The sequence below is a fragment of the Notamacropus eugenii genome, chromosome 5 (genome assembly GCF_028372415.1).
Source record: "Notamacropus eugenii isolate mMacEug1 chromosome 5, mMacEug1.pri_v2, whole genome shotgun sequence".
NCBI classification, from domain to species: Eukaryota; Metazoa; Chordata; class Mammalia; order Diprotodontia; family Macropodidae; genus Notamacropus; species Notamacropus eugenii.
Genome location: NC_092876.1, coordinates 129641600 through 129785778, shown reverse-complemented (window position 1 = coordinate 129785778; position 144179 = coordinate 129641600). Strand labels below are relative to the sequence as shown.

Genomic DNA, 144179 nt, shown 5'->3' with positions numbered 1-144179 from the left:
AAAAAAATCACAGATCTTAGAAACTTCAGAGGCTATTCAGTCTGACCTCCTCAGAGCAAGAAGAGCTCACTTAATAGAAGGCTTTATGGAAGAGGTAAGTCTTGAACTTGCATTGGAAGGAGGGGATGAGTCATCCTGTGATATCTGCCTATGTCTATCAACTTGTAGGGGCTTTGGGGGCACCCTGTTCCTCTCCAGGATTGTTTATCTATTTGTCAGCTGTCAGTCAACAAGCAATTACTAAGTGCTTCTCATATGCCAAGCACTGTGTTAATTTTTGAGGAATACATGAGCAAGAAGATAGTGGCTGCCTTCAGGAAGTTTTCTTTCTTTTTGTTGTTGTAAACTTTTTATTCATTTTAAACTTAAGTACAAAATGAGAAAAGAAAAAAAGGAACATTGTCATGTACACAGCAGAACATAAGAGAAGATTCAATATAAAACAATAAATATCCATTTCAAGAAAACTTAAATAATAAATACCACACATTGTTTTCAAAGCTACCTAGCTTTTCTTTGCCTCCTCTTAGGTTTTCTTTGGTTCTCTGCTGTGCACTTTTTCCTTTATTTTTCCCCCTCCTTCACTTCCCCCCAAAGAAGGCTACAATTAAACTCAGATAAATATATACACATATAGAGAGAGATCTACAAATGTATACATATATACACATATACATTCAAATATATACACATATATATGTAAGACCATACCACGCATATTTTCACTTGTCATCTATTTCTCTGGAGGTGGATTGCACCTTCCTTCATAGGCCCAAGTTTTCCCATGTTTTTCTAAATCAACCAGCTCATCATTTCCTACAGCAGCACAGCAATATTTCAACATAGTCACATCCTATCTGAGAGATTATCTATGAAAGTTTTTCCCCCAGTTTTCTGCATTCTTTCTATTCTTGGCTACTTGTTTTTACTTACACAGAAAAATTTTAATTAAAAAAAATTTGAAATTATCCATTTTACACTTCAACAATGCTCTCAGTTTATAATATAGTTTAAGGTCTGATACTACTTAATCTCCTTCCTTTTACATCTTTTTTCCTTAGTTTTTTTGAAGTTCCTGACCTTTTGTTCTTCCAAATGAATGTTGTTATTATTTTTTCTAACTCAGTAAGATAATTTTTTAGTAATTTAATTAGGATGGCATTGAATAAATAGATTAGTTAGGCAAATGTCATTTTTTATTATATTGGCTTTACTTACCCATGAATAATAAATATCACTCCAATTATTTAGATCTGACTTTATTTGTATAAAAAGCATTTTATGTTTATATTCATATAGATTCTGTGTCTGTTTTGAGGAAGTTTCCATTCTAATGGGAAATGACATTAAAAAGGGTTGGGTTGGGCCCAGAAGAGGAGACAAAAGATGAAACCAAAAAGTAATTATACTGAAGAGCTTAGAAGGCAAGTCATTTCGACTTTTTAAATCTCTTATAACAAAATGAGGGGATCGGACTAAATGATCCCTAAAATCCCTCTCATGTCTAATGTTATATGTTCCATGTACTTTGTGCAGCATGGTCTAGTAGAAAGAAGGCACTACTTTGAACCTGGAGACCCAGGTTTAGATCCTGTATCTAACATTAGCTATGTGGGCTTAGACAAGTCTCTTCCCCTTTCTGAAATTCAGTCTCCTCAATTAAATGAGAATGATAATAATGCCCTATTTACCTCATGGGACTGGGATAAGGACAACGATTTGTAAAGCTTAAAACTGTAACAACAGGAGTTATAGATATCTTTATTCTATAAGGTCCCTTCTAGTTGTATCATTCTATAAGCCTCAATCCTTTTTTATTAACACATAGGATGACTGATGTGCTTGAAGTTGAAGTCTTTCTCTGGGAAGAGTAATTGGTACCATTAATTTCCATATGTAAGAGTGTTGGATCCTTCACATTCCAGCACCTGGACCAACAAATCATTGGCTTGATTCTGACTCCCTTGAATGGAGACTAGGTTTCTTGACCCGAGAGTGAGACCTACAGAGACTTCCTCTCAGCAAAGGATGGAAAGGGATATTAGGCACAGAAAACAGAATGTGAGAACCAGATGATTTCTGGGACAAATAGAATGTCAGTGCTGGAAGAGATCTCAGAACAAAATGTTGGAACTGGCAGGGACTTGGGAACATGGAGTATCAGAGTTGGAAGGGATATTTAGGATAGGGGCTAGACCAGGGATTTCATTGGCTTAAGAAACAGCATCTACTGAAGCAACCTAGAGAAGGTGAACTTCTCTGCAATTTATATTCTTAGAGAGTTATCTAGAGGACTAAGAGACTAAATGACTTGCTCAAGGTCACACAACCAGCATGAATCAGAGATGGGACTAGTACTCAGGTCTTCTCACTTCCAAAGCTAATACTCCATCTACTATGCCATGCTACCTTTCTAAAATCTCCAAGGAAGAGACTTTGGAACATAGAATGTCAGAACTGGGAGGTACCTTAAAACATAGAATGCTGGAACTAACAGGGTCCTTAGAACATAGAATGTCAGAGTTGGATGTCAGAACTGGAAGGGACCTTAGAACATAGAATTTTGGAGCTGAGAGAGTCCTTAGAACATAGAATGTCAGAACTTGGAGGCACCTCAGAAGTGATCTAGTCCAACTGCTTCATTTCACAGAGGGGAGACTGGGACCCAGAGAGATATTTTTGTCACAGGCAGTTCGTCTATTCTATTCTTACCTATTCCCAAGTAAAGATAATGTGGGAAAATCACAAAAACATAGAATTTAGAGCTGCAAGGCATTCCAGAAGTAATCTAGTCCAATCTCATATGCCTGAAGATATCAGACAAATGTATCTACTCATTGTAGTCATTGCACCCTGAGATAGGGAGCACATGGTAGAACATTCAGTAAATACTAATTAAATTTTTCAGTTCTGGAAATGGGCTTGCACTATCTATCCACTAATTCTGGCCAGATTCCAGTTGCCTAGGGTCAGTTCTCAGATTGGGACTGAGGTCAGAGTTCAGTCTGTGACCAGGGTAAAACCTTTTAACCTGAGACTATGATTCTAATGACCTCAACTCAATCCTCATTCAGACCTCAAAAAAGTCCATAACAAAAAAGAATGAAGTAAAAAGTGCACAACAGAGAACACAAGAACACTTATAAGGAAGCAAAGAAAAGATGGACAGCTCTGAACACAATGCAAAGTATTTATTATATAAGCTTTCTTGAAATGGAAATTTATTGCTGCATATTTTGAACCCTCTCAAATTCTGTTGTGCACATGGCAATGCTTTTTTCTTTTCTTATTTTGCATTTATTTATTTTTTTAATATTTAAGTATATATTTCTTTTTCTTTTCTTATTGTGTATTTAAGTTTTTGTATTGAAGTTTAAAATAAATGAAATTTAATTTTTTACATTAATAAAAGAAGAAAAGACCCACAACACAAAGTCCTGGGGATCCTGTCTCCCAAAGATGCCTTATGTAAAAGTTGGGGGTAGAGAGAGTACATCTCAACTGTCTCCTCCAGCACAGAAATAATTTCCTGCAGAAAGGTAAGTAAAGGAAATGGGAGGATTATGAGACTTATATCTTTGGAACAAGATGCAGATGCAGAGTGTCATGAGGGGGAGCAGAAGATGGAGAGTCACTGTTATATGGCATTCCATCATTGGTAAACTTCACTTTTTGACCTTCTACAAGGAAATCCAGTAATTACAGGGCTTTGTTATTTATTCCTTACAGCTACCTTGTTGAAGGAAGACAAGGAGTCAGGGCCTGAGAGAGGTCAGAGAACAGGTCCATAGAATGTAAATCCTAATCCCAGACTCTGAATTTTAACCCTCAGTATAAACAGATTAAGCCTTGACCTTGGTCCCAGACAGATCCCTGACCCATGACATATTCTCAGACTCAAATGTCACCCTAGTTCCAGAATATGCCCTGGTCGAAGTCATATAGTGAGGCTTATTCTGTGCTTTAACCACTAAATTAAGATCTGACCAAATCTATCAACAAAGGAAAGTGCAAATTCTGTTTCTGTACTTGACCTGCAATGAGTTGGACCAAACTGGTTGGTTGTTGTCCTTCGCTCTTGAAAAGGATTAAAAATGACATCACTATATTGTCAAGTGATGGTGTGTCCAATGGAGGCTGATCAGAGCACTCTGCCACAGGAGGGGCACAAATAGCCCACGTGAACATTTGAAGCAGATTCTCTAAATTTGCACATCTCATTTTTCTTTTGAGTTACTTCAGTTCTGTTTTGCTCATATAGTACAATGAGGGCACACCATACTGGTTTCAGAACGATGGAAACATATCTGGAGTTGGTGTTTAGATGTTCTCATGAGAAGAGTATCTAATCACAGAGATGCAAGCCTCAAGCTGGACCATTAGATTGGGCTGCTTCCTTAAAATTCAAGGATCCTACCAGCCCCCAGCCATTGTCTCTTATCTCCTGAAATTACAAGCCCTAAGAACACAACTCCACTAATTTTGACGGGACCCACACATCTTCAACTAGTTCCTTAGTAGGGAGTGTTGGACGTCACAGTATTGGAAAGATCTCCCAAGGGCTTTTTAGTCCAAACAAAATGATTGCAGTGATCTAGCCTCTATTTGGAGACCAGTGAAGAGGAACCCACTGTCTCCTGGGGTGACCCATTCCACTTTCCGATAGTTCTAATGTTAGAAAGCTTTTCCTTGAATCAAGGCCAAGTCTGGTATTTCACAGCTTCCTCACATTCTTCCTGGTTCTTAGATTACTATAGATGATAAAGCACTATAGAAACTTTAGCAGTTATTATTTTATTATTAACTTCTTTTTCTTTTTTGGTGTAGTAGTAAAATATAATTATTTTAAAATGTACATTCCCTTTAAATCCTGTGCATTTTTTATCTCTTTTCCACCTTGCCCACTATGTCCCTCCCATTCCTGAGTCTCCCAATCTATCTTCCTATATGGTATTGTCTCCAGTCCTTTCATCATACTAACCACTCACTAGGATCTAGAGGAATCCTTAACCTTTTCTGTGTCATGGGACCCCCAGTAATCTGGGATAGCCTAAGGAGACTTTTTACAGAATCATGTTTGTTGCCTACATTCACAATTGAAAAGAAGCACAAAATTCCCATATGAGGTTAGTGAACACAACCTTTTTTCTATCCAAGTTCATGGGCCCTCCATAAATCTCTCCAGGATCCATTGGAGGTTAGGAGCTTGACTCCTTCTGGTCTCCCACAGAGTTAACACCTGAAACAAATCCCTATCCTCTTTCACTCTCAGCAAAGGAAGTCAGCAGGATAGATACTGTCTGGGTTTCTGCCTGACAACACTGGCTTTAGGTTGGAGATTGGAGCCAGGGAGGGACATTGAGCCAAATACTTAAATCCAGCTATCTCTCAAAGCTCAGTTCAAATGGTTCCTCCTGCAAGAAATCTTTTCTGATCTTTTTGGTCGTAAACAATCCTTTTCTCTGTTGGACCTCACATATGACTTTTTCTCATGCCCTCATTATGTTGTATTTTGCATTTGATTACTGAATTACTATGCCTCTTCTAAACTGTGAACTCTGTGAAGTCACAGACTGGGTCACTACTAAATCTGTATCTCACCCCAAAAATAAACAAATAAATAAATTCATATTTCCCTCTACTGCCTGCACACAGTAGGTGCTTATTAAAGGTTTGTAAAAATTTGTTTGTTGAAGGGACTTGAAAATATTTAGAACAAAAGTCAATTTAAGAAACTAGGAATGTTTAATCAGGAGAAAATACTTAGGGGAATATCTCTGAAGAACTGGCATTGAAGAAAGATTAAATTTATTCTGCTTGGCCCCAGAAAGAAGAAATAGAAGCAATTAAGGGAAATTTCAGAGTCAGTTCTTGGCTTGAAGCAGGAAAAAAAAACTTCCTAATAACTAGAGCTCTCCAAAAATGAAATGAGCTTCTGAGTAGGTAGTGAGCTCCCCTACAAAGGAGATCTTCAAATGAAGGCTGGCAGGATGCTTCTCAGACCATCTTATGCTACAATTCTGGGATTCTTTTTCAGTAAAAAGCTGTGATTTCAGTGGTGTAGAGAATTCTTAGTAAGGAAACTCCCTTTAGAAAGTTATTTGACCACTAAAAAGTGAAATCAGTGCGTAGCTCAATAAGATTCATTAATCTCTCATTATATGTCATTTAGTGGACTGGTTAAGTGACTTGCCCTGATCAGACAGCCAGTTTGTCAAGAACAGGATTAGAACCCAGGTCTTCCTGAATCCAAGGCCAGCTCTCCATCTAGTTTTGTCTCACTGTTTCTCTATGGTTCCAGTAGGCAAAACAGAAATGGTTATCAAATGGATGAATGAATGAAGTTCAACAGAGATATGGTGCCAACCATATACAAAGCTCTGCCCTCAGGGTCTTGCATACAGTAGGAAAGAAACAAGTATTTATTATGAACCTAGTATGTGTCAAGCACTATGTTAAACCCTTTGCAAATATTATCTCATTTGATCCTCATAATAACCCTTTAAGGTGGATGCTATTATTATCACTGTTTTATAATTGAGGAAATTCAGGCAGACAGAGGTTAAGTGGCTTGCCCAGGTTCATACAGCTGAGAGTATGCAAGTGTCTGAGGCTAGATCGGAACTCAGGTCTTCCTGATTCTAGGCCCAGTGCCACCTAACTGGTCAAAGAATTGAGGTAGAAACAAACTTAAATAAGATACAAGGCCTGGGCTCAAAGAGCTTATTGTCCAACGAACTGATTACTTAGTCAATAAGTAGCAATACAATCGAAGAGACAGAGACAGACATTACAAGAAACAACATCTATTCAGCAACTACTCTGGGAACAAAGCTCCAAAGAAAAAATTCACCTAAAAGGTATGTGAGACTAGAAGTTCCCTGATGGCAGGGACCATAGTTCTCTCCTGCAGCAGAAAAATCAGAAGCCTTCCTTTTGAGGTTCATAATCCTTCACCCAGGGATTCCATGCAACCATTCTCTCATTACCTCTTGCCTCTTCCTGACCAACATTCCCAGCCTGCTAACTCTCTAATACAATATTCCTCCCTCTACTTACTGGGCTTCTTCTAACAATGACCCTACTGTGGTGTCTCCTGAGAGCTTTCCGTTCTAGGACACCTACCTGGACTGATTAGAGACTTGATTAGAGGCTAGCTTTACCTGGTCTGCTTGACTTAGAGAGTCATTCAGGTCTGCATTCATTCACATCTGGAATAGATCTTAGAGATCATCCAAACCTTTTTTTTGTGCATCATGAGTATCTTTGGCAGGCTGGAGAAGCCCCTAGATACCTTCTCAGAATAATGTTTTTCAAATGCATACAATAAAATACAAAGCATTTCAAAGGAAACCAATTCTATATTACCAATTTTTAAAATATATATATAAATTCATGAAACCTAGGTTAAAACTCCCCAACCTAATCTATTTTATTAACAACACAATTTTATATAATGCATTCAGACTTATGAAACACTTTCCTCCCAACCATTTTACAGCTGAGGACACTGAGGCCCAGAGAAAATAAATGAAGAGATCACGTTCAGTTCAGGGCCACAATTTAGCAAGTACGTCTTCAGAGAAGAGGGACCAGAATGATGAGGGGATGATCCACCCCACAATAGGAGGACTGTCTGAAAGAACTGGAAATGTTTAGCCTGGAGAAACAGAGTTAACCTAATGGGGGACAACAAGATAGCTTTCTTCAAGTATATAAGCTTATAGTTTTCATGTAGAAAATGGGCCAGACCTATTCTCCTTGGCCCCAGAAGACAGAGCTGTGAGTAACGGATTGAAGTTGCACAGATGAAGCAACTAGAACAGTTAGAGTTAGTCGAGAGTTGCCTTAGGAAGTAGTGGGTCCCCATACTGTGTGTGGTAGGGGCTTGGGGTGAGGGGAGGGGGAGAATGGCTTTAAACAAAGGCTGGATGAGGGCTCATCATGGATGTTGCAAAGGAGATTACCAATCCATTTGGAGTTGCAGCAGAGGACTTGTGAGATCCCTTTCAACTCCTGGATTCTCTGGGAAGTGACTTGTCCAAGGTATTGTGTGGAGTCAGTCCCAGAGCTGGGGCTAGATCTGAGTCTCCTGATTCTCACTTAAGGGCTCTTTCCATTTGATTCAACACCATATCCCACTCCTATGGATTTGCCAAAGACAACTGAAATTAGCTAGTGAGAGTCAACTGTTACATTTTTGGTGTGAGCAGTTACACCTTGGAAATCAGCAAAGCTGCTAAATTAGGACTTGATTTATTGTGTTGATGATCATCTAGGCTTAATAATGTGATGGAGAAAATGTCAATAATGCAGTTTAAGTTTAAAAGTGTGTCCTGGATAATTTTTTCCCCAAGAGAGTCAGTTGTGAAACATTTACCAGCAATCAAGGTCCAAACCCCACCATCAAATACCACCATTACTAGCACAATGGTTTTTACTCTTTCCTTCCTTGGCCTACTTTTTGAAGTGAGCTGATCAAAGAGAGACGTGGTCTGAAGGTCTGAAGATCAGTTTTCTGGTTCTAGCTCTACGTTTATTTCCTGCTATGACACTAGGCAAATCACTTACCATCGGTAAAATGGGCAGAATCATTCTTCTCTTTCATCCTTTTCTCCTTCCCTTCCTCCTTCCAAGGGTTGTTGTGGTGATCCAATAACATAATCGAAATGAAAGACCTTGTAATCTACAGAGCACTATACAAATAGAAGGACTCATCACCAGCAATATGGTGGATAGAACCCATTCCAATACTGAGAATGGCTGAGGTAAGGACATGAAAAATGTGGAAGTGAATTTTGAAAGAACCTTGCTGAGTTAAGAATCAATTAAGTTAATTTTTTGAAAAATATAGGCATTGACTCAACAGTGAATTCCAAATAATGACATTAATTAAAAACTTTCCTTGAATGAAAACACAGTGAAAATGGCATATTAGTTTAAATGGTTTGGAACTCAAAAAACTTGGCCTATATCCCAAAGATATGAAAAACAGAAAAAGAATTCATAGATATAAAATTTATTTATATTTATTTTACCAAAGAACTGGAAATAAAAGGGGTGTCCATCAACTGGACAATGGATGAAAATATGATGGTATATGAATGTGATGGAACATTATTGTTCCCTAAGAAATGACAAAGATATGCTATCAGAGGAAGTTGGGAAGTTGTATGAACTTATACAGAGTGAAGTGAAGTAGAACCAGGAGAACAATTTTCCCATCAATCATAACACTGTAAAGACAAACAACTCTGAGAGACCAACCACAATTCCAGAGGATGAATGATAAAGCACACAGAGGAGGAGCACATTGATTCTTCTCAGAATACCTCATGTCCTATCTCTCAAGGCCAGAAGCCAGGAGACCAAGAACCATTCCTCTCTCAAGCTTTCACCAACTCTGCCCCTCAAGGTGCATGTAACTGGGAAAAATAAAATACTTTTTAAAAACAAATAGGGATCAAACACTCTATCAGATGAGGTAGTCACCTCCCTGTCAGAGAAGCCATATAGGAGATTCCTTCACTACACTGGGAAAGGAGTTGGATTAGATGATGACTAGGTTCCTTCTAGCTCTGAGACTGTCATTCTGATCATGAGATATTCATAAATCATCTTGTATATGTGTGGGTATATGTATATATGCATATATACATTTTTAAATCTATGATGTATATGTGTGGGTATATAGGCATATATATGGATATATGACATAGGTATGTAGGCACATATATGTGGTTATATAAGTTTGCATATCTGTGTACATATAATATGTATGGATGTCATAAGGGGTAGCTAGGTGGCTCAGTAGATAGAGTTCTGAATTTGGAGTCAGTTCTGAAGTCAGAAAGATTCCTCAGTTCAAATCCAGCCTCAGATACTTACTAGCTGTGTGACCCTGGACTAGTCACTTAACCCTGTTTGCCTCAGTTTCCTCATCTATAAAATGAGCTACAGAAAGAAGTAAAAAACCACTTCAGTATCTTTTCCAAGAAAACCCCAAATGGAGTCACTGAGAGTCAGACATTGTTGAAAACAACTGAATAACAATATACATCATACATACATACTTATATATATACAGACATACATATGTACCTATAATATACCTCATAGATTTTTGTGTGTGTCCTACACTTGTAATCACCTTGGTAAACACTGAAACCATTAAGAGACTTACTCAAGAGACTTATCCCTGAGGAAGAACTTTTAACTCAGGTCTTCCTAGCACCAAGGCCAGCTCCCTCTATTGTCAATGCACTATGCCACTGACTCTTATACACACACACACACACACAATGTATATATGATAGTGATAATATGTTTATGTGATATATTAGCATATATAGTGATAATAAAATATTGGAATAATCTCTTTGTTCTCTCTGAAGCAAACTCAGAGAATGCCTCTTCCTATGTCAACAAAAGCCAGCCAGGGCTGACTTAACATTCCTTAAGAGACCTTTAACCTAAGACACTATCTTGAATAACGGGTCGTTTTCCATATCTTAGTATTTGTAGACATATACTATGTTATAGCATGTTAATGGTAAAGAAAATACAGACATCTTAGGTCGTAATTTTACCCTTTCCTGTGTCAGCTATTTTGAGTACCTGTTTAGGACAGAAAGCCTGGTGGGATTTTCTTACTGTATGTCACAGAGACATATGTTTACACAACCTGGAATCGCAAGGCTCAACCGATTACTTTGTTAATTGTCTTGTCTTACTAAATTTATGATTTGTTCAACTAGGAGAGTTCCTTTTTTATGGCAAAACAAACATAAGCCAGAAGATTTCTGCACTGGGTAGCCAGAACATTTCTGGCTCCATAATGCATTATGTTATCATTTTCTTTAATAGGGAATTGATCAATTTATTAATTAAATCATAAAATGTATGCATTTAGCCTGTTGCTTTTTCTTTAACCAAGTTTTCAGGTCAACAATAGCAATGAAGATAATAATAGTGATTATCTTGATTATGACAATGACAATCCCCAATACATCCTCTCTGACAGGGAGGTGATCCATCTCCACTGAATACCTCATATGTAGAGTGTTTGATCCCTGTTAAGGCAGCCCATTTTATGGTGGGATTGATCCAGTTCTGGAGAAGTATTTCCTTATATTGATTATTATAATGATTAACATGTGGCAAAGTCATGTGAGTGAGATGGTTGATGAGAATTTTGATGATGGTAGCAGTAATGGATATTTGACTCAAAGATATAGAGTTGGAAGTGAATTTGTGAGTCATCTGGTCCAGTGCTGTCAAACTCAAATAAAAATTGATCCCTGCAGGCTACATATTAACTCAGAATATCACAAATTAACAGTATCTAGGTTATATTGTATTTTCATTTCTTTTGTTAAACATTTCCCAATCACATTTTAATCTGCATACCATGCCTTCAAGAGCTTTTTTTGGTCAATTGCTGCCCCTGGGCCATGAGTTTAACACCCTAGTCCAACCCCCTCATCTGACAAATTAGAAAACAAGGGCACAGGGAAGGGCAGTGACTTCACTAAGGTAATATAAGCAATAAGTGGTAGAACCAAAATTTGAACTCAGGTTCTCTGATTCCAAAACCAGCATTCTTTCTACTCTACCATGCTGCCCTTCTACTAATAATGATGGTGCTAGTGTGGTGTATTGGAATGATGACTATACTTGGAGCCAAACAACCTACGTTTAAATACAGGTTCTAAAATCATTTAGTACCTGTGTAAACTTGGAAGTAAATCAACTAGGGTTTTGACTTCTTCCTTCGGTCAAATGAAGGTGTTGAATTTTATAATGTCTAAGATCCCTTCAAAACCTAAATCTATAATTCCATGATTGTGTTGATGATTATGAGTTCTGAACAGGACTTTAAGGTAGTTCATTCCCATTCATTGGAGACCTTCCAACATAGTCTGAATGGCCAACCATCAGGTATGTGATAAAGATCTTTGTTTAGGCAACCTCTGAGATAGTTTCCAGTTGTGAGAATCCTTGAATCTATAATTCTGAGGGTGATGAAGATGATAATGGTAATGGAAAATTTTACTCTTCCTCATCAGATTTACTCTAAAACCCTCTGTCTAACTTCTCTTTTGGCCTATCCCTCTTTACTTTATGTTATACTTCTCTGTGTATGTCCTTCTCCACCCAGATAATAAAATGTAGGTGTCCACAATGGAGATTGTGCCATATTTTATTTTGTATCAACCAATCAACAGCAAGCATTTATTAAGTGCCATGGACTGTACTAGGCATTGGGGATACAAAGATAAAAATTAAACATTCCCTGTCATCAAAGAACTTGACATTGCACCTTGAATATAACCGGCATTTAGTAAATGTTTATTGAAAGATTGATGATGAGCAAATGGAAAGAATAGTAAGTCTTATGCTGGTAGCGGTCACTATAAACAGACTGACAAAATCATAACACAATCACATAATATAGGAACCTTTGTGTTGATACATATAGGCACATATACTACAACTCCTATTCATACAACAGATAATTGGAAACACAAAATCCACAACATGTCTAAAATCATTCCTCAATGACTATTTTAATTAATTAAATAAATTTAATCAATGATTAAGGCTATGAATATACCCTATCACACCTTCCCCATCCCAGTGATTCTGAGTCCTCAGTTTCCAATATTCTAACTCCATTTTTGTCCCTTATTGACCACTCCTGTATTCCTATCCTCACGAAATCACCCCCGAACATCCCATCCTAAAACTACACACCCCTTCCAATCTTCCCTCTTCAATACTTGCTCCATAGGTAGCAAACTTGCTTTCATTTTAAATCTTTTCTTACTCCTTCCATCCTTTGGTACTCAGTGAAACAGCTACCTCCTAATGACTCAGTCTCCCTGGCCAACTTTCACAGCATTGACTACACTTTGACTCATTTCCCCACAAGTCACTGTTTATTTGTTCTCAAAGAGGATCAATGATATTATGAAAGTGATTTCTAGATTTGTGCATGAATTAGATAAGTGAGGCATGGCTGTACAAAGTCATCAGCTCATTCTCTGCTCCACAGTCATCGAAGTCCAACGGCAAGACAAAAGTCAAGATGACTGCAATGGCCCCAGATGCAGTGGGTGACCTTGGCCTTTCTAAATTAAGGTCTTTTCAAGGTCTCAGTTTGTCTGAAGTAATGCCCACTCAATAACTAAGAGCTTGGTAAGAACTGAGACAAAAGATGGCCCAATTTACCATCACAAAAGAATCAATCCGAGAGGTGAAGATCCTTAGAATTTCCGGTCAGAACAGAAAACAATTGCAATTTACATTCATCCTAAGCCATCAAAAACTAAACAATGAGCCACAAAGACTTGAGTTGGGGCCATTATTGGCCAATCAATATTCTGAGTGATTTGGATTTAAACGTGTAATCAAGTAGCTCCATTTAAAACAGAATGGACTTTTTAAAGCCTCTTTTTCCAGAGATATATTTTAAGAAATCATAAATGAAAACTGTGCATGGAAGAAAATAAAATAGTCCCAGGTTTTTAAAAATAATAATAAATAGAAGTAAAAAATTTTAAATCCAGACTCAAAACCTAAAATGTTTTACAAAATATAAGAAGAAAAACAGGGAGAGGAAGGAGAAGGAGGAGAAGGAAGAGAAGGAGGAAGAGGAGAAGAGAAAAAGAAGAGGAAAAAGGAAGAGGAAGAGAAAAAGAAAAGAAGGAGGAGGAGGAGGAAAAGGGAAAAGAAGGAAAAGAGGAAAAGAATAAGAAGAAAAGGAGGAAGAAGCAATATACAAAGATAGTTATATCTTGATCACACCATCACCCACAAGTGTTCCTTTTCCATGTTCATGAACTCTACAACTCCCTCATCTGATTACAACTTGTCATAGTGATGAGGGCTGGAAGGGGACTGTGAGACCTCCCACAAAGACCAGGGTATTAGGGGCAGGTCATCTGGAGAAGGATTCACAAACTCAAGCATTACTGAAGTCAAGGTAAAGATTTATTACACTTTTCAGCGGGCAAGAGTTCTTAGGGAACCTGCAATCTTAAAGGGGTACACAGAAAGTCTATATAGGATATTCTATAGTATCAGTTGTGCCAAATATGCTAACTAGGTGTTTTGGGGTGGGATTAGGGAGTGGTTAAGGAGTGGTCAGTTCTTAAAGGAGCATGCACTTTTGGTATCTACTGCGCAAGTATTTTACCCAGAATTCATCAGGAAATAGCCCAAGGGGAGCTACCTGGAGGTATGGTTTTAGGTCTGAAATGTCACTAAGTCAACTAATGGTCAGAGCTGACCAGGAAAAATCAGGCTTCTCTCGTCGATGTCTTGTTAGACAAGATTAATGGAAAGGGAGTATAGGTATGTCTAAATCTAGGATACATAATTGGTGAGTGAGTAGTAAATGTCGTTATGACCCAGTACACAGCCTGTTCAGCCAGTACACAGCTGGCTCAAGCTAATGAGCTCTATAGGTGCAGCTGACTACTGTAGCGGGAAGGGAGATAACGGTTGTTGCTAAGGCAGCCTATGTCCTTGGGCTGGGGACAAACTGCCTAAAATAGTATTTTGAGGCTAGGGAGAAATGTGATTTTTAAAGAGAAATGTGATTTTAGAATTGGGGTCCAAGCACATGCTCCCAAGCACCCCATCAATACTACCTCTCCCTCTCCTTTGAAATGCTCAATCCTTTTCCTCCTTCTTACTGAGACTTCCAATCTCTCCACCACTTCTTTCTTTTCCAGGTCATTATCCTTAGACTGGCCAAACACAATAGGTGCCTTTACTTCCTTTCCTCTCCCTGTCTTCTTAACTCTCTAAAATCTGGTTTCTGACCTCATCCTTCAACTGAAATTGTTTTTTTCTGAGGTTACCAGTAATCTCTTAGTTGCCAAATCTAATTTCCTTTTTTCAATCTTCATACATCTTGATCTCTATGAAGCCTTTGATAATCCCTTGATATTCTCCTTGATACTGTCTTCACTCTAAGCTTTCAGGACACCCCTCTCTTCTCCTCTCACCTGACTGATCTATTCTCCTTAATCTTTGTTCAGTCTTCATCCAGATCGTATACACTGACCACAAGTGTCTCCCCAAAAATCCCTTTAATAAAAAAATTTGTTCTATGAAGTTTGGATTCAATCAAAGGGTCACATTTAAGGACCTAGAGAGTCTCATATAGCCTTGAGACTGCAGGTTCCCCACTCCTGTGACCTAGATCTTCTCCCCTTCTCTCTCTATGCTATTTCACTTAATATCATCAGCTGTCATGGATTTAATTATCATCCTTATGCAACTGATTCTTAGATCTATTTATCCAGCCCCAATCTCTCTGCTGACTTCCAGCCAGTGGCTCCCTATTATTTTCAGGATCAAATAAAAAATCTTCTGTTTGGCTTTTAAATCCCTTCATAACCTGTCCCTCCTCCATCCCCCCTACACACACACATACCCTTTCCCGTGTCCTTACACCTTACTCCCCTCCATATAATCTAAGATCCTGTGACACTGGTCTCCTTGCTGCTGTTCACACATACAACAATTGACTTCAGACATTTTCACTGGCTGTCTCCCACACTTGGAATGTTCTTTTTCCTCATCTCTGCCTTCTAACTTCCCTGGCTTCCTTCAGATCCAAGCTAAAACTCAATCTCCTACCAGAAGTCTTTTTCTGATTCACCTTACTGCTAGTGCTGTCTCTCTGTTGATTTGTCTCCAAATTATTTTGGTTTTATCTTGTTTATATATAGCTGTCTGCATGTCTCCCCCTTCCCTATTAAACTGTGGGTTCCTTGAGAGCAGGGTCTGTCTTTTGCCTTTCTTTGTATCTCCAGTGCTTAGTATAGTGTCTGGCATACAGTAGGTGCTTAATAAATATTTGTTGACTTAAATTGTCTTGATGATCACATGTGCCCAAAACAGAGATCACACATATCCATGTTCACAAATATAGAAGCACACCCACACTTTTATTTGTGTGTTTGTTTATTCATTTATTTATTGACCCTGGGACACCCTATCTCACTCAGGCAAGAAATGTAGCAACCATTCATAGGCAGATTCTTTTATTGATTCGTTCAGGAACTTTAACCTGCTGTGTTTTTCTGATCTGAGCAGGTTCCTCCCTCTTTAGGTAGCCTGATTCCCCCTCTCCAATTCTAGATACCAAGGGGTTCTATATATATATCGAATATCAGTGTATATGTACATGTATGTATGTGTATATGTATGTGTGTGTGTGTGTGTATATATATACTATATCAGTGCCAAACACTGACACCCTCTGCTGTCAAGAACTCTCAGCCTTAATAGATCCACCAGACTCAGCCACCTCAACAGCAGGAATCACAGATGTAGGCCACCAGCCCAGTAATTACATATACTTTAACATATATGCATAAGCATACCCAACAGATTAATTCCATAGGACAGGCACACACACAGAGACATCACAGCACATACAAATATATTGGATCCTATCTCTTTCTAGACCTTGGAGTGGTATGAAATTCCTGCACTGAGATTCCCAGGCTCAAAAAAGTGACTCCATCCCACTTCCAGGCTTCAAAGCCCAGCTCACATAAAAGCTAAATTTGGCAGGAGGAGCAGCTAGGACACCTAGTGGTCACTCTGGATGACTGCAGGAGATTGTCTCTCCTCACTTGGAGTGGTAACCCACATAGCTTCAGTTCCAGCATCCTGAATGCTAAAAACCCTAAGGAAATATCCTGGTTGGTCTCCCCATAGCCACTGAAGGGCCCAACACCCTGGGCTAATGAGTGATGAAGTAGGGGAAGGGTAAAATAGTAAAAATATGGGAAGAGAGCAGAGGGAAAGAGCTGAGACGCATCCAAAAGTGAAATTCACTGAATGAGAACATCTTAAGTTTCCTTATCAGAGGAGGTGAGAGCTTTCAGCATAAACTGTATGACCACTTTTCAGTAATATTGTAGAGGGGATTCTGTTCAGGTAAGGGTGAAATGGTCTCCAAGGTACCTTCTAGCTCTGAGATTCTGAGTCTGTGACTCACACATTAGCAAAGGAGTTTCAGATCCTTTCTTAAGAGCAAGTTTCCTAGATAAAGACAAGGTGGGTAATGAAAAGATCATTTGAGCACTGGGGCAGGAGAGGAAAAAGATCATCCCTGATGGGGGGGCAGGAAGGTGTATAAATGAATGAATAAATGAACGGAATTTATTTCATGCCTATTATGTGCCAAGTACTGTTCTAATCACTAGGGAGGGAGGGAATAAAACTATATATAGTACCTATTATGCTCTAGGCATAGTGCTAAGCATTTTATATTGAGATGAGATATTTTATATTGAGATGAGATATCATCTAATTTGATCTTAGGTGTTCAAAATAAGGCAGTCCCTGCCCTCAAATCCCTTACATTCTAATGGTGGAGCCAACACAAATGAAAGAAGACACTGCCAAGACAACCTCTCCTAACCTCACAAGCTTCTCAAAAGTATAGGTTGGGGGTATTTGATGAAATAGATGTCATTAATTATAGGATTTGGAAAACAAGATTTGAACTGTTATAAAAAGAAAAAAGGGGGAACAGTGTATGCCTGTTGCAGAAGATAAGAATCCGAAAGGTGAGGGAAAGAGCAATATATTGTTCTATTTTTTCAGAACCAGGGCATTTTGAGTTGGCATGGACTTTGGAGGGCAACTTGTCCAACTTTTTTACCTGACTGGTTCAGTTGACATCTTCTTGAAGACCTTCATTAGCAGGAAATGTACTAACTCCTGAGACAACCCATTTCACTCTCTTAGTGAGAAAATATTTCCTTAGATTGAACCTAAATCTGCCTCTCTTCCCATTTTGCTCCTGGATCTTCCCTCTGGGTTCAAAAAGTATAATCCTACTTTCCAAGTGGCCATCCTCCAAATAGTAGAAGAAAGCTAGAGCTCCCTATATCTTTCATTGTCTTTTTTCCCCACATAATATTACATTTTTTTGTAACAGATAATCATAATTAATCTAAACAAATTCCCTCATTGTCCATGTTGATAAACATATTGTTCATTCATTCTGCTTTTTGAGTCTCTCACCCTTCTGTCAGAGAGCAGATAGTATGCTTCATCATGAATCATCTGGAGTCATGCAGAGTAGCTCATTTTATTGATCCAAGGTCTCAAGTTTTTCAAAGTCAATTTTCTTTTCAATATTGTCATTACTATATAAATTATTCTCCTGGATCTGCTTGCTTAACACTATATAATTTCATTCAATTGTTGGAGTCGGAGTCAGGAAGACCTGGTTCAAATCTTTCCTCAGAGAACTTGCTAGCTGTGTGTGTAACCTTGAGCAAGTCATTTAACCTCTCTTGGTCTCAACTTCTTCATCTGTAAAATGGGAATAATACCTCATAAGGTTGTCATGAAGATCAAATGAGAGATAACCACTTTGCAAACTTTAAATGCCATGCAAATGCTGGTTATTACAAATATTCCTGGGTTTCCCTAAGATCACGCCTTTTGTAATGTCTTACAGCTCAAAAATATTCCACTATATTCATGGACCACATTTTGTCTAGCTGTTGTCGAAAAGATCAGTAATTCCTAGCACTTAGTATGGTCCCTGACACATAGTAAACTCTTAATCAATATTGACTAATTCTTTGCTACAACAACAACAACAAACTTCTACAGATATATTTCTAATTATGGAATTTTTCCTCTTTATTTTAACTCTAATAGTGATGTAACTGGATCAAAGAGTATTAACAGCTTAGTGATTTGGGGGATCTAGTTTGGGGACACTTGCCAGCCCTCTCTATACCATGCTACCTCTACATGAACCATCACCTCTAGCTTCTCCCCCTTAGAAACCTGGTCTCCATTCCCTGGATCTCTTGTCTCTGATAGGTCAGCTTTTGCCTAATCTTGCTGAGTTCCAGATCTCCATATGCTTCCTGGGTGCATGCTCTCCTTTTCCTGTTCCCCTTTGTATATTACCTTCCTCCATTAGAAGGTAAGCCCCTGAAGGGCAGGGATAGTCTTCCTTGCTTCCATTTGTATCCTTAGTGGTTAGCACCATTCCTGGCACATAGTAGGCACTTAATAAATGTTTTGTCTTTCCATAATTCCAAATTGCTTTCCAGAAAGACTGGATTAACTCACAGCTCTATCAACTGTGCACCAAGGTGCCTATCTTTCTACAGCTCTTTCAGCAACTGTCATGTGTTCTTTTTACCTCTTTGCCAATTTAACAGGTAAGGGAACCTTGGAGTTTTTTAGTTTACATTTCTCTAATTATTAATATTTTGAAGTATTTTTCATATGACTGTTATTAACTTGGATTTAATCCTTTGAGAACTGCCAGTCTATATTCTTTGACCATGTGTCCACTGGAGAATGGCTGTAATTCTGACATATTTGAATTAATTTCACATATGTCTTAGATATCAGACCTCTAACAGAGAAATTTGCCACACAGATGTTTTTCCCAGATAACTATTTCCCTTCTGATTTTAATTGCACTGATTTTATCTATACAAAAAGTATCAACTTTACATAATCAAAATTGTGCATTTCATCTTCTATGATCCTCTCTACCTCTTCTCTGGTTATGAAATTTTCCCCTCTTCAGAACTCCAAGAGCTATTTTCTTCTTTGCTCCTCTAAATCTTCATGCATAAGCCTTTACAGCTAAATCATGTTTTCATTTGGAGATTACTATGCTTTATAGTGAAAGGTTGACCTAAAGCTAATTTCTGCCAGTGCTTTCCAGTTTTCCCAGTAGCTTGTTTTAACTAACTAGACTTACCAGGTAGGTGCTGGGCTAGGATGTTTTGTACTACTGAAGAACTGCAAGTGTTGTTCACTACCTCTAAATATTGGCTCCTTGGCGAATTACTATACCCATCAACCCCTTAGTTATGCAGTTATGGCTACAGACCTTTCAGATTAGCAAGGATCTTAGAGATCACCTAACCCACTTATTCTTCAAATAGGGAAACTTGCATTAAAGAATCCTAGGTTCCTGACTCCTAGTTCTATGACCTTTCCATAATACCATCTTGCTTCTAGATTTCAGTCACGTCCACGAGCTACTTTTTATCTGTGTGACTAGACAACTTTCTGGGCCTTGTTATTCCCATATGCAAGGTGGGGGAGGGGGGCTGGACTAGATGAACTTCTAAGTCTTTTCCATTGTAGAGATTCTACAACTAAGACCCTTAAAGGCCCATAACCACAGATCTTTGAAGTAGCATTTCTTACTCAGCTAGGACTAGACAGTGTTGTAGTTACATGCCCAATGATATTATCACTCTTTCCAGTCTATAGGCAGGGACTGGGTCTTAACAGTATTACCCCTCAGCACCTTGGATAGCTCCTTGCACTAGTAGACACAATACATGTTTGTTGCTGTTGCTCACAGATAAGGGTTATGTTATGAAAAGATGGAATTAAAGTTGGTTTGCCTGAGGAGGAAGAAACTGAGGAATGAAAGAAAGATGTAGAAGATGGTGATGGGAGTCAGCGATAGAATGTTGGAGCTGAACAGGCCCTTAGAACAGAATGTCAGAGCTGGGAGTGATTTAGGGCATAGAGTGTAATCAGAACTGGAAGGGGCCTTTAAAGCACAGAATGTCAGAGCTATAAAGGGTCTTACAGCATAGAACGTCAGAAGTGGGAAGGACCTTAGAGATCATTTAATCCAACCCCTTCATTTTACAAATGAGGAAACTAAAAGCCTATTGAAGAGGCATAAGACATGGCCCTAAAAGGCCATGGCAGGGAGGAAAAACAACATGAATTCCAGGTGAATCATGCGGGGGTACTACTTGTCTCATTGCACAGTGGTCCTAAGTATACATTATGAACCTTTTAGGGGAGGGGGAGATGTCACCTTCCTTTTGTTTCTAATTCAGTGAAGCTTTTCCCATGTGCAAAGCCCTTTGCCAAAGGATTTGCTAAGGCAGAGATGGAGAAGTCATTGTTCTTCAAGACCCCACAATACAAGGTGAGGTTTGGGGGGATGAAGGTGGAGCAGAAGAAGGAATGGATCACTTATGGCTGGAAAACTTCCTGGAGGAACTGGTCATTGCCCCATGGCAGGCGTAGGGTGAGGGGGCGTGGCATGGTGTTGCAAGGAACAAGAGCCATGAGAAAAGATGGAATCAGGAAGAGTTCAGTGTGCTACAAGTTCATGTAGTTTCACTGAAGCCTAGGATGTACAAGGATAAGCAGAGGGAATTAAACAGAATGCCACATAGAAATTTAGTCTTTTTCCTATAAGTGGCCAGTCATGGATAGTGTTCAGGTTTTGATTGAAGGTTGGGAGAGAATACTAGTTCTTTTTTACTTACTGTAATTTAAGAACTTTCCCCAACATCCCTCCCCCACCTCCTCTTCGATGGTTTTATCCCATATGTCCCTTATTGATTGCCTAGAAACCTTAAACTATCTGGAGTGACCATGGTTTGAAGGAAATTGGAATTAGGAGCTTAGACCTCCATCTCCACAGCAGGAGTAAGATCTTAGTTGGAGAATGTCAGAAGACCAGAAGGAGAAAGGCCTAACTGGGATAGGGAACTAGAAAGGGAAGATGAGCTAGAGGAATAGGAAATTTCACCCAGGTTGTTCAGGAAGACATAGAAGGTAAAGCTTAAGGGTTACATGTGAGAGAAATGATTTCCAATTACTGAATGGAATAGGACTAAGGTTTTTCTTCTTTTCTATTTCCTCATTCAGAAATGATCCTCTATAGGTTAGTCAGACAGCCTTTGAAGCATAAGGCTGATGATGAGATGGAAAACTCAGATCTGTTCAAAAGGTAAAGAAATTTTAGTTTAGATGAATTGGATTCCAGCCCATTGCATTTTACTCAGGTCTGGGTAAAAATGGATTCCTCCTTTTGACTAGACTCCCTAGATGTGATGATATGGGTATAGATAAATCTCTTTGACCAAGGCTGAGTGATCAGTCACATCTCCCATATCCTTATTAGAATAAGCTAATCTCTCATTATAATGTTCATTCACTTCTTACTTGTTAACTAATCAGAATTTATTTCCACCCTCAGGTGCACCCCCTTTTCCAAAAACTTTATCAGTATTGAAGGTGCTACAGGTTATGTCAAATCAAGAGGACAAATGAGTCCTTTTTTGTTGACTACTTGCTAGCTGTAATTTATAAAACTGATTATAATTCACCTAGAAACTGTCCCACAGAAATTTTTATTCACCACATATGTCTTACTAAATGGCCTAGGGGCGGGGCACACTGGGGTTTGTCCAGTTATGCCAAGCAAGAGGGGCCCAGAATCAACAACATTTTTTTTGCCTGGGTTTGTTCACACTCTGACAACGGGAGAAAATGCAACCAGTCCTTGTATCCCCCAAAAGCAAAAATGTAACAGCCCCCATTTGTGCTGATTGTTTTTGCTGTTTAATAAACTATAATAATTTATGTGACAGACACAGAAACAGTACAACAAAGAAACTGAGCAGGCAGGACCCACGGTGGGTGCAGAGATCCTTTTTCAAGGCCCTAAAGATGACCATCGGGAGGTCACCTCCCTTCCTTTCTGCTCCCTTCTTCCATCTCTATATCTCTTTACATGTATATACAGAGAATCTCTGGAATACTCATCTCCAAACACCAATCTTAAAAGTAGAAGGATGGAGGCAGTCTAGGGTGAGCAGGGACAGCCACATTCCCATCGTGGAAGAGGAGGCAGGATATGAAGGGCAGCTGGTGGCCAGCCAGAGTCCTGCCCCTGGTGTGGCTTCCCAACTGCATTTTAGTCCTGACATGGTTCAGCTAGATGAACACACCTCTAGAAAATCCCTCCCACCTAATAAAATAAGCTTATTCATGTTTGATTTTTTTATCTGATCTTTACAATGGCCTTTTGAAGGAGACTAGATGGGTAGAGAATATTGTCTTATCATTGTCAGTATGGCCCAGAGAGGGTAAGGTTGAAGACAATAGTCACACAGTGAGCCAGTGTTTGGGATGGGACTGGGAGCCAGATCCTCTGATTCCCCATAAGGGATCTTTCTACGGTGTCCCAGTCCCTTTCATCTGAGCCCAGGAAACTGTGTAGCAGTGCCACGGTATAATAACATAGTATGATAACAGCTAGCTAGTTTTCCTTTTGGTGGGCAGGGCCAGGGACTTCAATCAACACAAGAGCAAGGCCCCAGAGCCTCTTAGAGGGGGGATGCCTCAGCCAGGCCCATTCCAAACCTCCTTAATTGGCAGGAACTTGCTATGACATTCTGGCCAGTGATCTCCAAATCAATCACAAGCAGATCTCCTCAAGGATGATGAGAAGTCATCAGACCCTAGGATTAGAATCAGAAGAGATCTCAGAGACCACAAAGTCCAAACTCCACTTTTCGCAGGGGAAGAAACTGAGATCCATAGAAGGAAAGGGTTTTACCCTACATATAGCTGGGTATCAGACCAAGGATTTAAACCCAGGCTGACTCCAAATCCAATGCTCCTTCAGCAATGCCACAATTCATGTACAGAAATGGACATAGTATACATATCCTATTTAAACTGCACTAGGAAATTATTAAAGAAACAGGGATGGGAGGAGGTGAGGAAACCTTCTGTAAGATAATCATTCTGCTAAACGAAGATTCAATTTCTCTTTCATGTAAATCTGGCATTTCATATATTCAGTTTTGCCTAAATTAATATCTGCCTGTTTTTTCTACTCCCTCAGACTATTAGTTTCTTGAAGGTGGAGGAGGTCACATAACTCTCATCAGGCCAGGAACTCTCTGAGGGCCAGAATCTGGTGCTCCCATTAGATTAGAGGCTCCTGAGGGTAGGGATATTGTCTCCCCTGGGGCCTACCTGTGGGTCAGGAATTACCAAGAATGGTGGCAAACCCTCCTCAGGCAAGGGATTCCACAAGGACAGAAGCCAATTACCCTCTTGGGCAGCAATCAAAAACATTTTTTGGGTCTTGAGAATTCTCCTGGGTAGGAACCACTCATGATTCTGTGTCCCTGGCACCCAGCAGTGGATCCTTGTTCATAGTATGTATAATAAATGTGCTTAATACTTAGTTGTTAAATTGAGTTTTGTGTTCCCCTAAAGTTCTCTGTACTGCCAAGAGGCACAAATGAACACCCAAGAGGTATGATCTTCCATCTCCAAGAGTGACTGAGGCCAGATAAAGGTCCCCGAGACCCAAATCAGTGACGAAGACACAGCAGAAATTATCAAGCCAAGCCAAGAGCTTCCTTTCACCCATCACTTTGCTCCAAATAATCCAAGACTTTCCAGGAGTTTCAGAGATCCAAGGAGAGCTGAGCTGAGCCTTTGCCCCCATGACAAACCCCAATCCAAGCTTCTAGGCAGGCTGGCCAGAATCACCAAACAGATTTGTGCATTTTGTATGTATCTATGCATGCTACTTAGTCTAGTATTTGTTGGTATGATCCATGTTCCAAGATTATATATGGACACTTTTCTTCTTACATGAATGAGATTATACATTTGGCTGTATTTGTGTGACTAGTATGTGACTGTGACTAGCTAGAAATGTAGCTGTGTGTATATCTGTTTATAGGTCTAGGGCCATGCATGTTCATGCATGTATCGGTAAAGCCTGTGATTAAGTCCTTCCTGGGCTCCTTGCCTTAAAGCTGAAAGAGACCTTAAGGATCATCTAGTCCAACCCTTTCCTTCAGAGATGATGAAACAAATGCAGATGTTGTTCCTTGCCCAAGGTCACATAGGTATTGAATGACATGTGCTGAGTGGCATGTACCTGAATATACTTGAGCATGAGGTATAGGTGTAAAAACCTCAAGAGAATAATTGTCTCTGAGGCTCTTCCAACAAGCAAACCAAGAAACATAATGAGAAAACCCTGCCTTGGATTTGGTCCCCACCTAGAAGGTCCAAATCCATGAAAAGCGTCTTGGATTTATTTCAGAGATGGAAATCATGTTATATTGTCTTTGAGATGAAGTGCAGAAAATGCCCCTCCAGAAGGACCTTCTTTTAGAGTCTGAGCAGGATCCCAAGCCATTCAGGTTGGGGACATGGAAAGTACTTTTGCCCAATGTGGGTATTTTACGCCATGTCAGGGAGATAGGATGGTTGACCTGTGGGGGCAGGAAGGTAATTACTGCTACCAATAGCCTAAGGAGTGCACTACGTTTTTATTCTAAGGGTGTTTTTAGCCAACAGAAACAGTGAGATTCAGAACCTCTGGACTGGTGCTCAATAGTGGCCCATTACACTGGTTTCAGAGTTGACTGTCTTAAAAGGAGGAAGAATGAAAAAGATTCTCTAGACTCTAGGGAGTCATATCTATTGGTAGTTTTCCCCACACTCCCTTGTCTTAGATGTAACCCTAAAAAAGCCTCATGTGCTGGGCTAGGATATGAGCTGCCTGAGGGCCTGAACACAGAGAATGTCAAAGGGTTGAATAATCTTGCTCTCTATGTCTCCTTGTGTTATTCGGAGAAATCTTATGTACTAAGCCATACTCTGAACTGCCTGAGGTCTTGGGCACAGAGAATGCCAAAGAGCCAAGAAATCCTAAGTCTGTCAAACCATCAGTGACAGCTACAGCTGGGACAACACTTTCTGAACTTATACTAGTTTCTCAAGTGTGGCTGTGTCAGCGGTCATGGGATCCTGTCAATAGAAGCATAAACCAACTTTGTGTAGTAAAAGAAACCGTCCAGTTGGTGGATACATGTAAAGCAATGGGTAGTTGTTTATCCAAGTAAATAACAATAACAAATATCAAAGCAAAATTATTGGGGGCGTATCTCAGGACTCAAATCCAAATCTCTTCCTTTTAGAGGTGTTGGGAACTTTCAGTGCCCGGGTCCCTGATGGTAGCAAAGCAGACTGAGGTCACCAATACAGCTTCTCTGTAAGGAAAACAGGTAGAATTCCCTTCATTCAAGAACACAAGACCTCAGCTTCCTAGGCATCAGCCCCTGTTGTCCTGCAATCCAACATCATCTCTCCTACCTTCTGCAGGTAACTGCTCCTTCCCCTTGCCCCGGTACCTTTCGTCTATGATTCCATTTCATTCATTCATTCACTGTATATGTGCTCGCACATGGGTGTGTAAAATCTTGTATGTACACAACTGTTTGCCTGTTGTCTCTCTTTTGTGTCCTCATCACTTAGCATGGCGCCTGGCACATAGAAAGCACCTAATGATTGTTTGATTGAATGACTAGGAGACTTGTTGGTGCTGGGATTGATGAAAGACTGGAAGAGGAGGTTCATGCTCAAAGCAGATTGGAAATCAGTGGGAGAAAAATGGGACTTATGGCAAGTCTTAGCTGCTTCCAAAAATAGCAAGGGCCAAAACCTCAAAATGCTGTACTGTCTTTCTAATGAGTTTGTGGTATAGTGACTATACACAGTGGGGATAGTATTGTATTATATCTGCAGGGCATTGTAGGTAACATGAAATCAACAGGATCAGCAGATGACAGATACCCCAAAAACACTATGTGACCATCCCATCATTCCCTCTTCTATTTTCAAGTCCAATTCCCAGATGGTGGATGGGATGGGCCTCTCACTGACAGTAACTGATCACTGCCAAGACCAATAATAACAAACTGAGTCTTGTCCAGAACAGAGTGAACAGTATCATGGACAGGAAACAATTTCACAAAAGGATTAGTAGAAAAATGGGGATGTTTAGTCAGAAGACTGAAGAGCACATGATGGTCATCTTCAAGTATTCCAAAAGCTGTCATGGTGAAGAGGGATTTATTTGTCCTACTGTGGCCCAAAAGCACATAACAATTAGAATTATCTAAAAATGGGATGGATTGCTTTAGAGAACAATGGGTAGCAAGATGGTCTAGTGAATAGGGCACTGGATGTGGAGTCAGGAAGAGTTCAGTTCAAATTCTGCCTTATATACTTACGAACTGTGTGACCCTGGGCAAGTCACTCTCTCAGCATCAATTTCCCCAACTGTAAAATGGGGATAATAATAGCACCTGCCTCATAGAATTATTATGAAGATCAACCAAGATACTATAGGAAAAACTGCAAACATTAAAGAATTATGTAAATGTTAGCTATTGTTATTAGTGAGTTCCCCATCATTTGTGGTCTTCAAAATGATTAACATTTATCAGGAATGTTGTTGATGGGGGCTCATGATCTTGGTAGGAATTGGATCAGATGGTCTTTCAAATTCTTCTGAATTCTAAGTCAGTGAATACATATTTAGAAGCACTAGGTTGACTCTTTTCATGTCCTGTTTTCTTGCACGAGGATAAATCAAGTTGTCCTCATTTGTTTGATCTCCTGATGAGTCTGACCCAGAGAGATGGGTGGTGTGGTCGAGGAGGAAGAATGCTACGTCAGGATAGGCTCTAGTTTCACTTCTTCTTGGACCTATTCTGTGATTTAGGCCCAAAGTTTCCTAAAACACAAGTTGTCGAAACCCTGCCTCCATCCTTGCAGTGGCACAGAGATAAGACAGGAGTGGCCATAGAGAAGCATGTGTGACATTTGAACAAGAGATGGTAATCATATTGAGGCCAGTTGTTCTGGTCATAAGCTTGAAGTCAGAAGGGATCTTAGGTGACCACAAAGGTCAACCTCTTCATTTTAGAGAGCCTCTGCCTCCAAATCCCACACTCTCTGTTGTCCCATGGCATTTCTCTTGACTTAAACCACTGTAATAGCCTCCTAGTTGGTCTCCCTGCTTCCAGTCTCTTTCTCTTTCCAACCTAAGCTGCCAAAAACTAAAATTTCACAAAATCTTTAGTGGCCCTCTATTATTTCTAGATAAAAATGCAAACACCTCATCTGGGCATTTAACCTACCTTTCCAGACTGATTTCGTGTTACTCTCAAACAGTTTACATTCCAACCAAACTAAACTCGTAGTTGTTTCTAGTATATGGCATCTCTCTTTGCCCATGCCTTTGCACCAGCTGGTTACCACCACTCCCCCCACCCCCATGCCTAGAATGTGCTGTACCTCTGGTAGCACATGTAGCTTCCTTCAAAGTGCAGGTACCTGAAAATGGTCTTTCATTTACTTATCCATGTGCACACATTTTCCCAGTAGAACCTAAGCTCCTTGCAGGCAGGGACTATTTCAGTTTTTTCTTTGCATTCCCATGAGCAGGTCCTTGCAATAGAGTAGGTACTCCATAAGTTTGTAGAGCTTAATGATCTGCTTCAGCTCCCCCACTTCCCTCTGCATACAGTGCAAGTGGCACCAGCTTGTCCATGAGCTGCACTGACCCTGACACAGTGATGCTGTGATCCTTCACTGGGAAAGTGAAAAAGTGCACCAAACGTCTGTGGGGATCAGGACCATGTGTTCATGGAGAAACATTGTTTTTGGAACACCTCAGGCTTCAGCAATGAACCAAAGGAAAAACCAATACACTGAATCTTCTGCGAAGAGAGGGCTTCATGGCAAGAACCAAGACTTGACCATTTTTCCTCTAACAATGGTCTCTTCAACCATCTTAACCAAAAGATCTCCCTCCAGAAATGCTTACTTTGCCTTCTCTGGTCCCAAAACTTAAGGATACACAGTGGGATTCCTGGACACACTGAGGAGATCTCCAGTCTGCACGGCCATCTTCAACAGTAAGAGGCATTAGTTTACCAAGAACTGCTCAGTTCCATGTCCTAACATATCCTCACAGGACTCAAGGATGGGAAAAGAGAGTGAAGACCATGTCTAGCTAATACTAGCTAAGGACTCTGGATTGTTTAACCTAGAGGAAAATATTTAAGAGGGGGCATAACCGCTTTCTTTACTTATTTGAAGGGCTATCATGTAAAAGACATTGGTTCAGCAGGAGCCCAAAGAAAAAAACCAATCCTGTGGGTAAAAGTCAGTTTGATATAAGAATTACTTCCTAATAATGAGAGCATTATATTCCAAGGCACCCCTTACATCAATCAACATGATGAGAGATATAACTGGGGGGTGGAGGTTGATCTGTCTGTGTTAGATGATGACAGCACCATTCAAGGCTGCACTTTTTATCCCTATCCCACCCCCGGTGAGCTTTTACCCCTACCTTTCCCCTATTCCTTTACTCCTGGGTAAAAGCTCCTAGTTATTGCTCCTAATATGGTATCCATTCCTTGTTCTGCACATTCAAACTCTTAAGGGTTCAGATCTGAGCTCCTTTGACTCCGAATTTAGGGCCATTTCCACCACATTGTGACATTCAATTCATATCAGATGACCTCATCATGAAGGTTGTAGGGAAAGAGTCTCAAACTGGGTGAGAAGCTGAACTAGATGACTCTTGGGTTCCTTCCATTGGGAGGGATTCCATGTATTTGTATCAAAGGTGGTTTTTTTCCTCTCTATAATCTCTACATCAACTGAGAGAGATTCCGTCCTCTGTTCCATTTCTCCCTCTACAGCTCTGGAGACTTTCCAGGATCCAAGAGAAGAAAGATGGAGAAACTGCTGAGCCTGAATCTATAGGTGTAGATGAAGAGGACAGTCACTCTGCAGGAATCCGTTTGCTTCCTCTCCAATGAAATATCTTTCTTCTCAGAGAAAAAGAAACCCAGAAGAACACAACCAGTTGCTAGTAAGGCTCCTCAGGGGATCAGAAATAAGTTTTTTGTCTGGAAATGCAAATGTGTACCCAAGGGAGTCAGAGAGAAAGCTTTTGGAAGGCAGCTCCCTGTCCAGAATAGAGTGGATTAGGAATCAGAGGCCCTGGGTTTGAATTCTGATTCTATACTTTATTACTGTGACTTTGGACAAGTCACCTAACCTCCTTGGCCCTCGTTGTCTTAATCTGTAAGATGAAGAGGAGAGACCAGTTTAGACTATGGGATCTCTGAGGGGTTTTTATTCCTTAAGTCCTAGGCAATAAAACTGCTTTTCCACATCACTTCCTTCTGTTTCTGAAGAGACAAACAAAACCAACATTTGGGCCTTGGTATGAGTTCTTCTGGGGACCAGCTATGTCCTCTTCATTTGTGCATCCTCCACTTGGCCACAGAAGGAATCACAGCCAGAGACTTCCCAGAGAATTGGGCGAGATCTGAACCCACCATATACTCCAACTATCCTTTGGCCCCCACATGTGATCTGAGAACAATTCAGTAACTAATAAACCCCATGGAAGAATGTAAGTTCCACCTCTTCTCCCCAACAAGAATATAAGTTTCTTGAGCACGGGGGATATTTCCTGTTATCTTTATATTCTTTGCACATAGTAGGCATTTAATAATTCTTGTTGAATTTAATTGCATTGCATTGCATTGCTGAATGGAAGATTAAAACTCTGCCAACCCTACAGTGGATAAACATCTCACTCAGAAGAGAAGAGTCTCTCTGGGAAGTCTTTCCCAAAGACACTGATTCCTTTGCTACCAGGGACTCAGGAGCAAGACATGCCTCCTCTCCTCACTTCAAATACGAGGTCTTTTTTTTCTGGACCATTAACAATGCCCACCCTAAAAATGATACATCCAGCTCTCTCTCTTCCTCCATCTCTCTCTAATACATATAAGATACATATCACTTAAGAGACTAAGTTCTGACAATATTAAAATGTTTGTGCTAATTCTTGTGACCTGCATTCAACTTGGTAACTGCTGGTAAGAACATCAATTTGACTGCTTTTGTTATGTTGAACCATTATAACACTATCACTGTCCAAAATACCAAAATATTGGGAAGGGGGTGGAAGGATAGGGAACCCATCTGATGGCTCTTCCTCACCCTCCCCAGTGAATGGCTCCCCACTTGCTATCTCCATCTCTCTGTCCCAAGGTTTTCATTGGCCATTCTGAGCTTGCCATTGGCTAGAACTATGTCACCTTCTACCCTCTCAGTATCTGTGCCTAGAACCCCCTGCTCTGACCCTCAAACACACATATACTGGCAATCCTTTCCCCTCTCCCTCGCCAGACTCCACATTCATATACTCAGTTCCATTAGATGGATTCCACCCAATGTGCACAGAAGAGACACAATCCAAAGACTGTGGATTGGGAAGCCCCTAGAGCCATATGGAGAAGACTGAAGGTCGTCTAGCTAGAGGGGATTGAAGGTGAGGCAGAAACAGAAAGGGCTTGGGATGGATGAAGGTCGGAAGAGGAGTAGTAAGCCATTCGTCCATTCTCCAGGGTGGAAATGAGGCATCCACTGGGGAGGCTCAGTGATACGGTGATGAGTGGGTCAAAGCCAGGTGGTGAAGATCCTTGATGATACCTACAGAAATCCTCTGGAGTCCCCTGGCAGAAGTAGAAAAACAGAAGGGGAAAGAAATAGCAGAAAAAGAAGGGGGAGAAGAAAAGGAAGAAAAGATAACAAGCAGCCTAATTCACAAGAGTTAACCAGGAACCATCCGAGAAGAAGAGCGAGAGGAGTCCAGTCTTATGTGTTGTTTAAGTGTGGGGAGTTTGGGACTTCTTCCTCTTCCTGGTCATCCTTCATTCCTTTCAGTCTCTGTCGAGCAAAGTCCTCAAACACAATGTCGTCATCGCTGACAGGAGAGAAAAGGGGAAAGGAGCTGTCAGTAGGGGAAGGGACAGCTATACAGAGGGGCAGAAGCCAAGGCAACTAGGAGACAAGGTACCAAGACCAGGCATGGCTATGGCCCATTGGGTAGCTCCATGTGGGTCAGAAATAGACACCGCTTTCTATAATGAAAGCTAGGGAGGAGCTGGTGTCGAGGGAATAGACATCTGGGGTCGATTCAACTGTCATGGAAACAAGATAGGAAGAAACAATCACAAAATCTTTGAGGGCAGAAGGGGCCTCAGAGGGCAATAATTCAAACCCCACCTGAACAGGAATCCTCTCCACAACATTCCTGACAACGTGCATCCCACAGGCTACAACATGCATCCATGTTCTGGAGTAACGAGGAAACATTTCATATGAAAAAGGCCTGGGGCTCATAGGAGACCACAAACTCAACAACGCAACCTGCCATCCAAAAAGACTAATAATGTGAGCCTAGGCTTCATTAGGAGAGGCACAGAGTTCGGAAATGATAGCTCAGCTGCCCTCTGCCCTGGACAGATGACTTTGAGAGTACTGAGTTTGGTGCAGGGCAAAGCATTATAAGGATGACAGTGGCCAACTGGAGCACATCCAGAGGACGGCACATGAAACTGAGTTGAAGGGACTGGGTATAATGTTTACCCACAAAGAGTGTATGTTGTAGGAGTCTTTGGGTAGCAACAGGCCTCGGGTGCAGAAGGGGGACCAGACTCATTCTGCTTGGCTCCAGTGCACAGAACATGGTGCAATGGGAGGAAGTTAGAGAAAGGAAGGTTTTGTTTCAACGTAAGGGAGAAACCTCCTAAAAATAAAAGCTGTCAGGAGATAGACCCAAATATCTCTCATCAGTGTGATCATTCTTTCCCTGGCTGTGAGCTGCTCATCTACTGACCAAGTGAATTCTCCATTCCTGGAGGTCTTCAGGTGGAGACTGAACAACCACTTGTCAAGGATATTAGCAAAGAGATTTCTCTTTGGATACAGACTGGATTACATGCACTCTGAGGTTCCTTGCACCCCTTGTGATTCTGTGACTCTTGCAAAACCAGGACTGATTCTTGGGAGTCAGGGAAAACCCCAAAACCCCAAACCACCCCAAAGCATGGCTTAAAAGGCACCGATACCAGCAAGAACCAAGCAGGGCAGAGTGGGCAAGGCAGAGGGCATCAGAGGTGGGAGCAGCTATCTCCTTGCAGCTTTGCTAGCTCAGGGATACTCCTTGGGGGTGAAGGGTGGAGTAGCAGGACAGGACGACACAAGTAAAGGAAGAGGCCCAGCTTGCATGCTAAGGGTTTCAGGCAGCCAAGCTTATTGCTGGACATGCCAGGCCAGGGAGGATTCCTTGCAGGTGCATTAGGCCAAGCATTTCCCAAACCGTGTCCACTGGAACCCTGGGGTTTTGAAATAAAAAAATTTCAATACTGAACCATATTCTCCCTTGCCTTAAAATATGAAGTTTGAAATTATAGACTAAAAACACTTAAAATGGCAATCTGAAAATGTGAAAATATGCTCTAAAATTTCCCCTGCCCCATCTTTATGGGGAGGGGGTACCCTTAGATTCTCCTGCTCACCACTTATAGGTTCCATCAATATATACTATATTGGTCTAAAGGCAGGCCACTTTTTCCCCCTAGACCTGGCTTGTACAAAACCTGACAGGTGTTACTCCTCAGGGTTTAGATTTTTTGTTTGTTCATTTTCCCCAATGGAACTTCATGAAGAGGCTCTGTGGTATGGAGGCTGAGGGCTCAGCAAGTCACTTAACTTCTCAGTGCCCCAAGACAACTCTTTAAGAGATGATTATGGATTGTCTTTCCCCCTCAGAATGGAAGCTTCCCAGGGGTAAGAATTTATCTTTTTTTTAATTTTGAATATATTTGTGTCACAGTGCCTGACACAGAAAGTGCTTAATAAAGGCTTTATCTAGCATTGTTGGAGAGAGTTTTTATACTCGACATTCACCTTGAGATGAAATCGTTAACCTAAACTTCCTCCACCCCCACCACTCCCACATTAAATTATCATTCAATTTAATTTAATAAGCCCTTATTATGCACCTACTATGTACCAAGCATCTACCTCAGAGGCTTAATATGAGGAAAGCGTTTTGTAATTTAAAGCACAGTGTGAACGAGAGTCATTCTCTTAGGGGAGCAGCCTATATTTAGACCAATATGTTATCCCAGGCCTCAAAGTCTCCGATGGCCAAGTGGTTTGGGAAACACTGAGTCAGCTGTTGGATGGGCCTGACTCATTAGAGGTTAATATGCCAATGAGCCAGGCCATTCCCTCTCCTTCCCACCATAGCCAGTCTCCTACATACACACACACGCACACACGCACACATACACACTCCCCTCCCCACCCAGACATCCAAAGTCAGGGTTCAGCTTACTTTGTATCAAGTTCTATGAGATTGGTATCTATGGGCGCTTCATTCTCTGGAACTAAACACAGGGAGTTAGGACATGGGGTTAGTGAGTTTATGCATGAACGGTTGGCTGCCCAAGTCACAGCAACAATCGCCACACACAGAGACGGAAACCGGAAGGGAGGGTGGTAGAACAAAGCATGGACTAGTGTATAGCTTGTCTACAGACAGCACAACTTAGTGAACAGAGCATGGGACTTGAAGTGAGAAGGGCTGGATTCTAGTTCTGACACTACTGCCTACTAGCTGTAGGATCTTGAGTTAAGTTCCTTTCCCTCATGAGACTCATTTCCCTTCTACAAAATGAAGGCACTGGTCTAGCTCAGGGGCTCTTGATCTGGAGTCCCTGGACCCAAGAGGTCTATGGATAGATTTCAGTGGATCTATGAATTGGATGGGAAAAAAATGCATCTTTCACTAATCTCTCTCTGAAAGTTAATATTTCCTTCAATTGTTTTAAAAGCAGTTCCATAGGGCAGCCAGGTATTGCTAGATAGAGCAACCAACCCTGGAGTCAGGAGAACCTGAGTTCAAATACAGACTCAGACACTTACTAGCTGTGTGATCCTGGGCAGGTCACTTAACCCTAATTGACAAGAAAGAAAGGAAGGAAAGAAGGAAAGAAGGAAAGAAGGAAGGGAAGGAAAGGGAAGGGAAGGGAAGGGAAGGGAAGGGAAGGGAAGGGAAGGGAAGGGAAGGGAAGGGAAGGAAAGAAAAAAAAGCAATTCCTAGATCCCTTCACTAGATTTCTAAAGGGTTCCATGATAACAAAAAAAAGATAATGAACTCTGGGTCTAGCAGTCCTTTCCTGCTCTAAGTGCCTAAAAATGGCTTCCAGGGCTTTCTCTTTTCTTTTCTTTGGGGGTGGGGATGCTGTGCTTCAGGGACACTAGGGCTGTGCACCATCCCAAACAACCCCTTTTCTGGGTAGCTCTCTGAATGGTACCATGTCAGAACTCATCTAACCCCTTCCCTACTTTGACCCACAAAGCTAACCCCAACATGAGACTGGAGAATTTGCAAGAGGTGGGATATGGAGAGAGCCTGCTCTCAATATGGTCCCTGACACCATTAGAATTCCTGAGGTTGGGTGTCCAGAGGTCATCATACCCAACCTCTTACCTCCAAGTTGGCCTGTGCTAACCTCAGTTCAAGAAGCCCAGAATGGCATAGGGAAAAGTTGCCTGGATTTGGAGGTAAGAGGACCAAGGTTCAAATCTTGGTTGACTCCAAAAGAAGAAGTAGGAGAAATACCCATCTTGATGACGCTTCCCATTAATAAATCAGAGGTGCTAGAACTGAAGATTGGTTCTATCAGTTCTTAGCTATGTGTCCATGGGAAAATAACTTAACCCCTCTAAGCCTCAAGCTTCCTCATCTGTAAAATGGGAAAACTTGCACCCTCTGCACTTCCCAGGGTTATTGTAAGGAAAGAATTTTGGGAACCTTAAGCACTATAGAAAGGGGAGTTATTTCTCTTCTAATCCTGCTTAGCGGATAAGACCCAACCCACCCAGACTCCCACAAACACACTCACCTTCTCGACGCACAGGCTCCTCCCTAGGCTTCGGGTGCATCAAGGTGAAGGGCAGTTCTACAGCCACATCACTGAAACATATGTAGAAATGAACTGAGCTCAGGTCCTACAGACTCTCCTGACCTAGCCCTCCTTGAGACAGGCCTCCCTCTGAGGCTTGGGGGCATGGGAGGGAGGATTTCTGTGTTCAACATTAGTAAGTCAGCTGGGAGTCAGACGTCTTAAGTCTGAGTACCAGCTCTGCCTCTGCCTTGCTGTATGACCTTGGGGAAAGTAATTTCCTCCCCTCTCCCCCCAGTTTCTTCCACTGTAAAATGGAGAAAATAACCCTTCCCTGTCTCCTTTCCAGGGCTGCTGTGAAAAATAAATGAGATCAGGAATGAGGAAAAAAACTCTATAACATCTAGAGGGATGCACACATGTGAGAGGCACTTAGTACATAATCATTACAGTTATTCAACCAACATTTATGAAGCTCCTACTTTACACAAGATCTTATCATTAGGGTTCAGCATACAAAGATAGATAGCTCATGGATTCTGCTCTCAAGGGGCTTGTAACTAAGTGGAAGCAGGGCAGCTAAGTGGCACCATAGTGCACAGCGTGCTGGGCCTGGAGTCGGGAAGACTCATCTTTGTGAGTTCAAATCTGGCCTTAGACACTTCCTAGCTGGGTGACCCTGGGCGAGTCACTTAACTCTGTTTGCCTCAGTTTCCTCATCTGTAAAATGAGCTGGAAAAGGAAATGGCAAACCCTTCCAGGAACTTTGCCAAGAAAATGCCAAATGGGATCACAAAAAGTCAGACATGACTTAACAAATGTACAACAATAGTGGAAGGGCAAGGGGGAGGGGGATGGGAAGCAAGTACACAAACAATGACAGGAGAGAGGAAAATAAATGTAAAGAAGAGAGGTCCAGGCAGAAATGTTATGGAGGATAAAGGAAGACTTCAACAACTGGAGAGATATTCATTGTTTATGGCTGAGATGCGCCAACATGGCAAAAATAAAGCTACAAGTTAAATTAATGTACAGATTTAATACCATACTAATCCAACTGCCAAGGGTTTACTTTAGATAATTAGATAAAATTATGACAATACTCATCTGGAAGAGACTTATAATGGAGGAAAAAAAGTAAGAAATGAAAGGAGTCTAGCATTACTAGATTTCGAACTATATTGCAAAGCAGCAATCATTATCTAAACTATTTGGTACTGATTTAAAAAGTTAAAAAAGGAGATCAGTAGGAAGAACTAAGGAATCCATACTTAGAAGTAACTAAATGCAGTATCCCAATGTTTGTGAAATACAATCATTTTGACAGGAAACGGTCATCTTACACCACATACCACAATTAAGTTTCCGAATGAAAAATGAATTTTATATATGTAGACATATATAAGTATATATTATTATAAGTATATGTAATAAGTATGTATATATTATAAGTATATGTTATATGATATATATAAGTATATACATATTACATCGTTAAAATATCAGAAAAAAAAGAAGAGCTCTTTCAAGTCTAGGATAGGGGAGGGAATTCAAAACCAAACAAGAAACAGAGCAGATCACAAAAGTCAACACTAGACAATTTTGATTATAAAACTTAAAATACTCTTGCAAAACAAAATAAATGCAGTTGTAATAACTGCATTTATTATATTTATTTTATTATCACATTTATTATTGTGCTACATCGTTGATATATCAACATATATTACATAAATATATTACATAAATAATTTATTATCATATATTATATTAATATAATTAATTAATATTAATATAATTATAATATATAAATAAAAGTGAGAAAAATATTTGCATCAAATTTTTCAGATAAAAGTAACTGTAACAAATAAAAGGCTAAGAGCCATTCCTCCAAACTCTCACTAGAGTCTACCTTCTCCTCATCAGCCCTCTTCTTATATGTCTCCTCTCATCTGCTAAATTCCTTGAAAAAGCCATCTTTACTGGTGTTTCCACTACCTCTCCTCACTTTCTTCTAAACCCTCCACAATGTGGTTTTCAAACTCATTATTTGACTGAAAAAAATTATCTCTGAAGTTACAAATGATCTTTTCACCACCATACCTGATGGCTTTTGCTCAGTCCTCATCCTTCTTGATCTCTCTATAGCCCCTGACACTGTGGATGACCCTTTTCACCTGGAAATCCTCTATTTCTGGGTTTTCACAACACCACACTCTCCTGGTTCTCCTAGCCTCCTGATCAATCCCCACTTTTCTTCACTAGATCTTCATCTATATCACACCCATTAACTGTGGATAGATACACCACGCTGCCCCCACCAGGCTCCCTCTAGAGCCCTTTTTGATTTGCTCTCTACTTTCTACATTTGATCATCCCCATCAGTTCTCATAGGTTCAAGTATTGTATAATTTATTCCCATATGTCTATATCTAGCCCTAGTCTATTCCCTGAGTGCTAATCCCACATCACCAACTGCCCATTGGACATATCAAAATGGATGTGTCATAAAACACCTCAAACCCAACATATCAAAAAGAGAAATCATTAAGCCCCCCCACCCAAAATCCACCTCTTCTCTTCCAAACCTCCCAATTATCACCAAGGTCACTGCCATCCTCTCAGTCTCCTGGCTCTGCAACCTCAGTGTTATCTCAGACTCCCCCCTCACTCATCCCAAACATCCTATCAATTAGCAAATCTTATCATTTTCTTCTCAAAAACTCACTCCCACAGTCAACACTCTAGTTCAGGCCCTCATCACCTGGACAACTGCAGTAGCCTCCTAGAATTGGTCTCCCAGATTTGAGTCTCTCCCCTCTCCAATCTATTTTCTATCCACTTGCCAAGTGATATTCTTATAGGACAGCTCTGGCCAGGTCACCCTCTTATTCTGTAAACTCCAACAGCTCCCTGTGGCCCCATGCCTGGAACGCTCTCCCTCCTCCCTTCTGACCCTTGGAATCCTTGGCTTCCTTCAAGACTCAGCTCCAGTAACACCTTGGCCAGGTAGCCTTCCAGTTGTTGTGCTTCCCCCTCAAAGGTTGCCTTCTATTCTATCTCTTCTATAAATATCTCATAAGTACCTGGCTATTAAGTTATCATTTCCTCGTTAGAATATGAACTTCCTGAGGACAAGGGCTGCTTTCCTTTTTTATAATAATGAGATAATATCTGTAAAGTGTCATATAAATGCTAGCCATTTTTTATGTTGCCACCACTTAGCACAACATAAATAATAGCTAGCATTTATACATCACTTTACAGATATTAACTCATTAATATAAAAAGGAAGGCAGCTCTTGCCCTTAAGAAGGAAACACTTAATAAATGTTTGCTAATTGATTAACTTCACAATAAAATGAAATCAGAACAGAGGCTTTTAACTGGAAAATCACCAAACAAACTGTGATTTTAGAGACAATGGGACAGTTTTACATCACAAGAAACAACAAAATGAGGAATTCAGAGAAGCATGGGAAGACTTACATAAACTGATACAGAATGAGGAAAACAGACCCAGGAAAAGAACATACATAAGGTCTACAATGTTGTAAGTGAAAACAACACTCAACATTGGTCCTAGAAAACAGAAAGAATCTCAAGAGGAAAAAACCCTCAAAGACAGGGAAACACAGGAATGTAAAATTATTTAATTTTTTTAAATTGTTTTTTCTTTGTTATAAGGACCAGTTTGAGAGTGGGAGGGGAGTGTATTAGGATATGACTGGTCTAAAAACTAAAGGCATCCATAGATCACTTTCAGCTGGGGACAACCAGGATGTAGCATTTGGACTGAGCCTCAGTGGATGGATTTAAAGCATAATCAAACTGAAGTCTATTACATAGTCACAGGGTGGTGAAACAAGCCCCTGGCTAAGAAGTCATGAGCTACACCTCTGTCCTTGACTTCCTATGTAACCTGGACCACAGAGTGACCCCCTACCTTGACCACAGGTCTACCTATCCCCTGGACCCACCTAGACCTCTGAGAAATGCAAGACACTCAAGGTCCAATAATGGGCTTTGGGTGTCTGGCCACTGAGGCAGAATGGGCCTGGCCCAACTCAGGAGCAGTTGGGTCATAAGGAGTTGAGTTACCTGGATGCGAGATCTCCCAACAGGCTGGCGCAGATCAGAGGAGGCAAAGAAGAAGGCAGAGTTCAGAGTGGGAGAGACCAACAAAGTCATCCATGCAACATCTGTAGCCCTCAGTGAGGATAAATGAGGGACCTGAGACCATCCTGGACTGCTAGCTCTCTATGTCGGATATGGAATCATGACATTGATAATAAAATTGGAGCACAAAGAATCCTGACTCTGACAACGACTCCCAACATGTCCTTGGATAAATCAATTAACTCTAAAGCTATAAAATCAGGTGGTTAGACCAGATGATCTCTAAGCTGCCTCCCAGCTCTGACGTCCTATGGTCTAAGGTCTCTTCCAGCTCTGATATTCTGTGTTCTAGGCTCTCCCAGATCTGATATTTGGAATTTTAAGGTCCCTCCCAGCTCTGACATTCTCTGATCTAAAGTCCTTTCCAAATTTTGCATTCTAAAATTCTCCCACCTTCGGTGTTCCAAGGTCCCTCCCAGCTCTAATAGTCTAAGGAAGGGAAGAACCCAGAAGGAGCAGAGGGACCTGGCTCACACCTGGATGGAGGAGTAATCCTTGAGGCACTTCTGGTTTGAGATCCCTCCTACCTTGCAATGTCCTAGCCTCTGAAGGCAGGACCCAAGGCCATATCACTCACTTGGTAAACTTCATGCCTCGAGCAGAGAAAGGTTCCATGAGGTCTGAGATGGAGGAAGAGGAACATGAAGAAGGAAGAAGGAGGAGGAAGATGGAAGGAACGAAGGAAGAAAGGTCGGAAAAAGGAAGGAAGAAGGGAAGGAGGGAGGGAAGAGGAAAGGGAGGAAGCAAAGGAGGGAGGGAGGAAGGAAGGAAAGAAGGCTACAAAGAAGAAGGAGGAAGAAGGAGAAGACAGTGGGAGGAGAAAGGGAAGAGGAAGGAGACAAGGATAAAACAGAGGTATAAGGAAAGAAAAGGAGGAAAAGAGAAGAGGGAGGAGAAAAAAGATAATAGCAGCAGAGATGAAAAGGGAGGAAAGGAGCAGAAAGAAGAAAAGGAGGAAAAGAAAGGAAAAAAGGAAGGAGGAAAGAGGACTAGAAGGTGGAGGTGAAGAGCATGGAGGAATATGTAGGAGGCAGTGGTATAGGGAAGGAAGAGACAGGAGGAGGAAGAAGAGGAGGGAGGAAGGAGATAAAAGAGGAGGGGTCAGAGAAGGATGGAAAATGCTTGAAAGAGAAGAGAGAGGAGCAGAAAGGACAAAGGTCAAGGGAGGAGAGAGAAGATGGAGGAAGACCCCATACCTCTTTCACTAATCCCAGGTGAACCCAGCCTGGGGGAAAAGCTATTAAAGGTATCCCAGACAGCATCCCAACCAAGAAGGGGATGGAGGGAGCATTTGTGGAATGAACCAGAGCTGAGGCTGATTCCTTCCTCCCTCCACCCTGCTCAGAAAGTCCCCAGCTTGAGGATGATGCCCCAAAGGGAGTTGGGAAGGGCTCAGTTTTGTGATGGAAGATGGAAAGGGGAAGGAAAGGGGAATGGAGGAGAAGTAAGGATGGGGCCCACTTACCCGCCCCGGGAAACGACCAGCTTCACTTTGACTTTGTAGGACACGATGATTCCCAAGATCTCTTTATTTGTGCCATCCCTCAACCTGCAGTGTTTGGGGAAAAAACAAGTCATAAAGACAAGAGGTAGGGGAAAGAGGATTATGGAGTAGGAAGCACTGGATAGGTGTGGAAGACTGAACCGAGGAAATGCGAGTCTTAGGATACTGAGGAATGAGCCCTGAGGCTGGGGCATGGGTCTGTTCTGCCACTGTGGTTACACTCTGCAACCCTGGCTACGTCAGTAGTAACTCAGAGTCAAAAGGACCCAAAGTTTCCTCTAGTCTAGCTACACCAAACAAGAACGCCTTCTACAACATCCCTTCTTCTCCTCCTCTTCATCAGCAGCAGCATCTATATTGTGCTTTATGCCTTTCAAAGCCCTTTATATACATTATCTCACCGCATTTTCTCTACAATCCTGTCAGCTGGGAACTATCATTACCCTCATTTTACAGGTTGGGAAAGTGAGGCAGACAGTGGTGACACATGATCACATAGGAAGTAAGTATCTGAGGCAGGGTTTGAACTTTCTAGCTTTTGAGGGCAGGTCCTGCCCTCTATCTACTGTGCCACCCAGCTGCCTAAAGTAGCCCCAAGAAGTGACCATCTAGCTTTGGCCTTGAAGACCTCCAGGTAGAGAGGAAACCTTCCACTGAATGGAATAATCTGCTCTCCTTTTGGATAGCTCTAATTGTGAGGAAGCTCCTCTTAGAGACATCGTGATGTCATCCATAGGGCACTGGACTTGCAAATCTTGAATTAAATTAAATCTGGCCTCAGATGCTTACTAGCTGTGTGACCCCGGCCAAGTCACTTCACCTTTGTCTGTCTCAGTTTCCTCATGTGTAAAACATGGAGCTTTCAAACTCAACACCTTCTGAGGTTCCTTCAGTTCTAAACCTATGATCCTTACGCAGACCTTCCATCTTCCCCCCAGCTCTTGCACCGTTTGCTCCTGGTTATGCCCCCAGGGCCACAAACAGAACAAGCCTAATCCCTCTTCCATGTGATGGGTTTTCCAATCCTTGAAGACAGTTCTAAGGTTCCCCCTAAGTCTTCCCTTCTTCAAGCTAAACCTTCCCAGTTCTTTCAGTCCATACTGAAATGGTTCAAACTCAGGGATTTTGGTGATAATAATAGCTCACATATGGTGCTTTAAGGTTTGCAAAATTATCTATATACACTTATATGTAGATGTGTATATTATATATATAACATATTTATGTATAAATGTATGTATGTTTGTATATATGTACATGTACGCATGCATGTGTGTATGTACATGGGGGCAGTTAAGTGGCACAATGGGTAGAGCACTAGCCCTCAGACACGTATTAGCTGTGTGACCCTGGGCAAGTCACTTAACCCCAATTGCCTCGCCCCCCAAAAAATGTGTCTAAGCATATACATATATATACATGTATGTATGTATGTATGTATGTAGGGGGTAGAGACAGAGAGAGAGAGAAAGAGGAAAGGAAAAGAGAGAGACAAAGGAGAGGAGAGGAGAAAAAGAGAGGGAGAGAGGAGAAAGAGGCGAGAGAGAGAGAGAGAGAATGTTTTCTAATTCTTCCTGAAATGGAATGGCCAGAAATACACCTAAAATACTCTGGATGGGCCCTAACCAGGGCATAGGGCAGTGGGACTGTCAGTTGTCTTCCATCTCACAATGTCTAGGACTCCGTAGGCCCTGTAATCCAGGAGTTCAAGGCTGTCTGGGAAGAGCAGAATTTTCAAGTGACAGTCAATCTGATGTCCTAGAAGGTGCTGGGTATCTGGATTCAGAGGACCTCGTTCTGAATCCATTTCACTGTGTGTTACCTGTATGGTCTGGGGTAGCTCTCAGTTCATATCTCAGCTTCACTCTTTATAATCTGTGTGACCTTGAGAGCAAGTTAACATCCCCTCTGTGAGCCTCCATTTTCTTGTCTGTAAAATGGAAGGCTGAACTCTAACATTCTAGACTGCTCTCTCTTATTCCTTTTCTCCTTCCCCTTCTATTTCATAACTAGAGCCTCCTTAGAAAGTGGTCACTAGGACCTTCACCACCTTAACTAGTTTCCCCAGTGACTGACATGACAAGTGATCCCCTCAGACCAAGGCCCCCAAGATCTGGAGTTATGGCTACCCTTCCTCTATCTCTTTTTTTTGATACCAGAAAAGGAGTTTCTGCTCAGATTTGGAGGGAAGTGAGGGTGAGGGGGTAAAGAAGAAGCATGATCCAAGGCCTTGACACTAAGGATGCTTAGAGGAAGCTGGGCTGGCAGGCCCAGGGAGGGCAGAAGAGAAAGCCTGGGAAATGGCCAGTTATTGGGGAGGGAGGAATCGGGGGTATCCTCACAGGGTACTAGAAGCCAAGTTGGTGTCTTCATGCTTCAGCTTGCCATCCAAGGCCAGGCCTCGCTTCTCACGGTTGTTGGCCAGGAATGGGGTAAGGGTGTAGACTTTGCAGAATGTTGAACTTGGAGCCACCATGTCACTGGAGAAAACAGAGGTTGATAAAGAAAGATTCCCTCCTTCCCACAGCCCAAGCAGACAGTTAGGTAAGCCCTGCCCCACCCCCCATGCCCCAGGTCTATGTCTCTCTCTCTCTCTCTTTCACACACACACACACACACACACACACACACACACACACAGTCACACTCTCCCTCCCTCAGACTAACTGGGGAGGGTGAGAGAGATTTTGAAAGAGAAGCCAGGTGGGACAGTTCAGACTCTGCTAATTATTACCTGTGTGACACTGAGTAAGTGCCTTAAACTCTCTAGGCCTCAGTATCATTTGCAAAGTGAGAAGGATGAACTATACTTACTCCAAATCCTAAGACTATCACTCTAACTACTAATCATCCTGTCTAACATGACCCCCCCACACACACCTTGGGGGAATGGATGTGTTTAGCACAGTGCCTGGCACATGGTAGGTGTTTAATCAATGTTTTTAATTGAACTGAATTACTATAAACAAATGAGTTGACTGATAGGCAGCACCAGAGCTGGAAGACAGCTAAGGAGCCATTTAATCCAACCACCCTCATTTTACAGATAAGGAACTGAGGCCCAGCGAGATTAAGAGATTTGTTTAATTAAAGTAATACAAGCATTAAATAGCCGAGTTGGAACTCTGAGTCTGGGTTCTCTTGAATCTGTGCCTGAGTGCTCTGCACAGCCTCAAACTGGCCTCCCCCTGCCTCCCAGGGACCTAAGATGTGTGGTGTAACCTACCTGAGCCCCACTGGACAGGCAAGGGGAGCTTGCTGCCACAGGTGAAAGAAACAAGGAGACCTACAGCCTGGAAGACAGGCCTTTAAGGTCATCGGCTCTTTCACATTATTTCCTGCTTTGTATTATTTGCTTTTCAAATAAGTCATCTGCTGCTTGTTGGGTTGTTTTTTTTTTAAATCTGCTGTTTGCTTGTGCTGGTCTAACATACGCCACAGTTTTATCACTCACTCTTCAGTATTATCAGCTCAGGGTTTTCAAAAATTATTCATGCTTTTTTTTCCCATTAACCATTTGCTGTTTTGGATTAGATATTTTTAAAAAATATCACCTAGCTATTTTCGCACCAAGAAGCAACACAGCGCAGAGATCAAGTGGATCTAGGGAAACCAGAGAATCCTGCGTTCAAGACCGGCCTCAGACACATGCTGGCTGCAGGACCCTGTGCAAAGCATTTAAACCTCACAGGACCCTTTGCCTGTTGTTCAGTCGTGTCCGACTCTCTGTGACTCCCTATGGGGTTCTCTTGGCAGAGATACTGGAATGGTGTGTCATTTGCTTCTCCAGTTCATTTGACAGATAAGAAAACTGAGGCAAACAGGGTTCAATGACCTGTCCAGGGTCACACAGTAAGTGTCTGAGGCTGGATTTGAACTAAACTTCCTGACTCTAAGCCACCTTATCTATTGTGCCACCAATCTGCCCTCGCAGTACCCAAAGCAATTCATTAAGTAAATTACTAATCTGCACTAGAGGAGAGAATTTTCACACCAACCAACCTGGAAAGTTATACCAAAGGAAGAGGACATTTATTTTTTAATTATCTGAAATTTTGAATTGTTTATTTTTAGGAGGTTACCCACTCTTTAATTATCTACTCTCAGATTATCTGCTTCTCAAAAATTATCTTCTGCATATTATCTCTTATTATCTACTGGTTATTTAAGGGATTATTCACCATTTGTTTAAAACAAAAACCATTTAGATATGGCATGAGGATTATCTACTGCTTTTATTATCTGATTTATTATGTGGGGGGAAGGGGGGAAGTTGGAGGAGTTTATGCCAATCCCTGGTTTTTTGGACTCCAGGACCTGACCCCCCTCACCCCCCACTGGCTCGAGGATCAAGGCTGGACATCAGAACCAAAATGCTTCCTACCCATCCCAGGTGCCACAGAGGTAACTTACTCAGCTTCTTCCACAGCCACAGGACATTTGTACTGTGCCGTATTGAACAGGCAGATGTCAGCATATTGGCGTACTATAGGCAGAAAGAGAACACACCTTACAAGGAGGAAATTCCAGGGTAGTGGAGGGGGAATGTCCAGAGTAGCCCTGGGGGCAGGGCCTCAGCAGATCTGAGGATCTGCAGCCCACTGTCCCATGGGCCAGCTCCCCTTCTTCCAGGGCAGCTGTGATGCCCAGAAGCACCCCACAATGCCTTCTAGCCTCCCTTGGCCCTTAGAAGCCAAACTCTGGCCAGAATACTGGCAGAGGTCATTCCATTCACACACCCTCCAAGAGCATCAGACCACGTGGCCTTAACCATTCATCGCCCTGCACGGCCTCTGCCTCCCCTTGGACCACTATCTGAACAGCACTATCTGAACAGTTGATACAGAGAATGCTTTAACCAACCCCAGAAAAAGGGGGAAGAAGCTGGAGCTCTTTCTACCAACTTTACCTAAAACTTGCTCTCCAAACCCTCATGTAGATCCCCCACCACTGCCCCAGCCCCCCAGGTACCTGAAATTTTTATCTTCTTCACCGTCTTATTGGTGTTGTTGGTGACATGGACGTTAACACTGATGGGTTCCCCATGGTAGTAGATCTGGGAGAAGGAGGAGTGGAGAGAAAAGGGTGGAGGAATTCGATGTAGTCAGGTAGGGGATGGGAGCAAACATTGATCGATTTACAAATGTTATCTCATTTGATTGGCAGGTGAGGGCACCAGACCCCACATCTGTACTCTAAGCGAGTGCTTTTTCTCATTATTTCTTTGTTTCTGCCTCTTTCAGTCAAGAAAATTATCCCAATCAGAAAGGAAAACCACCTGACACCACAAGCTCAGTAAGCCAGAAGCAAGTAAGGAAGGGGGAAAAGACAGCTCTCCTTCCAGACTCCCTCCAGTCTATTCATGTCCTGCCTAGAAAGGACAGCAGGACTGTCCTGGCCTGCACTCCTGGATACCACATCTCTGTTAGCAACCCCACGCTCTCAGGAGTCTCCTCTCTCCCCAGAGCCACTAGACACCTCCTCAGGGATTCTCCTACAAGTACTGGCATAGCGCTGAACCCACCAAGAACTGGGATAATTTCTTTCCCCAACAATAATAATACTAACAAAAGTATTTGTACAACACTTTAAGATTGGAAAAGCATTTCACAAATGTTATTTCATTTGATCCTTACAACAACCCTGGGACAGAGGTGCTCTTATTATCCCCATTTTACAGATGAGGAAAGTAAGGCAGACAGCAGTTAATTGACTTTCCTAGGACTGCACCTCTACCAAGTGTCTGAAGCTGAATTTGAACTCAGGTCCTGCTGCCTCTAGACCCACTGCTCTACCAGAGGGCATGTAGTCTAACCTTTACATAGATGGAAATCCCCTCTCTAACACACCTCCACTGATAAAATGTAAGCTCCTTGAGGGCAGGGGTTGTTTCAGGGTGCTTTTTTGAGGTTATTTGGTCTATTTTGTTTCATACCCAGTGCCTAGCAGATAGCAAGTACTCAACAAATTCATGTGGTTTGATTCTCCAGACTAAATACTCCCCAGTGACCCTGGGATGGGCTAGTGTCCTGTCCCATCTCCCTCTGTATACCCTCCTCTAAACGTACTTGTGGCCCATGAACTGGACATACTTCTCAAAATGGGATCTGACTAGGGCAGAGGCAGGGAGAGTATCACCTCCCTCATTCTAAAGACTGGGCCTAACCTATGGGGATCAGTAGTAGCCTGCCATCACATCAGTTAGAAGCAGGAGACATCTGGGTCTGGTCACTGAAGGAGTAGATAGCAGACCAGCATCTGCTAAAGTTGAATTGTCCACAAGTTGAAATCTTCAAGGCCAGACCCAAGTGCCACCTCTTGCCTGATGTATTCCCTTATCCCACTGTCAAAAATGAGCCTTCCACAGGCCTCAGAAAGGACTTGGATTCTCCTCTCTTATATACCTATCATATTCTATCTTGTATCATTATTATTCATATACATGTGGAGCCACTGTCTCCACCCCAACTACTAGACTATAAGCTTCATGAAGGCATAGACTGTGGGCTAGTATTCCTCATATCATCTCCTTTCCCTGCCACATACACACATACACCCCAGTATCTAGTACAGGACTCTACACACAGTAGATGATTCCTATTTATTGACTGAATGAATAGTAGGCACATAACAGACACATGCTGATTTGCACTGAATGAATTCAAAGCTTCCTAACTCAAGGGATACCCCTAGACAGCTATTTGCCTCTACTAACCCCAAAGTTAAAGGGAAACCAAAACCAAGACTGACAAGTCTAATGTCTCCCAGAAATCCCCAAACAACTACTTTCAATGGAGTGTGCTGCCCTTACTTACTTACAGAACTTTGGGGAAAAAAGGAGAAAATTCCCAATCTTTCAGCAGAATTTGTTGCCCTAATTAACTCCTAGCACATGGCTATGAGAGGAGATACAGTGCCCTTTTTAGCAGTGGATGATCCTGAACTATCCAGCCTAAGGCGGAAACTTTCAATGTCCTTTGGAAGAGTTTGTTATCCTTATTCACTCATAACATGCAGGGAAATGAAGGGAGAAGGGAAAGGAAGCAAGGCCACACACTCATACAAAGCAGAGAACCTAAGACTTGGAAGGGAGCTCAGAGGTCATCTCGTCTATCTCCAGCCTGAGTATAGGACCCTTCCTTCCCCTCTTCAATATCCTTAACAAATGATCATCTAGCCTCCATTTAAAGAACTCCAGTGATGGGGAGCTCATTACCACAGGGCAGCCTTTCTACTCTGGATAGCTCTCACTGTGAGGTTAGTCCCTTTATATTGACCTGAATCAATCAATCATTCAACAAGTTCTTATTAAGCATGGGCTGGGCCCTAGAGATGCACCTAATAAAAATAATCCCTACTGTCAAGTTTACATTCTCTCCCCATCCCCCTCCCACCTCCAAGTGGTCCTAGTTGGGTTTTTTTCTGGAGCCAAGCAAAACTAATCTTTTTCCTTTGAAACAAAGCTTCAAATATTAGAAGGTAGACAGTCTGTCCTCCTCCAAAATCATCTTTCATTCTTGAGTTCAAAACCCTGGAGGATCATGGGAAAATCCCAGCTCTGCCATCAATGCTGTCTTCCCTACCCTAGCTCTTCAACCACCCAGTGCCCAGGGCCCTTACCTCCTTGTCCAGAGAGGCCTCCAGGTGCAAGGGCTTGTCAGACATCAGAAACTGACGAGTTGTCTCTGCTGTGGGCTGGGGACCAGGCCTCTCTGGGGCATACTGGACCTTCCGGATAACCAGGCGCACAGAATTCCTGAACAAGCCAGAGAGAGGAAGAGACAATGTCATTGGAGGTGGACAGCTCAGTCTCCTTCCCAAGACTCCCCAAAGCTTTCCTCTGCTCCAGAATACTTTCTAACTCCCCATGGATCAAACAGGATCAAGATCGTGCTGCTCATCCAACATTAACGGCCTTCTAGCATCTGAACCTACCCTAACTTTCTAGTTTTATCTTCCCTCCATGTACCCTTTGCTTTGGCAACTTTGGACTTCCTAGAACACACCACATTCCTTCCTCTCTCTGTCCCCTTTCCCAGAATATTTCCAAGTTCCAATTCTCCAAATCCTAGTAGTCTTTCCAGGCCCAATTGAAGGTCTACCTTCTCCAAGAAGTTCTCTCCCTGACCACCCAGCTCCCTCCCCTGGGCCTTTCCAGTCCTGACAGCAAAGCACAGGACTTGTTCCCCACATTTATTCCAATGGGTCTTAGTAGGAGCTCCATGATCTGCCCTGCAGAGGCTGTCCCCTCTTCCTCCTACAAGGAGTCCCTCCAGCATAAGGCTAAGAGCAAGCTGCTAGTGATGGCAATAATGATGATGATGATGATGATGGCTCAGTGAGGGGGAGCTGAAGGTTCTGTGTGGGGGATGCAGGACTTGGGGCAGAGGATGAAGGCTCAGTGAGAATAGGGAGATTCGGTGCTGGAGGGTGGAGGGAGGACTCAGAGAGGATATAGGGGAAAGGAAGGAATGGGGAATCAACAAAGGAGGGTTCAATGAGGGGGATCAGTGGAGAGGAACAAAGACGGTGCATGGTTGAGTGGAAAGAATGCCGATGACCTGGACTGCGCTGCCCTTATTTAGTCATAGAACTTTGGAGAAGAAGGAGAAAAATCAGAACCTGGGTCCAAATCTCAGGTCTGTTCCTTCCTTCTAATATGACCATAGTTTAATTTCCTGTACATCTCTCTGGACTGTTTCGTCATCCTCAAAATCAGGAGGCTGGGCTAAATAACCCCCTAAGGACCCTTTCGGCTCTAACTCTAGGATTCCATGATCCTAAGGGGATGGAAAGGCCAGTCAGGGGAAAGGGCTAATTAAGAAAGGGAGGCGGCGAAGGCTTGCAGAGGACATAGGATGCTGAGTGAGGGGGGAAAGCCCAGGGAAAACATGAGAGTCAGTGCCAAGTATGAGGACTTAATGAATGGGGTGAAAGATCCCTCAGTTAGAAGAATGAGTACTCAGTGAGGGGACAAGGGCTGGGGGGGGGGGGGGGGAGTGGAGGCTCAGTAAGCAGACTGAGTGAGGGTCAAGGGCTGGCTCTTTCCACCTAAAACTGTCAACAGAATTGCCTGCAATGTGACAAATGTCCACTAGATGGTGAAGCTGGCCCACGCTACCTGAGTCTCCAGAATCTCTCCTTATGGTCCACCCTCATCCACCCACCTGGGCTATACAGGAGTGCTATGCTCATAACCTTAGACTAAAAAGCTGCCATCATCCCCCAAATCTTACCTTCTGGGTCCCATTACTTAACCCTATCACTGACACTATAATTTCCATCATGGATTTCATGCCTCTCTGACTTCTCTCCTCAGTCTATATTGATCCTAACTCTTCTTGGAAGTCTCTTTCCTGATGAGCAACACCTCCCCACCCCCCCACCTTAGCACTGGCTTTTTCATTCCCTGAGGAAAACGGCTATGTTGTACCTCCTCAATAAACGGTTCCCTTAGAGCAGAAACCAGGTATATCCCCTCATACCAAGGGCTTCCAGAATGCTGGAAATACGTCTCCTACCTCCCTACGTTAGGTAGCGTCTAAAAGATAAACGCAATGCCAAACCCACATCCCCAACAAATCTGCCGGGTATATTCTTGTTTCCTCTTTAGAGTCTCATGTTATAGATGGGCAAAACTGAGATCCAGAGGGGATAATGTTCTCTTTAAAGCCACAAGAGCATTTCAGTGATTGACAGAAGATAAGATTCTTGCTCCCATCTCCTGCCAGGATTCCCACCACCACCACCATGTTCACAAAGTTCTGTGCCCGTGGAGGACAGAAATCTATCTTGCCCTACAAGAAAGTAAGGGGGAAGGGGATAAATGTGTATGTGGTGGGGAGGGGACAGTGACAGAAAGGAGGGCAGACTGGGGGAAGAGGTAATCAGAATACATGCCATCTCGATGTGGGGGTGGGGAGTGAAGAGATGGGGAGAAAATTTGGGACTCAAAATCTTGTGGAAATGAATGCTGAAAACTAAAAATAAATTAATTAATTTTTTTAAAAATTCTGTGCCCTCTCTGAGCCCTGCTTGATGTCCCCCAGACATGGCTGACAAAGAGGACTCTGGGTCCTGGTTACCGTTTATGAGTCTTCTCCTCCAGATTTTCCGCGCAGAAGGCCTTGACTTCATAATCCACACCACAGGCCTGCAAGAAGATGGGGTACACTGGAAAACGAGGTATGCCCCAGGCTACAGGTATAAGGATCCCTCCCACATATGAAGAACTGGGAACTGGAGTAGGACAGGAAAGCACAAAGAACCCAAGACTTGGGTCAAGAGACTTGTGTTCCAGTCCAATGTGTGATCTTGTGGATCCAGTCCAAAGAGACTCTTTGAGACTCCATATGTCATTTGTAAAGACTGGATCATCTCTGAAATCCCTTCTAGGTTTGACATTCTATGTTCTAAGAGTCCTTCCAGTTCTGACATCTTACATTCTATAAAAAAGAATCACTGTTCTTTTAACCTAGACCCCTCACAGGGTTAACTCTGAGCAGGCCATTTCCATATGCACAGTTTCCATGCCAATTCTACCCCTCAGAGAACCTAGGGCTCACCCAGGGTGAGAACATTCCTACTGCCTAACTTCATTCTGCTGTATCAGACACAGAAATTTCCTGAAACAAATTTCAGGCTACAAAAATCAGCTCTAATGTGCTGGAAAATATAGAAGCTATCTCACCACCCCTAGGAGATAAGAGAGTTGGTAGTTATTTGACAGATGAAGAAAGTGACAGACCAGAAGGGGGGAAAATGACATTGCTTTTCTTTATTCTCAGGAATCCCAGAAACCAAACATACTAGGTCAAGTTAATCAGTCAGGAGGAACTCTAAAACACAAAACATCTGAATTGGGAGAGACATTAGGGCATTGAATGTTGGAATGAAGAGCACAGAATGTCATAGCTAGAAGGGACCTTAGGCCATAGAACATCCAATACAAAATGTTACACCTGGAAAAGACTTGAAAATACAGAAGGTCAGAACTTGAAGAGAACCTAGAGGTCATCCATCATGACCTCTTCATTTCACAGCTGAAGAAACTGAGGCCTGGGAGGAGGGAGGTGATTTGGCCAAGGTCACCCAATTAAAAGCAGGTTCCCTTTCATCCACAGATGTAGGCTACTCTTGGCTCTCCAAAGGCAGGGAGGGGAATAGTAGCCCAAATAATTCAAACCACTTCATAAATCAAAAGGAAACCAGGTCTACTTAACTTTGGAATGGATTATAACAATTTTAGTTACAGCACACTCTGATTTTGTCATGCTCGGGCTCATACCAGGACAGATCTTCCTTCCCCTAGCATTCCTTGGCAGATACAAATGTTGAAGATTTCCTTTCTTCCTTCCCTCTAAATCCCTGCAAATCCTTGGCCTGCCAACCTTCAAGATTCAAGAAGCCTTCTTTGACCACCTCAATCTACACGCTTCCCACCCTCTTCTGTACCACAATTACAGGGCCAGCTCCTCCAAAACCTCAGTCACAGGCCCTCAAAGTCAGAGGAGACCATGGATGCACCTAATCAAATGACCAGAAATTCCTTGTGCAACATCCTCAACAAAGAATCACCCCCATCCAATCTCTGCAAGAAGACCCTCCCTCTCTTCCCTCCTCCCCAGTGATGAGAAGCTCACCTTCTTCTCAAGCAGACCAATCCCTTTTGTGAGCAGCTCAGATCACAAGTGAAAGTTTTTCCTCATATACAGCCAAAATCTGCCCCACACATACCCCACCCCACCTCCCTTCTTCCCCCACTGTTCATAGGTTTTCTCCCCCTGGGAAAGAGTGAGATAAATCTCCTTCCTCTTTCCTGGGCCAGTCCCTCCAAGTCTCTACCCACTCCACATCCCTCAGCTAAACATCTCCAGCTCCTTGAATTCCAGTCCCTGTGAAATAGCCTCTAGAGCCCTCATGATCCTGACTGGCCCAGCCTAGACACACTTAGTTTGTCAGCAAGCCTTCCTCATCCAGAACTGAACACAATGCTCCAAGTGTGGTCACTTTCCCTCCCTCTAGATGCTAGATTCCTATTCCTTTAACCCAGCATCCTACTCTCTGGAGTTTGTTGTGGTTTGTTTTTTTTATTTCCTGAGGGGGATGTTTTATTTTGCTTTTGGCTTCACTTTACTGACTCACATCAAGTATCAAAACCCAAGAAAAGCACAAGATCTTTTTCACATGAATTGCTGTCTACTCGTGCCTCACGGATCTTTTCCTTAGGCAACTAATTTTAAGATAATAAATATAATCAAGAAAGCATTTTGTAAATGTTTCACAGAATCATGGAATGGTGGGGGCAGAAAATGCCACTTCCTAGAATGCTAAAATTTCAGTGTCTGAACGGGTCAGAAAGAGCACTAAGCACCAGAGTATCTGAATAGAAAATCTCTCCATCTGCCCCCAAAATGCTCAATCCAGTCTCTACTTACAATCCTCCAGTGATGGGGAGCTCACTACCTACTGAGTTAGTTCTACTGCTCCCTTGAATTTCACTTCACTACACCCTGATACTTTATACCTCACTCTCACAAAGATCACCACTCCCACCCTTTCTACCTAGATGTGGTCATCCCACTCTCCGTCAGGTCCTTGGGGGAGATGATCAAGAACTCCAATCCCAGAGGCAATGAGCAAAACTGGACTTACCTTCCCTGTATCCTCAGGCCCTGGCTGCAGTGTCACTGAGCAGGGCAAGTTTGGAGGGATCTGCAGAGAAAAGGGCTTAGGGTTAACAAAGGCTTCAAAGTACAAGGTCCCCTGCCAGACCAGGCTTTGGCCAGTTTGTCTGAGGGTGAGGGCCAGGTCTCTCCCTCAATCCAGGTACTTTCTGAGAGAAAGGACAACATACAAAATCTATCCTCCATCAGACCAGGACACTGTGGCTCACTCCACACTGCCCAAAACCAGGACCAGACAGATTAGGGAATCAAGATTTTGTGGTCTTGAGCAGGGATGATAGAGGCGGTGGCGAGGATGGTGACAGTGATGTCCCTTTCCAGTCTCTCATCTCCACAGTCCTACTGAGCTGAATAGGGCACATCTTCATCACTATGAGAGGTAGCTCATTAAGTGTCTTTATAGATGGGTCTCAGGAGGGAGTTGTTGCCCAGGAGATGCCAGCTTCTACCCAAAGCAATAGGAGGAAAGGTGTTGATGGCCCCTAGGCTAATTCAAAGAGCTGAATTTTTTCCTCCTCCTTCCCTTGGGGAGGTGTCAGATTTGGGTTGGTCTAAGATTAGACAGAATTATACCCATAAAACCTTTCTGGGTCCACCCAAGATTCCATGTGTGAACCTGGATCTGCCTTTTCCCCTCTAATGGCTCAGTTTCTTCATCTTTAAAATGTGGTTAGTCTACTCATTCTCTAAGATCCCTCCTAACTCTCACCGTATGTGATCTTAAGTTGCCCTTGTAGCTGAGTCACTGTGGGGCATCTTTGAAGGTCCCTTCCAATCTTAACATTCTATGGTCTATCCAGAGGTGGGGAACCTATGGCCTCAAGGCCACATGTGGACCTCTAAGTCCTTGAGTATGGCCCTCAAAGGCACCTGAGGACCTAGAGGGACACATGTGCCCTTGAGACTGCAGGTTCCCTAGCCCTGGAAGTTCTAAGGTCCTTTCCAATTGGGCATCAGTGAAACGAAGACGTGGCCTAAATGACCTCTGATTTCCTTTGTAGCTCTAAATTCATAGATTTATCCACAGATAGCCAAACCCATAGACCATAGTCCTAGGATCATAGGTAAGTCATCTTGTCTTCTTGGGACTTCTGCTTCCTCTTCTGTAGAATGCGAGCTGGACTGGATCACTTTGGAGGTCCCTTCTCTAATCTATGTCCTAAATCTGTTTCTGAGCATGCAGCACAAGAACATTAGATTTTAAGGCTGTGACACCAATCACACCTGACTTATCTTGAGTTTGTAGTCAATGAAGAAAAGCCCCAGGGTTTACTTACATGAAATGCTAGCAGTCCAGACATGCCTCCCCCTACCTGTACAGCTGACTTTTACTGTATGCCTGTTTCGTTTAAATTCCTTAAATTAACTTTAAATTCGTTCAAAAAAGATGTTTTTTTAGATCTCGATTCAGCAACCCAAATCATTAACTGCTTTCTTTCAGTGTTACATTATCTGCAAATCTGCTCTGGGCTCCATCTCTACCTTCACCTAAATTACTGACCCAGAATGGTGACCAGCCCTGAGCTGAATGAGGATGGAGCTCTGGAGCAGTTTCTAAAGACTGCCCTCCTTAGGAGCACCGGATTGAAAGCCAGAAGAGATCTCAGAGATCACCAAGTTCAACATTTTCGATCTTTATTTTACAGATGAGGTAAATAAGGTCTAGAGAGAGGAACTGGCCTCTGTGTGGCTACACAGACAGTAACAAAGTGGGAATTTGAAGTCAGGTCCTCTAAATTCAAATTCAGCATTTCCTCAGTGTGTTCCTTCCCATACTCCTTGCTGACTGGGAATCATCTGGTCAGTTCTGGATCCTTCCTTCCTCTTACTTCTCCCTTTGCCTCTTCTCCCTTCCCTTCATTTTCCTTACCAGCTCTATTCCTGGCTTTCTTTGAACTTTAAAATTATGTCCCCTCTACTGCTGGCCCATCCTAAAGTCCTTGGGGCCTCCTCACCCTGGAAAAGCTTACCATTCCTGTGGCTGGCTCACCCTGGTACTCCCCCATTCACCCTGGTAGGCTCACAAGGCCTACTTCCCCTTCGACCACCAGTAAGATTCACCTGAAGTCTCCATTTTGTGGATGGAGAGGCCCAGGCTAACTGAGGGGTAGTTAGGTAGTACAGTGGATTAGCATATCAAGCCTGGAAGAAGACTCATTTCCTGAGTTCAAATCTGGCCTCAGACACTTACTAGCTGTGTGACCCTGGGCATGTCATTTAACCCTATTTGCCTCAGTGAGCTGGAGAAGGAAATGGCAAAGCACTCCAATATCTTTGCCAAGAAAACCCCAAACGGGGTCAAGAAGAATTGGACACGACTGAACAACAAAACCACCAGACCCATCCTGACCTTCTCTGGCCTTTGTCCCTGGGCCAGCTACCTCTATTCCCTCCCTCACTCTTCGCAGTTCCCTTTTGTGTATTATCTTCCTTATTAGAATGTAAGCTACTTAAATATGCTCAGACTAATGGTTCATACATGAGTCAAGTAAGCAGAACCAGCAGAACAATTTATGCAGTAACAGCAATTCTGTAAGGACAAATGATTTTGAAACACTTGCAAACTCTGATCTGACCAAGCACCATTGACTTGAAGACTCAAGATGAAATGCAACCTACCTCATAATAGAAAGGTGATGAGTATAGATTAAGGTGTGTTTTTTGGATATGGCCAATGTAAAAATTTGTTTTACGTGACTATACATGTTTGTAACAGAGGTTTTGTTTTTCTTGCTAATCTCAACTGGGGAATGTAGGATCTGAATGTGAATCTGAAAATAAGATAAAATTTAATTTTAAAAAACATAAACTCTTTGAAGGCTTAGATTTTTATCCCCAATGCTTAGCACAGTACGGAGCACATAGTTAGCATTTAATAAATGTTTGCTTGCCTGATTCCTCCTTTCTTTTCTTCCCCCGACCCCCTCCCAACTACCACATTTCTCACCCATACCCCACCATCGCTCTTCCAAAGAGGACATATGTATGTAAACATCCAACCCACATTCTTCCATCTTGCCTAACCAGTTAGTACACAAGCATATATCAGAACAGCAGCAATCACATCTCCACGAATGCCCTCAGTCCATGCCTGGGAAGCCAGGTCAAAACAGGGTGTCCAAGCCCTGTAACATCCTAAGGGTGGCCTCCTTCTCTACAAGGAGCCTAGGTGTACAACACAGGGACCACATTATATGTGCCTGGAATTGTGCCAAGTCGTAGGGATGAAACAGTCCTTACCCATAAGGACCTCACATTCTAATCAGGAAGACACATTTTAAGAAATTTTGTGTAATGCTCTGCTGAAATCTAGACATATGATATCTAAGACATTCCTGTGATCTCTCAATCCAGGAACCCTATGTCAAAACAAGAAATGTGGTTAGTTTGGCATAATCTACTCTTGAGGAAACCAGAAACCATGTCGTCTCTTGGCAATCACTGCTTTCCTTTCCAAAGACTTAAATGAAAGAGGTAGCTTTCCAAGTATAGGCAATGGTCTAAAATCATAGCAGTTAAGCCTGGACAGCTCCTTGTTGGGGTGACCCTCTAATTTCCTATACAACTTCATTTGAAGGACACAGAGTCCAGATCTGAAACTAGACTTTAATGGGCTGGGTAGTACCCATAATGGACAACTTCCTGGAGACAGTAAAATCCAGAGAGGAATCTTTGGAGCTGGAAGAGAAGTCAGGGATCCCTCACCTCAAAGGTGAAGGGGTAGGCATGCTCTCCCAGTTTCCTGATGAGCCGCTCTTGGAGCCGAGTGAGCGGCCTGTCCTCAGGGGCAGGTGGGAAGGACTGGATGTTGGCCACAAAGAGGTCCTTGCGGAAGGTGAGGCCCAGAACATCCAGGTCCTCTCGGCCATAGCGGAAGGCGCAGGTCAGAGTCACGTACACTGTGAGGGGAAAGGAAATGAGAGGAGTCAGACAGAAAGGGACAGGAAGAATCACCTCAGCCCATTCTTGGGAAGCCAGGCCAAAAGAGCAGAGCCAAGCCTATAACATCCTAGGGGTGGCCTCCTTCTCTCCAGGGAGGCTAGGTGGAAGACAGAGGGACCATATCCTACTATTCTTTTTCTGAAAGGCGGAAGCAGCTAAAGCCTGAGCCTCTGTGTATGGCCTCATTGTACCTACTGGGAAGGGAGAAAAGGGTCCCCATAATACCCTAGTATTATACTTTGAGGTTTTTTTTCTCCTACTAGAAAATTAGCCTGAGATGACAGGGACAGGGAAGTTCAGGAAGTCTTAGGGGTGGAAAGTATCTTAGCTCAAGGAACTTGGTAGAGAGTAGAAGAGACGGGAGGGTACTGTGAGACCTAGGGAGGGAGAAAAGTGAGAAGAGCTAGGGGAATTTAGAGAAATCTAACTACTCTAGAGAAGACTAATGGGACTTTTCTGAGACCAGGCAGCTGAAAGAGGGTGGTCTATACAGGAGGGGATGTGGGTTCCAGGATGGAAAGATTAGGGAGCCTGGAGTTTAGGAGAGCTTTCTCCCCTTCTTCAGGTCCTTCCTCCCATTATACTCCCAAGCCCCATGTCATTATCTCAGCTTGGGGGTGAGGGTTGATACGGCTAAAGAAAACTAAGGGCTAAAGAAAATTCCGACAGTATTATGGTGCTATGGAGCCCAGAAAGGAGAATACTAACCAAGCTGAGGACCCACTAGGAGATCTGTCTAGGTCAAAGAGTGCTGGTCTGAGATTAATCACTTGGTAGGGCCAGACAAAGCTAGGGAAGACTAGAGGGGGCCAGAGAAGCCTAGAGGAAGCTAAGGCTGGGGGACAATGCTGGTACTGTGGGGCCCAGTGAAAGAGGTTATCGGAAAAGGTCTGGGAGAGTTTAGGGAGGCCAATATTACTACTACTACAATAACTACCAGAACAAATGATAATATTTGAGATTCATATAGTGCTCTAAGATTTGTACAGTGTTTTACATAGGCTATCTCATTTGATTTCCCACAATAACCCTGGGAGGTAGGAGCTATTATTATCCCCATTTTACAGATGAGGAAACTGAAATCTATCTACACAGGGAGAAGTTGGGGAGGGTCTGAGTTCTAGGAACCCAGTGAGGGATTACAAGCTAACAAAGGCTGGAGAGCCCATAAAGATTTAGTGAGAACTGAGGAGGGAGACAAGGTTTAGAGGGTGCTAATGTGCTGACTAAAGCTAGAGAATGGGAATGAGTTTGGGAGGCCTGAAGCTAGAAGAAGCTGGAAGATTCTAGGGGAGTGCCTAGGAAATAAGGAAGTTAGCAAGGGTTTGCAGAATCAAATGGGAGAGGACTAACTAGCTTGGAGAAGAATGGGAAGGGGGTCTGAGGTCAGGGGGTGTGGTAGGGTTTAAAAGAAGCTGGGTGAGACTGGGAGTCCTCAGCGAGGGCTACAGGAACGGAGGAGAGGCTGGTGTGGTCTGAGGGCACGTTTTGGTTGAGTTTGAATGAGGGAGGCTGAGAAAGGTTAGAATGAAAGAGGACAGGGGTAGATAGGTTGGTCCAAGGGAGGTAAGGCCAGAATAGGCAAGGATGAGGACTATTTTCTCCCTCATTTGTGGGGCTGAATGAGAGAAAGAAAGGGATAGGATCAGGGAAAAGGGACTGGGACAGAGAGGTCCCCTTGAGACAGAAGAGAGAGAGTGAGGAGGGTTAGGAGGAGGGACTGGACAAAAGAATGAATGGAGAAAGAGACAAGAATCCACAAAGAAGAGGTCTGAGGGGAAGGGAAGGGCAGGAGACTCACCTCTCCTCTCCTTGAGGTATTCGGGATCCACCAGAACCACGCCATCTGAGAGAAATAAAGTAAAGAATGGCAAGAGGGAAGACTCTAGACCCAACTGCTCCTAACCGTCTAATCTACCCTGTAACCCAAACCTATTAACTAGACTACACGCACAACATTACAAATCTGAATTCACCATCCAAAATCCAGTCTCACCAAAACTCCACTCCCATCATCCTCATCTTGAACTCATCAACCCAGGCTACATGGAAGAACCAGACTGTAGACTCCAACTGCACTAATCCAACCCCAAATTCACACAATGAAACCTCCTTTAGGTCAAAGACTTAATTTTTGTCTCAGTATCCCTAGCACCTAGCCTGGTATGTAGTTGTTAATTAATTCATACATGTTGAATTAGACTGATAATGAATCCAACTCTACATTTGCCATTACTACCCTGGGCCCAAAACCCATTAACTCAATGATGAACTCCCACCAATACTACTATAACCACATCTTCACCTATCCACCAACCCTACCTTAAATTCTAATCCCACCAATCCTGCTTCCAATCCCAAACCCACCTCTTCAACCCTATCCTGTACCCACCATCCCTGTTACAAATCCCAATCACCCCAATCCCACTAATGTTACCACTAATCCTAACCCAAATGCCAATCCCATAAACCTACCCTATCACCAAACACATCATCATCCCACAATGAATCCAAACCCATACTAAACACATCATCCCTACCCTAAACTTCAAACCTTTAATGACCAATCCATCCTCTCACTTCAAATCTTTAATTCTATACTTACTGCAGATCTCTGAACCTGCTACCCTTACCCTAAAGTTATCCAAATTCCAGAATACTAGAGCTGGGAGGGATCTGAAGAGATCATCTAGTGAAACTCTACCTTGTGTTAGGGATGAAGAAATTAAGCTGCTGATGGCAAGACCTGGGACTCAAACCCAGGACTTGGGTTGTTTTCTATATATTTTCCTATCATCCCCTGAAAACTGTGCCTCCCAAAACCCACCAACTCTACCCTGGACCAATAAACCCTACCATGATCCTGTTGGCATCCCTCAAGTGCCACCCAGAATGAAACCTCCTCCAGAAAGTCTCCCAGGGTCTCCCTTCTTCAATAACTGCAAGTAATCTCTTCCTTGGGCTTTCACAGGACTTCACAGACCTCTTTGTGTGTCTGTCCTTTTCTAATTTACATTCCATTTTTCTGTCTGTGTATTATCTCCCCCTACCAGATGGTTTCTCATTTATCTCAGCATGTGCCCCAGCACTGAGCATAGGATCATGCACAGAGCAGATGTTTAGTGAATGTTTGTTGGATGAATGAACGAATGAGCAAATGGACCATGAACCTACCAGCCTGACTTCCATTCTCTCAGTCCATCCTAAGCCCAGCCCTGGAGCTTGCTGCCTGGGGCATCCTTAAAAGCTCAGAGAGGTCAATCATGGGTGGCCCTGCCTCCTGTGCTACTGCCTCTGAAAGGCCAGGATCCTTTCTCCTAACTAGCTGAGTTCCCTGTCCTGATGCTAAAGTCCTAAGCCTCCCTTAGTGCCCTCCCCAGGTATCACAATGCCAGAGCTAAGAGAACCCATGAGAGAAAGGGGAGCGGGAGTCTGGAGGGAAGGCTGCTGTTCTCCATTAATCCCACAGTTCAATTTCTCTTGCTCCCTGAGCTGTGTCAATCTCCCCAGCTAGTTCATCCCAGAGAGGCTCCAGCTCTAGGGCTTGGGTGCAATTTGGAATCACAGATCATGAAATGTCAGACAGACATCAGAGTCTACATGGAACATGGAAGCATCAGAGCTGGAAGAAATCACTTTAATAAGAGCTGACACTCCAAGAGGGTTTGGAGGCTTACAAAGCATATAATACCCATCCTCTCACCTGAGCCTCACAGGGACCCCTGGAAAGTGGGTATTACAGATGTTAACATCCCCATTTTACAGTGCAGGGACCCATGGTTCAGAGGGATCGAATGACTGACCCTACATCACATAAAGGTGGGATCTGAACACAGGTCTTCCTGACCACAAGTTCTGCTGCACCACAATTGACAGCAGCTGATTGATCAGGGCTAGAAGTGACCTCAGAAAGTCAAGGTTGAGAGGGAGGGGGCCTTAAAACAAAAGACACAAAGTTTCAGGACTGGACAGAACCTTAAGAGATCATCTAGTTCAATGATCTCAATTTACAGATGGGGAAACTGAGGCCCAGAAAAGGGAAGAGGCGTGTTCAAGGTCACTTGACAACTAATAAAGATCAGAGTGTAGACCATGATTCAGGTCTCAGAATCCCCAGGCCAATGCTCTTTCCATGCCACCAGCTGCTTCTCTTTCTCTTGCAGGGGAGAGAAATTAGAGAATGAAAAGCTTTTGCAACTGTATAATCAGCAGGATTTATAATTAAATATGTTTCCAAAACATCCCCAGGGACAGAAGATAACCCAACAGCAATGTCTCTCCCCTCTCCTTTGTCTCCCTCTGGGTGTCTCCTATCCTTGTCTCCCTTTTCTCTGTATGTCGTTCTATCTTTTCTCTCTTCTCTCTCTCTCTGATAGATGTGTGTGTGTGTGTGTGTGTGTGTGTGTGTGTGTGTGTGTGTGGAGAGAGAGAGAGAGAGAGAAAGAGAAAAGGGAGAAAGAGAGGAGGGAGGAGGAGAGAGGAGGAGAGAAGAAGAAGAGAGAAGAGAAAGAAATGGAAAGAGAGAGAAGGAAAGGAAAAAGGGGAGAAAAAGAGATAAAGGGAGGGAGGCAGAGAGAGAGATGAGAAAAAAATCAGAGAGAGAGAAGGAAAAGAAAAAAAGGAGAGAAAAAGGGAGAGACCCATCTTCATCTTCTTTCACGTTTGCCTTTCTCTCCCCTCTGCCATTCTCTTCCTGTCTCGATCTCTCTCTCTGTAACGTCTTCTTTGTCTCCCCATCTACATTTCTCTGTGTTTTTCTGTCTAAATTTGTAAATAAATGTAAAATAAATATTATATAAATATTACCACATATTAAATACAAATCCTCTCCTATCTAAACCTCTGTGTGTCTCAGTGCACATATCCCATGTCCTTTTCCCTCACTGTCACGGACCCTCAGACATGAAAGGAATTAGCGATGAAAGGATCCTACAGCTAGAGTTAGAAGCGGCTAGTCTCTTGATTCCACAAGTAGCGAGCATCAGAGGGAAGGCTTTGCTTTGCCATATACTCCAATGACAAAATCACTTCTACATCTCTCTCCTTCAACCTTTACTCACGTATTCTCCATCATGCTTTCCCTAGTTCCTGGATTTCATTACGAGTATGCCTTCTTCTTTTTCTAATTAATTCATTTTATTTTTAACTTATGGAATAGAACAAGCATTTCCATAACACACTAAAATAAAAAAGATGATTGCACGTGAGTATGCTTTTCTAAAATACTACTGTATGCTACACTTTCTGCCCCTCCCCCTTCTTATCTACCCTATTTCTTTTCAATAAGCTATACCTCTCCAGAGCCACGGTCTAGTCATGTGGCTTGGCCTACCCAGTCTTAATGATACCTATGAAGTCAAATGTGATCCCTTACATTAGGACTCCTACCTCCTCTTTGCTAGTTGCCTAATTTTTTACCATTATTATAGCAACAGAAGCCTATACCAAGATAGTGGATGTGGGAACACAGGAGGAAAGGAATGCAAGAGATAGTGTTGAGATACAAATATTGTATAGCACTGCAGATGAAAAGGTCTGGAAAAGGGAAGGGTCAAGAGCTCACCCCAAGGTTAGGAACATGGGAGATAAGTATAACATAGTGGCAAAAAACAACCCTGGCTCTGCAGAGGAGCTGAGTTCAAATACCACCCCGATGCTTACTACGATGGGCAGATCACAACTTTCCAGGGCTTCAGTTTCTTCACTGGTAAAATGAGTTGGACCAGATGGCCTCTGAGGTCCCTTTCCCATAATCCTATGACTTCAATCCTGGTTCTATGACTCCAGAGCCATTGTCCTTGGCGATGGACCTTATTGCTGCCCATATAGTTCAATTCCCACCCCCATTTTATAGTGTAAGAAACAAACCCAGAGAAGGGAGTGTTTTGCTCAAGGCTGTATGGTGGGTCTCCTGATTTGCAGGCTGGGGGCTCTTTCCACCGTGCCATACTTAAGGTTAGTCTGCTGTCATGAATCTCACAGCACATGCTTCCAGGAAGTCTCTTCTGTCAAGTGACCTCAATCCTGCCTACTGCAGCACAACACCCTTCCTCTCCTCCTAAGCTGGCCTCTGTCTAGCTGGTGGCCAGTGGAGTCCCAAAAAACTCTGACTCAGAACTGCCCTTGACCTTCACCTTGCTCCTTCCTCCCAAGTTTCTCAGCTTCAAATCTCCAGCCCTGAAATACCCCAACCAACAGGAAATTACCAACGGGATCGACGATATCAATGTGGTCCACAAAGTCTCTCTTTCCCAAGTAGACTGTGAGCTAGGGGAGAGAGACAAAGAGACAGTTAGAGGGTGTGGGTCAAGAAGCCAGACACTCTGGTCAGCTTCCAATGGGTATCCTCACCAAAATCCTAAACCAGAGGTGGGGAACCTGAGGCCTCTAAGATACATATAGCCTTCTAAGTCCTCAAGTGAGGCCCTTTGACTGAATCTAAACTTCACAGAACAAATCCCTTTAATAAATTTGTTCTGTAAAAAAAAAAAAAAAACGTGGACTCAAAAGGCTACACCCAAGAATCTAGGAAGGCCAGGCTGTAGGTTCCCCATCCCTGTCCTAAACCAACTCTAGAATCCCTCAGGGGTATAGGCCAAGAAGCCAGACACTCTGGCTAGCTTCCAATGGGTATCCTCACCAAAATCCTAAACCAGGGGTGGGGAACCTAAGGTCTTAAGGCCTTCCAGAACCTAGGGTGCAGCCTGTTGACTAAGCCTAAGTTTTGCAGAACATCTGGGGAAGGAACTTCCAAAAACTGAGTGTATCTATTCCTTGAGGTCCTGGGACAAACTCTTGAATCTCCTTCTGATCAAAGCACCCTAAAGGTGCCTCCCTCTCACCCTGAGCCAGTGGCCAGTGTAGACTGGCTTAGGGATGGTGGGGAGGGAGTGGGGCAAATGCTACAAATCTGGGCTAGATTTATTGTTTTGTTGATTATCTTGACTTAAGAAAGTGATGAAGAAAATGTTAATTAAGCAGGTTACACTTCAAAGTGAGCTGTGCCTAGATGTTAAACATTTACCAACACATGTCTGGACTGGAGACTCCCTGAGAGGAAGGGATATAACTCCCTTTCCCAGTTCCAGTCTACCTTTTTTCTTAGATGGGTCACTAATTATGTGGATTTGTATCTGGGTCATAGGGATCAGGCAGAAGCTAAGGGTGGTGGGCAGGGAGGGAGATAGGGAAGGGAAGAGGAAAATGATAAAATTATTGTTGTCATTGGTAGGATTCAGTGAGGAAGAGGAGGGCAAGGGGTGACTGACATAGGGTACTCACCTTTCCATTTGGACTTGCCTTCTTGAAAACTCTGTAAGAAAGGGCAAGAGAAGGATAATATGTTAGCAGGGCCTGACATGAACAAAGTGAAGAGTAGCCCTGCCTACCTGCAGGAAGTCATCTAGGTACCTGGGTGGCCCAGTGAATTCAGTGCCGGTCCTGGAATCAGAAGGATCTGAGATCAAACCTTGCTTCAGACGCTCACTAGCTGTGAAACTGAACCCACCAAAACTCAGTTTCCTTATCTGAAAAATGGGGATAGTAATAGCATCTATGTTCCCAGGGTCGTTGTGTGTGTAAAATAAGTGTATATTTGTGAAGTGGTCTGAAATTAAATTGAATTGCTTGAATCGCTTATAAATTTTGCTAATCATTATTTGTTTTTCTTCTGTTTCATTTTATTTTTTTCAATTAATAAAAATCTATTTTCTTTCTTTCCTATCTCCTCCACTACAGAAAAACAAAAAACTCTTGTGACAAATCTGCATAGTCACGTAAAATAGACTGTCCAGGAGCCATTTACAATCGTTCTCCTCCTTAGAGAACTGCTTCCTCATTTGACAAGAGAAGTAAACTGAGGTCAGAAGAGGCGGAACAATCACACAGCAGATCAGTGGCTGAGGCTGAGTAGGCCAACTCTTAATGTCCTGCCTCCTGGGTCGGCGCTCTTTCTACCGAACTGCACAAAAACCCTTCCCTTCCCCTCCCAGTCCCCCAAAGGTCCTTTCTTCTCCCTGCTTCAGGCGCAGGGCTCAGATCGTGTCATGAACTGAACAGATGTTTCTTGAACTGCATTGAATGGAGTGGTGAAACACAGATTAAATCAACTGAGGTTTCATCTCACACTCAGCAAACTGGCAAAGAAGATGAAGGACAGAAATAGTCAACGCTGGAGGGGAATGCGAGAAAATAGGAACACTAACATGGAGGGGGAGGAGCGGTGAACTGGCCCAACCATTCTGAATAACAACTTGGAATTATTTGAGAAGTCCCTCCAAGCTTTTACACCCCTGGGCCTGGCCCCACTACTGGGCAGAAACCCAAACCAGCTGAAGACAGAAGTTTCTAAATCTACCAGGATACACAGAGAGACACTTTTTTGTAGCCGTAACAAAATGAAAACACACTTGATTGCCCATCAACTAAGAAACGGCTAAATACATCACAGTGTGTGAATATAATGCAATAACATTGGATGGTGAGCAGCTACACATAGGAACAACTCAAAAACAAGGAAAGACTTGTACGAACTGGAGTAGAGGGAAGAAAGCAGAACTCGGAGAACAACACATATGCCGTCTAAGAATAATAACCGTGACGATGATTCATGTAGTGCTTGGAGATTTACAAAGCACCTCTACACATATTACCCAATTTGATCTTCAAACAACAACCCTTCCAAGCAGGAGCTATTATTATCCCCATTTTACAGATGAGGGCACCAAGGGCTAAGAAAGCACGGGAGGCAGGATCTGAATTCAAGTCTTCCTGGCTCCAAGTTCAACACTCAACGTCTACTGCACCCATGGGCTGCTCCCATATACAATAATATACATGAAAATACGAGAGGCGACTTGAGAGGACTCTGTTTAAAGACAGTGACCAGTCTTGGTTTTAGAGAACAAATGCTGACGTCTATTTCATGCCCCTCAGCAGAGGAGATAAACTAGAGCTGAAGAAAGCTGCTTATACCGTCAGACTAGGGCCTGGTTGGGTTGGTTGGTTCCAGATGACTTTGTTTAATTCCTTTTCTTTGTTACAAGGAAGGGAATTGGTGAGAAGGAGCCAACACCAGGAAATGACTTCAGCAAAATAACTGCAGTGGCAACAAGGACAGTGGCGAGCATTTGTTTACTCAGCATTTCAAGGTTTGTAAAGCACTTTACAAATGAGGTCATTCTCATCTGATCCTCACAACTGGAGAAGATCGGTGCTATCATTATCCTCATTTTCCAAGAGAGAGAAAAGGGAGGAGGAAGAGGAGAGAAAGGAAGAGAAAGAGAAAGAGAGAGGGGAAATAGAGGAGAGAGAAGAGAGAAAGAGGAGAGAAAAGAGACAGAAGAAAGAGAAAGAAAGCGAGAAATAGAGAGAGAGAGAGACAGAGAGAGAGGGAGAGAGGGAGAGGGGGAGAGGGAGAGAGAGAGGGAGAGGGACAGAGGGAGGGAGAGAGGGAGGGAGAGAGAGAGGAAGAGACAGAGGGAGAGAGAGGGAGAGAGAGGGAGGGAGGGAGGGAGGGAGAGAGAGAGAGAGAGAGAGAGAGAGAGAGAGAGAGAGAGAGAGAGAGAGAGAGAGAGAGAAAGGAGAGAGGGAGAGGGAGAGAGAGGGGGGAGGGAGAGAGGGAGAGAGAGAGAGAGAGAGAGAAAGAAGCCTGCACACCCACTAGTTGTTTCTTGTCTTGGATTTCTCCTCCGTATGATTCCAGAAAAGCCCTGATGTCACCAGAGAAACATTTGAGTGACATTAAACTCCAGAAGCCCACGCATTGTACAAGCCTCCAGTTTCTTGAGTTTCATGCCATCACAGGATCTGAGGGTGGAGAGGGAACTCAGAGCCCATCTCGGCTCACCTCCCACTCGGTGCAGGAATCCCCTGGGCAGTCTGCTTGGACAACTCCAATGGGGGAAGCTCCTCACTTCCTTTCAGGCTGGCCAGAAAGCCTTTCCATCCTTCTGAGCAGAAATCTGACTTTCTAAGACTGCCTTCTCTCTCCCATTTCTGCTCCCTGGGACCAAACCAAACAAGCCTAACTAACCCTTCAGATACTCTCTGATGTCCTCCTTTAATTATTTCCAATTTATCCTCTCTAGGTGCTTGCTGACACGTTATTTTCTCCCTCATGAGACTGAGTTCCTTGAAAGAGGGGCTGTCTTTTGCCTTTTTGTGATATCCCCAGCCCTCTGCCCCATCCTCCTATGAGTGGCAGGTCTCCAACCCCATATCCGTGCCGCCCCATCCCCCACCCCCCACCATGTCCCTCCTCCCACTAGGCTGCAGTTTGTCAATGTCCTTCCTAAAATGTGGCCATGGAACTGACCCTCCAGAGGAGACCTGACTCAGATTCACTGCACAATGCTCTGATGCCTCCCTGGTTTTGGACACCAGGATTTTATTCATTAAGCAGAGGATAAGATTAGCTTTTGTTCGGTTGACGCCCTACTTTTACTCTTGGTAAGTGCAAATACAATCCACTAACACACCCCTTGGATATTTTTCACACAAATGGTTTTCTAGTCATCTCTCCTCCCGTAGACTCATGGAATTAACTTTTCAAAATACTTCAATTCAGTCAGTCAATCAGTCAATAAGCATTTATTAATCACCTATTAGGTGCCAGACATTGTGCTAAGGACTAGGGATATGAAGAAAGACATGAGACCGTCTCTGCCCTCCAGGAGTTCACTCAATGCAGTGAGGGAGAAAGCATGAGAACGTGTGCAAACAAAATACATACAGGACTGATATGGAACAGCCAACAGAGGGAAGGCACTAGAATTAAGAGGGCGTGGGAAAAGCTTCCTGTAGAAAGGGGGATTGTAGCTGGGACTCAAAGGAAGCCAGGGAGGTCAGGGAGCAGAGACGAGGAGGGAGAACGTTCCAGGAAGGGAATTCCCTTCCCCCATGATCCACTGGCCCTGATCAGTCGCATTTGAGAAAAGGAGCTGTCCTGTGAGATCCTGGCCACTAGAGATCTTCAACCAGAGGGGGAAGGGAGGGGAGGAAACAAGCATTTATTAAGTGCCTAGAGCTTCACATTCAATCCTCACAACAACTTTTGAAGGGAGGGGATACTATTACCCCCATTTTAGAGTTAAAGAAACAGAGGCAGATAGATTAAATGACATGCCCAGTCACCCAGCTAGCTAGCAAGTGTCTGAGGCAGAAGGTGAACTCAGTTCCCCCAGATTCCAGGCCCAGCACTGTATCCACTGTGGCACCTTGTTTGTACATTTTTGCATGCTTTCTCCCTACTATATTGTAGACTCCTGGAGGGTAGAGATTGTCTTGCGCCTTTCCTCATATCCCCAGGGCTTAGCACAATGCCTGGCACAGAGTGAGTGCTGAATAAATCCTTATTGATTGACTGACTCAATTGGATCCATTTGAAAAGTTAACTCCATGAAGTCCATAGTAGGAGAGGTGACTAGAGAGCAGTGTGTGTGTGTGTATGTATGTACACATACACATATATAGTGTGCATCTACGTATGTGTGAATATGTGTGTGTGTATGTATGTACACATACACATATATAGTGTGCATCTACGTATGTGTGAATATGTGCGTATATGTATATACATCTATATATGTGCATGTGTATAGATACATGTATGTGCACTGTGTATGTTTGTATACACACAGAAAGAAGTCTATCATATACTGCCTGAAAGTCTATCACATAAGCCTGAAAGGCTGAGCATAGTCTGAGCTTTAACAAGCTTAATACGCATATACCTACCTAACCAAAGTGGGGTCACAAAGCCTCGGACACAACTAAACAACTGCACAATAACAAAAACACACACAAATGAGTGTGCATGTACACATACGCACATGGATGCACACATGCATACATGTTCTCTTCCTTCCCCTACACTCCCACCCCCAGTGAAATGAACACTGTTTAAGAGGAGAGATCATTTTTTCACTCAGTGAGCGCCACAGTTCCTTATGTATGTGTATATCTGTGATTTTACAAACACAAACACATACAGAGTCCAGCAGTTTACTGAATGCCAACAATGCACTTAGTCTTAGCATTGGAATGGGATCCCTCTAAACCCCTACAACTCACTGTTCCCGATGTTTCTGGCTCACACCCCATCAGATTCTGAGTTTTCCCTTCCTCCCCTGCCTCTTCCTTGTCCATCCATCCCTTCCCTCAGGAGGCCCACACTGTACTGGGAGGCGCGGCTGGGAACACAAACATGTCAGTAGATCTTTATACAAGAGAGAGAGCCAGGCTAACAAGGAGGAGGATCAGTGAAGCGCTTCTGCTGGAGGCACTCCATGAGCCTGGCTTGGAGGAAACCAGGAATTCAATGAGGCAGAGGTGGGAAGTGGCCATGAGGGACAGACTGAGTGAAGGGATGAAGGTGGGAGATGACAAGCTCAGAACATGCCAGGTAGGAGACTCTGCCCCAAACACAAACATAAAGTGCCCCAAAAGAAGGGAGCACAGCATAGTGGAGGGGGCACAGGACTTGAGAGTCAGAATATCATGGGTTCAAATCCCATCTCAAACACTAGCTGGGGTCTGGCCCTAGGCAAGTCACTTAACCTAAGCCTCAGTTTCCTCATCTCTAAATAAGGGGTTGAATTTGATGCCTTTAATGAGACTCAATTCTAAATCTATGATCCTAAGAATAATGTAAAATAAGCTTAGAGAGGTGGTCTGGAGTCAGATATAATGAGAAGCAAAGAGCTCCTATTTTATCCTAGGGGTAAGAGGGAGCTACTACAGGTTCCTGATCTGGAGCTGCATACTAATTAACGGTTACAACAACAAAGGAGTAGCATACACACACACACACACACACACACACACACAGACATATGTATATATGTATATATATGTATGTGTACATATATAGTGTGCATATATATACATATATAAATATATACACATCACTTTAGAGTTTGCAGAGCACTTGACAAATATTATCTTATTTCTTCCTGACAATAACCTTGGGAAACAGATATCATCATCATCATCATCATTATTATTCCCATTTCACAGATGATGAAACTGAGGCACTGAGAGGAAAAGTTATTTGTCCAAAGTCACAAAGCTAGTTAGCGTCTGAGGCCAGATCCGAACTCAGATCTTCCTGACTCCAGATCTAGTACTCTTATCCACTGTGCTACCTAATGGTTAGGTGTGGTCAAACATATGCTTTAGAGAGATAATTTTGGCAGTTGTGTAAAGATGCATTAGGAAAAGGAAAGACAGGAAGTCAGGAATCTAATTTAAAAGCTGCGGTAATAATACAAGCAAGAGGGAACAGTTAGGTGGCACAGTGGATACAGCACCAGCCCTGAAGTAAGCCTCAGACATTTACAAGCTGTATGACCTTGGGCAAGTCACTTACCCCCTACTGCCTCCAAAAAAATAAAAATTAAAAAAATAATAATCCAAACAAGAGGGGATGAAGGCCAGAACGAGGGTGGTGGGCATGTGAATGGAAAGAAAGAACAGATTCAAGAGATGTTGCAGAGGTAAGATGAACCAGAACTGGAAACTGAATCTTCCCAGACACTTGGGCCAGGATGAGCCCACATGCATCCTGCTAACATGCACACTTACATGCATCCACCCCCCAGTGCACAAGTGTACAAGCATGCGTGCACCACATACCCATACGGAGGCGGCATACTGCCAAGGACATTGAATCTGGAGTCAGAAGGCGGATTTCAAATCCCAGCTCTTCCAGTTACAAGCTGTGTGAAGCTGGGCAAGCCACTTTCCCTCTTGGGGCCTCAGTTTCCTCCTCTGTAAAATGACAGGGTGGCACTAGATGCTACAGCACTTCGCACAAACAAGGCGACTGCAAAAACGCTTGTTAAATCGGCCTGAATCTCTAGGGACCCACCCAGCAAAGAAGCCTTGGAAATCACAAGGGAAGAACGCCAGGAACATTAGAAACTGCCTTGGAGACGTGGTGCCCAGTACGGTGCAGTGGACAGAACGCCGGGCTCAGACCCAGGAGTCCTGGCCCTGCCACTTTGCTAGCTTTGCAAACCCCTTTCCCTCCCTGGGCTGCAGGTTCCCCATTTATAAATTGAGGGGGTTGGAAGAGATGATCTCTCAGGCTCTGTTTCTGGTTCTAAATTCTACACATGATTACTATGCATAAGCACATATTGCCTGTCTGTAGCAGACAGCTGGCTTTCAATTAAAGAAGACCTAGGCACATATTGGCTGCATGACCCTGGATGAGTCCCTTACCTTCTCTTTGCCTCGGTTTTTCCATCTGCCAAATGAGGGGCCTGGACTACATGGTCCAAGTCCCTTCTGGTTCTGACATTCTTAGAATGTAAGGACCAACAGAGAATGGATTGATTACCATTGATTACCATACAAATGAGGTTTGTTCATCAACCATAATGATGGATTTCTTTAACACTATACGCTGCAGAGTCAATACCAATCTACCTTGTTGGAAAAGGTTTCCTCACCAGCATATTCTCACTCCAATGAAACTGCAGGCCCAATACACACCAAAAAACACATATATACACATATATGTTCACTCACAATACACATGTATACATACAGGCACCCTCTCAAGGTAAGCAGGTGTACAGGCACCCACATACATAACACATGAGAATAAAGGGGAGGGGGTGGGGAATAGGAGTTCTCTATGTAAGAGACAGAATATAGCCTCTCCCCCCAGAATAATATAGGTATTTCCATCTCTACCTAAATATTTATTAATATCTTGTTTAGGGTGTGAAAATGCCCTGGCAGGGTAGGCTGGTGAGATTGTCACTAAATATGAGAAACAAATAAAGGCCACGTGATTCCCTCAGGAGAGACAGCTCCAGGCTGGCTCTGGGCCGAGTGAGGGGCTTTCAGCAGCTGCCAAAAGCAGGAGGATAGACTCCACGCTGACGCTGCCTTCTGCTTAGGAGGAAGTCAGAGATCCCTCTCTGGCGTGCTCTCTTTTGAAAAGAGGTATCAAAGTGTCTGGAATAGGAAGAGTCCAGGGCTGGGAGTCAGGAGATCTGAGTGAGAAATCCTCCGGGACTTCACAGGTATCTATCTGGGACGACAGTGTTTCCACCTTCCTTCCCAGCTTTGATATTCTGTGATTCTGAGTCAAATGAATGAACAGATTACCTTCAAAGTGAGGCTGCCCCTTTATATTCATATTGAATTCACTAATGTGCCTCCCCCACCTTCCCTGCTAATGCTGGGAAATGGGGCTTAGGGTCCCCTTACCATCCGACCCAATAATGGAACTCTAACCTTGGACCTAGGATGATTCAAGGGAAAATCCAGCTTGTGGCACTTAGTAGCTGCGTGACTTTGAGTAAGTCACTTAACAGTGGCCAAACAGGCCTGGAGGGATTTCCCCGTCAAGAAAATTGTAGAGGAAATTCCTATACCAGAGGGTGGGAGCAGGAGGTGCACTTCAAGACCTCTAGGAGTCTATTATTATTCTGAGGTTCCTGGATCAAATTTTCTAAAGTTCTATGAATCTGTTGTTGTTGTTCAGTCATTTTACAGCCATTTGGGGTTTTCTTGGCAAAGATACTGGTGTGATTGCCATTTCCTTCTCCAGCTCATTTGACAGATGGGGAGACTGAGGCAGACAGGGTTAAGTGACTTGCCCAGGGTCATACAGCTAGTAAATGTCTGAGGCCAGATTTGAACTCAGGAAGATGAGTCCTCCTGACTCCAGACCCAGCTTTCTACTCTTCTATAATTCTAGAGAATTCTAGAGTTCAATTTCTATAGTTCTAAGATTCACAGAGTTTAGAGACAGATAGTCTAGTCTTATATACACACTCCTTTTTGCAAAGGAGGAAACCACAGCTTAGAGGGGTCACCCGGGGAATCAGTGGCAGAGCCAGGACTAGAAACTAGAAATCCTGTGAATGTAAGAGCAGTGCTCTTCCCAAGAAAGTCGCCATGTCGGATCCCAACCTCACTAAGAAGTAGGGCAGACAGATGGCCCAAGGCAATAAGAGCGCCACCCCACTGCTACCCCAGGATCTCTTGGTCACCCCAGACTTCAGCTGTGGGCTCTGATACCCCTGGGCTTCCAGGCTCTTTCTCTACAGGGACTTGTTGCCCTAGATTCTGACCTAGTTCTCCAGTAGGGAGAGAATAGTGAAGGCATTCGAAGGAGGTGGTAGCTTTGGAAACACTGCTTAGAACAAACAGGGATTGGTGTTAACCCCCTAGGGTGCCCCACTTTGGGAGAGGGGTGAGACCTGACCTGTTTTCTCTTTGCCAGAGAGAGGAAGGGGAGGGGGAGGGAGGAGAGAGGAAGAAGGGAATGGCAATGGATGGAGACCTTAGCTCCATAGCCTGTGACCCCTGGTCAGGTGGGATAGTGACTTTGACAAGTCCCATCCCCCTCTGAGCCTTAGGGCCTTCTTCTGTAAAATGCATGTTTTGAATTCAATTCAGTTCAACACTCATTCATTAAATGTCAGCTATACATATGGTGCTGGGCATGGAGAGTCAGAAAGTCAGATAGTTCCTATACCCAAGGAGGAGACCATTTTATATTTATATTCCAATAGGGGAAAACTGACACATACACAGATAGGTGTGATACCAGGTACAGTCATAGACTTAAAAGGTTGGAAGGGACCTCAGAGGTAATTTAGTCTAACCCCTTCATTTTACAGATGAGGAAACTGAGGCAGACAGCAGGACAGTGAATTGTCCAGGTCACAAAGACAGGAAATGGCATTTGAACCTAGGTCCTCTGACTCCAGAGGCACTCTCCACTACAACACTCTATGGAAACTGATGAGAATAAAGTAGAGATTCTGGGAAACTTGAATAGGAGAGGATCCCTTCACTCAGGAGATCATTAAGGGAAGTAATAGCAACTATAATAACGAACATTCGGAGCATTATAGTTTGCAAACTATATCTCATTTATCTCATTTGATCCTGACACCCATCCAGGGAGGAAGGTGGTATGATTATGTCCATTTTACAGATGTTGAATCTAAGACTAAGGGAAATTACATGACTCGCCCAGGATCACACAGTCTTTAAGTTTCTGAGGCAGGATTAGAACTCAGTTTTCCTGACTCCCAGTCTGGCACACTGTCTTCTGTGCTAACAAGGTACTAGGTCCCCAACTAACAAGTGAAGGGAGTGGCATCTGAATTAAGGCTAGAAGGAAGAAAGGCATCTTTAGCAGAAGAGAGAAAAGAGAAGTCTGTCTCAGGCAGGAAGGACAGAGACCCCAAAGGACTAGGGAAAGCATTATAGGGCAGAAAGTAACCCACTTGGACTTAGAATGCTGAGGACCTCAAGAAGAGTCTTCTGAGATAAGCCTGGGAAGGTTGGACCCAGATTGTGAAAGACCTTGAATGCCAGGGTCTGAGCTGGCAAAGGGGACAGTTTCGGAGCCGGGAAAGAGCCTGATAAGATTATGGATAGCCCAGCAATGGAGGTCTCCATGCTCAGGCTGCAGAGAGCCCCCACTGGGAAGATTCTAAGAGTTCAGTCCAAGAAATTCCTGCACTGACTGGTCCCTTCTAGCTCTGAGTTTCTGATTCTCTGAATTCCTGCCCTGAGTTCTTGAGCAAGCAGGATGATCACAAGACACAAAGGAGGAAAAGAGCTCTGATAACCATCCTAAAGCTCTATAGAAATGTGGGACAGTTCATATACTGAGGCAACTCTATCACTGGAAGTGTTGGAGCAGAGATTATAGACAGCTCAGTGGCAACAGTGGACCTGGAGTCAGGAAGACCTGTGTTCAAATCCAGCCTCAGACATCTGCTAGCTAGTGAGACTCTGGAAAAGTCACTTTAACCACTGTCTGCCTCAGTTTCCTCAACTGTAAAATGAAGATAATAATAGCATAGACCACCTTCTAGGGTTCTTGTGAGGATCAACTGGGATCATATTTGTAAAGCACTTTGTAAAACTTAAAATGTAAAGGTCAACGTTAGCAAATATTCCTGCTCCTTCCGCTTGATCTAGAAAGTTGTAAGAGGAATCCCTGACCTCTAAGGCCCCTGTTCTGAGCTACCAGCTTCTATGGGTTCTACCCTGAGTGGGGCTTCTAATCTACCTTCAATTTCCATTTCCAACATCCCATAATGCTCTGGCAGGAGGGCATCTCAAGAAGCCAACTCCCCAGCATGTTTCTCAAGGGCCTCCAAAATATGACTTCACCACTATTCTATCTCTGCCAATGACTTCTTAGAGCCTCAGTTTCCCCATCTGTAAAACAGGGATAACAATCTTTCTGCAAACCTACCTCACGGAGTTGTACTGAGAATGATACTTTGTAAATCTCATATTAACAAGGCGATGATGTCATTATCACTCCCCACCAACCTGCCATGGTCTTTGTTCCTGACTAAATGGATAACTAACGAGCTCTCCACTGCAAATCTGGCCCATTCCACCTCCTAGAATCAGAGTAGGCATTTCCCATACCTGCCCACCACCATGTCCCATCTCTGACCAATCACAGGATCTAGAGCTAGAAGGGACCCTAGGGATACCCAAGTATAATTCTCTTATTTTGTAGAAGAGAAAGTTGAGACCCAGAGAGAAAAGTGACTTGCCCAAGGTTACAAAACTACGTACCAGCAAAGGCAAGATTTGCATCTGGGGCCTACAATCCCAAATATGTTAACTCCCTACCTATCTAGCAAGACCTGGGTTAGGGGTTACCTGTCTTCCATGAAGCCTTCCTTGAAGTCTTCAGCCACTCATCTCTGCCTCTTCCCATCCTTGTGAGGGTATATTTTTCATCCTGAAATTTCCCTATTAACATGTCACCTCTCCCCCTTAATAACTCAGTCAGTCCACAAACATTTACTATGTACCTTCTGTATGCCAGGAACAGTGCTAATCTCTGAGCATGCAAAAAAGTTAAGAGACCGTCTCTTGTTCTCAAGGAGTTCACAGTCCAATGGAGGGAGACAATATGCAAACAACCATGTACAAAAAAATAAAGAGACAGGCTTGATTGGAGATACTCAGCAGCGGGAAGAACCAGCATTAAAGACAACAGGAATAGGTTTCTTGCACAAGGTAAGACTTCAGTCAGAACTTGAAGGAAGCCGTATTGCTAAAGTATTCTAAAGTTTCCAAATACTTTTCTCACAACAGTTCCAGAAGATAGGTAGCGTGCACGTAATTTTCTCCATTTTACAAGAACAATTTAAAAAACTAAAATTTCTATAGCGTTTTAAAGGTTTTCAAAGCACTTTACAGGTATTATCACATCTGATCCTCACAACAACTCTGGGAGATGGGTGCTATTATTTGCTCCCACTTTATAGATGTGGAAACTGAGGCAGACAGAGGTGAAGTGACTTGCCCAAGGTCACACAGCCAGTCACTGTTTGAGCCTGGATTTCAACATAGGTCTTCCCGACGCTAAGGTCCAGCGCCCTATCCACTAAGACACCTAGAGATCACGCAGCTATGGAGCCCTATGGGGTCCTGGCCTGAAATCTTCTGTATTCAAGTCTAGTGCCCAGCCTGCCTGCTTCTTGTGTCTGCCACTTGAGGGCAAAGACCATGCCTTTTTGGGTATCTCTCTCCCAGAACACAGGGGCTGGATTCAGTAAACATTTGCTGAAGGTATTTTTGCTCACCTCTACCCTTCTCGCAGTATCTGCAAATTTCAGAATAAATAGGGACTTCACCTTGACCAAGCCCTGTCTGAGCAGGAACGCCCACCGTGACCTTCCCATCCAGTGGCAGCCCTGCCTCCGCCTGAATTCAGCCAAGAGAACTCATGACCTCCTAAGGCAAGCCTTTCATTCCACATCTAGACAGCTTTGATTAGCAGAAAGCTTCTTTACATCAAGCCGAAATCGGTTACCTGTGGCTTGGCCTTCTGCTCTCTGGCTGGGCAGGACTAACTGTCCTCTCTGGGACAACCTGCAAGACCTAAATACAACAATCATACCTCACCCCTGCCCATCCCCTCTAACCATCCCATGTCTTCATCCAATCCTATGCCTCTGAATAGGACATAGATCTAGATTAGGTAACTGCATGAGTTTGGGTGTTTTGGGGGAGCAGTTAAGGAGTACAGTGGATAGAGACCTGAGTCTGAAGTTGGTAAGGCTCGTCTTTCTAAGTTCAAATCTAGCTTCTGATGCTTACAAGCTATGTGACCCTGGGCAAATCACTTTACCCTGTTTGTCTCAATTTCCTCATCTATAAAATGAGCTGGAGAAGGAAATGGCAAACCACTCCAAGATCTCTGCCAAGAAAACCCCAAATAGGGGTCACAAAGAGTTATACATGACTAAACAACTGCATATTCTGGCAAACTAAAAAAAGCACTCCATAAATGTGAGCTATATTATTACTCCACACCAGTGGGAAAGATATGTTTCTCTTTAAAAAAAAATTTTAAACCCCTAATCCAAGCTGCCATCACAGCATCTAACCTTCTGCACAGGCAGGAAGTTGTTCTTTAGGTCTAATTTTGGCTCTGGACATTCAGTGGCTGTAGACATGGCCAAAGGCCACCATCAAAAAAGGTAGTTTTGGGCAAGTCCCTGAAGATTAATTAGATAACTGAGACCAGAGGAATTCCTCAAGCAAATGCAAAGAGAAAGTATTGATTCTGATGCATACTGTGGGTGGAGGAACAGCCCAGCCTGACTGAAACGGAGGGAGCATTCAGGGGAGGGATAGTTAGGACACAGTGGGTAGGGCCTTTAACATCAGATTGGAGGCAAGGAGGTTTTTGAGGAGGGAAAAGACATCACTGTCTTCATCATAAGCACTCCCATCATGAGGACAGTCATGATCACTCACTTTTATACAGGGCTTTAGGATGTACAGTAAGGTACTTTCCTTACAACAGGCCTAGAAGAATGGTGCAGAATCAAAGAAGCCCAGAGGGGTCAGATCAAGACAGAGGTGAGAAGGACCTTGGAGAAGAGCATATCAAAGTTGGGAAGAAGTTAGAACACAGAATGGCAGGCATGAACAGAGCCTTAGACCAGAGAACGTCAGAGCTTGAAGAGACATTCAAATACAGACCGTCAGAGTTGGGAGGAACCTTAGAACGTCCTATGTCAGAACCTTAGAACAGTGAAACGTCAGAGCTAGGAGAATCTTTGAAGCACAGAATGTCTGAGCTGGAAGGAACGTTAGAGCCTAGAAAATCAATCAATGAACAAGCAATTATTAAGCTCCTACTACATGCTAGGCACTGGAGAGAAAGACAAAGAATGAAACAACAGAATGTCAGACCTGTGAGGGCCCTTAGTACACAGAAGGTCTGTTCTAAAGGGGATCTTTGTGACAAGACCAGACAAAGGAAGTAGTCCACAGTTACATGGCTAGTTATTGGCAAAGTGGTGTGGGTGGTATTTGGGAGACAGAGTACCACACTTAGAGGAGATCTGGGTTTGAACAGAATTGTGCAGCCATGGACAAATAAATCACTTAAATCACCCTGGTGTAGCCTCAGTTTCCTCATCTGTAAAACAAAGGAGTGGGACTAAAATGATCTCTAGTTCTTTCTAGCTCTAAATCTACGAACCTGTTATCTATGGCTAGATGCCTTGTCTCCTGATTCCCAGCCCCTGAACTCATCCTCCAAGTCAGAGAGTCTTCAATGAGACTGAGGGGTGGGGAGTAAGGAAGAAATTTGACTGTCCCTTGAATAATAATAAAACTATACTGAAAAGTTCATATTTGTTGATGTTTAGATTCATAATAAAAAAATTAAATTAAAATATAATAATACTGAAGCCTACCCAATACTCCTAGTCCCTAAGAGATGATTCCAATGCACAACCCCATTTTTAAAGTGTCAAAGCTTCCACTGAATCTAGCAAACTGTGGAAAAGGGGCTCCATTTCCAGTTCAGCTTTCTCAATTTAGATGATCCCTAAGGCATCAAAGGCTAAGAACAATTCATCAATCCCTCCTTCTCGCTCTCTCCCCATTCATTCATTCATTCATTCATTTATTCATTCATTCAATTACTTCTTTGGCCAAATTTACCACAAGCCACGATCCATATTTCTGAAGATTTGATTTTTGGGGCTAATGAGAAAAGAGAAAGCCTAGGGGGAGTAGAAGAAGTAAGCAGAAAGGGAAGAGTTGGATTTCTTAAAGAAACCTTTTCTTTTTTTCTGGCAACATATAAAACCTCGAGGCTCCTAGAGTCAAAAAGCCTTATAAAATTTTTACTTTGTGGGTTGGCGGCTGAGTTACAACTGCAAATTCATCTTATGGGCCAGGCCTGGATGATCCCCATCCCACAAAAGGAGACAAGGGAGATTACTTCTTACCAACCCAGAATTCTTCATTTCCCTCCTGAGCTCATGGTCTTAGAAGGTCATTGTGGCTAGTCCCTCCACTACCAGGAAGAATTCCATCCTCTCAGAGGCAGAAGGGGCCTCAAGGGGTCATCCAGCCCAACCTGTACCTCTCTTTCCACACTTCTTAGATATTACTCTTCCACACATTCCACAATCCAGCCACGCTGGCCTCGTGCTACTTGTTTTATCCATGTAAACTTGTCTCCCACCTGTCCACCAAGAATGCATTCCCTCCTCACCTCCCTCTCTCTGAATCCCTGCTTCCCCTCAGGACTCAGTTGAAGTGCAGCCTTCTATATGAAGCTGCCAGAACCTTCTCTCCACTAACAAATTTGCACTCATATTATATATTATATATGTATATATATACATATATATAACTCATATAGCTAAGCATACATATATGTATATACTTATAAATATATCTTTACCTTGGAACAGCTCACCACTCCTATAGCCTGCTAAGCCTGAAATATCCTTCTGTAAGCTCCCACTTCTCCCACTGACAAGCTCCTTCTAGAGTCTCTATTTTGTGGAGGGCCCCGGACTAGCCTGCCTTCATTCTCGACTCAACCCTGCTTCTGACTTTCTGGCCTTCAAACCATGGCTCCTTTCCTCAACACCTTTACCCTTCACCCAGATCCTTTCAGCTTCCTTTTGTGCAGTGAATGAATGAATGAATGGAGAGAGAGTGAGAAGGAGGGACCGATGAATTGTTCTTAGACTCCGATGCCTCGAGGACCATCTAAATCAACGAAGCCAGCCTTGAAGTGGAGCCCCTTTCCCAAAGTCGGCAAGATCCAATGGAAGCCTTGACCTTTTAAAATGGGGTCATGCACTGGAAGCATCCCTTAGTTACATAGGGACTAAGTTGCTGGGTAGGCTTGTCTTTCCCCACCAGAAGGCAAGGTTCTGAGGGCAGAGGCTTTCTTTCCTTTTGCTTCTATTTGTATCCCCAACACTTAGCCCAGTGCCTGGCACCTAGTAAGTACTTAATAGAGGCTTGTTTTCTCCATTCCATCCACATACTTGTTATTTTCCCCATCAAAATGGAAGCTCTCTGAGGGCAGGGACCCTCTTGTCTTTTTACTCTCAGTGCTCAGTATAGTACCTAGCCTTGAACAAATGCTTGGTCGTTGGTTAATTGATTGATCCCCCTAGCTGTTAGTGCCTTCCCCACCAAAATGACCTAGTATCTCCTTTGTATATATGCATATGCGCATGGTGTCTCCTCCTTTAGAATGTAAACTTCTTAGGAGAAAGGACTGTTTCACTTTTTTTTAACCCTTAGCATCAAGCACAAGGCCTGGTACACAGCAGGAGCTTAATAAAGTTTACTGACTGATTGACTGATTCTCTCTGATTGACCACACCTCTCTCTGACGCAGCACATTTCTCTATTCTTACCCCACCCCACATCTGTCGGTCTCTAATGGGACTGTTCGGGAGGATTTGACATTTGGGGAAAGCCTCAGGGACTCAAAGCCTCAGAAGAGTAGAACTTTCTATGTTCTTTGAGGCCAAGATCTTCCATCAATTCAGTTCAGAAGACACAGCCTTCTATGTGCCAGGAACTGTGCTAATAAGCACTCAAATGTTCTAGTTTCTCTCTGCATCACTGAGGCATCCTCTTTGGCTTCTGCCCAGTCTTCACCTTAGATTTCAGGTTCGCTGAGGGCAGAAGGTATGTCTCCCCTTAGGGCGATTCAGGAGAAAAGGAAACCCTCTGATTTTTCAGGTCTGGTTTTCTTGGGTCCATAAACATTTAAGTAGAAACTATTATGTGTCAGGCACTTAGCACTTTACAAATATTATCTTATTTGACCCTCACAACAACCCTGGGAAGTAAGGTGCTCTCATTATCCCCATTTTACAGCTGAGGTTGTACCACCAGCTACCTCTGGAGACATTTAGGAACTGGGGATAATAAAAGAAGACTCAGAAGGGAACAAGATAGACAGCTGTCTTCAAACACTTAAGGACTGTCATGGAAAGGAGGGATTACATTTTATTCCCTTTGGCCCAAGTGATCAGAACCAGGAACAATGAGTGGAAGAGACTAGTTTAGGTTTGACAACAGAAAAAAAAAAACAACTTTCTAACAATTAGAGTCATCCCAAAGTAGAAAGGGGCATTGGGCTGCCCTTTCTCTGAGCTCTGAATGACCCCACCATCTGTGAGCATCAGGCAGTAGTAGGGATTCCCTTCAGGCACCAGTTGGGCTGAGTGGCTCCTGAGGCAGGGTCCAATTCTCAGATTCTGTGTGATTTGGTGTTTATCTGCTTTAGCAGCCACTTTCTTTCCTGGAGTTTTCTATGCCTCAAATCATTTAGGCCCCAAACAATATCGTGAACTGGCTCCTCACTGCCTTGGACAAGAGAGGTAGAGAACCAATCCCACATGCCTGAGTGACAGCCTGCCTCCCTAACTAGAGGATACTAGTCCTCTTCAGTATCCCTGAGCTGCATCCCAGATACTTGGAACACCACTGAAAGAGAACAGAGAGGTCAGTGGATCAGGAAGTCACATCAAGGAACAATAATTGTCTCCTTCTGCCCACTGATATTTGAAGATATCATTCCCACACATACACAGGGCTCCAATTCTATGTATCCTGTCCTTTCCATATTTTGGTTCTAGCCTTGTCTGACCATGATCCAAATACATCCTGACTCTTATTTGTGGGACATCTAGGTGGCAAAGTAGATAGAGTGCCTGGCCTAGAGTCGCCAGGTAGGCACATCTTTGTGAGGTCAAATTTGACCTCAGCCATTTACTAGCTGTGTGACCCTGGGGCAAGTCACTTAACGCTGTTTGCCTCAGTTTCTTCATCTGTAAAATGAGCTGGAGAAGGAAATGGCAAACCACTCCAATGTCTTTGCTAAGAAAACCCCAAAAGGGGTCACGAGTCAGACACAGCTTAAAAATGACTGAACTCTTCCTTGTGTGTTTGTGTGTCTCCAGTTAAGCCACACAGTGTTCCCTTCCAACATTAATAGCCTACACTTTGCAATATAGGCTGATTCTTTTCTGAGGTCCCGTTTAAAATCTAGGAAGGGCCTAGGCTTACTATGCCCCTTCTAATGGGGTGCTGCCCCAATCCAGGGGATGGCTGTCCCCCCACCTTTCTCAGTCTGTCTCTGACCACCATGCATTCAGGTCAGAGAGGGGACGAATGCAGCGTGCCTACATCATCAACATCTGCCTTGGGTATAGGGAGTCACTAGGGAGACGGTCACACCAACGCCAACTCACATCCTCCTGAAGGATGGAGCACTCGTCTCCCTCACCTGGTAGTGACCCCCCATGGCTTACAGGGGGCTAACTGCTAGGTGTCACAGCTGATAGTCTGTATCAGGAAAGGGAGGGGAGGCCCTACCCTTGGGCAGGGAAGATTCCGTCCTTTCCTGGGCATCTTTTAGGGGAGAAGGGAAAAGGGCAAAGGATGAAGACAGAAGAGAAGTCTCTGAAAGGACATGCCAGCTGTCTTCAATTATGTGCAAAGCTGTTATGTGGAAGACTGGGGTCACAAAGGGTCAGACACAACTCAACAACATGTGGAAGAGAGATCAAACTTGTTCAAATTGGCCCCAGAGACCAGAACCAGGGGCAGTGGGAGAAAGCTGTCATGAGGCCAGATAAAGCAGACCGGCTGCCCTATGGAACAGGGAGATCTCCTCTCTCCTCAGTCTTCAAGGAAAGAAAAGCTGTATGACCCCTGCCAGGCAGGTTACAGAAGGGCTTTTTGTGGATGTGGCCAATGTGGGAATTTGCTTTTGCTCCACTATGCATATTTGTTCCGGTGGCTTTGTTTTTCTTTGTCACCACCCCATTGCCAGTCTGGGGAAAGGGGAGACTACAAGGAGACAAGTATCTTTTGTTAACGGAAAAAAGTTAATTTCTTTTTTGTTATTGTTTTAAGAGGAAACTGTACTATGTTGCCAGAGGATCCTAGCTCTAGAGACCTCAGAGAACTTCTTTGTAGTCACTCACCCTCCCTAAGGCCTAGATCCTACACAGCCTGCCCTCTTCACAGTCCAGTTGCATCCCGGTCATACTGGGCTCCATATATATGCTTACCCTCCTTCCTCATGCCCCTTGAGGGTCTCCAGTAAAGCCATACAACATTCCAAGTAAATACTCAGCCCTCCCTCATTTCAGAACTGAAGAGGCCAAGGGCCATGAAACCCAAAGTCTAATCCAGCGTGGCACCACAGACCCTCTGAACAGCTGCCAGATGTGAGCACCTAGGATGATGCTCAGAGTCCCCAAGATGATGATGCATGGACACCATGGCTCAGATTCGATGACTCGGATTCTTCTGAGAAGCTCAGGCTCAGTCCCTGAGATGTTGATAAAGGGAGTTTGTGAATAGGAGATCCACCCCCTCGTCCTGGCTCAGGCTCATCCCTGTGGCTTTCCACCTAGTCCCCATTCCAGGCAGCTCCTGTTAAGTGCATGCTCTGCTAAAGCTGGCCCTGCTGAGCTGCTATAATGTAGCACTGATCCACAAAGTGCTTTGCCATCCTTTTCATGAGTACTTCTGATTAGGGGTGGGGTGGAGCAAGATAGGTGTAAGATATCAAAGATTTAAAACCATAAAGAGCCTTAGAGGCCATCTCATCCAAACCCCTTCTTTTATAGATGAGGATGCTGAGGCCAAGACAAGTTAATCAGCTTTTAGCTAGCAAGGGTCTGAGGCAGGATTTGAACTCAGATCTAGGATTCAGCACCCTATCCATCCAGCTGCCATGGTACAGACCAGGGCTTGGGAGGAGCCAATGACCCTGTGACATGTAGCAGGATAACCCTAGAAAGGAGTTCTTCATCTTTTTTATATCGTGGGTCCTTCTGACAGTTTGATGAAATCTATGTACCCTTTTCTCAGAATCATATTTTGAAATGCATAAAATAAAATACATAGGATTATTTATTCTTGTTTACTGTTACAGTGACCAGCTCTTTGTGGCTCCATTTGGGGTTTTCACTAGAGTGGTTTGCCATTTCCTTCTCCAGTTCATTTTATATTTGAGAAAACTGATGCCAGAAGGGTAAAGTGATTTGCCCAGGGTCACACAGTTATTAAGTATCTAGGGCTAGATTTGAACTCAGATCTTCCTGACTCCACTGTGCCAATTAGCTGACCATGGGATTATATTACATGAATTATAAAGGAAATCAATTATACAGAAACACAGTTACCAAAATACTGCTTTTTTCCTACCCAAACCTCAAACTCACAAGTCCAAAATCGGATTCATCTTCTCCTCTATCTTGTCCTCCAAACTGGCCTCACCCCTAGTTTCCCTATTTCTGCCGATGGCTCAAGCATCCTCTTACTTACCCCAGGGCCTGAACCTTGCAGTCAGCTTTGACTTTTCCTTTGGTCTCATCTTTTCTTTTACAATCCAACATATTTTATTTGGTACATTTAGAAACGTTATTTTGAGAGAGGATCCACAGGCTTCCCCAGACTGGCACAGCCATGATTCAAGAAAGGTTAAAAATCCCTAGCCTGGATAATCTCTAAGGTCCCTTATAAATCAAAGGGGCTATCAGACTTGTGAGCTCTTTCTGCAAGGAGGAATCACAAACATAAATGACCTTTGAATAGTGCTTCTACAGTTTACAAAGGACCTCACATTTCTTGGTCCCAGTAGCAACAACATGAGGGCGGCAGCTGCCTGTGAGTAAGGAGTCTGGAGACCAGAGAGTAATCAGATAATAACATCCTACATCTCTATAGCCCTTCCAGGTTTTACAAAGTACTGTTCCCACAGTAAACCTGGGAAGGATGCAGTAACAGGAAGATTATTATCCACATTTCAAAGAAGAAGAAATTGAAACACAGAAAGTTCAGCTTGCTGAGGCAAGGGAGCCAAGATTCACACTCTGGCCTCTGGACTCCAAGCTCAGGGCACTTTGCACACAACACATTGACCAGGTGATCTGTGCTTTCTAGACAAAGCATATGATAGAGTGGAAAGAGAATCTGACCTGAAGTCCGACAGTACAGGTTCAAATCCTGTCTCTTGTTACCTGTGTGACCTGGGCCCCATGGAGTGAGCCCTCTTCTCTGGGCCTCTCCATTTCTAGCACCTTGCAGATGCAGGAGCTGGACTCATGCTCCCTCCATCTCTAAATAGAGGATCCTATGATTTCCAGAAAAAACAGGGATGAAGAGAAGCTTTGTATCCGACCCTGGAGGGAAAGCAGTTCTGTCTCCCATAATGTAGCCAGAAGGAAAACATGCAGCAGATCTTCTTCAAGTGATGCCATCCCCCCAAGGAGCTGCAGGGTGGAGTCTAAGGGAGGGATATGGGAGGATTCCCAGGGGGTCCTTACTCAGGCAGAGAAAGAAGCAGCTAGAGCCTAAACCCCATGCTGCTCAGTCCTACAGGCTGGCCTGCTGGAGACAGCCTCAGGCAGCCAGTTTATGCCCCAGCCTTAGCAGAGATGTAAACAAACAACTGAGATTAATACTCAAGGGTCATCTGATTGAAAAGATTCCACTTTTTTTTTAAAGATCAATTCTTCTTGCTCTCAGTGGCAAAGAAATCAAATCCAGCAAATCTGCCTCTTCATCCTCTTCGGGGCAAAGGGGCTGAGCCCTGTGACTAATCCCTCCAGGCAGTTGTCAGAGACTGAACCTCAGGGCTGGAAATCATGTCCACTGAGGATGGCTTGTGCGGACTGGGGTTCTCTAGGCTGACGGAGGGCACAGCACAGTGGAAAGAGTGCACTAATTGAGAACCAGGGGGGCTGATTATGAATCACAGCTCTTCTACTTACTGTGCATCCTTGGATAAGTCATCACCCCCTCTATGAACTTTATATTCCTCACTATAAGATGATAATCTCCAAGGGTCCTTCAAGAACAAGGCCTTATGTTCCTAAAGTCTTAATGGGAAATATGATGGCTTCCTTCAAATATCTGAAGGAAACCAGGGGACAGAGGGAGCAGATTTGTTCCAGGTGGTTCCAAAGGCAACTTAGTGGAAAGAGTGGATTCAAAGACCCAGGTTCAAATCTCGCTTCTGATATTTAATACCTACTTGGCCTTGGGGCAAATCATTTAACCTTCCTGAGCCTCAAATACCTCAGCTGTAAAATGATGGAGCGGAGACTAAATAGCCACTGAAGTCTCTTCTATCTCTAGAGTTACGGGTTTTGGACCTCAGTTTTGCTACTTGTAAAATAAAGGGAAAGGAATCTTCTAGCTCTGACATAACACAATTCCATGTCAATGGAGGGGGGCTTACTTTTTGGAAAACTCCCTATTAATTGGAGCAACTCCAAGGAAATGAGCACCTAGGTAGGCACCTGGACAGCTCCCTTCACCTCAAGCCAAGAACTGCTCAACTATGTAAGGGATCCTAGATTCACAGTTGGAAGGAATAACATGCCCTTCCCTGTCCCTTTTACAGCTAAGAAAATTGAGGACCAGAAAGTGAAGTCAACTGCCCAAAATGACACAAACAGTAGTAAATGAGAGAGACTGAATTTGAATCCAGACTCCAAAAGCAGTGCTCTTTTTTCTGTTTCACACTGTCTCTCAGAGAGAGGTATGACTAGTAAAGGAGGTAGATGGGTCACCTACCAAACCAAGCGAAGACGGATGGGCAGCCCTCTCCCCCACTGATATCTCTAGAAATCCATGCAATGGTAAGAGATTGAGAGAACAACCCTTAGAGGACTGATGGGACTCATTCATGGGAAGATGAGAACAAGAATGACCCTGAATAAGGAGACACACGTGGGTTGTAGCCTGTAGGCTTAGGGGGAGGCGAGGGTCCACATCATTGGGATCATAGACTCTTTAAGATATAAAATGTCTCCCCCCACCTCCACAGCAGTGCTTTCTACAAGGCAGGCACTAGATGCATGACGGCTGAATTGAATTGAATTGAATTCTTCCCTAAGGACAGAATGAGATAATGGATGGGAAAGAGCTGGGAGAGAAGTAAATGGGGTGGTTCTCAGAAAGAAATGCATTTCCATTACTTCCAAGAACACACAGACACTCAGCCTTGGCTAACAAGAGGTTGGCAAGTGGCCTTCCTGCCTCATCAGCTTTATGGAGCAGAGAAGGATCGTTAGCAATTAGCACATTCTTCTTACCCAAACTGCACTCTTAAAGGGCTTGAAAACAATCATCTCCCCTTGACATACTGGCACCCCATCTGAGCCTCTGCCCCTTCCTGGATCTCTGTTTCCTGAAGGGAACCAGGATGAGGAAGGGCCTCAGATCATGCCCTAGAGATGCACTGGAACCATGATTTTTTTGGTTTAGGGGAATTTCCAGTGAAAAATTTCCCGGTAATCATACAAAGAGGCACTTTCTCTTCAACTCAAAGTGTTACAGAGTTGCCTAGAGGCTAAATGACTTGTTCAAGGTCACAGAACCAATATGTATTAGATGTAAAATTTGAATCTAGGTCTTCCTGTGTGCCAGGCTACTTCCACATCTCTATTGATGCCATGGAAAGATCAATTGAAAAACTAGGGATGGGTTATCCTGGAAAAAAGAAAAGTTGGGTAAAACTCATATTTTACTCTGCTTGGTAACAGAGGGCTGAACGAGGAACAGTTGAGGAACAGGGAAAAATGGCCATTGGATTCAAGATAAGGAAATTAGCAATTATATCTGTCCCAAGGCAAAATGGGCTGCCCCAGGTGCCAAAAAGTCATTGAATTACAGAATCTCCGAATGAGAAGGAACTCTCAAAAACCATCCTGTCCAGCTGAGTGGGGGTGATGGACTTTCCATTCCTTGGGGTCTTCAAGCAAAGGCAAGAATACCACTTGCCCTACTATATTAGTAGGAACTACTGTTAACAGTAACTCACATTTATATAAACACTATAAGGTTTACAATGAACTTTCATCCCAACAATTCCATGGGTTAGGTAGGAAACATATTTTGATTTCCATTTTACAGATGAGGAAATCGGGATTTTGAGGGACTGTGTATCTGAAGCAACATTTCAATCCAAGTCATCTTGGAATCTGGAAACCTGAGTTCAAATTTCCTCTCTCAGAATCACTTAATCTGTCCCAGGTTCAGTTTCCTCCCCTGTGTAATGGGGATATTCACTCTCTCACTTCTTACCTCTCCAGTTCACAGTGAAAAAATTGCTTGGTGGAACCTCCAAGAACCATAAAGGTAGAAGTGATTGTTATTCATTATTACTCTTACACGCATACGCATACACATATTCATAGACATACTCAGGTAACACACAGGCACAAACACTTCCAGAGTCACACAGAAACATATTCCCATTACTCAGACACACAATGAAGACAGACACACTGCCCCAGACATACACAGACTTACATGGTCACAAACATACACACACAGGTACCCACAACTCTTGTGCTCACCCCTAGATGCAATGACACAGCACAGATCCATGGTGCTCTCATACACACACATATACATACACCTCTCTCTCTCTCTCTTTCTCTCTCCCTCTCCCTCTCTCTCTCTCTCTCCCTCTCTCTCCTACAAATCTCTAAACCAAAAAACTCTAATGAAATGAAGATCATTTGGTAGACAACAATTAGCTTTCTCTCATCTCTGCTCCCCTCTTCACCTTTCTAGCCTCAAGCATCTTCCCCAACCCCTGCCCTCCCACCCCATCAAAATACATAATGATGCACCCTCAAATACTCTAACCTTGCTCCTCAATCAATTCAATTATCTATATTTGCCTCAGCTATACACAAAAATTTTCAGTCCTACCCTCAATCTCACTTTCACCCACAAGGGTTCTACTTCCCATGATCGAGAAATAAAGATCCTTATCTGAATGTAACCACCTATTACTTTATCTCTTCCTATGAAGATGGTACCTTCTAAACCTGTTCTTAGTCTTCTACCCTCTATCCCTCAGTTCTTTCCCCAACCAGCACCTGCATAGTTGCTGCACTCTCACACCTTCCCAATCTGTCTCTTATCAATTCAACTCTACACCATCCTCTGCCCTCAAATCCCTTGTCCCTTTGTCCTACTGCTGCCTGCACCTTGTCAAATTCTCAACCCTGGATTACTCCCTTCTGCCCCCTCCACCCTACCCTCATACTAGTAATTGGAACAAGAGAAAGTCACACAATCATGATGAATAAGATCACTATAAATCTATGTTTTCTAATCTCAGCTGGACTCTCACTACAGCAAGGCAATCCTTTCATGCCTCTCTAATAGTGCTTCTATTCCACTTACCACAAGAATTGTTCCAATTCTTCCTTTACAGAGAAATGGGGACCTCTTCTCTCCTCCTTCTCTCCCAAAGTCTTGACATTATCCCCCACAATTTCCTCCAATCTCTGATGAAGAGATAACTCTTCTCCTCTACTAGGCCAATTCCTCCACATGACCCTTCATTCCATTCCACTCTGTCATTTTTTCTGGAAGATTACTCCCTCCTCTCTCTAATCTTTAACCTGTTCCTCTCCACTGGTTAATTTCATTCTGCCTACAAATACGCTCACGTTTCCCCCCATCCTTAAAAAATCCTATGATCCCTGCTAGCTACTGTACTATACATCTCCTCCCTTTTTTTCACCCAAACTCCTTGAAAAAGCTATCTAAACACATTACCCTTACTTTTTCTCCTTTTACTCTTTTCTAAGTATTCTGCAATCTGGATTCCAACCTCCCACTCATCTGAAACTGCCCTTTTCATAGTTTCTTAAGAATCTTTTCATTGCCAAATCTAACTCCTCTTCTCAAGTCCCATCCTTCTCGACTTTTCTCTGACACTCCTGACCTCCCCATACCCCTTCCTACATTCTCTTAGCTTTCATGACACTGCTCTCTCCAGGCTGTCCTCCTACCTGTCTAAAGGCTTCTTCTCGGTCTCCTTTACTGCATCACCTGCCATTGGATGCCTTCTAATTGGGGATGCAGCTCGCTCTGTCCTGGGCCCTCTCCTCTTTTCTCCCTACACTCTCTAAGTGACCTCAGAATTTCCCAGGGGTTCTTTAAGCATATCAATCCAAGATCTATGGATGTCTCTAGCCCTAGTCTAAATCTTAAGCTCCAGTCTTACATTACCAGCTGTGCATTAGACATTTTAAATAGGATGGCCAGGAAGCATTTCAAACTTCAATTCCAAAACAGAGCTCATTATCTTTCCCCCAAACGTCCCTGCTACAGCATAACCACCCTTCCAGTCACCTGGCTTCACAACCTCAATGTCATCCCTAATTCATTGGTCTCCATCCTGAAGTCTTTTCTGATCCTCCCCCAGCTAATGATGTTATTTCCAAATATTCCTGGTATTCATTTTTTATATACTGTTCTTTTTCCCCATTTACTTTTGACTTTGTACCTCCTGCACTACACATGGTGCCTGACTAGTAGTCAGCCTTGATAAATGCTTATTGATTGATTAGTTGATTCAGAAACCTTCATTGGTTTTAATCAAACATCACTATAAATGAGATTTTCTCCCCCCCATCCTGAATTCTTATGCATAATACTCCCTCATTTACATTCAAAACTTTAAACTTGAAGGAATTTTAGACCATCCTGTCAAACCTCCTTACTTTTATGGCAGAGGAAAATAAGCCCCACAGAGAGCAGATGACTTATCCAAGGTCACACAGCCAGTTGATAACAAAGCTGGTCTTGAATTTGGGCTTCCTGACTCCCAGTGCCACATGACTCTCCAAGCTACACTTGTCTATCTCACTGAGCTGTCACCAATCTATCTAGCTTGCTAACTCCAAGAATTAGAAACCTAGTAAGAGAGGTCTCCTGAGCTTTCAAAAGAGAGACTGAAAATTCTACACACTTAAACTCATGCAGGTTATTCATTCACAAGCCATCAATGAAAGGCAGCTGACTCACCTTAACCACATATCTAAAATACCATGTTCCCTGACACGCCAGATCACAACTACTTAGAAAAGGGGAGAGGGGCACCTAGAGGCCAGGGCACTGACAGAAGGGTGAAGACACAGGTAGTGTAGTAGAAAGAATATTAGACTTTGAGTCAGAAACCTGCCTCTGGCACTTATTAGCTATTTGACCCTGGGCAAGATACTAAACCTCCATCTACCTCAGTTTCTCTTCTGTAAAATGGGGATAGTAATAGCACCTACCTCCCAGGGTTGTTTTCAGCTAAAAGAGATCACATTTGTACAATGCTTTACAAACCTTAAAGAGTTACACAAATGCTAGTTATTGCTAGCAAGAGGGAAAAGGTAGCAAAAGTGAAAACGTAGGGGAAAAAAGCAGACAAAAGAACTTACCAAACCCACTACTCTTGGGCCACAAAATAGAAAAGAAGGCAAACAGAGGGCACCACTGTATTCTAGGTCATAGGCCAAAGAGATTCATAGCAATGCCTCTGAATCATCACAAAAGGAATATTTATGTTCCACATTTGGTACTTAAGAAGGCAGAGACGTATGTAATTCATCTGAGAAAGAGCTTACACAATCACTTGAATCTCAGCATCAGAAGGACTTCAGAGGTTATTTAATCTGCCTGAAATCCCCTTAGCTTGAATACCTCCAGTAGGGACAAATCCTCTCTCCTCCCGTGATATCCTACTCTACTTTTGAACAACTCTCATAATAAAGAGAATCAGTTCTAAATTTGGCTCTCAAAGTGGTGAACATTTTTTTAGATGTTTAAATTACAAAGTTATTCTGAGTCTTCAGTCTAAAGCAATCCCTTATATAGTCCCTTCCTCAGGGAACTATCCCTAATCTGAAGCAGAGGCACTGGGTGACAGTGATAAAGAGCAGATCAGGCCTTGAATGTCAGGCTAACAAGTCAGAACTTTATTCGGTAGGCCCTGGGGAGCTTACAGAAGGTTTTAAGAGTGGGGACCCAGGGGAGGTAGCTGGGTGATGCTGGAAAGTCTCTTGAAGGAACCCTTTCAGAATCATGACATCATAGGATTTAGAGTTAAAAGGAACCTTGGAAACAGTCTGATTCAATTCCCTCACTTTATAGATGAGAAAACTACATACATGAGAAAATTCTCTTTGCTCATATCAGAACCTGACTTGGGGCTGGTATCTTTGGCTACAAGGGGAAGAAAGATGAAGGCTGGGAAGCTGGAGTCAGGACCTGAGTTTTTCTCTTCTACACCAGATCCAGAGTTATGTTTCCTTGGGTGAATGGATCTAGAAAAGGCTGGATCCAGCTCATTTGAGCTCAGGTCCCATGCTGTCACTGACCAAAGTCCCTTCCCTTTGTTTCCATTTCTGTTCTCTGCTTCAATCAACTAAGGGAATTCCGCTTGGAGAGAAATCATCTTCCCTTGTCCTAGGGTTAGCAAATTCCCATCATCTACTCTTGAGAGACTACTCTATTTACAAGTATTTACAGGAGCAGGGACTTTTTCCCCTCAGTAATTACTGGAATTTAGAAAGTGATTAATGTTTGTTGACACAACCTTAGGCCAGAGGAAGGATGCTTTCAGAAAAAAATAAAATAAAGTCACAGAGAGAGATTAAATAGGGTCACAAAGCTAGAAAGTTGCAGTCCTGGGATTCAAACTCGGGCCAGAGGTTTGACTCCAGATGTTGTACCATCCCACAGTTACAGAGAAGGAAACTCAAACCCAGATCCCAGTGCCATGAAACTTCCCAGGCCCTTTGTTTCTCCCCTTCCCTCTCTTCCAATTGTCCTGGAACCAGAGTAGCTGGAATTGGTTCTGCTTTAACCTGGATCCATTATATAGCCTTCCCTTCTCTTTGCTACCTGTCTTTGCTCGCTCTCTCCCCATCTGTCTCCAAGGAGTGTTCTTCCTATCAGCAAAGCCTAGAATGAGTACTTCACCAGTGCCACAGCAGAGCTGACAGAAGGAGAGACCAGAGAGTTTTAGACTCTCCAACACCAAAATCACAAAACCTCACATTTGGAAGCAGCCTCAGAACGCATTGAACCTAGGGCAAGCAGGAATCCTCTCCACAGCATCTCTGGCAAGTGGTCATCAAGTCCTTTCTTGAACTGTTCCAGGGATGCAAAACTTACTACATTTCAAGGTAACCCTTTCATCTTCTCAAAGATTTAGAATTGGAAGGAGATACTTTATTGGAGATCATTTATTATAAACTCCTCATTTAACAGGTAAGAAAACTGAGGCCCAGAGAGGGACAAGTGACTTACCTGAGGTTACATAAATATTTCACACTGACACTTAGAGCTAGAAGGGACTTCAAATGTCATTCACTTCAACCCCTTCATCTTACAGGTGCAGAAACTAAGACTTGAATTTTTTTGAAAAGTGCCTTATCCAAGGTCACACAGGTAGTAAGTAACAAATCTTGGGTATGAACCATGGTAATGTGATGCTAAATGTTTAACAGCCTTCCAGGGGAAACTTATAAATTGAATCTAAACTAATAAGATTTTCTTAATTATAGACAGTCTGCCAAGAAGTCAATCAAGCACTGATTTGTATCTTCTGTCAATTTCTGAGGTATAAATGCTCACCCTAAAAGTTTAATAATGGTTTTGGAGCCTGGATGAGCTGGTTCCAGCACACCTTTGATTTGAATCCATTTCTTTTCCTTGGAACAATAGGTAGTATTAACCTCATACTCCGATGAAGAAACTGAGGCCAAGGCAAGGTTAAGTAATTTGCCCCAGTCAGACAGTGAGCATCTGAAGCATGACTCAAATCCCAATTTACCTTCAAATTTAGCATTCTATCCCACTTCCCTACAACTGCCTCTTAATGACTTGCTGACACAAAGGACATTTCTGTGTTTCCGAAGCCCTCTGTGTCTATTATTCCATTTGATCTTCACTTCAGGGCAGTGAGGGAAATAATACAGATGCCATTCTCCCCATTCTACAGATGAGAAATCAGGAAGAGGGATCAGAGCAAAGGGAGAAGGCAGGGAGTAGACGAAAGAAGGTGTATGAGAGAGGGACAGAAGAGGGGGTACTCCTTTTCCCTCTTGTGAACCCATCCATCTCTCTCAGTCTCACACTTCTCCACCACTATGAACCCTGTCAAAAAAACCATTATCAACAAGCAGGAAATTGGACTCCAGTGATCTTCCACCCCCATTAAGGCAGCCTTTCCCACACAGCTTTGTGGTCTGGGCCTAAGATCCCATTATTATTTACCTCATTTATTATTTCAATAGTTTCTGCACCTTTCCTCCAGAGAGCTCAAAGCACAGAAAGCCAAAAGACTTCTCAGCACTCAACAGGACTGCAGGAAAAATCAGGGGAAGAGTAGAAGACAGAGAAGATACCAGTCATAGTTGATGCTTGATAAATGAGGACTGGGACTGAGTGGGAATGGAAGCAGGGGAAGGAAAAAGAGGAAGGAGGGTCATAAGAATGAAAGTTCATTAAATGTTTGTTGATTGATGAATTGATTGATTGAGGAAGAGAGATCAAAGGACTTAGTGCTGGAAGGGAGTTTAAGCATTACTGAGCCCAACATCTCCCTTCATAAATGAGGAAACCGAGACACAGAGATTCGAGAAGGGACCTATATCCAAGGTACTAAGAAGCAATCAGAACTGGAAGCCACAGTCTCTAAATATCCAGTTCTCTAACTATAAATACATAATTGCGACGGGAATAGGAATGGAAATGAAGAAGGAAGGTAAGAGGATGAGGCATTTGAGGGGCACAATGGCTAGAGCACCGGACTTGGAGTTGTGGAAGACCCAAGTTCAAATCCTGCCTCAGATACTTGGTAGCTGGGTGATCCTGAGTACATCACAACTTTTTCAAATTCAGTTTTTTTTATCTGTAAAATGAGGATAATAGCTGCTACCTTATTGTGAGGAACAAGAGATAATACACATAAAGTGTTTTGCAAATCTAAAAGAACTTTAAGACCAATGTCTGTTATTATTAAGTATCAACATGAGAAGGGTTGAAGGCAAAGTAGGTAAGAGAGTTGGCCTCAAAATTAAGAAGACCTAGGGTACAAGTACTGCCTCTTACATATACTGACTGTGGGACCCTGGGCAAGTGACCTCACCTCTCAGTCCTCTGGGCAGCTGTCTGATATTAAGTAAAGGAAAAGTGTTAACCTACAATGGTAAGGAGCTTTTCCTTACTTAGAGATCCCCATATCAGTGACATAACCAAGTGGTCCAGGCACTATCCCTAGCCAAGTGTTCAAACCCCCATCTTCTGTCTCTAAATTCAGTTCTCTTTTCACCACCCTGCCCTTCCCAGGGTCCTGAATGTTCAAATCTCACAGGTAGAAATGTTGCTAAGTCAAAATACAGTTACAGAGGGGCCCAAGGAAGAATCTCCTTCCTCAGATCTTAAAAAAAAAAAAAATTCACCTGTTTCAAATGAATTCTTGAAGTCAGGGGATAGTCTATTCTAAATGACCCCATAGGGTTACATACACACACACACACACACACACACACACACACACACACACACACACACACGAGTGAGAATACCTGGGCCCTAGCTCTGTTCTAGATTCTCTGCAATCTTGGCCAAGTCTTTGATATGTGACACTGGAGACTGAAAGAATAGATGGACATCTTGGAGCCCAACAGCTGCATCACACAAGCAGATACTGTGGGAGCACACACACTCCTTCATGCCCTCCTGGGGGAGGGGGGGGCTGTGGGGGTGTGGGTGTGTGGGTGTGTGTGTGTTGCAAAACAGGAAGGCAGGCCCAGAATGCAGAAAACCAAGAGAGGAACAACAGGGAAAAGTTTCAAGGAATCCAAACCAATTTCCACAAAGATGGGAAGATGGACACTACCAAGGAAGGAAGGGTAAAGGCAGGTCCTGACAGCACCAGGAAGAACATGGGAAGTAGAATGACCTCTGATTTAGCAGGAGATCCTAGAATCCTAGAACTACAAGCTCAAAGAAACTTAGAACATTCTAGAAGCCCCGAATATCAGAATCAAAGACTCACAGATCATAGACTTGGAACTAGGGGGAATTTAAAGGTCATCTAGTCCAATCCCTTCATTTTATAGAAAAGGAAACTGAGGCCAGAAGAGGTTAAGTCACATGGTCACCAAGGTAGTAAATATCAAGCCAACATGTATGTAGAACCAGGTAATCCAGCTCAAAATCCAGCATTCGTTCCATTGCAACACAATAAAATTGAAATTTGAACTTTAGAGTCTCAAGACCAGGAAATGTTAGAATCTGAGATCTCAAAACCATAGAATCCTAGAGCTAGGAGGGACCTTCAAGATAATTTAGTCTGGTTCCTTTATATTATGGATGATGAAAATAAGGCAGAGACACAAAGACACTGGGCAAATTCATGACAGAGCACAGACTAGAAAACAAGTCTCCCTGCCTTTCTCTGCTCCCTCCTCCCCCCCCCTTTTCTATAGCACTTCCCAGGAAAGGCTCTTACAGCCAAGTCAATTCCATTAAAATCAAATCAATTCAGACTGAACCAAGCTGTATGTCCAGTCCCACTATGTTCTGCTATGCTGTGGGGTAAGAGGGGAAAAGACCCAGACTTGCCCCTGAAGCTTTCTTGGTTTGTCTGAAGACTGCTGCTCACCACCACACAGGCACTTCCTAGGCTCTCCTCCCTGCCTCCCCTCTCAATCCTTAGCAGGAGCGCCATCTGCAGAGGCAACCCAAGAAGTGTTAACACAGCTGGGAAGGGAGGCCTGGCCTCAATCCAGACTAACACCTGCCTCTATTGCCTTAGGCCCAGGTCCAGGCCCAGTCCCAATGGTCAGGGAGTATCCTCAGCACATGGAACAGGCTAAGACAGTGCTAAATTGGAAACAGTGGCTGTGGGAGAGAGGGGAGCACAGTATTTGTCACAGAGAATTCATGATCTGAATTCATTTCAAGTCAACAAACATTTATTAAGCACCTATTTTATACAAGACCTGGTGCTAAGCAATGGGAATAGGAAGATAAAACACACGTAAGAGTTCCTGCCCTTTAGAACATTCTATTCTACAGAAGGATGCAGTTGTACACAGAGAAGTAAATAGAAAATAATTTGAGAAAGTAGAGAGTCCTAACAAAATAGGGGATCAGAAAAAGGCTTTTGGGAGAGAGGGAACCTAAACTGAGCCTTAAATTAGGCTGAGGATCCAAAGAAGTTGGAGGCACAGTACCTTGCAGAGAGTAGGCACTTACCAAATGAATGAATGAACAAATGAAATATAAGGGAATGTAAAATTACAGTACTTGACTAGATCGGGTTGGGAAATCTGCGGTCTCAGGTCACACGTGGCCCTCTAGGTCCTCAAGGGTAGCCCTTTGACTGAATCCAAACTTCACAGAACACTCAATCAAAGGGCCACACTTGAGGACCTAAAGGGTCACATGTGGTCTTGAGGTCACAGGTTCTAATGACCAAGAAATTCAATCCAGTCAATAATCAGAGAACCATACATTAAAAGTCAGTTAAAAGGAACCTTAGAACATAGAACATGAAACAAAATATCAGAGTAATTTTACTGAGGAGGAGAATGGGGCTCAGAGAGGTGATGACGATGGCAAGGTTGATGGCAAGGTGGGACTAGAGCCCCAGGCTTTGTTTCCCAGAAGCTTGGGGAGATCTGAAGGGTGGGAGGTAGAAGCGAGCAGGCCCTTTGGAGCCTAGAGTGGAACAGAAGGTCATGGAAGGATTCCCAAGGAGAAGAGGGGGACCGCAAGGCTAGCAAACAGTAAAGGTTCTGCAAACTCCTGTCCCACAGGTGTCTTGGGAAGCTGGCTGAGCAGATTGGACTGGACTGGAGCCAGAAAGGCGAGAGGAAGCATCTTGAGAGGGAAGGGGAGGGGAAGGAGGGCTAACAGGAGAGAGCCAGACACAGAAACACCTCAGCCTCCTCTTTCCAACCAAAACAAAGTCCCCCAAGGGATCGGTAGCAAAGAACGGCAGGAAGAAGGAGGCAGTAGGGAGGAGAGACTGGGGCCAGTGGGACTGGCTTGGCAACAGTATGGAGCACTGTCTGCCAGTTTGGGTTCGGTCATGGTCAATGATACAAACTCAGCACCTCTGATTCTATGGGTAGAAAAAAAACCAAACATTTGTGCTTCAAGGAAGAGGAAAGAAGATAGTCCTATTTTCATGGAGCCCCAAGTCTGAAGGGCAGACATGGATGGCCCTGATGCAGGGAGCTTCTAATCCAGGGGGCAGGTATGGACCCACCCTAGAGAGAACCTCCAGTCTGTGAGACACCGCTTTGTCCTTAGGGAACTTCCAATGAAACCCCAAGTCAAAGGTAGAGATATGGCCCTCCAGGACCCTCACAGTCTAAGAGGGAAATACAGCCCTGCCTTCAAGGGGTTCTAATTCAAGGGGGCAGATTTGGCCCTCTTCAGAGAGTCTGGGGGAGACACCTCCCAGCCCTCAGAGAGCCCCCAATATGATAAAGAAACAGCTCTGTTCTAAGGTAGCTTCCAATTCAAGGGGGGGCAGACATAGTCCCTCCACAGAAAAAGCTCCTAGTCTGAGGGGGAGAAAAGGCCCTTGTCCTCAGGGAATCCATGGTACAAGAGGGAAACATCGCTTCTTTCCTCAGGGAACTCCCACCTTTGGTTCCCCCAGCCCCTCATAGCCTCCAATCAATGCCCCTGGTTCCCAGGTATGAAGGGAGACTGTTAAATCCCTGGCTATAGGGCAGTCTCACAAAAACTTTGCTCACTCATTTGTTTATCCATCCATTCCACAAACATGAAGAACCCCAAGCACAGAGCAGACCAGAGATAGAGACAAAGCAACAGCAAGAGGGCTGGCTTCGAATGCCAGCGTGACCCTGGGCAGGTCCCATCTCCCTCAGACCAGTGAGAGCAGCCTGGCACACTAAAAGGAGGGCTGATCTTGGAGACAGGAAGACAGGGCCTGAAGTCCAGCTTCTCGCCCATAGCAGCCAGCTGACTTTTGACACCTCACTTCATCTTGCAATATCAGATAACTCCAAAGCTCTAAGTTATTGACCAGCATGGGCCAGAGATACTGTCCACACCCAGAATTTCCCTGCATGGATTTGGGATCCCCCCCCCAAAAAAATGGGAATAATAGTCAATGTACTACCTACCTCCCAAGGTTTTAGTGAGAATTTGCACTTTGCAAATTACAGGGATATTATTTAGTATATTGTAGCACAGAAAGTTTAGTACAGTTTAGTACAAAAACATAACTTATTACTGTCATTATTAGATGAGCTAATCCTGCCCTCCATTCAGCTTACAGTGAAGATGCAACAAGATAACACAAGCACAGTCACCCCAACACGGACACGAAAGGGATCCAGAAAGACTCATCAGAGAAGGTGGCATTTGATTTGGGCTTCAAAGGATGGATAGAATATCAGGAGGCAAAAAAGGAAAGACAGTGTAGACAGAGAGAAAATTGTGATCAAAAGCAAAAGAAAACAAGGCTCATACAGAGGAAGGTCTGGTTTGTGGCAGGGACTGGTGTGAATAAGGCAGGAAAGGCCGATGCGGGGTGGGGGAAGAGTTATGAATTCCAAGCTGAGGAATCTGGACTTCAACCTGTCAGCTGCAGGGAATCCCTAAAGGTCTTTGAGCAAGGGAGGGAGGAGACCAGGGTTAGGCATAAAGATAAAATCATTTCTCTCCTTTTTGGCTGAAATAACCACTGGGTAAACAAGGTGCAAGGGAGTCTCCAATCTGCCACTGTCAATGACTTGTGAGGGAGTGATTCCTCCAGTCTAATGCAATTCCCTGCTACTGTAATTGAAAACCATTTCCTCCACTGACATGAAGTAGAGGGCAAGGATTACTCTCCAGTCTCCAGCTGACAGACAGGGAGAGGGCAGTCTCATAGAGGAACGTGGCCCGGGCATCATGAGACCTGGGGTCACGAACTCAGAAAGTGACCTTATCTCTTCCCCTCTCCAAATCACACAGTTAGTGGCACATTAGGATATGCAGTCCAAGCCTACCTAAATGGCAGAGGATTCCCCTCAGATGTCCCTGAGAAGTGGGTACTTCTACATTTCTTGCATAGGGTTTGGGTTGTATTTTTTCTTTAAGTGGGAGAGGGTTAAAGAGGAGAAGGAGGCTAGTGGTAGGGTTGCCTCCCCTCACACACCAAAAAAAGAGGGCAATTGAAGCATTTTTAAATCCCCAGAAGAGAACAAAGACCAGAACTGAAAGATACAGGTTGAAATTATTAACTACTTAGAAAGAAAAGCTCTAGGTAGCAGATTCCTAGTTTCATGTACAATCCTCTCTTTCTGTTCTACATGATGTCATGTGATGCCTATCATTTCGACCTTTGTAATCTCTCTCTCCTCTGACCCTGTCACCACTCTCCTTCGGGCCCTCATCATTATATACCTGGGCTACTGCAATAAATAGCCTGCTGGTTGGTGTCTGCCCCAAGTCTCTCCCCACTCCAGGTTGTCTCTCCTCCACTCTGCTGTCAAAGTGATCTTCCAGGTCTAACCACATCACTCCCTACTCCATCCCAACATGTTCAATAAACTTCAGTGGCTCCCTATTACCTCCAGGACCAAATATAAAATCTTCTGTTTGGCTTTTTGAAAGCTCTTTGTAACCTGGCCCTTTTCTACCCTCACAGCCTTCTTAGATTTTACTCCTCACTTCCCCCCACACCCCTCTACAATCCAATGGCACTGGCCTTTTTACTGTTCCTCCCACACTCGACACTTTATCTCCTGACTAAGCACTTTCCACAACTGCCCCCAAGCCTGGAACATCCTCCCTCTCCTCATCTCCATCTCCCAGCTTCCTTGGCTTCCTTTCAGAAGAAAAATACATTTTATCTCTGCTTCAACGCCTCCAATGATGGGGAGCTCATTACTTCTCAGACCTTGTTTTCATCTTGCCTCCCTAGGAGTGGCGTGAGGGCACAGCTGAAATATTGAAACCAAGCATCAAATAACTTTGCGCAGCTATAAAAGCTAACATCAGCATCACCATCCCACACTTTAGAGCTTATGAAGCACTTTCCTACCCATTGCCTCCAGGAATAAGAATAATGGCAAATATGTATATTGTATTTCCTGGCTTCCAAAGTGCTTTACATAAATTATCTTGAGTCCCTTTTTGGAGCCAGCCCACTCACACCCATAGACTCAAGTCAGTTCCTCTTCTACATTTCATCTTTGGAATTATGGGAGTGGAAGAGTGACCTAGGGAATATAGGGCCACCTTCAAACTCAGGGCAACCGGGGTGACAATGGATAAGTCACTTTCACCTCTCAGGGTTTTAAGCAAGTCTCTAAGACTCTAAGTGGCAGAGAAAATGCCAGTCTGAATTGGTAGAACGAGTTCCCCACAGCAGGTCCAGTGTCTCTCTCAAGTATATTTCTTCTGTCCTATTCCCTGGGGCAGGGAATGGATTATAGATCTATAAAGAGAATGGACCTCTCCTTCTAGCTGTTTGTTTGTTTGTTTTATTTTACAGATGAGGAAACTTGAATCCCAGAAGTTAAGTGAGTGACCCAAGGTCTCCCAACTGGTAAGTAGTAGAAGGAAGATTCGAATCCAGATCATCTGACTCCAAATGCAAGGTTCTTTCCACTATGCCAATGATTCTCAAAGTGTGACCCTGAGGAATCCCAGAGACCACAATTATTTTCTTTTCTTTTTTAATTCACAACCTCACCTGCTGACATACTTTAGAGGCCTAGTTTTTATATGCCACCTTTCTCAATAATCTTTGAAACACCTTCCCTATCCCCCCAGTTAACAACAATGTCCTCCTCAAATGTCCTATCCTGGTCATCCTGGGTCCTCATGCAAGAACGATTCAGCAAGTATTTTTCAAGCACCTACTATGTGTAAAGATACTTAGCATGCTCAGACAGTTATCTGCCTACAATCTTACTTCCAGTTTAAAGTATGAGCTCCTTGAGAGAGGGGACTGAATTGTTTCCATCTTTGTACCTCCCAGCACAAAACCTTGCATTTTAATTTAATAAATAAAGTTTAATAAAGGTTTGCTCAAACACGTGCTCTTCATGTCTTCTTGGCCTCAAAGACAATGACTGTGTCATCTGAACACCCCATTCCACTCCTCTGCTTCTCTTTCTCTCCAGCCTTCTCTTCCCCACAAACTAGCCCTACAGATAAGGAAAGTTCCACCTTGTCAACCCCATTACTATTTCTGAGGGAGGAGAATGGCTCAGATCTCTAGTCAATTTTGCTGATGGTGGTATGGTATCCACACATTTCTGTCTCCTCCCCCCAGATCCTCCCAGGTCCAGTCAGCCAAAGACCCAGGGAGATCCAATCCTGGTTCTTCTCAAAGAGCTTGGAACAAACATGCTTAGAATCACAGACCTGAGAATCACAGTCCCAGGAAATCTCTGAACCCTCGATTTTAGAACCACTGCTATCCTAAACCCAGAGCATCTTAGTATCATAGGCCTTAGGTTCCTAGAACTATGGAATTTCAGAGTGGAAAAAAAATCCAGTTTAGAACATATCACCAAAGAATCCTAGAATCAAACAGTAACCTAATTTAGATTCCTATAAACAGGACATCATAGAATCAGAATCCCTGAATCAAGAGTTTAGAATGACAGAACCACAGTCTTAGAATAACACAGTTCAGACACGGAAGCACAAGTCCTTTGGCTGTGGCATGCTCCGTTCCTCAGACTGTCTTTTGCTCATGCATAAGAAAAGCCTAACTTTTATTGATGGAGTAGGCTGGCCTTCCTGAAGTCCCTAAGTGCCTGAGGGTGATACAACCCAGTGGGACCCAGAGATCTCTGTATTTGGGCACCCATACCCACCACCATCCTCCCCATTCACAGGACCATAGTTCTTGGCAGAGAATCTGGGAAAAATAGCATAGCCAAGACTTGGTGATAAAGCCAGCTTCTAGCCTTGCTGCTTCTCCCATCCCCACATCCAAGACACCCATCCGCCAACACTTGCATCTCCCAATACTCTCCTTACCACCCTCTCATCCCCCAACACTCACCCGCCCAGGGCTCCCATCCTCCACCTTCCTAGTTCTTCTGTTTCTTTATCTGCTAATTGGGGATGGGGGGGGGGAAGAGGTAGGAGGAGGAGATTAGGAAATGAGCCCAGGAAAGAACTTGTTCTCACTTCTTTTTTTTAACCAAAAATTCAACATCAGCAAAAATATACTACAAGGAACAAGGCAGCCAAGAGCTATCTGAAGCAACTTTACCCCCTTTCCCTGTCCTCTCCCCATCAAATCCCCATTTCAAATCCCTGGACCCCCACCCTTTGCTTCCCCCATCTAAAGAGAGAAACAAGGAAATGCTCCCAGGCTCAAGGTAGAATTAGAGAGGGGAGATGACAGGGCCTTTGTCCTTGGGGAAGTCCTGGTCTGAGGGGGAAGGAACATTCCCCCAAACCTAGGGAAGCAGTGATCTGAGGGGAGACACAGCCCTGCCCCCAAGGAGCCCCCACTCTGAGGGGGAGACATAGCCCTCAGGAAACCTTCACCCTGAGGAGGCTGGCCTTCAGGAATCTCCACTCTTAATCTTAGGTCCTGGTTAGGGATTTAAAAAGAAGCCCCCTATACCAAGAGATCGGGAGATCAGAAAAGGAAACCAAGGAAGGCCAACCCCAAGGCAGGAAGGCAGCTGGGGCAGAACCCCAGCCAAGTTCCAGCTTCCTCCCAGGAAGCCAGTTCATCTGCTCAGGAAAATGGAAAGTGATGAATGATTTTCATTAGTAGCCAGAGCTGCAGGGGCTAGAATGGCTGCCTGAAGTAGCCAATGAAGGACTGAACCTTTGCAGCAGTTCTCAGTCCTCACTTGGCCTCTTCCAGACCCCCCAGCCCACAGGGATCTCTACCACCTCCTGAGTTCCAACCATCCTTATTGTCTGCATCTCTTATAGTGACATTTCATCACCAGTGCCCACAAGAAGGCTTCCTCCAGCCCGGAGAGTGAATGTCCCAAGGTTTCCCTGTAAGTCTGACATGCTGTGTTCTAATGTCCCCTCCAGCTCTAGCATTGTATGTTCTATGACATCCTATCACCTCCAGTATCAAATATGAAATCCCCTGATGTTCAAAGCCCTTCATAAGTTGGGCTCCCCAACCCATATGTCCAGTTGTCATGTACCTTAAGCGCTGCCCCCCACCCCAAACACATACCCTTTGATACAGGGACGTTGGCCTCCTTGCTGTCCCACAAACAAGACACTGCATTTTCCCTGGCTGCCTCCCCATGCCTGGAACGCTCTCCCTCCTTGTCTCTGCCTCCCTGGCTTCCTTTAAGGCCCACCTAAAAATCTCACCTTCTCCAGGAAGCTCTTTCTAACCCCTCTTAATTCTGGTGCCTCTGCCGATCATTTCCAACGTAGCCCGTAGAAAGCTTGTTTATACATAATTGTTTGCACGTTGTCTGCCACATTAGACTGAGCTCCTGGAGCACTGAGACTGTCTTTTGCCTTTCTTTCTATCCTCAGTACTTAGCAAGGTGCTTGGCACACAGTAGGTATATAGTAAATGACCACTGATTGACGAAGGTCCTTTCTACCTCTGACATTCTACATTCTGTGTTCTCAGGGGCATTTCAACTCTGACATTTTATGTTCTGAGGCAATCGCATCAAACTCAAATAGTTTGACTCAGAAAAATCAGCATTATCTATGTTGCATTTTACTTTTATTTATTTTGCTATACATTTCCAAATTACACTGTGATCTAGTTCAGGATGCACTCAGAAGTTCTGCAGGCAGTGAGATGGGTCCCACCGTTCTAAAGTAACCCTAAGCATTAACAGTATATATTTTAAAGTCCCTCCTAGTTCTGATATTCTACATTCTATATTTTGGGGTTCTTTTCAGTTATAATTATCTATAAGTCTATGAGAGAACAGAATTCGTGAAGCTGCTACCTGGGCTCTGACGGGTAAGTGTGCCATGGGCCCAGGCCCAACTCAATTCAGTTCAACAAATATTTACTATCATGCCTGCTGAGTACACAGTACTGTGCTAGACTATGGAACATAAAGTTCATGCCTATCTATGAGGGGTTTGTAGTCTAATAAGACATGCTGTTATCCAGTCATTTTTCAATTGTGTCTGACTCACTGTGACCCCTTTTGAGGTTTTTTGACAAGGATACTGGAATAGTTTGCCATTTCCTTCTCCAGCTCATTTTGTAGATGGGGAAACTGAGTCCAACAGGATTAAGTGACTAGCCCAAGAGTAAGTGTCTGAGGCCAGAACTCAGGTCCTCCTGACTCCAGGACCAGCACACATCCACTGTGCCACCTAGTTGCCCAATAAGATACATAAACTTAAATATATATTAACAGAGGATAACCTATTTCTTCACATGGCCTCTGAGCCTAGGGATAGACTGTCCCTGATGTGGGTAGAAAGAGGGAGCTAAGGGTTTCCTCTTTGGCAATGAATCCAACTGGAAGAAGTCCAAGTACCCATTAACCTTACAAAGGTCTGTCCATTCCAGCTCTAGGGCGGAGGCCAGGGAAGGATGACATTCCAGACTTTCTGCCAAAGCCTAACCTCCAATAACACCACATCCCTCCCTACAAGGAGGAAGAGCCATTAGCTGTATAGCCATGGGAAAGAACAAGGTAACCTGGGGTAGAGGATACTCCACCTGCCCCATGCCCCACTTGAACCATGCTTTTGAGGGGATACTTGCCATGAATCTCCACCTCGCTTCTGACTTTAGAGATCATCAAAAGAGAATTCTTCAAAAACACCTACTACACTGCTTCTGTCTTCATAAGCATTACCATCAACTACAAGGGAAAGGAAAAAACTCTGCTCTCTACCTTGGAAAATTATTCCCCATATTCCCATATCTATAAAATGAGGGGAACAGGGTGCGTCAAGACTATAACACTATGTTCTGTGCTCTAAGAAAGGTCACTTCCAGCTTTGACATTGTGTTCTATATTCTATGTTCCCTTTCAGCTGTACACACTACCACCATCTCATGACCTCAGAAGAGGGAACTGCCATATATGATGGAAATATTAGACACAAGCCAGACCAAGGTCAAGGATGGAGCTATGCCAGTTAGCAGCAGAGTGTAGGATTCACGGTCCTTTTCTCAGATGAATAGATCTCCAGCCATTCTGATGCACTGACTGCTTGAGTGACATGTCTACTAGATTACCAGAGCCCTAACCACACCATAAGTTTTTCTTGCTTCTTCTTTTGAGGTAACTAGGGTGAAGAGACTTGCCCAGGGTCATATAGCTAGTAAGCATCTGAGGCTAAATTTGAACTCAGGCCCTCCTGACTCCACTTCACCATCTAGCTGTCCCCAGCTTAAAGTCTCTGATGCTATGATCTGTGTTCAGTGGCTCAGCATTTTGTCTAACCTCTCTAGACTAGCAAGGCTCCAACCTCCCTCTCTGTCTTATCTCCATCCCATCACTCTTTTACACATCCCCTCTGCTCTATGTGAAATGTCCTGCTTTACACACCTACTTTGGCTCCCTTGGAAAAAGGTCTTAAAGTCAGAGACCTGAGTTCAAGTTCCAGAGGGCAGCTACAAGTCAGGGTGAGTCAACTCAACTTGCTTCAATGACTAAAATGTACAAGGCCCTGCACCGAATATTAGAAATACAAGGACAAAAATATGAAGCAGTCTCTACCCCCTCAAGGTACTCCCATGTTATTGGGAGGATACAATAAGGCCATAAACTGAATGCTCTGGAGAATATAGGATATGCCATTGGCCCTCTGTCCCACTGAACTTTTGAAAGGTTACTTCCCAGGAATCTCCACCGAGATTCTGACTTGAAATAATTGAGAAATTCTAAATGGACAGGGAGTAGTAGTAGGAGTCCCTGAAGAGCAGAATGATCTCCATCCCTGTCTGCCCCTTCCTAGAATTCCTTCCTGGAATCTTCTATTTACTAAATAGAAAAGTAAATACAGAACCTTCCAAGCAGGAAGAGTACGAATCATGGGGTGATCTGAGAAGACTTCCTGTGGGAGGTGAATCTTGAAGGAAGCTAGGGCATCCAAGAGGCAAAGGAACAGGGGAGGAGGTTCCAGTCAATTCCTCCCTCAGATCCTCAGTTTCCTCATTTGTAAAATGGGAATGATCACATTTGTACTCAGCTACCTCGCAGGTTCTAAGTAATAGATTTCACACGTGAAGTACTTTGGGGGCCTTAAGGTGCCACAGCAATAGGAGTGACACTAGCTCTCTCTAGCCCTCACTCACCCCCAGCCCCCACCGGTCTCATCCCCAGCTTCCAGCCTGATCCAGCAGGCTGTTCCCTCCACCTAAGTGACCTTCCCCTCCTTCCCAGAGCCTGTCCTGCCCACACCCCTTCCCCCGAGCCCACAGCACATGGAGCTCTCCCTCCTCGGAGCTCCTGAAGCCGAGCAGTTCAGCCAATAATTGGTCTACAATTGTTTCCTGTGGGGGAGTCTGGTCTCCCAGACCGCACGGTGAGTTCCCCTGGGAGTAGAGGGCAGGCAGGGCTGCTCCTGCTGCTTCCTTCACCGCCTGGTAAAGGGCGGCAGTCTCGGGAAACAAATCTGAGACTCATCCCGCCTTCCCCATCCCTGAGCAAGGATCTAACAGACCACAAACAGCTCCAAAAAGTGATCCATTAGCCCTCCTTTGAAGACCTCCATCGATGAAAAAAGACAGTGGTCCCCAGAGACAGCCCACCAGTGTTTGGGGACTGGATGCTAAGGGAAGACCAGGGACAATTTGATTCTAAGTGCAGGAATCCACCATGCGAATGTGGGGCCTCTGGGCAAGACAGAGAAGACAGAAAGGTGGCTGGAAGGGAAGGGGCAGTGGTTGTCCCAGATGCACTAGTCAGTCCACAAAACCCTGCCTCCACCCCTGCAAAGCATAGCCCCTCCCCCCTTCCCCTCCTCCTCAAGATGTCCTCACAATCAGCACAACTGGAATTCAAGGCAAGGACCAACTCTTTCCAAGAAGGGGAAGGAGGGATGATGGAAGTAACCAGAGATCATCTTTATGCAGTCCTTGAAGCTCAGCAAAGGGTTAACTATACATCAGTTCACTGGATCTTCTCAATGACCAGGAATGGTGGGGGCTCTAATTATTCTAGTATTTTTCTTAATGTTTTGCTTAGGATCATACACCTACTAAGTGTGTGAGGGAGTTTCCCAAGCCGAGTCTTCTTCACCAGATAGCGTACTATTCTATCCGAATCCTAGTGTACCCGAGCTCCTCCCATTCCCCACTAGGAAATCCTCTGATCCCTCACCGCCCCCCCCCCCCCCGCCCCCCCATAGAACCCAAATCCTTCACACTCCCTCAAGCTACTCTGGCCCGTTCACACCCTCTGGAGATGCCCAGAGCCCTCAGGGAATCCCTAAAACAACCTTCTTTCCTCCCTTTTTGCCCCTGGAGGCAGGCTTGGCCTTATCTCCCTCCAAATTAGACCACCAGCACTGAAGTGGTTAATGCCTCATTCCCAAAGTCCCCAGCTTAGAATGAGACATCTTCCACCCCTCCCCCACACCCTTGGAGATAAATGTTTATAGGGAGTTGAGCCTCCCGGGGAGAAGTTATTTGCTTTGGTCGTAATTAATTGCAGGAGCAGCAGGCAGGCCATAAACTGAGTGCTATGGAAAGTATAAACAGTACATGGGCCTCCAAATGGGCAGGCATCCCATGGGGGGGAGTAGCAGGGGTCCCTGAAGAATGGAATGTCCTCCCCCATCATTATCTTTCCCTTCCTAGAGCCCTGCTTCCATCTGGCCTGGCCTGGAGGTCTTGGAGGGAAAGAAGACTAGGGTTCAAGTGCAGACTTGGCCACCTACTAACTATATGACCCTGGACCTCAATGCCCTTCTCTGTAAACTGGAATGATGAACTTGGATGATCTCTGAGCTCTGACCTTCTGCAGCTGTGATTCAGGAAAGGGGCTGTAACCAGGCCCAGAGGGAGACACCCACCAAAGAGGAAGCAGGATCTATCGGTTCTGAGCCCAATCCTACTCCCATCCCAGAAACTCCAAGCTGGAAGGCATCTTACAGAATATAGGCGCTAATCTCTTAGCCAAGATAAGAAATCTCCAACCACAGAGAGCTCAGTAGCCAACAAGAAAAGCTCACAGCACTGCAGATCATCCCTGATCATTATTTTTGATAGGTTTCCATTGCTACTTGCTTTATAGTTAATCTTTTTTTTCATACCCCAATGAGGTAGGAAGTACAAGGATTATGCCGATTTTACGGAGAAGGAAACTGAGAGCCAGAGAGGTTAAAGAACTTACCCGAGTAACACATCCAGTCACTGGTGGTGCTGAGACTCAGATACTCACACCCAAGTCATCGATTCCAAGTCCAGAACTGTTTCCACCATAAAACACAGTGAGCATTCACCTTCAGATTTAAATCCCATGATCCAAGCATTTCTTTTTATGGAATTATCCCAGATTTCCCCCAGTCCTGATCTTAATGAATCCCTAATTTCTCTGAGTCCCCATGGTCCTGTGTCCATCTCTCCTTTCTCACCCTCAGCACACCCTGCCTTGTAGAACAATTATCAGTCTCCAGGGTTTAGCTCCCTTCTGTGTCTCCTTCCTGTGGACAGGATGAGTTTCTATCCATCTGCCTCCCCGTCAGTCCAGCATAAGGTTTTAAACCCAACAGATGGTAGCTGATGTTTGTTGAATGAATACACAAAATAAACGCATGTTTAATGCTCCAGTCAGTAGGACATGGGGCTCTGAATGGTTTCTCCAGAAATAGAGACAGTCTACCCCAAGACACCCACACTCTTTACCAAGACATTTGGCACACACTTCTGCCCTAGGGGGAAGTCCTAGACTAAACCACCTGGGACAGATATTCAGATGATTAAGAGCCTTCCTGGAAGCCCTGTGCTCTCCAATGACTAGGTGGCTGAAGTCTCTGCACAAGTCACTTACACTACCTAACCCTGAGGTTGTTATCCATAAAATAGGAATGACACCTCACAAGGTTGTTAGGATCAAATGATAAAACATATGTAAAGTGTTTTGCAAACCTTAAGGTGCCATACAAGACACTGTGAATAACGATTATTCTTACACATAACAGTTCCCCCAGGACAGGCTAACTCCACGGTAAAAGGAAAGCTTTTCAATGCCATTATAACCAGCCCACAGAATTACAGAATCACAGTCATAGTCAAATTGAAACTCCCAAAATACATAGCAACGTGTCAAACCCGCTTCCACCTTCCCCTCTAAAATCTTCAATGACTTTCTATTGCTTCTAGGGCACAATAAGAAAAGCTCAACCTGGCATTTAAAGTCCCACCACAATCTGCCTCATATAACTCCCTTTTAGACACTGTTCCAGATACAAGGGTTTGCTACTAATTATCTTTCCTCGTACATGACACCCCAAAGACACCTTTGTGTCTGCACAAGTGGTCCCCCATTCCCAGAATACACTGTCTCCTAGAATCCCTAGCTTTCTTCAAAGCCCAGCCTAGCTCTTACCAATTCCTGTTCCAAACAGCTTTTCCCATTCACTCTTCGGAAATTACTTTGTATCAAGACTTTATATTTCCTTACTTGGATACGTTTTGTGCCTCCTGCCTTGTGCCCCCTTTGCCGGCAGAATTAAATTCCTTATGGATCTGTCTTGGATCGTCTTCTCTTTTCTCTCTATGATCTCTCATTTGGTGACTTCATCAGCTGCCACGGATTCAATTATCAGCTATATCCAGACCCAGTCTCTCTCCTGAGCTCCAACATCCAGATCACCCACTGCCAAGTGGATGTAGCACAGGCATCTTAAACTCAACAAGTCCAAAAGCGGAACTCATTCTCTATCCCTCTCCCCTTACTCCCAAACCACCCCTCCTCTGAGCTTCTCTGTTAGCACCTAGGGCACCACAATCCTTCTAATCACCAGGCTTTTGCAACCTCTGTGGCATCCTTGGCTCCTCCCCCTCAGTCTCCCACATATGCGATGCATTGTCCTATCTTGTGTCACTTTTAAATGTCCCCTTCTCTCCACTCTACTCTCTACTCCACACCCTGGCTCAGGCCCTCATCTCCTCTTGCCTAGATAATCTCCAAACCGTTCTTCCTACTTCAAGTCTCCTCTCCATTTGTCCCCGAGCAGTTGCCAAAATAAGTTTCCTCAAGTACAGGTCTAACTGTGGCATCTCTCTATTCTGCAAACTCCAGTGACTTCTCATAACATCCAAACTCTTTTTGTTTCTTTGGAGGCAAAGAGGGTTAAGTGACTTGCCCAGGGTCACACAATTAGTAAGTGCCTGAAGCCAAATTTGAACTCAGGTCCTCCTGGCTCTAGGGCTGGTGCTCTATCCACTGCTTCACCCAGCTGTCCCTACATCCAGAGTCAAATACAGACTCCTCTCTCTTCTTCACGACCTGACTTCTTCCTACCTCTGCATTCTAATAATAGAATGTAGCAATATAAGGTTTGCAAAGCATTTAACAAATGTTATCTCTTTTTATCTTCACAATAACCCTGGGAGGTAGATGCTGTCAATATCCCCATTTTACAGTGAAGGAAACTGAGGCAAGCAGAGGTTAAGTGACTTGTCCAGGGTCACATAGCTAGTGTCTGCAGGTCACATGTGGACTTGTGTCTTCCTGACTCCAGGTCTAGCGCTCTGTGCACTATGAGGCCACCTGGTTTCTTCAGGCAATAGAGTTTTTAATATATGCCTATTGATTGATTTTCCCCAAATCTTCATCTGAAAACTGTCTGATTGCTTCTAGTTCTCCCCCTCTGGGGCTGGTATAAATAAAATTTGGTGTCAGAGGTCATGGGTTTGAGTACTAGGTCTGAGTCTGCTACCTGTGTGACCTTAGGTAGGTCATTTAACATCTCTAGGATTCAGTTCGCCCATCAGTAAAATAAAAAGGTTCAGATAACTATGACCAAAACCTCTCTGTAGTAGGCACAGGGCAGTCAGAGGCAATAAGGCACAGGCTAATGATTTTATAATTCTGCATGGCCCCAGAAGACGAAACAAATGCTAATGGGGGGGGGGGTTAGGGAGAGTGATAGAAAGGCAGAATCGGACTCCCTAAGTGTCATATGACAGAGCAAGCTCTACTTCTTACAGCTTTGGTGACCTTGGGCAAGTCCTTTAACATCTCTGGGCCTCAGTTTCTCCATATGTAAAATGAGAGACTTGGTCTAAATGAACTCTAAAGCCTCTTCCAGTTCTAAACGCACAATCCTAGGAAAGGTTTCCTCAGGAAGTAGGAAGCTTTCCGTCCTCAGAGGTACCTGGACAGAGGCTGGATGACCTCCTCCTCAGAGAGGTTATAGGGGTAGCCAGGTGGTACAGCAGATAAAATGCTGCTCTTGGAATCAGGAGGACCCAAGTTCTAATCTTGCCTCAGACACTCAGTAGCTGTGTGATCCTTGGACAAATCACTTACCCTCTCTCAAGCTTGGTTTCCCAATCTGTGCAAAAAATGGGGGATAATAACATATGTAAAGTGCTTTGTAAACTTTAAAGCACTGAAAAAATAGTGGCTGTTAAAAGAGACTGCTGCCCTGGAAGTCTGACCTCTACAGGCCCTTCTTACTCTAAGATCCCAAAAACCAATGCTTCTAAAAGCAGGCTCCCACCTTTAAGAGGAGGAGGGGGCCAAACATCTAACTACCAGTTAATGAAGGACTGAACTGAAAGTAAGGGATGGCCTGCTTTCCCAGATCACTGCAGGAGGAGAAGAGGAGGAGGGGCCTTTGAAGCCTGAAGCCCAAGTGCCAAGCTGTGGCCTCATTATTACAGGCTCCCTGGGGTGACCCAGCTGGTATCCCAAAGAACAGCTCCAAGATCCTCAGAGTCCTTTCAGCAGGGCTCCCTTAGCCCCGAGCTGAGGCTCTGAGGACTCACCTGGGGAGATCTAGAGGGAGCTGGGGCCACTATCCCTAATAAATATTATTAATAATCACAAGAGCAATAGGGAAGCAGGATGGAATCCAGGCACTACAAAAAACAAAGCTAAATCAAGAAGTATTGATTAAGGACCTACTGTACGCCAGGCACTCTGCTAAGCACAAGGATATAAAGAAAGGCAAAAGAGTCCCTGACCTTAAGAAGGTTACGGTCTAATAAGGAAACTGTGTACAAACAGGACACACACAAGATAAACTAGAGAGCAAATGCACTAGCATTAAGAGAGGTCAGAAAAGGTTTCTTTTAGAACGTGAGATTTTAGCTGGGACGTGAAGGAAGCCAGGGGAAGAGATAGGGAGGGAAAGCACTTTAGGCACAGCAGAGTCAATGAAAATGCTCAGAGTCAGGAGATGTGTCTTTTTCAAGGAACAGCACGGAAGTCATTTTCACAGCATCACAGAGTCGATGGTTGTAAGGTATAAGATGACTGGAAAGGTAGGAAAGGGTCAGATAAAATAATAATAATCTCAACTCACTCTGCTACAGGGCTTAATTTAAGGTTCACAAGGAGAACCTCTTTGTAAGACTCCAGCCTTTGTCGTACAAGTTACCTAGCACCCTCAGGGACCCAAAGGCAGAAGGGATATCAATTCCATTCAGAGCCTATTTCTATCTCAAGCCTAGCTCCTGGTGGTGACAGTTGAGGAAGAGAATGCATCTGCATTTATTCCCAAACCTCTTCTTTTTTCCAGACCCAGGATCCTTTCTCCTCAAGGACTAAGAGACCCTCTCCTACCTTTCATCTTTCCAAGTCTCATTTTTTTTTGGCCTCACACTTAACTTCAAAGTCTTCCCCAGGTGGCCCACAGTGACCTCACTGCATTCATTTCTCCTCCTCTCCCATCTGTGCCCTCCACTCCTGACGAATTTTATCTGGTATTTCAGAGAAACATTCATAAGCAAAGCCTGGAAGAGACAAAACCGAGAAGGACAGTAGAATGTAGAATACCGGAGGTACAACCTAGAACAAATAATGTCAGAGTTGGAAGGGACCTTAGAACACAGAAAATAGAATGGTGAAATTGGAAAGGATCGTGGTAATTACCTAGGCAAACATATTCATTTTATAAACTATTTAGTAACAATAATCATGTCATCATCACAACTGACATACTACAGTGCTTAATTTGAAGTTCGCATCACAGGTCTCAGTAAACGTTCATTGATTTAATATGTTGATTTCCTGCAGGGAAAGTCCACTGCCCCCTTCCTTCCAAGCAATATTTGGAATCTCCTCTTTCCCTCCCTATGTACCCCTATAATCCTTTGCAACTTTCAAGGAGAAAACAAGTCCAGCGGATTCTAACTTCCATGATATCCACTCAGTGTTTCCCTGGCCACATCCAAGTTCATACTTTTACCACTTTTCACCTGGGCCATTGTAATGGGCTCTTCACAGGTCTTTCTGCATTCTGGACCTTCCCCTTTCCAATCAGTCCAACAGCCATGAATCAATCAACAAGTCTTTGCTAAGGATCTAGAATGTGCCAGACACAGCGATAGGCATCAGGATGCCAAGACAAAAAGTGAAAAAGGATCTGCCCTTGAGGAAAGTTTTATAATCCAGTGCAAGGGAGGGGAACATGTACATCTAAACTAAGTACATACAGAAAATATGTACATCTAAAATATGTACATACAAAAATATTACATATAGAAAAATGAACACCTAAAATATGTACATACAGAAAACAAATTCAAGATCATAGGGCAAGAGGGAGAAGGATCAGGAAAGGCTCCCAGTTGAAACTGGTGAGTGAGCTGTTTTCAAGGAAACAAGGGACTGCAGGGAAGGAGAGCATGAGAGACAGCCAGTGCAAAGATGCTCAGTCTGTCAGACAGTCAACAAACATTGATTTAAAACACCAAATGGGTGCCAGGCACTGTGCTAAGTGCTGGGGGATACAGAGAGGTAAAAGTCCGTACCTGCCCTCAAGGAGTTCAATTCAATTCAAAGAGTCTAATTCAGGTGACAACCTGCAGTGTACAAACAAGACAGGGACTGGAAATATAGGAAATATTGGCCAGCTTGAGTCGCCATGATCATGATGACAAGCTTGAATAGCACTGGAAGGTTGGCAAAGTCTTTAGGAATATTATTCCATTTGATCCTCACTATCCACTCAGTGAAGGGGGTGCTATTAATACTCCCATTTTACAGATGGGGCAGTAGCTAAAACTATGTGACAAGCCCAGGGGGCCACATGTGCCTGAGACAGAATTTGAACTCAGGTCTTCCTGACTCTAAGTTGAAGCATGATGCCCCTTATCTACCTAGCTGCCATCTTCTTCATGCACCATTATGACATCATTCCCCTACTCAAAAACCTTTACTGGCTCCCCACTGCCCATAGGAATGGCCCAGTTCCTGATCCTGGCCCTTTAAGACCTTGCACAATCTAGACTGCATCTATCTTTCCAGCCCTATTTCTCACGACTCCATGTTCCAGATAAACAGATCATTCCCAGAATGCATCTCCTCATTTTTCTACCTTTCGTAAGACCCTTATCAAATCTGGCTTTATATTATATAGTCATAGAATTTTCAAATTGGAAGGAACCTTAATGACCATCTAGGCCACCTCCGTCTTTTTTTTTCTTTTTAACAGATAAGAAAACTGCTACTCAGAGACATTAAGTGACTTGCTGAAGGACACACAGTTAACAGCACAACTGAGTCTCCTAAATCCTAACCCAGCACGCCTTCCTAAGTAATGTTCCCTTCTGATCTCCCCTGAGAATTCAGCCCTGAACACAGGGCTCTCTGTACCCAGTGCCAAACAAAGGTAGACTGAATTAAATTAGAAGGTCACTGAATCCATCTCACTGCCTCTGGACAGGACTATCAGAATGTATCCCAATTTGGGGTCTAATCAGATAAGGAGAGCCTGCCAGCCAGGCCAAAGTTAAACCACTAATTACTTTTCTTTCCAAAGCTTATTTCAATAGCTTCCTGTCATCCCCAGGTTCAGGAAGGAAGTCAAACAGTGTGTGACTCCAGCCTTGCTGTTTTGGGGTGAGCTGCTCAGGACTCACTTCCTCCAGGAAGCCTTCCTGGTCTGACCACACCCAGCGCTTATCATGTTATTTACTCTGGGAATCACTCTCAGTCGGCAAAGGTCCCAGTAAAGCTGGATGTGTTTGTACTCAAAACTTGTTTCCCATGGCTCTGTTTCTGTTATGGTTCCTGATGTTGACCAGTGAGCATGAGACTTGCCAGGGTCAGAGGCTGTCTGCTTGAATCAGGGGCAGCATGGTAATGTAGGTATGCTGCACTGGACTTGGAATCAGAAAGGTCTGGGTTCAAATCCTTCCCAGCTGTGGCAAGTCATTTGATCATCTTTATGCCTCAGTTTCCTGATCTGTAAAATAAGAGGTGCTACGTGGGCTCAATCCTGGGTTCTAAAGTCCCTTCCAACTCTAAATTTCTGATTCTAAGGATTTCCCGGAAACCAGGGCTGTGTCTCCCCAACTCAGACTGAAGCAAGACCTGGATCCCCCCCTCCAAAGCCCACCCCAGGTCAGTTTGGAATATGCTTGCCTCTTTCCTTCACTGTCTGACTGAGCCAGGATTGGCTGAGGTGGGTGGATTAACTCAGGCGGGATCCCCAAGGGGAAGCTCTGAGCTAAAACCGGCAAATCCACTTTAGAACAGGGTGGATGCAGAGACAAATTGTTTGGCCCAAGCCACTGGGCAAAGTGGAACCAACTCAGAGAAACGCCCTCAACTGTGGGAGATGGGGAGGCTGAATCACACCCAGGGAGCCCGACGCTGGCCCTGGTGCCAGGTAACCTGATAACGTGTCCTTTTAGCAGACACAAAAACTCAGACCTGGAGATGGACAGAGTTGGGAGGGGTCCTAAAACACTGAATGTTCTCAGAACATAGAGTCTTGAAATACAAAATGACAGAGCTGGAGGAAATCTTAGAACATAGAACACAGAATGCTGGAACTGGACAGGCTCTTAGAACATAAATTATTGGAACATGAAGAGCAAAATATTAGGGCCAGAAGGTACCTGAAAACAAGAAGAAAGAGGATAGCTAATATTTCTACAGTACTTTAAAGTTTGCAATAAGCTTTACAATACAATACAATAACTCTGTGGAAGGCAGGTGCTGCTATTATCCCCTTTTTATAACTGAGACAACTGAGGCTAACAAGTTAAGTGACTCGTCCAAGGTCCCACAACTACTAAGTTTCTGGGGTAAAATTTGAACTCAGGTCATCTGGGGCAGCTAGGTGACACAGTGGATAGAGTACCCAATCTGGAGTCAGGAAGACTCACTTTCCTGAAATCAAATCTGGCCTTACACACTAGCTATGTGACCCTGTGCAAGTTACTTAACCCTGTTTCCCTCAGGTTCCTCATCTGTCAAATGAGCTGGACAAGGAAATGGTAAACCATCCCCCAAATTTCTGAATTTCAAATCCAGCATTCTATCTACTACAGCACCCAGTTACTTCTAACATAGAATGTTAGAGCTGGAGGAGCCTTAAAACAGATTTAGAACAGAGAATACTGAATGGCAGTACTTTGAAGGGTCATAGACCATAGAATGTCAGAGCTGGAAGAGACTTTGGAACAGAGAATGTTAGAGCAGAAAGGAACCATAGAACAGACTGTTAGGGCTAGAATGGAGCTTGGAATATAGAATGTTAAGACTAAGAGGGCCTTAACACAGACTGTTAACCCTACAAGGTCCTTTTTGCTGTTTTTTAGTCAGTGGTGTCCAACTCTCTGTGACTCCATTTGGGTTTTTCTTGGCAAAGATACTGGAATAGTTTGCCATTTCCTTCTCACAGCTAGTTAGTATCTGAGGCTGGACTTAAATTCAGGTCCTCCTGACTCCAGGGGCAGCACTCTATCCACTTTACCACCTAGCTGCCCCAGAAGGGTCTTTAGCACACAGAATATTAAAGCTGGACTGGTCTTTAGAGACCATGAAGTGTCCATCCCCTTTATTTTACAGATGAGGAAACACGTGGAGAAAGAAACAGGCATGGTATATGGTATCAGCACTCAGCTTTTAACGACAGCGTCATCATATTTGTCTATTTCGGCTAGAATGGGCAGGAAAAGCTTCACGAAAGGGATGGAACCCTGTATTATACTCTGCTTTCTCCTCTGCCTCAGGCCTATGAGCTACTAACGGTGCTGATGCCCATGTCAGAACTGCGGTGGGGGCCCATGGCCAGCCCCCAGTGAGTGCCCTCCAAAACAGAGAATCGTCAAAGAACAGATGGTTCAGTCACTTCCTTGAAGGGAAGGAAAAGTAGGGCAAGGAACAAGCATTTATTAAGCACATACTGTGTGCTGGGAATTGTGCTAAATGCTTTACAAATTTTTTCTCATTTGATCCTCACAAAAATCATGTGAGGTTAGTGCTCTTATTATCTCTATTTTACAGCTAAGGAAACTGAGGTAGATTAGTGACTTGCCTAAGAGGTCTTCCTTACTCCAGGACAGTGTTTTATGTACTGAGCCTCAGATCTTCAGCCCTTCAGCAGGAGTCAGTGTCAATGATATAGGCTCTACCTAGTCAACTGAAACCTTGGGCAGAGGCACAACTAGGAATTTTTTAACCTAAGATAAAGTGGTTCAACTTTGCATTTTAGAGGATAGTCTGACTACAAGTGCAGTCAAGCCAGAGAAAGAAGTGGCCTGGCCTTCACTCCTGCAAGGGCTTTAGAGAAAAGCATGGAAGCTAAGGAAGGTCATAAGGTGCAAGGGGAAAACATGTCCCACTAGGTATGGACACCCAGGAGGAAAAGCCCATTCACCTCATCCTAGTTATGGCTCTCCAACAATGACTTAGCCCAGAGACAGTTACATTTAAGGGAACATTTTGTCCAGATCCCTTCACCTAAACAACCCCAGACTTACTGGAAGACAGAAGAAAGGGAGGTAAAGATAATAATTCTTCAAATCTTTCTAGAATAGTGGAGACAGCATGGTACAGGGGAAAAAGAGAATCTGAGAGCCTGGGTTCTAATCCTGGTTCTGCCATCAAGTGCTTTGTGACCTTATAAAAGTGATTTCCCTCTCCAGGCCTCTGTTTCCCACTCTGTAAAATAAGGGAGTTGGAAAAGATAGTCTCTAAGGTCCCTCTTAACATGAAGACCCTAAGGTTCCTTCTGGCTCAGACACTCTCTGCTGTCAGATTTCCTTCCACCTCTGACAGTTTTTAATTTTATGATTCTCTCCAAGAGATTCTGGTAACTAAGAAAAGCACTGGGAACCTGCAGCCAATTTAATGCAGGCTATGGTCTGTTTCCTCTAATGAGAATTCTCAGTTTTACAGCCACACAAAGACCTGTTCTTAGCACGCTTAGGGGCCCAGTAAAACTCGGATGCTGCTGGATAGAAAGAACCTTTCCTCCCCGTCAGCCCTGCAAGGAATGGGGGAACTGAGAGAATAAGAGTAGACAAGCCTGTCTGCCTGGAACATTTTCAGGATGGGGGGAAGAGGAGAAACACCCCCATGCCCACCTAGGGCCCCTGAGGTCCATGCCAGCCAACATGAACCTATCTGACAGATTAGAGGGAAAGAGAGAGGCCTAGACTCTCCCAGGCTGAGAATCTTTGGGGGGATGCAGGGAGGAGGGGTACCCTTGACTATGGGGCTGCCATCTCCCTAGGCAGCTCTCTGCCTGGTCTTGGGAATGGGGAACTGGCTGTTGTTTTCCAACTGTGTGAACCAGCAGCCGGTCAGCTTCCCTGGCAGGGCCCCAAGGTTCTAAGATCCACACCCTGCGGGCCAGAGCTGAACCTTGGGGATGGAGGGGGGGGGGGGAAGAGAGGTTGATTCATGTCCCCATTTTCCCTTAAAGAGACAGCTCAACCCCCAAGCTAACAAATGAATCACCATTTCCACCTCCATTCTCCACTCCCCACACTTCCATTTCCTCTCTGGCTACTGCTTTTCCGGCTTCTTTCTCTACCAATAATAACTCAATATCCAATTTAGAGATGGTCCAATCCCGTAATTTACAGATGAAAACAATAAGACTTGGACAAGTGTTCAAAGTGAGAAGAAGCAATGCAGAAATTTGAACTCAAGTTCCAATCAGAAATCCAATGCTCTTTGGCTATTCCACAGGGGAAACATGTTATTTCCAACAAGTAAGTTACTCTCAGTGTGAACTGTTTTCATATCTGTCTACTTATCTTTGAGAGATTACAGAATAATCTTCCTAATGCACAGATCTGTCAGGAACTTCTCAGTTCAAGTACCATAGATGGCTCTCCAGTGCTTTCAGGAGTCTTCAGAAGTCAGTGACCTCCCTTCACAATCTAGCGCCAATCTAGAGGCAGCCCCAGTGGATAGAGCATTGAACCTAGAGTTAGGAAGGCAGCTTCAATCATGTCTGATTCTTTGAGACCCCATTTGGGGTTTTCTTGGCGAAGATCCTGGAGTGGTTTGCCGTTTCCTTCTCCAGCTTATTTGACAGATGAGGAAACTGAGGAAAACAGGGTCAAGTGACTTGAATAGCTAGTAATTATCTGAGACCAGATTTGAATTTAGAAGATGAGTCTTCCCGACTCCAGGCCAGGTGCTCTATCCACTGCACCACCTAGCCAGTCAGGAATCCCTGAGTTCAAATCCAACCTCAGACATTTGTGATCCAGAGCAAGTTATTTTAATCTGTATGCCTCAGTTTCCCCATCTGTAAAATGAGGATAATACTAGCATCTCCCTCCCAGGGTTGTTGTGAGGATTTGTACAGTGTTCCGCAAACCCTAAAAATACTAGCTATATTATTATTGACCATACAATCTTGAGTCCAACCAAACTGGGCTCCTTGCGGTTCCACAATCTCAGCCTGTCAACTCCCATTTCTGTACATTAGCACAGGTACTCTGCCATGCCTGGAACACAGTGTGCTTGACCCCACCCCTTTCTCTACCAGTTGAAATACATCCCTTCCCTCAAGGTGCCACCTCATCCAGGAAATCTTCCACGTTCACTCTATCTAGAAGTGATGCTTCCCTCCCCAAATCTCTCATTTCTCTCACATACCATTGGTTTTTGTACCTGCATCTCTCCTTTAGACTATAAACTCCTCAAGGAGTTAGTTCCTCCTCTTTCTCTAATCTCCAGTGCCAGCTGTTTGATTGAACAGATTCTATAATCTGGCTCTGGTTCTGCTAACTCACAATGTGAGGGGGAGAAAATAGGGAACAGGGCACACAGAAAACCAGAGACAGGGAAAGATCCAGGCCAGACAAATCAATGAGTGCATTGTAGAAAGAAGACTGGACTGGTATGCTAATCTCAGCCCTTGCAGTCCTGTTGTGTGAGCATGGGATAATTGCTTCACCTCTCTGGGAGCCTGAGCAATTTTCTGTTCTGTAAAAATTGGGTATTTGGGGGGAGTGGGCACCAGGAACTGGGATGGAAGGGTGATGAAGAGAAAATCAAGAGAGGTCTGATACACTGGGTGGAATTTGAGCTGAGTTTTGAAGGAAAGTGTTGCTGTTCAGTCATTTCAACCGTGTCTGACTCTCCATGACTCCATTTTGGGGTTTTCTTAGCAAAGATACTGGAGTGGTTTGCTATTTCCTTTTCCAGTTCATTTTACAGATGAGGAAACTGAGGCAAATAGGGTTATACAACATGCCCAGGAACACACAGCTAATAAAGTCTGAGGCTATATTTGAACTCATGAAGCCCAGTGCTCTATCCATTATGCCACCTACCTGCTGGTTTGAAGGAAATTAGGGATTCTAAGAAGCTTTGTTAGCCATTCCAAGGGCCTTTCTAAGGTCCTCTCTAGCTTTGGCATTCTCTGTTGTAAATTCTAAAGCTCTCCCTTCTATGGACCCTTCCAGTGCTGCCATTCTACGGCATTCACATAAATATAGATGGGGATGAAAGACAGAGCATTGTTCCCTCTCCAGTTCAAGGGGCCCTCAGTCGAAAGTCTTGGATATTTGGGAAATCTACTGGGACATTCATGTCTGTTATCTTCACCTCAGATTAACCTTTGGATTTAGGAATGCAAGACTCCAGCCAGATTAGCTTTAACTGAAACCCAGCCCTCCCACACCTTCCTCCAAGTCAGGTACGTCGGGAGCCTGGCTAGCCCTGCCCTGTGCTCCTCCCGCCTGTCTTCTTCCTCACCACCACCCCACCCCTACCCCAGCGTCTCCCTCACTGTCTCTTTCTTTCAGCCACAGAAATGTCAGATGTGGAAGGGACCTTAGCATCCATCTAACTCAACTCCCTTGCATTAGAGAGAAGGAAACTGAAATTCCCAGCCCACGCTGTCACTGCCCTCCACCCTCTCTGCCCCTGGTCTTCTCTCCTTAGTCTCTTCCTAATCTGAATTCTGGTCCTGCCTCCATCTGTCTCTAATTCCCACTCCTTGTCCCCTCTTATATCCTCCTTCATCTCCATTTCTCTTCCTCATGCCCACTGGGTGGCCTAATTATTGGGTGGCCTAATTAGCTGATTATACTGGTTCTTGCTTTTAGGAGCCTTTCATTTGAGGCCCCAGAAATATAGAAACTTAGAGTTGGAAGGGAAATGAGAAAGCATAGAACCCAACCCCTTCGTTTCACAGAGGAGGAAATTGAAGTCCACAGAGGGGAAGTGATTTGCCAACGTCACTCAGTCAGCAAGTGGAACATCTGAGATTCAACGGCAAATCTCCAGAATTCTTTCAGCTATTGGCTTTGGACTGGCTTGCTGCTAAGAATTTCACATTCTGGGTAAGAAAGACAGAAAGTTTAGCGTATATGAAGAGGTAAAATAGGGAGGGAACCAAAGAAATGATCACAGAATTACAAAATGAATGACACCATCTTGGAGGACACCTAGTCCAACCACTGTCCAAAGCCTGTTCTCCTCCACAATATTCCCAACAAGTCACAGAGAAGGACATTCCATCTCCAAGTTGAGCCATTGCCCAAATGGCCGTCCACTGGCCATGATGCAGTCTCTCTTCTGCTTCATGGATGCCCTAGCTCCCTTCAAAGCATAGCCCAGGTGCTACGTCCTGTACCAAGCTTTTCCTAACCTCCCCCAGTCATTCGTTCATTCATTCACTGTCTTTCTTCCTCCTCTCCCTCCCTCCCCCTCTCTCTGTATTTAATCACTTATGTAACTTTCTTGAAGGGAGGGACCATTTTTTGTCACTGAATGCTCAGCACCTACCTCAGTACCTTGTATATAGTAATTGATAAATAAATGGTTGGTAAATGAATGAACTCATTATTCCTATCCCCCCTTTCCACTGTAGGCAGCTCTAATTATTACAAGTTTTGCTATATATGGAATTCTAATCTCTTTGCCTGGAACTTCCACCCACAGCTCCTACTTCTGTCCTCTAGGCTCACACAGCACAAATCTAACAGTGTCTCTTCCATAAAACAACCCATCATATACTTGAAGACAGAAATCTTGACCCCCTAAATCTCCAAATTACATATTCTCAGATCCTTCAAGTGATCCTCCTATGGCACTGAGCTCCAGGTCCCTCACCATCTTCATTGCCCTCCTTAGAATATACTAGTTTGCCAATGTCCATACCCAGAAATGAGCAAACTAGCTCCAAAGTGGTCTGCTCGGGGCAGGGGACAACTGGATGATAACATCTCATGTATGAGTTTGGCAGCCACATAGCACTGTTGATTCACATTGACCTTGCAGTGCACTAAAACCCCTGGTCCTTTCCACAGACTATTCTCCAAAGCCATGTCCCAGACAGTTGATATTTTTATATCAAAATGCTGGACTTTATGTTTATCCACACTAAATGTCATAAAGTATTGCCCATCACTCTAGACTATTTTACCTTGACCCTCATTTATCATATTAAGTATCCCCCTCCCCCCCCAGCTTGGTATAATCTATAAATCTGGTCATTATGTTATCTATGCTTTCATCCAAGTCACTGACAAAAATGGAAGACTATAAGGCCAGAGATGAAGCCTTCCTCCTCCAGGTTGGCATGGCTCTATAAACACTATTTTTTGTGTCTGTTCATTCCTCCAGTTCCTGAACCCTCTTAACTATATTATCATCTAGCCTACATCTGATCCACAGGAATGGCATGAGAGAGCAGAAATGCAGAAATTCTATGATCATAGCATTCACCCTCTCTAGGAGTCTGGTAAACATGGAAAAAAAATGGAAATTAAGTGAGCCTTCTTTTTAATGAACCCATGATGGCTCTTAATGATCACCATTTCCTCATAAGAAGGAAGGAAACAAATAATTACGATGTGCCAGGCACTGCGTTAAGTTCTTTACAAATATTATCTCATTTGAGACTGACAACAACTCTAGGAGGTAGGTGCTACTGCTTTACAGTTGAGGTAACTGAGGCAGGCAGATGGAGTGTCTTGCCCAGGATCATATATCTGGTAAACATCTGAGACTAGATTTGACCTCAGCTCATCTGAACTCCAGGTTCAGCACGCTAGGGTTCTTAACCTGTAGTCTATGGAGAGATTTCAGAAGGTCCATGAACTTGAATGTGAAAAAAAAAAAATTACATCATCATTTTCACTTAAACTCTAAATGAAATTTAGCATTTCTTTCAATGACGAATTTTTGAAAAACAACATTATTTTGAGGAGAGGTCCATAGGCTTCACTAGACTGCCACAAAAAATATTAAGAATTTGGGAGCTAGAAAAAAGCTGAAGTGTTTTAGAAACCACTAAAAAAGACAGACAAGAAACTAAGGAAGCAGCTTAGTGATTGCTAAATAGGACACAAGAGGTTCAGGGTATAGGGGGAGTGTGTGTGGTGTATGTGTGTGTGTGTGTGTGTGTGCATACATACATACATACACAACACATTCCATCTTTCATTTGGCTCCAGGGTTCTGAATATTCTCTGTGGCCCCTCTTCAAAATAATGTGTTTTTTTAATTCATCATCGAAAGAAATTCATTCTCTCTCTCTCTCTCTCTCTCTCTATATATATATATGTATATATACACATATATAGGTATATACATATATAAAATATCTGTGTATACTTGTGTATATACACATGAATATGTATATTGTGTATATACACCTATATGTATACATGTATACGTATACATATGTATATATGAAGCTGTGTGTATATGAGCGTACATATATACATACATGTATCTATAGAGACAGTATGTCTACCCACATGTACTCATATGTATATAATATACATGTGTCTGCACATGCGCACAAAGTCCAATAATCTGTCACTAGAAACTAGGACTCTAGCTCTTTCTCTTCCCAGGTCACACCCTTTTCTCCAAACAAGACCAAACACTAATCTCTCTCTCCTTCTTCCCCTTAGGCGAAATCATTTTGTTTAATTACATAACCTTGAGAATGAAGTCCAAGATGCAATCTTTGCGTAAATGAGTCTCTGGGGCCATGGCAAGCTTGTTGGAGGGGAAGAAGAAGCATTGTGTAACATTAAGAGAGAACACTGAACTTGGATTTGGGGCTTCTGCCCTAGGTTCAGGTCACTTACAAAGGGCAAGCAGTGTGGTATGTTAGAAAGGGAGCTGAATTTGGAGGCAGAACATCTGGTATCAAATCTCCATCCTTCTACTACTTGGGTGGCCTTCAACAAGTCACATCATTGCTCCCTGAGCTTTCGTTTCTTCTGCTCAATGATGAGAGCTGAGCTAGAGAGATAATCTCTAAGGTCATTCCCATCAGATGTTCTGTGATTCTGACACCTAAACACCCTGATGAAGGGCTCCTGGCTAACCCGGTGTCACGGCCCTGGCCCAGTGGGCACTCAGGAATTCATCTGACCTGGTCCCCCTCCTCTGTCTGGCACCCAGTGTTCTCCAGAAAAGAACAAAAACTTTCTCTGAAGTAGGACAGAGGGTAAGGAAAACCCAGGAGGAGAGGAGGCAGCTGTTCCCTGGGAGATGACCCCAAGGCAGGGTTTTCTGGGGAGGAGGAAGCAGAAATAACAGGGTCCAACTGTTCTCATCTTGAAAGTGTTTCAGTCCAGTAACCCCTAACCAGAGCAACATGCACAGAGATTTGTCCTGAGAAAAGGAGGAGAAATAAGACTAGAGGCTCCTCAGGGAGCCCCTGACTGCAGGGGGTTGGGAGAAGGGGACACAGTCCCTCCACCACTGCCTTCAGGAAGTCCCTGATTGGGGAGATGTGGTTCTTGTCTCCAGGGAGATCCTGGTCTGAGGGGGAGACAGGACCCTGCTTCCCTCCTCCCCAAAGATGAGGTCAATGACAGACAAAGTTACAAATAAATAATGAGCAAACTGAGTCCATGAGAGCCAGGCAGCCAGCCAGCCCAGAAGCCCTACAGTAGTGCAATTAATTGGAAAAGGCCTCAAACACACAGATGTGCCAAACTGAGTAAAGAAATCAAGAGTCCCCACATAGCTCTCCTCTCAGAAAAAAAAATGAAGCTGGAATATGAGGTCCAAGAACTGAAAAGACCCCTGGATCCTAAGACCCAGAGGCATCCTGCAAGGTCACTTCAATCCCTCCCCCTCTTTCCCTAAGTCACATAACCTTCAAGCTGTTATCAGATAACTCCTTTTTCCTACAGGTCTCCAAGGAAGGAGACTCACTGGCTCCCCTCCCAGCTAACTTACATCAAGGGAGACAGTGGGTCAGTTTGGAGACGGCCAATGGAAGTGGAAGTAAGGAGACCTGGATTTGAGTCTTGGTCCTGGTACTTGCTAACGGCATAACTTTGAGCAAACAACCATCCCTCTCAGGGCTTTGGATTCCTCATCTCAATGATCAATAATGTCCCTTGTGGCTCAGACATTCAGGGATGATGTCTCAGCACCCTAACTGAGGAAGCCCTCACTTCTCACTCCTCCCTCTCCTGATGCAGTGGAAAGAGCCTTGCCCTGTGAGTCAGAAGACCCGAGTTCAAAGCCTGGCTCTGACACTAACCCACTGAGTGACTTGGGTCAAGTAACTTCCTCACTCTAGGCCTTACCTCCCACGGCTATAAAATTAAGGCTTTGAACTAGAAGATTATTACTAAGGTGCTTTTTAACCTCTAAAGCCTATAATCTCATAAATCCTATCTGTTCTACAAAGCCCTCCCTGAGTAATCTCAACACTAAAATTCTGTACAATTTCTTTAGTCTCTAAGGCCCTCTCCAGCTCTAAGGTTCTTGGGAAACTCTGAGGTAGGTTCTATTAGATTTATTATGACTCCCTTTCTAGGGCCAGTCCAAGACCAGAGCCTTGAGTAGCCCTCAAGATAGGACTTGGGATGTTGTAGCTCAGACTCAATCTGAGATAGCTTCATCAGCTAGCTCTTTCCTCCTTTGCCCAAGAGGTGATGATTGACAACAGAAAAAAGCCCAGAGCCGCTAAGACCTAAGGAAGAGCCCCTAAGTTTTGAAGATGGGATCAGGTATTCATGAAGTAAGGTCACTTATACATTGGCCTGACCCAGATGAGGGAGAGAGAGAAGGAGAGGGAGAGACAGTGACACAAACAGAGGGAAGGAGAGAGAAAGGAGCAGACAAAGGAGAGAGGGGAAAGAGGGGAAAAGAGAAAGAAGGGGAAAATCGGGCAGAGAGGGGAAAGGAGGGATAGTAATAGAAAACAGAAACAAACAGAAGTAGAAAGACAGGCAGAAAAATATTTAGAGTCAGAAAAATGAAGAAGTAGAGATGAAAACAGTAATACAGAGAAAGAAATAAACACTGACCGAAAGCCAACAATATGACATGGCAGCCACCAGGTCAATAGGATCTTGGGCCCAAATTCCAGTCATAACAAGGTCAAAGTCCTGCTATCTTCTGCCCTGGTCAGACCACATCTGGAGCACTGGGTTCAGTGCTGGGGGTCACTTTTTAGGGGATACTGATAAGCTGGATAGCATCCAAAGGCGGGTGACCCAGATGGTCTTAGGATCATAAGATTATACCATGAGGATCATCAGTTGAAAGAACTGGACATTAAGCTTAAAGGAAAAAAAAAAAGACTTACAAGGAAGCCGGAGAGCTGTTTTCAAGAGCTTGAAAAGCTGCCATGAAGGATTAGATTTGTTCTGCTTGGACCCAGAAGACAGAACAAGCAGCAATGGACAAGAGTTATGAAGAAACGGATTTGAGCTGTTCGGAGAAAGAGGAGCTCCCTAACAATGAGAGCCTCCCAGAGTGGACTGGGTTTCCCTCAGAGGCAGGGGGGCAAGGGGGGGGGGGGAGACTCCGCCCTCATTAGAGGTCTTCAAGCAAAGCCTGGGTGACTTGTCGGGGACATCGTAGAGGATTCTTGGTCAAAAACGGCTTGGACAGGACAGTCACCAAGGTCCCTTCCAACTCTGAGATTCTGTGAGAGAAAGGAGGCAGGGAGATGGAGACTGAAACAAGCGTACAGCAAGAAAGAATAAAAGATGGAAATACATGGAGAGAAAAATGAAGAGCTAGAAACAGGAAAATAATGCAGCACCTTTGCCATGCCGGGGAGGAGTGAGATAAGCTGAGCTGCCCTTTCCTGTCTCCTAAATATGGCATAAACCACCCCCACAAGGTCAATCCTTGGACAAATCTGAGTGTTGGTTGCTTAGCTGGAGTGCCCTGGCACTGATGATGAAGCCTAGTAAGGCAGCTGTGATGGGGGGGGGGGGGGGGGGGCGGAATCAGAGAGCCTGAGTTGTTATTCCCTCTCTGCCACCTAATACCTATGTGACCTTGGACCAGGCCCTTTGCCTCTCTGCAACATCTGTAAAATTACCTCCACATCTCTTGTAAACACCCTCTTCTCTCTACTCATCTGTCTGCCAGCCTAGGGTAGTTACCTCCTGCCTGGGATATTAAACTCTCCTCCTAATTGATCACCCTGTCCCATCTTAATCCAGTCAGTCAGTCAAAAAGCATTTATAAAGTACTTCCTGTAGGTCAGGCAAGGTGGCAAGCCCTGGGAATACAAAAAAGGAGGGGAGAAATCACCTTGAGGAGCTTACATATAAGTGGGTGAGACAATGTGCCAATACCCAGGTATGTGCAAGATATATAGAGAGTATATAGAGGCCATCTCAGGGGAGAAAGGCGTGTTGTTTGTCCTTCATTCTCAAAGAAGACCATGACATCAGGGCAGTAATGTCATGATGTGCAAGTGAATTGGATTTAAGTGAGGAAGTCACAGCCTCACTTTGTCTTCCAGAACCATCTGGATCCAGTGGCCAGATGTAGATCAGGCTGATACAGACATAGACATAGTTATAGATATAGATCAGGAGAAATAATTAGCAGCTGAGGGGAAGAAGAACTAGTGCAGAAGGTAGGATGAGAACTAGCTCTTGGAGGAAGCCAGGAGATGAAGGTAAGGAAGAAAATCCAGTCATGGGGGCCAACCAGGGCTAAGGCACAGAGCTAGAAGATGGGGCAAACAGCAAGGAGGTCCACACTGCACACAAAGGGATTTTCCAAAAGCACAAGTCTGACCCTGTCACTCTCCTACCCAATGAACTCCAAGAACTCCTTATTTCCTCTAAGTTTAAATGCAAACTCTTCTCTTTGCCATTTATAACCCTTCACAACCTGGCTCCAGCCTACCTTTCCAGGCTGATCACACATCATGCCCCACTTCAAGCATTCACAATCCAGTCAAATGTCTTTTTTCCTTTTCCTTCCCTCTCTCATCTCCATGCCTTTCCACAGACTGTCCTTAGTGCCTGGAATGTACTACCTCCTTACCTGACTTCCTTCAAAGCTCAGCAAAAGACCTTTCCTGTTTTCCCCTAACTGCTGGTGCTTTCCCCTCAAAATCACCTTGTATCTATTTTGTCTACGTACCTGTTGCCTCTCCTAACAGAATGTAAACTCATCAAGGGAAGAGATGCTCTGGTTTGTTTACTTTTTCCTTTCTATCCTCATTGCTGAGCACAATTTTTGGCACATAGTAGACACTTAATAAATATCAGTTGATATAATGATTGATTGATTGGTTTCAGAGCCCTGTGCTGGATGACTGGGAAAGATGAAGATGGATGGTCTCTGCCCTCAGGAACTCCAGGTCTAGTAATGGGTGCCAGACGTAGGCCCATAACCCTGAAAACAAGTAACCAGCACTTAGAGTCCTAAGGGGGTAGACAAAGGGCTATGGAAACTCAGAGGGGAGAAAGGAAGATCCAGCTTTGAGGAATCAGAGAAGCCTTAAAAGACTTTAATAGAAAGAAAAAGGGTATCCAAGGCAGGAAGAAAGTTCAGAGGGCAGGTAGTGTTTCAGAGACAGTCAACTACCCAGTTTGCTTAGACTGAAGGTATGTGAGTAGAACAGTGAAAACTAAGTCCAGAGAAGGAGGATGGGGCCAAAATAATGGCAGACTGAAGAAATGGCCAATGGAGGTTAGAGGGATGTGACCAGGGAAAGTTCCTGAGAGAAGACAACATGGTATAGAGGAAAGGCCATTAAAGCTGTAGTGAGGAGCACCTGGGTCTGAGCTTCTATCTGGGCAAATCACTGGGGCCTCAGTTTCCTCACCTAAAAGGCGGGTATTAAAATCATTGTATGTATTCCTTCATTGAGTTTTTATAAGGAAAGTGCTTTGAAAACAATATAAAACCGAGAAGTTATTATGATCATTGTCTTTATCACTGGACTTTCAGAAGGCTACTTTGGTTATGCAGTATGAGTTGTGGGAGGGGTATGAAAGAGACAGAGACAGACAGACAGACAGATAGACAGAGACAGAGAGAATCTCTTACTTCTAATATAAGTTTCCCAGGGCAGGGATCATGTATCGCTCCTCTTCCTTTTGTCTCCCCGCTCACTGACAAAGTGATCTTAGAAATGTATACTAGGAGCAAGTTAGGATAGTGGAAAGAACACTAGGCTTGGAGAAAGAGGATTCTACTCTAGCCTCTATGGCTTACAACTCTTCAATAAACTCCAATGGCTTCCTATTACTTCCAGGATCAAATACAAAACTCCGTCTTTTTAAATCTTTGCTGACCTAGTCCATCCATCCCCACCCTGTTACCTTTCCAGTTTTCTTAGAATTGACTCCCCTCTATATGCACGGTGATCCAGTGACACTAGGCTCCTTGATGTTGCCTGAACAACACATCATGTCTCCTAACTGTCCCTCTCCCCCTCATATCTGACTCCTGTCTTTCTTAAATCTCAAGTAAAGTCTTACATTCTACAAAAAGCCTTTCCTAATCCTCCTTAATCTTTATGGCTTCGTTCCCTCAGAGATCCCCTCCAATTATCCTGTCTACAGCTCATTTGTACATGGATGTTTCATGTTGCTTGCCCATTAGGCTGGGAGCTCCTTGAGAGTGGGAACTTTTTTTTTTTGCCTTTCTTAGTATTCTCAGTGCTTAGCATAGTGCCTATCACATAGTAGGTGCTTGATAAAAAGCCTGTTTGGCTTGACCTTTGTGACCTTGGACAAGTCATTAAACCTCTTTGGGCCTTCACGCATGATGTGAGGGATGAATTTAATAACCTCTAAGGACTTTTCCAACTCTAAATCAAAGGATAAAATATTTCAGGCTGGAAGGGACCTCTGTCCAAAACTCTCATTTTACAGACAAAGAACTGAGGCCCAAAGATGTTACTTGACCTGTCCAAGTCACTGTGTGTCCAAGGTCAGGCAAATAAGTAGTGAAACTAGAACTGGAACCCATGTTCTGTGATCCCAAAACCAATACACCTTCCACAATTCTGGGGCCACTCTCAGATGTTATGGTCCCCATCCAGGACAAGAGAAAGGAATAGCTCCTTAACCCACTACCAGTTCAACAAGTAAGTCTTAAGCAGCTGCCTGCCTAATGTGTGATTCTAACAAAGTAGAAAAAAGTCCAATCCTCAAGAGCTTAGAAATCCAAGTCACTGCCAAGCCATTCTTCTATTTTCAAATCCTTGGAATTTGCAAGTTCTTTCTTATGCCTAATCTTTAAGCTTCTTCTCTGGTCTTTTTTAAATAGTACTTTATTTTTTCCAGTTACATGTAAAGATAGTTGTTAACATTCATTTTTTTAAAAATCTTGAGTTTCAAATTTTCTCCTTCCCACTCTCCCTCACCACTCCCTCCCTAAGAGGGTATCTTGCTTTGAACTTGAAGGAAGACCCTGCCCAGTGAAAGGGCATGGTTCCCTGGAACTGGCCAACTCTCCTTCATCTGACCATCACAGACGTCTTCAACACGTATTTCCCCAGGTTCCCCCAAACTCATACTTAGGTCCTTCTCATTCTACCACTCACTTACTGACACATATCATATTAGCCATGGTTTAGAAAATCAGCTTTCCTACTTGCTAGCCTAATGGAAAACTCAGGCAAGTAACTTAATCAATCTGAGCCTTCATTTCCTCAACTGCAACATGAGAGCTTTGGACTAAATGATCGGTAAGGTCCCTTCCAACACTCAAACTGAATGAGCCTATGATTCTTCCTCATCCCACTCCCCACTAAAGACTCCTAAGTGGCTCATCCCAAGCTCAGGCACTCAATTCATGTTGTTTTCCCTACTGATGCAAATCCTAGCTATCCTCCAGCCAAGCCATGCCTCCTCCAGGAGGCCTTTCCTGACTGCTGCAGCCCTCACCAATCTCAACACCTCCTCTGGACTCACAATAACTTAGACAATTAGCCCCTCATTAATAGGCTGGTATTTGGAGAGACTTTGGAAGTTTGGAAGGAGATTTTTATGTATTAGTTCCTTTGGACCTCACAACAACACTCAGAAGTAGATACTGCAGGCATTATTATCCCTAAATAAACTCATGTTCAGGAGGTTGAAATGACCTGACCTGGCTAAGTGCTAGCACTCTGTTTATTAGCCCCTGCTTCTCCTCCTATTATAGGTTATCTTATTTAGTACTTAGCATAGTACCTGGCACACAGTAGGCACGTAATAAACGTTTACTGACAGATATTTATTATTTATTCTTCAGTTGTCTGCACTCATCACACTTCATCTTATTGATACCTAAAGTTGTTTATATACATACACCTGTCTCTCATTTTCTAATTGTTTCAGATCTATGTGTATTTTACTTATATACCTCACTACATTATTGTTGTTCAGTTGTTTTCAGTCATGTCTGACTCTTCATGACCCCATGTGGGGCTGCCTTGGCAAAGATACCGGAGTGATGTCATTTTCTTCTCCAGCTCATTTTACAGATGAGGAAACTGAGGCAAAGAGGGTTAAGTGACTTGCTCAGGGTCACACAGCTAGCAAGTGTCTGAGGCCAGATTTGAACTCAGGAAGATGTGTCTTCCTGACTCCAGGCCAGGCACTCTATCCACTGTGCCACCTAGCCACCCTAAGTGGATTATAGAACTACAGAATCTGCAAACCTTTAGAGTCATGGAATTTTCAGATCAGAGAAGAAGAGATTCTTAGAACCAAAGTATCTCAGAATCCCAACCTTGAAAGACACCTCAGAGGTCATCTGGTCTCAATCAACACAACATCTCTAATGAGATGGTGGGGAAATCTTTGCTTGAATCTCTCTGGTCACAGGGAACTCATTCACACAAGGCAGTCCAGTGGGATAGCTCTAATTGTCAGGAAGTTGTTCCTTATATTGACTTCAGATCTGCTTCCCTGTAAATCCCCTAACATGTCACAGTCCTTCTTTCTGGAATTACCCAGAACTAATTCTACTCCTTATTTTTCCCCCAAGGCAGGCCTTCAGAGACTTGAAAATATCTAGAAGATGTCTCAGCCCCAAATCATCTCTTCTCCAAGCACTACATCCCCAATTCTATCAACGGGGGTTGACATGCCAGGGCAATCTGGCATAGTAGGAAGAGCCAAAAGACCTAATTTCCAATCCTGACTCCATCTTTTAGCTTCTATGTGACATTAGGTGAGTCACAAGCCCTCTGGGCCTCAAGTTCCTTCTCTGTAAAATGGAGATAATAACACTTAAATACCTATACCACAGGGTTGTAAAGAATTCATTTTTATAAAGCGTGAAAGGCTTATGGAAATCTGACCTAATATTGTTATTTCAGGTAGATCAAAATGAGCATGCTCTAGCCTGTCAAGGTCCCCCCTACAAGGTGACCCGTTAAGGGCCTTGAGAGTAAAGGACCTTGTCCTTCTCTCCTGTCTCTTAAGAGAGCTGAGCATACAACTAGACATCAAGAAGAACCGAGAATATCAGAACTGAATGTAGGCCGCTACTCAAGACACTTTCTAAGTGACTGACTTGGGTTTTCTCCTCAAAATTCCTCTAGCCAATCGTTCTTAGGGGGCTTATATGTATCCTGCTTGCTAGGTATGACTCCTGAAGAGGTACCATATACCTGGGACCTTGGAGGCCTCATGTGTGCCATCTCTGAGGTGTGTACCCCAGAGAGGCAAAGGCCAAGAGAGAAAGAGGGTGATTGAGAAGCTGGATAATTGGAAGAGCAAAAATATGGTGCAGTGGGAACAGTACTGGCCTAGGAATTTGCCATTATCATACTGTGTGACTCTGAGACAGTCATTTTCCTTCTATGGACATTCTAGGTCCCAATGAGTTGGACAACCTAGGTTCCAAAGCTCTGTTCAGCTCTGACCTTATGTTCTAAGGTCTCTTTCAGTTCTGATGTTCTAGGTTCTAAGGCCCCTTCTAGTTCTAACATTCTGTGTTCTAAATTCCCTTCCAGTCCTGATATTTTGTGTTCTAAGGTCCCTCTGAGCTCTGACATTCTCTGATCTAAGTTCCCTTCCAACTCCGATACTCTGTGTTCTAAGTCCCTTCCAGCTCTGATACTCTAAAGAGAAATCAGCACAGAAGAGGTGGGAAGCCACGTACCAAAGTTGGTTGGCCCAAGGTGGGGGCAGACAAAATTAGTTTTGCCTCTGAGCTCCAGCACTGTACATCCCTGGGATGTGGTCCAGCCAAAACCACAGGCCTTCCCCACGCTCCTGGCCAAGCCAGGTCACACAGGACTCTAGCGTCAAGGGAGAGAGCAGCAGCCAAGTTTCCTGGAGCATTGCATCCTGGGCTAGTAACTTTAGCAATGGAGGTCCCCCAGAAGACATGTATGGAATCAGAGGCAGATGAGACTCTACGCCACTCCTCACTGGCCCATCCTCCAGGCAGGTCTGTTGACACACAGGTGTCTTTCCTATTCTATAAGAAATTTCCCACCATCTACTTCACCCAACAAGCCTCAGAAGTTCCTCCTACAGCCTAAATCTAATTCAATGCTCCACACAGCAAGTTGATTTTTCCTTCCCAAGACTGGGGAAACCATGGATCCAGAGGCAACTCATACACTGTGGCCAGTCCCACAAGGCAAATTTTGAGAAAAGCATGACCAGTCTTCAGATTATAGAGCATAGTAGAAAGAGTTGCTGGTCCCGGGGAGTTAAGAGATCTAGGCCCTAGTTTAGAATCTGCCACTAACAGACTATGTGACCTGGAGCAAGTCATTTCTCCTCCTCTCTCTCAGTTTTCTCTTCTGTAAAATGGGGAGATTAATCACTGCCCTGCCTCTCTCCCTGGGCTGACTTGAGGATCCATTGAAAGAGTGTATATGAAAATGCTCCATAAAATGACCCTTTCCGATAAAAGCAGTTTCCATTTCCACATTTCCATTTGCAAAACTCTGAGGTTTGTAAAGAACTCACAACAGCTGAGCAAGGTAGGGGATCTAAGCATCATCATTCATTTTTTGTAGAGAAAGAAACTGAGTCTCAAGGTCACAAAGTCATGCTCTTCTGGTTCTAAGGCTAGAGCTCTCCCTACCCTGCCATGACATGAACGTGATGGAGCAGATTTACCATCTCTATCCTATTCCTCCGGCACATCCACATAAGGCTGGGCAAAAAGCAGTTGGAAAATACCAAATCTGTATCCTCTGCCAGTGATATGTGCCCTTTCTAGGCCTCAGTTATCCCCTCTCTGTAAAATGAGGAGGTGAGACTAGATTATCTCCAAAGGCCCCTCTGGCTGTACAGCCTATGATCCAATCAATATGGAAGAGGAAAGGTGAAAGAAGGAAGGAAGGAAGGAAGGCAGGCAGGCAAAGCAAGGCAAGAGAAGAGAATGGAAGGGAAGGGAAGGGAAGGGAAAAGAAGGCAAGGTAAGGCAAGACAAGGGAAGAAAAGGGAAGGGAAGGGAGGGGAAAGGAAGAGTAGGGGGAGGGGAAGGAAAAAGAGGAAGAATAGAAAGTTCTAATAAAACATAAAGCACCATTTCATTTTTTGTCTGTCTCTAGCATCTAGCATAATGCCTTGCATATATAAAAAGCACTTAATACATGTTAGTTGAATTGAATAACCTAAAGATGATTCCAACACAATAAGGCGGTAGAAAATTTTTATTCACTGGAATTTTACAAATCTGGCCCAGATATATCTACTGAGTTCTCCTTGGTCAACAGGCGTCAGCTCACCCTATCTTTCTCTAATAACTCTGAACTCCTCAGACCTCTCAATAGTTAAGGATCCAATTAGGTGCCATGGATTGGAAAGCAGCTCCTTCCTACATGAACTATCTCTGTGTCCACCTCTCCCTTCTTAGACTTAGCCAGAATGGTAACAATTCCCTCCAAGGAATATGACTTTTCTGTCCTGAGCCCTCTTCTCTCTCTCTACATCCCCTCTTTCTTAATAACTTCAAGGGTCCCTGGGGGTTCAAGGATCATCTCAATGCAGCTGACTTGTCCAGAGCTACATTTCCAGTGCTCATCTCTCTCCTGAGTGCCAGTCCCACATCACCAACTGCTTTCTGCATATTTTCCACCTGGATGTCTCACAGCTATGTCCAAAGTCAACACATCCAAAACAGAACCCATCATTTTTCTCCCAAAACTCTCCCTCTCTCTAACTTCCCCATTTCTGCCTAGGGTACCATCAACTTTCCTATTATCACAAATTCAGTCAACTTTTACTGTCTCTCTACACTGCTCTCTATATCCAACTGGTTGCCAAGTCCCACCCATTCTGCCTCCCCAGTATCTCTCACGTGTCCCTTTCTCTGCACTCACACAGCTGCTGCTCTAGCTCAGTCCCTCATTCCCTCTCTCCTGGACTACAGAAAAAGATTCCCAATAGGTGTCCCCACCTACAGTCTCTCTCCTCCTCAATTTATCCTCAAGACAGCCGTCAAATCAACATTACAAAAGCAAAAGTTGAAATGTCCTGCCTCCAAGATAAAAGACCATAGCCACTGCTTGACATTTCAAATCCTTCACTGTCTGACACACCTTCCTAGGTTGAGTTCTTATTATCTCTAGTTGATCTAGTCTGTATCTTGTCTGTACATAGTTATTTGCATGTTATTTTCCCGCTTGAGCTCTTGGAGCGCAGGGATTGTTTTATGCCTTTCTTGAATCCCTGGTGCCTAGGACAGTGCTTAGCTCAAAGAACGTGATTAATAAATGTCTGTTGACTTTAACTGTTGTAGATATTATTCACCATCAGAGTCTACATTTCAGCTGAAATGGATTATTTGCTTCCCATACATGGCACTCTCCCACCTCGGGACTGTACTTGCTATTTATTCCCCATACCTAGAATGCTCTCACTCCTCACTTCTGCCTCTTGCAATCTCTACTGCTGTTCAGTTTTTTCAGTCATGTGCGTGTTCAAGAACCTGGGTTCTTTTTTTTTTTGAAACAGAGGGCCTCCCCACAGGGGAAGGCAATCAGGGTTAAGTGACTTGCCCAGGATCATGCACCTAGAAAGCATCTGAGGCCAGATTTGAACTCATAAAGATGCATCTTCTTGACTACAGGCCCCGCACTCTATCCACTCTGCCACCATAGCTGCAATTCCTAACTCCCTTCAAGGCACTATCCACATACTCTTTCCCACATAAGGCCTTGCCATATTCCCTCACTTCTTAGAAGTAACCCCGCCCCCTCAAAATTACTGTACATATATTTTTATTTCTCTGTGTAGATACTGTCTTCTCCCAGCAGTCCATAAGATCCATGAAGGCAGGGATTGTTTCATTTTTGTCTTTCTTTTTTTTAATCCCAAGCACCCTAGCACACTGCCTGATACAAGGTTAGTGAATTTAATAAAATGGAATTAAATTGAGTTGAATATTAGCAAACACCAAGGCCTCTGCCCTTTCCCTTGGTAGAAAGAGCAGCAGGCTTATAACACACCTTGTACCTGTCTAGGAAGCTTTAACTAACATATCTATATGTATTAAATATTTTACATATATATATATATATCTAAGGCCAGGGCTCTTTCTACCCTGCCATGATGTGACGTGTTGGAGCATAGTTATCACCTCTATCCTATCCCTCTGGCACATTCAACATAAGGTTGGGCAAAAAGTAGTTGGAAAATACCAAATCTGTACCCTCTGTTAGTGATATGTGCCCTTTCTAGGCCTCAATTATCCCCTCTCTGTAAAATAAGGAAGTGAGACTAGATTATCTCCCGTATATATATCCAATATATTATATATATACTTACATAACTAATATATCCTTTCATTTGAGTAGGGAAACTGAGGCTGAGAGGCTGGCCCTGGGCCTGGCACCCTCTCCCTGATCATCTCCAACTCCTAGCTCCCTTCAAGTCTCAGCTAAAATCTCATCATCTGCAAGAAACCTTTCCTAAGCCTTCCACTGTCCCTTCCCTCGGATGACTATTTCTAATTTATTCTGTATATATCTTGCTTGTGCATAGTCATCTGCATCATCAAGCTGTGAGCTCCTTAAGAGCAAGAATTGAGTTGAGGTTCCCCCCATTTTTTTGCAACCTTAGAACTCAGCACAGTGCTAGCACATAGTATGCCCTTAATAAATGCTAGTTGACTGACTGAGGAGAGGAGGTAACAGGTCCAAGGTCATACAGCCCAAACACCAAGACAGCCAGGACTAAAAACCAGGATCCTTACTTCTAAAAACTGGTGCTTTCCACTAGACTATGTTTTTTAAAATCCAGTTCCTCAATTCCAAAGGTCATTACTCCAGAAACAGTGAGGGTGACGACAATAGGGTCTAAAACAGCACAAGGCAGTGGGAAGAGCCTGGGTGAGGGTGTCAGGAGATCTCAGTTCTAGTCTCTGCCTAGCTGAGAAACACCGGGCTGGTCATTTCTCCTCCTAGGTCTTAGTTTCCTCATCTCTAACATGGAAGGCTAGAACAGATTAGGCAAAATGATAAGCGTGGAAAATTCTGCCTTTGGAGTTAAAGGACCTGAATTCAAATCTCAGCCTTGCTGTGAGGAGATATGAACAAGGCCAAGTTACTCGATTTCCCTAGACCTCAGTTTACCCATCTGTGAATAAAGAAGTTGGAAAAGAACACTTCTGGTTCTAAATCTATGACCCTACCAGCCAGTAAAATACTCAAGGATAGGACTTTTCAGAACTCTTGCAGGTTAACACCCTCTGAGACAATAACATGCCAACATGCCTGCTGCCAAGGTAAGCTGGGAAGATGTGAGCACTAATGATGAAGGGGTGCTTGTCAACTATAAAGCCCTTTGAGTTACAGTTCAACAGTGGTCAAAGAGCTCAGGACTTGAAGTCAGAAGACACAGATCCTCCTACTCTCTTATCTGTTACCCTGAGCAACTTACTCCAGCTCTTTGCCCTGAGCTTTATTTTCCCCATCTGTAAAATGGGAATAACAATGTTTCCTTACCTGCTTCCCAAAAGGAATTGTAAGGGAATCCTTCAATAAGAGTTAAAGTGCTTGAATAAATAAATGCCAGCTCTAACCACTACAGCTCACATTTCTACAGATATTATCTCCATTTCACAGATGAAGATTCACAAACTTCAGAGAAGGAAAAAAACTTGGCCATGGTCACACAGCTAATAAGTGTTGGAGCTGGAATTTGAATCCACGACCTCCTAGCTCCAAAACCAGCACTCCTGCCTCTGTGCCAAAACAACCCAAGTTAATTAATTATTAATACTCAACAAGTAAGAATCAATAACAACCAAAACACCAGATATTCAGGATATTTAGATCCTCAGTTCTCAAATTTTTTGGTCTCAGGACCACTTTACACTCATAAAGATTGTTGAAGGCCCCCCACCAAAGAGCTTTCATTTGTGTGCGTTGTGTTTATCAATATTTAAGGTATTCCAAATGAAAACATTTTATTGTGATGATGTAAATCATTTGGACCTCAAGGAGCCCCTGAAAAGGTCTCAGGAATCCTGGAGCACACTTTGAGGTCTGCTGCTATAAATCATTTAGATATCCAGCCCCTCACCACCATCTGTGAGTTCAGTGAAGAGCAGGGAACTGATCTCATCAGGATTTGGCCCCCTGGATTACCCACTATCTACACCTGACCACCAATTCCCATTACAAGACCCTGAACAGTCTAAGAATTCAGGGAATGTTTTGTTGAGGGAAGTGAAGAGAAAAGAAAGGGGGAATGAGAAGAGAAAAGCCAATGAGACCCCCAAGAAAAGGGGGCTTAAGAGATTGGGGCCAAGGAAGGGGCCTTTGAAGAATGGGATGATGGAGAGAGGTGGGTGTCAGGTGTCTAAAGGAGAACAACAGGGGAATACAACGTACTGGGAAGGTCCCTCTGCTTGGAGACAGGAGACCGGGGTGCAAATACTGATTGTACCAGTAGCTATGGCTCAGACCTCAGACAAAGTCATTTTTCCTCCTTAGGCCTCAAGGCTCTTCATCTTAAAACGTGAATGGTAAGAGATGCAGTGGACGGACCTTGGTTTGAATTTTGGCACTGTTCCCCGCTCTTAGTGAGATGGAAAATCACTCACTTGACCCCCACGGAAGGTCTGTAAAATGAGGGGGTTGAGGGAGATAATTTCCAAGGTCCCCTTCTGCGTCTGAATCTTGTAATACTACTACAACCTCAAAGGTCTGTTGTAGAGAAAGTCCTTTAGAAATATTAAAGCTCTATAAAAGCGTGATGAGTATTCCTATTAAAAAGGGGAGAGGGAAGTAAAGAAAGAGGGAAAATGGGAGCACAGTCTAGTCCCAGCCAGGGCACTCTCCTTTCTACCCCCATCCCCATCCACAAACCATCCCACGGGGGCTAGTGATTCCGTGGAGGGGAAAGAGAATGGCATCAGAGCCATAACATTTGGAGCTGAAAGAGACCTTGGAGGTCGCCTGGAGTGAAACGTCTCGAGGAAGGGATGAAGGCGCTGAGGACCAGACAGACGTTAGGTGACATGCCCAAGGTCAGACAGGTAGTGACCAGGATTCTAGGCCGGTTGGAATTCCACTAACAGCAAGTCCAGTCACGAAAGCTGGACCCGCCCCCACCCCCAGGGAGCTGCCCCGTTTCGGTCCGGCCCTAGCCTCTTCTGGGCCCCCAGGAAGGGTAGAGGCATCCCCGCCGACGCCGAGGGAGAAGGGGGGCTGCAGAAGGCAGCGCCAGCTGCCAGCCCCGCACACCCTGGCATTCTTTGGGGGAGGGGGCGCGGGGCTGTCCCTCTGCGACACCCACCCGCTGGGGGCTTCCCTCCCGGGGAGCCGGGATGGGGTCAGAACGGGACCCCGCCGCCCAATTAATTACCTAGCCCACCAGCCCCGCCACGGACGCGGGAGGGCGGTCTGGGGGCGAAATGTGGGGGAAGTCGGGGACCCAGGGCGGGGGAGGGAGGGGGCGAGGTGGGCGAATGCGGTGTGCGCGTCAGTAGGCGAGGAGTGTGGGCGCCGATCGGCACGTGCCCCCCCGTTCCATGCCAGCAGCACAGAGCCGATCGGACAGACGGCCCGGAGCCGGAGCCCGAGTCCGGGCGAGCGCCAGGCTCGGCGTTGGCAGCATCCCGAGATCCCCAGGAAGGGCCGGGCGCCGCCTGCCCGCCCGGCCCCACACCCCCGCACCCCGGGCAGTGCCACCCGAGCTCGCGCAGGCCCCTCGTCCGCCGGGGCGCACTCACCGCGTCCCTCGGTCGCCCATGGTCCCGGTGGCGGCGGCGTCAGAGCCACGGCTGGAAAATCCCCGCGCGGGCGCCGTCCTCTCCCTCCTCCTTCTCCTCCTCCTCCTCCTCCTCCTCCTCCTCCTCCTCCTCCTCCTCCTCCTCCTCCTCCGCTTCCTCCTCCGCCCCCGCCCCCGGCCCCGCCCCGCCCCCGCCTGCTCCCCTCCCTAGCCCAGCACCCGGGGCCCTGCCCCGACACGGACCCTGCTCGGGCTCGGGCTCGGAGCCGCCCGGGGCCGGCCGGCAGGGAGCGTGCATGCGTGGGTGCGTGGGTGTGCGTGTGTCTGGTTCTGGGTGTGTGTGTGTGCGTGCGCGCGCCGCGGCCGCGCGTCTGTGTGTCCGTCCGGGGGCTGTGTGCCCCTCGGGGCGCGGGTGTGTACGCAGGTGTACGTGAGCGTGTGCACAGGGGCACACACCTGGTGCACGCTGCACCCGTGGGCACACCTGGCCTTCACGGAGAAGGGGGGGACGAAGCTCCGGGAGAGTCGGGGGTCCCGGAGGCCGGCTGGAGAATGTCGCTGGACCGTGCCAGTGCCCGGTGCAGCGCCCCTGCCCTGCCCTGCCCTCCCCTCCGCCAATGGCGGGCCTGGCCGGCCCGGGAGGGCGGAGGCGGGGGCCGGGGGCGGGCACCAGGCACTAGCTTCTTCCCGCCCTGGCCACCTCCCGCCCCGCCCCCCCCCGGCCCAGCTGACCAGGGAGGGCCCTAGATACCCCCGCCCCCCCTTCTGAGCACACTTTCTGGCCTCCTTCCCGAAGATCGATAACGCCCCAGAGTGGGTCTGTGTAGGTAGGTGTAGATGAGGCGGCATGGGAAGGGGAGGAGTGAGGAGGGGGGTTCAGGTTACCCCCCATTCCTGGGGTGAGACTGGGGAGGGATTGTGCAGAGAAGTTAGGTGGTGTGATGGTGAGCGAAGCGCCGAATTGGGGGTCCTGGAGTTCTAGTCAGACCTTCGCCAGATTTGCCTTTGACCCTAGAGAACGGACTTCACCTCTCTAGGCCTCACGTGTATTCCTGACAAACCATGGACACTTGTTGGGATGGGACTCCAATGGAATATGCCGTAAGAAAGCCATACTTCATTCAAAGGAGCTCTTCCTTGAAAGGATTTAAGTGTGTGGAAGGACGGGATGTAGTACTAACCATCTATACACATTGCGAAGATAAAGCTAAGAAATCCAAAAAGCTAAAGGCAAGGCTATAACAAATTTTTGGGTATTTTGTTTGGGGGGGGGGGGAAGTTTGGAATAGCTGGCTTTCTCCTTGCCTGGCGGCCCCTTGGTATTTCTTCATGGTAGTTCAGAAGTCTGGTTTAGCCATGGCAGTCAGAGGTTTCCTGAAACTAAAGCCATGCCTTTGGTTCCCAGCTGGAATCAGGCTCATCTGGGGAGCGAACACTCTGCCTCATTTCCAAGACAAAGGTAAATGTGCACCCAGATTAGGGCTGACAGTCCCCTGAGCTCCTCCCCCAAGACTATATGCAAACACACT

The 144179-nt window shown here is 44.2% G+C and overlaps 1 protein-coding gene across 1 annotated transcript; it reads right to left on the bottom strand.

The window, feature by feature from the left end:
- Nucleotides 1-25693: 25693 nt before the first annotated feature.
- ARRB1 (arrestin beta 1) lies at nucleotides 25694-142963 on the bottom strand. Its single transcript, XM_072610828.1, is given in 17 exon segments — nucleotides 25694-31465; nucleotides 33887-33938; nucleotides 35460-35530; nucleotides 39561-39584; nucleotides 41104-41187; nucleotides 43485-43622; nucleotides 45556-45628; nucleotides 46114-46198; nucleotides 48763-48898; nucleotides 51228-51295; nucleotides 53797-53856; nucleotides 57534-57727; nucleotides 59572-59616; nucleotides 63977-64037; nucleotides 65052-65082; nucleotides 142652-142723; nucleotides 142725-142963. Coding segments are annotated over 17 exon segments (1527 nt in total). The 5' UTR covers nucleotides 142949-142963; the 3' UTR covers nucleotides 25694-31356.
- Nucleotides 142964-144179: the final 1216 nt, after the last annotated feature.